This window comes from Urocitellus parryii, assembly GCF_045843805.1.
Source record: "Urocitellus parryii isolate mUroPar1 chromosome 12 unlocalized genomic scaffold, mUroPar1.hap1 SUPER_12_unloc_3, whole genome shotgun sequence".
In the NCBI taxonomy this organism is placed as follows: domain Eukaryota; kingdom Metazoa; phylum Chordata; class Mammalia; order Rodentia; family Sciuridae; genus Urocitellus; species Urocitellus parryii.
Genome location: NW_027551760.1, coordinates 1,014,064 through 1,150,529, shown reverse-complemented (window position 1 = coordinate 1,150,529; position 136,466 = coordinate 1,014,064). Strand labels below are relative to the sequence as shown.

At 52.6% G+C, this 136,466-nt stretch overlaps 4 protein-coding genes and 1 long non-coding RNA gene across 7 annotated transcripts; 1 reads left to right on the top strand and 4 right to left on the bottom strand.

Annotated features, from left to right (window-relative positions):
• Positions 1-43,869: 43,869 nt before the first annotated feature.
• Adra2b (adrenoceptor alpha 2B) lies at positions 43,870-47,388 on the bottom strand. Of its 2 annotated transcripts, none has more exons than XR_003303070.2 (2): positions 44,980-47,388; positions 43,870-44,883 (listed from the first exon to the last, which is right to left on the bottom strand). XR_003303070.2 is itself a non-coding variant. In XM_026414095.2 (2 exons), coding segments are annotated over exons 1-2 (1,347 nt in total). In that variant the 5' UTR covers positions 46,981-47,388; the 3' UTR covers positions 43,870-45,212. The 2 variants fall into 2 exon arrangements, 1 of the variants encoding a protein (XP_026269880.2); XM_026414095.2 differs by having other exon boundaries at positions 43,870-45,213; positions 45,635-47,388.
• Positions 47,389-53,303: 5,915 nt separating this feature from the next.
• Positions 53,304-63,104, bottom strand: Astl (astacin like metalloendopeptidase). Its single transcript, XM_026414096.2, has 9 exons — positions 63,059-63,104; positions 62,325-62,450; positions 60,608-60,669; positions 59,212-59,305; positions 58,714-58,831; positions 57,887-58,068; positions 56,224-56,305; positions 55,982-56,136; positions 53,304-53,716 (listed from the first exon to the last, which is right to left on the bottom strand). Exons 1-9 carry the CDS (start codon positions 63,102-63,104, stop codon positions 53,304-53,306), a joined length of 1,278 nt encoding a protein of 425 aa, XP_026269881.2.
• Positions 63,105-66,336: 3,232 nt separating this feature from the next.
• Positions 66,337-74,639, bottom strand: Dusp2 (dual specificity phosphatase 2). The gene is made up of 4 exons (XM_026414093.2): positions 68,026-74,639; positions 67,814-67,935; positions 67,245-67,464; positions 66,337-67,154 (listed from the first exon to the last, which is right to left on the bottom strand). The coding sequence occupies exons 1-4, from the start codon at positions 68,411-68,413 to the stop codon at positions 66,940-66,942; spliced, it is 945 nt and encodes a 314-aa protein (XP_026269878.1). The 5' UTR covers positions 68,414-74,639; the 3' UTR covers positions 66,337-66,939.
• Positions 74,640-94,969: 20,330 nt separating this feature from the next.
• Stard7 (StAR related lipid transfer domain containing 7) lies at positions 94,970-122,433 on the bottom strand. Its single transcript, XM_026414058.2, has 8 exons — positions 121,843-122,433; positions 108,329-108,537; positions 107,967-108,016; positions 106,660-106,770; positions 106,499-106,581; positions 106,031-106,130; positions 99,282-99,366; positions 94,970-98,054 (listed from the first exon to the last, which is right to left on the bottom strand). Exons 1-8 carry the CDS (start codon positions 122,139-122,141, stop codon positions 97,870-97,872), a joined length of 1,122 nt encoding a protein of 373 aa, XP_026269843.1. The 5' UTR covers positions 122,142-122,433; the 3' UTR covers positions 94,970-97,869.
• An 82-nt stretch (positions 122,434-122,515) lies between these two features.
• On the top strand, positions 122,516-128,515 carry LOC144251273 (uncharacterized). Of its 2 annotated transcripts, none has more exons than XR_013342665.1 (3): positions 122,516-122,605; positions 123,241-123,372; positions 126,195-128,515. It is a non-coding gene; the product is annotated as an uncharacterized LOC144251273 (long non-coding RNA). The 2 variants fall into 2 exon arrangements; XR_013342666.1 differs by lacking the exon at positions 122,516-122,605 and adding an exon at positions 122,684-123,052.
• Positions 128,516-136,466: the final 7,951 nt, after the last annotated feature.

Here is a 136,466-nt window from a genome sequence, read left to right as displayed (position 1 = left end):
GTTTCCTGATCCCATTTGAAGTGCCCCAGAATCACATGTGGCCAGGGGTGAGTGCTGTGCAGGGCACAGGCCTCATAGCTACCTCTGATTGCAAGAGTGGCCACAGATGGCCTCGGCCAGAGCATTTGTGACAGAGACAGTGAAAACCGCCAACCCCTGCTGGTGTGTGCGGATGAGTTCTTTCCTAACCAGTGATCGATGGACCGAAGGCCACTGTGTCTGTACCTCTCAAAGCCCCAAGCTGTGGGCTCCACCATGGGGGGCAAGAGGCACCCAGCCCTGAGGACTGAAGGCCACCAGCCTCGTGGGGAGGGGATACCATGTGGAGTTGAGGGCGGAGGAGTCCCCATGGAGCATGCACAGGCCAAGAAGGGAATTTTAAAAGGTGTTCCTGGAATATTCCTCCTCTAAGGACTCGCTGAGCTCAGAGAGGAGGCCAGTTACAAAGAGAGGGGGCGTGAGAGGGCTTCGTCTTTGGAAAGGGAACAGAAGGCGGTCGGCGGCCCAGGCTTTGGACACAGAGCACAGAAACTCCAGGAGGAATGAGATCAGCTGAAAGAACTGGGTTTGATCTTGCAGGCTGAACAGGAGCAGCAGGGGACAGGCCAGCAGAGGAGTGGAGGACAGAGGCTGCTTCCAGGGCAGTGTCCCTGAGGCCGCGCTTATGGAGGACAGCCAGGCCAGCTCAGGGAACTGGCTGACAGTTCGTGACTCAGTGGTGGGTGAGGGGCAGCCAGGAGAGCAAGCAGAGCAGGGGCTGTGTGTGCTCCCATGTCCCCACCAACAGGTAGAGGGTGGAGATTTAATCCAGCTATGGCATTTGGAGGTGGACCCCTTGGGAGGGAAGATTAAGTGAGGCCACCCGGGTGGGCCCCTGGTCTGGTGGGACTGTAGCTTTATGGGAGGAGAGACCTGAGCTCGACGTGCTGTTTCCCTGTGTGATGTCCTGTGCCACACTGGGACTCTGAAGAATCCCCACCAATGAGAAGACCTTCACCCGAAATGCCACCTTCAGAACCTTCACAGCCTTCAGAACCATAAGTAGGATAAACCTTGATTCTATAAATTACCCAGCCTGTGGTATTCAGTTATAGCAACAGAGAAAAGACTAAGACAGACTGCTATAGAACGGGGTAGGGGAAGTTTGTGCATCACAATATTCTGACCGGGAACCTGGAAGGTTCCAAGGGAGGCCTTCCAGAGCCCAGCAAGACCAGGAGAAACACACAGGCCTGGCCAGGTAAGATGGGGAGCAGCCTCAGCCTCTCCCCCACATGCTGACAAAAGAGCACTGGAAAAGCCAGAGAGAGAAGGAGCTGGACAACCTTCCTGGAAGGGCCAAGTCCAGGCCCCAGCATTCCCCAGGCCTTGCCCCTCCCCTGTAGGCTGAACCCTGAAGCCCTTTGCTCAGCCCTATAAGAGTTCCACCCACTCACAGTGGCCAATTGCAGGTGCCTGGCCTTTGACCTTGGCTCAGGACAACAACATTTCTTTTCTTTGGAGGCACGTGGGCTCCAGAAGCTGAGACTACCTTCAGCCACCTTTCACCATCTTACCTAACCGTATAATAACCATTCAAAAAGGGACCATATTTACCCACTTCACAGGAAGGGATGAGGAAACAGAGGTTCAGGGAGAAGGGCCCTTGTGTAGCAAGACAGGCTGGACGATGCTGCTGTCACAAACAGCTCTGAAATCTCAATGGTTTGTTTCTCCCACCTGGCCCATGTCTTCTGCCCCTGCAATCTGCTAGTACTGGGGCTTCAGGCCAGTTAACCAATCTGGGCCAGTGGTCTTCCAAGATGGCAGATGGCAGCCTGGGATCGCAACTGGAAGTCCCATGAGCCCTACCCAGTTAGGAAGTGGGGGCAAGATTTTAGCTCTGGAGCCTAACATCACAGTTCTTGCTCGGACTTCTGCAGTATACAGCTTCTTCTCCCCAAAACAACTGCAAAAACGCCTTGCAAGCTGCGTGGGTGAGACGCACACCACGGGTGTCAACACCCTGACCCCTGTTACTCCCACCACCTGCCTTCTCCACCCAGGCTCAGGCAAAGAGGGCTCTTCTAAGCAGGGACAGTCAGGTCACATAGCCCCAACCCTTGGCTTGCATGCTGGGTCGCTGCTGAGTCCCATGACCTCCTCCATTGCCCTCAGGTTCGCTCAGGTGCCTCCCACAGAGATTCCTTCTCATTCCAGCGGAGTCTGGATGAATCTGGAGCCGCCTGCAATCCTGGCTGGCAGCTAACGGCCCTGCTAATCTGTTAATTATCTGCTTCTAGCTGAGGAGCCTGTTCACTGAAAATTCAGCCCCTCCTTGAAGGGCTCACCTGCCTCTGGCTGACTCTGGTGGCTCCTGCGTGGTCCCAGCAGGCTCAGGGTCACTGTGGACAGAGGCGTTCAAGGCCACCTCCTGCAGAGCTCACCTCCTGCAGGTGTGAGGATGGGGTATTGCCCCCACCCACAGCTGAGACACCTCTGCCGGCTCTGCTGTGGGAGGCAGGAGCCTTGCCTCAGAAATTATTGGGGAGGTGGCAGCCGCGGGAGGAGGACACAGGGAGCAGATTTCTAAAGGCCTGCTGGGGGGCTGGTCCGAGGCCCGCTGCCTGGAAGTCTAGGAAGGGCCTCCCCGCCAAGGTTCGGCCTCAAGCCCTCGAGGCTCAACCCTCCTGGAGGACTTCCTGAGCGCAGTGTTCTGAGGCTGGAGACACCAGGGCTCCAGGGGACCCCTGCCCTCCGTTGTCCCTCCTCTCCTGGTGTGCTGTCTGGCTGGCCAGGCAGAGATACAGAACGGCAGTGTCAAAAATACTGATGAGTGAACAAAGCAAACTTGAGGAAAACGGTATAACCGTGATCCCATTTTTCTAATAAAACTCATGAGTGGTGTGTGTGTGTGAGTCTGTGTGAGTGTGTGCGCGTGTGCGTGTGCGTAGTGTACATTAGTGTATATGTTGATGGGGATCAATCCAGGGCCTTGAGCCCCCAGCCCACTGTCTTAGTCCGTTTTTGCTGTAACAAAATGTCCTGCAGTGGATAATTTACCAACAACAGAATGTATAGCTCACAGAGCTGGAGGCTGGGAGGTGGGAGAGCTGCTGGTATCTGGTGAGGATTTGCCCCCTGCTCTGTAGCGCCCCCTAGCTGCATCCTCCTGTGGCACAGAGACAAACATGCTCTCTCAGGCTTCTTTTAGGAGGGCACTTAATGCCATCCAAGAGGACAGTGCCCAAAGTTCTCCCCTCTTAACACCACCAGCTAGAGGGTCACAAGGCAGCCCACCCTACAGGAATCCCACCTTGTAAATGAAATGTCCTCAGGAGAGGAGGGGTGGGGTTCTGCTGCTAGCCATGGTTAGCTGGCTGCTTCTCCACGGAGGAAGAAAATCCCAGCAGAGAGCCAGGAGCCAACAGGTTCCGATGAACCCCAGAGTAGTCAAGCCCACCCCTAGGCTTGGAGTCCGGGAAAGCAACCGTCTCCCTAGGCCAACCTGCATGAAAGACACACTTTTTTTTTTTTTTTTTTTTTGGTACCAAGGATTGAACTCAGGGGTGCTTACACTGAGCCACATCCCCAGCCCTTTCTATGTTTTATTTAGAGACAGGGTCTCACTAAGTTGCTAGGGCCTCACTCAATTGCTGAGGTTGGCTTTGATTCTCCTGCCTCAGCCTCCCAAGCCACTGGAAATACAGGTGTGCACCTCCGCATCTGGCTGAAAGAAACACTTTTGAGGGAAAAGCCTGTGTGAGAAAAAGGCGGAAAGTGAGGACTTTGGCCAATTCCACTTGGAAATCCAGAATTCTCTACCCAGAATCCAGAATCTGGAAACTGCAGCTACCATTGGTTTTGGTGGTCCCTCCCTGGCTTGGCCTTCAGGGACATGACCTCCACGCGGTCATTTGGGAGATGTGGACTTTGGGATCCAAAGGCCTGGGTTCAAGACCTGACTGTCACTAACCATGTGGCTCTGTGACCTGGGAAGTCCAGCTGACCCCTCAGAGCTCCGTGCCTCATCTGCAAGCTGGGGTGACTGCAATGACACCTCTGGATTCTCACTAGGACTGGCTGGTGTGGGGAGTGTCACATTCTCTGTACAAGACGATCCCAGCGCTGCTGCAGCCTTGCCAGGACCCTCAGGGTACCCGCCTTGCCCTGCCTGACTCCTGTGCCTGGGAATGAATGGTCCACCCTCTCTCCTGCTCCCCAGACATGCAGCATCACTCTGTCAGCTTTGGAGAACATCCTGGAGATTTTAGACAGAATAATTTCCCTCTTTCTCTTGCACCTGTCTGTCCCAGAAAATTACACAAACCACGGGCTCCCCCCACGTGCACCCAGGCAGCCTGCCCACGCGCACCCACACCTTCTCCCTGCAGCACCCTCACGTGCCCACAGCCAATGTGTCCCGCATCAGCCAGCAAAACAGTAGATGGAGGCATGGGGGGAAGCGGGGCAGCCGACGTCCCCAACCTGAGCGATGCCACCACCAGGCCACGGGCCCCAGCTGAACCCTCTCACTGCGGGGCTCCAGCTGGGGCTAGCTCAGGAGCTGGGCCTGGGTGGTGGGCCACCCTCGGCCGGCCCTGGTGAGGCCTGGACCTAAGTCTCTGCATGAGGTAGCAGGTGGCAGTGACCCTGTGTTCCAGCGGAGGTCTGAGGGTCACGTGCCTGTTGGAGGCAGAAACTAGATGACAACTCCCAGATTCTGTGTTCCTTCTGTTCTGCCTCCTGGACTTCTGGCCACTAGTGACCTAGAAGGCGAGAGAGCCAGGGGACAGAGACAGAGAGCTTCTGCTGCAGAGACCCACCTGGGGACCACAGGCTCCTCCTCCACAGCACCAGTGCCCCTGCTGCCCCTGCCCGTCACTGCTGGCCACTGCTGGGGCAGGACTCAGCCTGCTCCCCTTTCCCAGGACTCAGCCCTCCACAGTACACAACTCCAAGGTGGGCTGCAGCCTTGCAGTGCCCAGAAGATGCAGGCGAACTCTGAGCACTGCAACCCCCAGAGTGTGAATCAATGTCCCAGGATGAGAGGCTTACCTGGGACAGGGGTGCCCTGGCCTCCAGCAAAAGCCAGGCTCATTGGCACACGCCTGTAATTCCAGTGGCCAGGGAGGCTGAGGCAGGAGGATCTCAAGTCCAAAGCCAGCCTCAGCCACTTAGCAAAGCCCTAATCTACTTAGCAAAACCCTGTCTCAAAATAAAATATAAATAGGGTCAGGGGTGTGGCTCCGTGGTTCAGCACTCCTGGGTTCCATTCCTGGTAACAAGAAAGAAAAAAAGAGCCAAGTTCTGCAAGAGGCCCCAAGGGACCCACATGGACTCCTCCTCCCACCACCACATAGGGCTGATGATGGGGACGCAGGGAAATGAGGACTGAGGGGCAGTAGCCGAGGACAGCCAGGGCTCCGACCCGTTGTCTAGGATGACGGACTTTTCGTTCAGCATTTGCTTTCCAGGGCTGCTCCTGGGGGCCCTGGGGTAGGCTGAGATCCGGTGCCCTCCCCCTGAACATACCCCCGACCCACTCACTGGAACCTGCTTCCCTCTCGGAGACGGAGGGGCGGAGGCTCCCCGGGAGCAGGTGGCTGCAGGACCACAGAGCCCTCCTGGAGGAGGCAGGGCCGTGGGAGGGAAGAGGCCTCGTGGTCAGAAGAGCGCGCCAGCCCCTTCTGCATGGTTCCCACAGCGCCCTGGTCCCGGCTCTCCCACTGTCCCCTCCCTTGCGTCTGCCCTGCAGCCCCGCAGGAGCCAGAGAGAGCATTCTAGGCAGCAGGGGGCTGGCCTCAGGCGCCAAAGAGAAGGGACGTCTGTGGGCAGTCACCCAGAGATGGGGCTTGGGGGACCCGGGGCCAGCCTGGGGGCTGAGCTCGTCCTGTCCTGTCCAGGGCCATAAATATGCTGTGCTCTTTGACCCGGTCATCCCACTGTTTGGAATTCCTCCCAGAGACATCATTGCAAAGGGGAAAATAGCTATACGTGCACAGCTGTTTATAGCAGCGTTATTTATAAGAGTAAAAGAGCGGAGCCGGCCAAAGCACTCTGCACGCTGAAGGAAGGAGTGTCGACAGGAAGAATATTTATTATGCAGCCGGGAAAAATGGTCCACTTGGAAGATCCTTTGTACATGGACGTGAAGGCCAGTGAGAACCCCAACCTGAACCTTCTTGCAGGGGCAAGACGACTGGGGGCCCCTCCCGGCCACGCAGCGGCCCCAGTGCTGGAGAAGAGCAGGGTGAAAGGGACCCAGACCTGCCCTTGGGGAGGACAGGAGGGAACATCCCAGAGACCAGCCTCAGGGTAAACCCTGAACAGTCGATAAAACAGCAGGTAAGAACTCCCAGAGGAGGGGACAGGATGACGAGTTTCTGGGCCGCCTCTGTCTCTTACTGCCCATGGGGCTTGGGCTCTGGTCACCGGGAAGAGGCCCAGCAGAGGTCCACAGGCTCCTGGGGCAGGAGTAAGACCCAAGAGTCTGGCCAGAGCTGCTGTAGGGCTTCGAGCCCCCGCCACAGGGGGAGAATCTGTCCGGCTGCCCTCAGGAAGCCCACTACCCAGGGGGCCTACGGGTGAGCTGGGGAGAAGCGGTCACCTGGGGAGTGAGTGGCGGTCTCTGCTAACCTGCGAGGTAGGGGCCGGAGGGTGACTGCTTCTGAGGTCTACCCTGCCCAGCAAGGCCAGATCTGCAGGGAGAGACATCTTACGGCGGGCTGGAGGGAGGAGTTGGAGACAGAGGTGGCAGTGTGACTGCTGGCCTGCATCCTGCCCACTCCATGAGGTCCATAATACAAGAGGCAGCCACTGAAAAGCAGTGCCCTCCCCAGCTTGGTCCTGGTAGGAGGCTCTCTGGAGGCCCATCCATGGTCCCAGAGCCTAGAGGGAGTGTCCTGGGGAGGGGCACACAGAGGGAGCGTCCTGGGGTGGAGGGCACGGAGGCAGAGCACTGCAGGAGGCCCCGTGTGCCAGTCCTGGGGAAGGCCAGTCCTGGGGAAGCCAGGCTCTGGCCAGTGCAGGGAGCAGGGAGGCCGCTCTGCCCCAGGCAGCTAAGAGACTCCCAGCTCCTGGCCGTGGGAGGCACCAGGCAAACACAGGAGCCGGGGAGCTAAACAGCCATTAGCAGCGATGGAGAAGCCGATTATGTGCACGGCTGTCAGAGGCATCTCCCGCCCCCTCGCCCCACAGCTGGGGGAGCCCAGCTCACATGCCTTCCCAGAGTCACTGCCTGCCCAGGGACGCCCCAACCGGGAAAAGAAGCAACAGGCTGGACATCTGGGCTGCTCTGTCCGGCTTTTGCCTTGGGGACCTGGCTCTCCACCTAGGGACAGGGACCTGGAGGCCTGAACCTGGCTCTCCACCTAGGGACAGGGACTGGAGGCCTAGAGGCTAAGCCACTTCTGCACCTGCCCCGCCCCTGAGCTGGGGGTGAAAGTACAACCAGCGTGCAGGGACATTGGAGGGTCCCATGAGACAGTTTGTCTGAAAGCACTTGGCAAGTGATAAGGGAGGACGGGACACTGCAGTGAGGATCCTTCTGTCACAAATCCAGCCCTCGGGGACTTGGCTATCTTTTCCTTCACACAGGGAGGGCAGAGGGGCGGCTCAGGGAGGCTCTGCCACCTGACCCCGCGCACACAGCTGCCCACAGACGTGGTTCCCGCTGCCGGAGCAGGAAGGAAGGTCAGAGGGCCCCAGCTCTGCCATGACGGGGGTCTCCAGGCCCAGGGACAGCACTGCAGACCAGCTCTGCGGCTCTGAGGGATCACGCCCAGGCCGCTGGGGACCTGGTCCTGTCCCCGGCTGGGGCTGCTGCCCAAGCCCCTCCTGCAGGGCAAGTGCCCAGCTCCCTGCAGGCTCCCGCTGGGGACTCGCTGAGGGGACCCAGGGCTGCCACGGGCCACCCAACCTGCCACCCAGTGTGCCAAGCCCTGGCGGAGCAGGGGGGAAACAGCACAGCTCCAGCAGGGGACCTCTTGCCCAAAGTGGGGTGGCATGGCTGCGCCCTGTCCTCTGTGCCCACGGCAACCTGCCCGCCCCTGCAGCCTCCACCCAGCCCTCTTCCCCTGACATCCATCCGTCCATCACCAAGTCTCACCAGCTGCTGCTCCCAGCCCTGCGTGGCCCTGCCAGCCCTGGGGGGGGACCAGCCACAGGGGGCAGGCAGGGCCGCGCTTCCCCCCCCCACCCCACACCCCTCCCGTCCACCCCCCCCACCCACTGGCCCAAGAGAGGCTCTGGAGGCTCCATGGCGTCTGCTCTACCAGCAGAACTGCCGCTGGGCTTGTTCCCCAGGGTCTGGCTGTCACAAAGCTGGGGCCATCTGGCTCTGAATGTCAAGTGAAAGGACAGGTCAAGGCTTCACCTGGAGAAGGGCGCGTCCAGCCCCACGTCTACCACTGTCTCCACCCAGGCCACAGCCCTGGCCAAGCAGAGGCGGAGGCCCAGGTCCAGGGAAGGGGCTTGAACCCGGCCACCTAGTGAGGGAGGGGCAGGGCCAGGCCCCCTGCCTGGGTCTTCTCCCCACTCACTACTGAGAGCCTAGAGGCCAGGGAGGAGCCAGGACTGTCCGGGGCCACACAGGAGCCCTGCCTCAGCAGGGTGTGGAGGTGACAGCGTGAGGAGAAGGCAGGCCAGTGGTCTCCTCGGGAGTCATGGCCCTGGCCACAGGGCAGGACAGACAGACTCTGCCCTTTAATACACCATCTGCGTTGCTCTCCAAACCAGTCACGACCCTAGGCCCTCACAGCAGCCTCCTCCAGCCCTGGGACGTTCCCAGGAGCAAATTCCCACTCCCGCTCCAGCCAGCATGGTCGGGGAACCAGGCCAACCTCAGTTCTGATCTCTGCTCCAGCCAGCTGTGTGACCTTCGGTAAGTCACTTTCCCTCTCTGTGTCAGGCTAGCTCTGGTCTTCAGAGTCACCCGGACTGAAGAAAACGCATGTTCTTGGCACGTCCGTAGCAGTTCTGGGTCGAGGTGTGTGTTTACAAACGCCTGTGGCTCACCCTTTGGGGACATGGCCATGAAGGATGGTGTGTGGCTGGAAGCACCCTGAGGGGTCCCTGGATGGACCATATCACTCTGGACCTCCATCTTCTTCCCTGTGAAGAACCCTCAGAGATCCCGTGGGCGTTGACAGGTCCCATGGGGGTGACATGGTGACGGTGCCTGGCCACATGGCCAAGGACTCCAAAGGGACAGGGCTCAGGGGTTCAGCTCTGCCATGAGCAACAGCTGGACAGGACAGAAGTCCGCTTTCTCCTGGTCTGTCTGCGGGCAGCCGGGGGCACTGGGTGCCCTGACCCAGGAGGGAAGGCCTCTCCGCGGTGGACAGAGCCCCCGCCCTGGGAAAGGGGAGGCTCCGGCAGAAGCCTGGCCTCCCTTCCTGCGGCTCACACTGTCAGCTGTGAGCGGGGCTCTCCGGCCTCAGTGTGCTGTCTGGGAGGTGGGTGTGATGATACGCCCAGTCCAGGAGAAGCCTGGGAGTAGCTGGCATGGCCGTTCCCAGGGACTCTCCTCTCCCCTCCTCCCTGTTGATGCAGGCAACCTTCCATGAGAGAAGGTGCCCGGTGTTGGCTGCTCCAGCCTTTCCACAGCGAAGCCATTCCCCTGGGCTCAATCCTAGACGAGGTAAGCTGGGAGGAAGAGACTTCCAGGGTATGTTGTCCAGTGCTGTGGCAGCCCTCTTGTGACCTAAGGAAGAAATTGTTCTTGATCCTAACGTTAAGCTGCTAAATTAGCCATCCCTGGCAGCCCCCTGGCTCTGCTAATAACAACATAAGACATCATATGCCTTTGCACACTTTGGTGACTTACAGTCAAGCATCCTAACTGACACAAAGGCTCAGCATTAGTGGGTACTCACCTGCCTGGCCAGCCTCATTTCCCACCACTGCCCTGCTGAGGTATCTCTGAGTGATGCTTTGCTTTCCCTTTGTTTGAACTGCTTCCTGCGAGGCCACCTTGGCCTCTTCTAATTGGGTGAACTCCTGTCCTGGGAACAGGAGCCCACAGATCCTCATGGCGCGGCTGTCCTTCACCCAGACACCGGAGAGGATGCCTGAGGTCCCCGGCTGCTGGGGACAGAGCTGGGCTCGGCACCCGGTGGGGAAGCTGGGTGCACTCCAGAGCCTTAGACAGCTGCCCAGATCGACAAGACTGGAGGGAGGCAGGGAGCCGGAGGTGCCGCACAATGCCCAATGCCCAGGAGGTAGCCTAGAGCGGGGAGCTGCAGGATCCCGCCCCCAATCAGGAGGATCACCCCTGCACACGTCCCTCAGCCTGGGGACCTGGGGAGGCGAAGGGGGCGTGCTAGGGAGGGAGGTCTGGCCTCAGCCTGGGCAGAGGCGAGGCCCCTGGCGCTGGGGCTCCAGTTCCCCCAGCTCCTGAGAGCCCCGTGAGAAAGGGGCTTGAGGGCGGGGAGCCTGGGGTGGGGGCGGCACTCTGCCCGTGGGGGGCGGGGGTCAGGGTTGAATAGAGGTGGCTGGGCTCTGGGTGCCCCTGGAGCCCCGCTGTCCTGGCTGCCGGCCTCCCTGGGCCCAGCCCTGCTGGAAGCCAGCAGGAGAGCTCTCTGCAGGACTGCGCCCGCTGCCCACCGGGCTTGCCTTCCCCAGGCCAGCGGAGCCCCAGGCAGGGGGCGGGCAGGCCAGGAGCCACGGCCACAGCTGCAGGCTTGTTTTTTATTTTATTTTATTTTTTTAGTTGTAGTTGGACACCATACCTTTATTTTGTTTATTTTTTAAAGATTTTTTTAATTGCCCAAGAATGTCTCTTTGTTACAAATTAAAAAAAAAAAAAATTCCAGACAATGCTAATGTATCTCTCACCCTCCCCCAAATAAATTTCTCCCCAAAGGTAACTCCTTCAGGTAGTATTTTTTTAGTATTTTTTATTTTTTTAATAAAGATGATACATAACTCTCCAAGTCTCCTACACACACACACACACACACACACACACACACACACACACACACACTCTTAAGCAATATCGAATGTCTAAGATGAAATGTTTTACTTCTCCCAAACCATCGGTGATTTCTTGGCTCTTGCCCTGCATCTTTTGAACTTCCCATTCAGGCGTAGATATGGGCTGTTTCTGGGTCCCAGATGTGTCATCCTGACCCTCGGGGTTCTTAATGACTTCCCCAGCATTGACACCACACCAGCCAGTCCTCCCGAGGGGCCCGTGGTGGGTTCAGTCTCCTCCAAGAGGGCTGATACCTGGGGTTTCTTCTCAGCCAGGGGACAGTGCAGACCCTCAGTCTGGGGTACACTGGGTATCTGCCCACCCCCTCTACCCCGTGTATTCAGCAGGGCTGGGCAGCTCCTGCAGGGACCCTGCCCCAGGCTCCTCCCCAGAACCCCAGAACGGGGGGGTTGGACCCGTCCTTCCGACCTCCCCAGGAATGCATCCTGGTGGCTGACCTGGTGGCTGTCCTGGGGACGTTCCGATCTGCACACCTGCCTTGCACCTTGTCCCATGGCCCTATTCCCTCCCAGTACCCTGAGTCAGTCCCCAGGCAAAGACTCAGCTCCGGGGACCAGACAGGAGAAAGCCTCCAGGTCTCATCCCCCTGTCCTGCTGCTGCTGCTGCTGCTGCTGGTTCAAAAAACAAAATAAATACCAAAATATATATAAAAAAAAAAGATAATAAAAAAAATGATATTTCTAGGATGCGAGTCTCCAAAGAGCAAATAGCAAGAAGCTGCTGGTGGAGCCAAGTTTGGCAGAGGCAGGGGTGGTTTTGTTGCTGGGAGGGGCCTCTAGTTCAAGCTCATTCCCCAGGGACCGGGCTGGAGCTCCCTGGTGGAGCTGCCCAGCATGGAGGCCCTGGGTCCTGAATCCAGCACATAAACACAATTCCCGGAATGCGACCCCATGTGCTTTGCTGGTAATTAAAGTGGCCGTTCATTAGTGTTTCCTCTGCCTGTTTCCCCCGGGAAGCCTAGAGGGTCAACCAGCCAGGAAGCCAGATCCTCCCGGCTCCCGGGGCGATCTGCTGCTCAGATCCTATGGGTCGATGTGGGGACACCAAAGGCATGATCGGATGTGCCCTTCTCTATTGCTCCTTACCCAGGACACACGTAGAAACAGTATCCCACCCAAAACAGAGACGAGAGTCACCCTTGCACCGTGCCCAGTCCTGTCACCAGGTGGTTTCATAAAAGCTGTCAAGGCTCCACACGCAGCTGTAGGCTGAGGAACACCAGGGAGGAACTGTGTCAGAGAATGGGGGACACTGAGTGGTCCCCAAGGAGAGGAAAGAGCATAGGGGTGAGGCCAGGATTCAGGTCTCTGTGTTGGAGTGTGGTCAGGGTCTGTTGTGCAGGTTGGCCACTGCTCTCTTTGCTTCTTGTCTCTGTCCCTCTTCTCCTGCTGCGCCAGTGGGAGGTCAGTCACCCCCTCTGTTAAGCAGAACCGTCACGTGGGGTGGGAGAGGGCAGCTTCCCTAAATGCAGGCCCAGCCTCCTGCAGCCCCTCCACTACACTTCCAGCTCAGCCCCCGTCCCCTCCTGCACATACATCCATCTTCTCTGCACCGCCCCCCCCCCCCCCGAACCCGGGGTGTTCACAACACTCCTGTTCAGTTCGACTCCATACCGGTGGCCAATACCATGTGTGAGAGAGTCCGACAACCCTCCACACTCTTGAGCCTGCGATCCACCGGGAAAGACAATAGCAAAGAAAGAAAGAGGTGTGGGCGCTCAGCTGTCCAGGGCGGCCAGGGCAGCAGGCACCCGGACTTGCACCATCTTCCAGAGAACTGAGGCCCCATGCCTGCCCCTGGCCGAGCTGCCTGCCCAAGGTCCCCGCCGCACCTGAGCCCCTGCTTATTCCCCAGTACCCAGGCTCGCTGCCGTGCTGGGGATCAGGATCTGCCCGCAGCTTCCCCCCAGGTCACCCCCTTCCTGGGCTGCAGGGATGAATGGAACAGACCTGGTCAGGACTAGAGTCCGTCTCCACCCACAGCCCAGGAGAGCACTGTGTCCAGAAGGATCCTGAGGCGTGGGTTTGGATTTAGGGGGGTTCCCCTGGACCACTCATAGGGTCCCATACAGGAGCAAACTGTGGCCCTGAACCTTTGCTGCTGGCCCTGAAGTGGGTCATACAGTGGAAGAAACAAGGGGGGAGGGGAGGAGGAGGAGGGTTGGGGGGGAGGGGAGGAGGAGGAGGGTTGGGGGAGGGGGGGAGGAGGGTTGGGGGAGGGGGGTTATTCTAAGGCTGCCCCTGGGCTCTGGAAGGACAAAGGTGATCTGGACACATGGGGTCAAATGTGGCCAAAGATTGTCCTGACCAGGCCTTGATGGTCCTTTGCTGGCACAAGTGAGCTCTTTGCTTCTGGACGGGACAGCGAACCCAGCATGCAGCTGCAGACCATGAGAGGCCGCTGGGGCCAGGTGGGGCTCTGGAGGCCACAGAGCTCTGCGGTCAGCCTCCCTCCTGGGAAGCCTTTCCCAGGGGGAGCAACACAGCCCAGGGCCAGGAGAGAAGGTGGGTGCCTCCCAGGCGGGCCCTGCACCCCTCCCACCTGCTGGTCCTTTAGGGAGCGGTGTGTCCCCCGTGGCTCTGTGTCCCCCGTGGCTCTGTGTCCCCCGTGGCTCTGTGTCAGTCAGCTTGCTGTCAGAGCCATGTCCTTCCCCCCCAGTGGGCTTTGTTCTATTTAATTTGGAAATAAAACCACTTCCAACCCCCCGAGCTGGAGAGGAGATGGGGGCTTGGGACTCTCACTGGGGATGGCTGGAAAGCCAGGGTGAGGTTCTTCTAGGGCTCTCAGGACCCCAGCCTGCTGTCACTATGTCACTGGGCAACGTCCAGTGCTTCTGCAGAGAGGGGACAGTGCAACAGGTCCACATGGCTGTGGGAAGTGGCCACGGTGCCGCGCTGGGTTCTCCTGCTTCTCCAGGCCCAGGCAACAATCATCACCAACGACTGTGACCTCGGCACCGGGAGCCAGGCACTGCCAGGTGTGGGGTGCCGGGGAGCCCATGGACTGGCCTGTTCTTTCTTTTCCCTTTTTTTTTGTGGAACCCCGTGCTTACAGCATGGTAGGCAAGTGCTAAACACTGACCCATTAATCTTCTTGACAGTGGAAAAGGGAATGCTGAGTGTCTTGCGCAGGATCTCTCAGGTGAAGTCAGAGCATTAACAGTAAGAATAAGAGTCGCCAAGCCGGGCGCGGGTGGTGCCCACCTCTAATCCAGTGACTCGGGAGGCCGAGGCAGGAGGATTCCAAGTTCCAGCCCAGCCTCAGCCACTTAGCAAGGCCCTAAGCAACTCAGCGAGACCCTGTCTCCAAATTAATAAATAAAAATAAAAAGGGCTGGGGATGCGACTCCCTGGTTAAGCACCCCTAGGTTCAATCCCTGGTACCAAAAAAAGAAGACTCCTCATTAGCTGAGCATTTTCTGTGTCTCGGGCTGTGTGTTCTAAACCTTCACCTGCACAAACTCACTTACCTTGCTCGGCAGCTCAAATGCCCAGGTCCCCACCTCCTATGTGACCTGGGATTCCTCTGCCTCTGTAACTTCTCAGCCCTCAAAATAGGCACTAGAAGGTACTAGAAGGATCTAGGTGGAAAGGGCTAGGACACTCAGCCTTGGTCAGATAATGTAGGCAAGAGGAGCCAGTGAGTTAGGGCCACAGCAGGGCCCTCCTTCTCCCCTGGACCCTGCTCCCTCTAGTCTACCACCCGTGGCTCACCGTTGCCTGCCCTGGCCCACAAGTATGTCTCTTCGGCCTGCTGTGCTGAGATCTCACCGTTACAATGGCTTCTGGGTGGTAGATAATAGGCCAACCCTCTTAACCAGGATTTAAGTGAGTATCAGTCCCTCACACCTTAGTATGAATTAGCTCCCTCCGTCGCTTTCCTCAGGGCTAACAAGGCAAGGGCACTGGTGGGATGGGAATTTTTAAGAAAAGAGCAGAGAGTGATAGCTGTGGGATCTTCTAGCTTTGTCCAGGGAGGCAGAGGTCCAAGGCAATTGCCATGGTACGAGAAGGAAGCCTGATATCAAGTCTAGTTTCTGGAGTTCACTTGCTCTGAGCTCCAGGTCCCAACCCTGTGAAATGGCAGCCGAGAACGGGCTGACCCGGGAGTCCCTTCCAGAAGGGTGTTCTGGTTTTCCTCTCCTCGGGAGAGGGGTCCAGGCAGCCGGCGGACAGCCTGCCAGCACCCCAGCCCCAGGCCCAGGATGGGAAGGCCTGGCTTCTGGGCCCCTCCTCTGACCGAGGCTGCAGCAGACATCTGAGTACAAGGCCATCCCCGCCTTGTCCCACCACCTCTTCTCCACCTCTGCCAGGAGGAGGACCCACCTGGCTCCTGGGTGGCCAGTGACAGGCGTGGATCTCTGCTCCATTTGTGAGCCCTGGATCTCCCACAGAGATGGACTGAGTCTCTCTGTCCGTCACCGACAGGCGTAACGTGACAACGTTCAACAAGTCGCACAGGTCTTAGGTACGAGCCTGTGGATTCCTACAGATGTACAAACCCCACACTGTGGTTCGGATATAACTTGGGTGTGTCCCCCAGGACTTCATGTGTTCCAACTTAAACCCCTTTGGGCCGGGGATACAGCTCAGTTGGTAGAGTCTGGCCTCGTGTGCACTGGACAAGGCCTGGGTTCAATCCCCAGCTCCACAGGAAAAACAAAAAAACCTTAAACCCCTGAGGTGAGTCAGACGGCGTACACTTGCCAGGTGTGGAGGCTGCTGAAAGGAGAGTGACCACGGCACTTGGAGTGACCAAGAGATCTTTATTGCAGCCATGTCTGATTAACAGGGAAGGAAGAGAGAGAGAGAGAGAGAGAGAGAGAGAGAGAGAGAGAGAGAGAGAGAGAAAGAAAGAGGAAAGAGAGAGGGAGAGAGCAACAAGAGAGAGAGAAAGTGAGAGAAGAAAGAGAGAGCAAGAGAGAGGGGCCCGGCAGGAGGGAGTTTTTATAGCCCAAATCTACGGGGTCTCTGGGTCTGCAAGCTGCCTTGTTGGTGGACAGTGACTGGATCATACAGTAGTTGCTAAAGATGTCATCTTGTGCCTTCAGGCAGACGGGGCAAGGGCTAGATTTGGGTTTCTGTTACACCAGACTGGTGGGGTCAAGTGTTCAGACTTGAGGCAAACAAGCAATAAGGAACCAAACGGGTGAGGGTGAGGGTGTAGTGTTCAGCCCCACCCTGCAGCTAACATTGGTTTAGCCTGCTCCGCAACTAACACTCCCACCTATGATCCTGGCTGCTTGGGCAGCTGAGGCAGGAGGATCTCAAGGTCCAGGCCAGCCTGGGCAATTTAGCAAGACCCTGTCTCAAAACACAAATTTTAAAAAGAGGCTGGGGATATGAATATACCTCGTATATTCAAGGTCTTGAGTTCAAGTCCCAGTACTGGGGGCCCTGGGGGGGATGAAGTTTCAGAGCAGTGAGTCAAAATAAACCTCTTTTCTTCATAACTCACTCAATCTGCAGCATTGTGTTTTAGCAACAGAAAATGGGTTAATACATCATAATCACCATTCTCATCTAGACGAGGTCTTACACCAGTATATTGTCATATAATTTTATCTCTGCCTTTGTCTAGTACCTCCATGTATTTCTATTATTTATGCCTAAACATTTTTTTAAGTAAAAAATACAGTCTCCTATTTGTTCACATCTTTACAATTTCTGGTCTTCTCTATTCCTTTCAGCACGGTAGAAGATATTGTTGCATTCCATCCTCCTCCTCCACGTGGTCCCAGCTGCACCTGCAGCAGGGAGCTTCCTGTCCCTGGTTGGACATGAGTGAATGGGAGGCGATGTCCCTTGGGTGCCCTGTGACAGGTATGGATGGAATGCCAGACCAGAGTGAACAGGACAAGGCGGGGCTCCAGGTGCTGGCTCAACAGGAGTCCCGTGGGACAGGGCACCTGGAAGGGATGCTATGCTCCCTGTCACCGACACAAGTCCCTCTCAGAATTGCCAACTGGGCTGCTGCAGAACCAGGCTTCTCACAAGCATGTTTTCTGGGAGGGGCCACAAAGCCAGGGCTATTGCTGGTCATTCCTGTGACCTTGTGCAGGGGGCCTCCCTACTGGCAAGGATGCTGGCCTAGGCTGGCCTGTGTCTCTGGGTCCCTCCAAGAAAGGGCTGTGAGTGCTGGCCCTCACCATGAGAAGGCGTCCCAGTGACACCACTGACATCATGTTCCCACCCTGTGCCTGATATCAGTAGGGAGACTGGCAGCTCATTTGCTGCTGATTTGCTTCCCAGAGCTATCAGACCCAACTTGTCACAGTAATAAGCATCTCATGAGGACATCCTTTCCAGTTTGCAAAATCCAAACTGACAGCCTACATCCTGGCCAGGGTGGGGACCAGGCTCAGATGCACACTCTCGCCCCAGGGGGCTACTGGCCTGAGAGAGAGAGACAAAGAGAGAGGGCCCAGGCTGCAGCCCAGACACCTGCCTGTCCCCTGGGACCTCTCTGCTTGCCCAGCTGAGGTCATCAGATCATTGGTTGGAAGCTCTTCCCTTACCTTCCAATCCAGCAGCACTTTACAGTTTACAAATTCCCCACTCCCAGCAGTGTGTCTGAGCTCAGAACTTCTTTAGGGAGGAGGGAAGCAGCCTGCCCAAGGCCACACCACTGGCAAGAGACAGGCAGGGATGGGGACCCACGCTTTGTCTGTTGGAGCCAGTTCTTGGGCTGCCTCGAGTAGACAAGAAGCCTGGCAAGTACACCCACCCTGAGGTCAACACACCCAGTGACTCTGGCAGGCCCTGCACAGTGTCACTTTAATCAGGAGGCAAACAAGACATTCACAATGACCCCTCCCTTCTATCCCTGAAGCCCCTCCTTGCCTCTGCTCAGTCCTCCACGGAGCCTGGTCGTCTATGGGCCTCCAGGAGCCGGGTAGGAGGTGGGGGATGTCAGGCTTGGCACCAGGGCTGGCCAGTCAGAGGCCAGTGACCACAGAGCTGCTCACGTCTGCACATATTTGAGCATCCACATGCTCCTGGGCCAGAGCCCTCTGTCCCTCCACTGGAGGCCTTCTGTGCTCAGCCAGTAGTGACCCAAGAACTCTGGCTGGCCTACCCTTGCACCAGACCTCAGCAGAGAGGCATGCAGAAGCCCATGTCTCCCAAGCCTCCCAGGCCCTGCCCTGCCCCAGGCATGCGCAGGCAGAGGACCCACACACTCCAGACTTGACCTCTTGAGGCTGTTGCCCCGCCTGGGCTCCCTGCCACCCCTGCAGCCTGCAAGGCCTGAGCGCTGGACTCTTCCCTACACCCCTCCTCCGTCCTCTGCATGTGCCTCTGTTGTGGCCCAGTCTCACCTGCAGACCCTGTGATGCCCCATGAAGTTCCCCTGATGGAGGTTGCTAGTAGGAAATACCCAACAGTGGGATCCAGGCACAGGGTTATGCTTACTTAATGTGGCAAGGACTGTCCAGTTGTTCCCAGAGGGAGGGGACAGTCTTTGCTTGGTACTAGTAGCTAAAGAGATTTTTTTTTTTTTTTTGCATCTTTCCACATCTTTAAGAACCCGCGGCTTCCTCTATTCTAACGGGCAGAGGGACTTTAGTCAGTTTGACCCAGAGTGTCTCTTCCTAAATGCACAGAGGGGGCTGTCACCACCCTCCTAGCCAGGAACTGCGGAGTGGGACTGCGTTTGGACATCGGGTTTTTGAAAGAAGCCTGGGTTAAAATGAGGTCATTAGGGGGGCCTCAAACCAACAGGGCTCGGATGCCCATGAGAAGAGATGAGGATGCAGACTCCCAGGGAGACCCAACGCCCAGCCTCAGACTTGCCGCCTCCAGAACCTGGAGAAATAAACGCGAAGCCACCAGCCGGGGAGCTTGGTGAGGGGAGCCCCAGCCAGAGAACAGAGCTACTCACCATATTGACCTGGATGCCGACCAATCGGGAGACAGGGGCGGGGCTCCCCGTGATTATGCCGACCAATCAGAAGAGTGGAGGCCTGGCTCCGGTAAGCTGGTCTCCACCCTCCAGCTGCCCAGCCCAGGAATTCTTCCGACAGGTCCTGGGGCCTCCGTGGCCTCAGGGATGTAGCCATCTGCCACTTTCTAGATGGGTCTCCAGGAACCAGGGCCTGAGGCGAGGTGTAAGGCCTAAACTGTACTTGGGGGCTGCAAGTCGTGAGAGAGAAGGGAAGACGCAGTGTGATGGGAAGGGAGGACAGTCTGTGGGTTACGCTCTGAGGGAAAGCATCACACAGGTGCTCCCCAGGGGTGTGCACTCTGCTGGGGAGAGAGAGAATCCAGGCCCTAACTCTTCCACCCCATCCGATGGGCCACCTGGGGACTCGAGGGCCACTTAGGAAGCTGATGCGTGGCCTCTGGGGTGGTGTCCCAAAGTGTGGAAGGGTGCTGTCTTGGCCTATTTTTCTTTGCTATAACTGAATGCCACAGACTGGCTAATTTATTAGGAAAAGAGGTTCACTTGGTTCATGGTTCTGAAGGCTGAGAAGCTCAAGATCTGGTGGCCACATCTGGTGAGTTCTTCCTGATAGTGGGGCCTCTTTGTAGGCCACAGGGCACCACAAGACAAGATAGACTGGCCAACCAGGTCTCTTCCCTTCTCATAAATGCATCATCCCATTGGGTCAGGGTCCCACCCAGGTGGCCTCATTTAATCTCAATCACCCTCTTACTGTCTCCAGTGCAGACTGAATTCCAACATGAGTTCAGGTGAGGCTACTTAAACTGTAATAGGTGGGATGTTGACCACAGCAGGTGCCCACCCACAGGGGAGAATTTCAGCATGGCCCCGCCCAGATGGCCTATGCACCCTTTAGGTTTCTTCAACAAGTCCCCTGATTGTCCTGGGTTGAACAGCTTGCCCTCACGTCCAGGTCCTCCTGGGACCTCAGAGTGTGGCATTATCTGGCTGAAGACTCTTTGCAGGTAAAATTGGTCAAGTTAAGAAGAGGTGGTACTGGCCAGGTGGGGTGGCCCAGGCCTGTGACCCTAGCAACTCAGGAGGCTGAGGCAGGAGAGTGGCAAGTTGGTATCCCTCAAGGGTGGCTTGTGGCTAGAGGCCAGCTTGCCAGGGTGACGCTATGGGGACTGTGAGCCCTCTGGGAGGTCCTCAGGTCATTGGGGCCACCAGATAGTTCTTGTGCAAGCCCTTGAGTTCTCCCGGGAAGATGTTATAGAAGGAGCAAGCCTGCCAGACACGATGGGGCACACCTGTCACCCCAGCAACTCAGGAGGCTGAGGCAGGAGGATCTTGGATTCAAGGCCAGCCTCAGCAACTTAGCGAGACCTTCAGCAATTTAGCAAGACCCTTCTCAAAACTGAAAGGACTGGGGTTATAGCTCCTTGGTAAAGTGCCCCTGGGTGCCCAAGTACCAAAAATAAATACATAAATAAAAAGGAATAAGCCCTCCCCCACCCATCCTCTTTCTCCCTGCTCCTGGCAGGGGACTGCTTACTCCTCCACATGCTCCTACCATGATGCGCTGCCATCCACCACCCTCCCCAGGGGTTAAACAAGGGCTGCCTGATCTTGGACTTAGAGCTTCCCAAACTGTAGGCTAAATGAAACTTTTCTCTTTATAAAGTTAACTGCTACTGGCATTTTAATATAGTCTCACAAAGCAGATGCACCAGGAATCACTGTCTTAACAGCTTTGGACAGGTCTCTTGCCAGCCTGTTTCCTAATGTTTCCTTTGGGGATCCTCTATTACTAGAAATGCCTACTTTTCACACAGTCATACCATCAATGTTTTGTCCATGATTCGTGCTTTGGGTTCTGGTTAAACATCTTCTGCTTTTGGCATTGGTTTTGGAGATTCTCCCTTTACATTCACGGGCCTGGCCCAAGAGGGGCGCAGTTTTCTTTTTCAAGAGAAGGGTGACTCCCAGGCTGCCCTGAAACTCTCCCCCCAGAGCCAGGTCCCCCCTCGGTGCGGACCTGCAGGATCTCGTCACGGAGCCTCCTGGACAGCCTGTCCTGGTTATGCTGGCCCGGAACCGAGGACCAGCCCCGCACAGCCTGGGTCTCAAAGTGTGTCCTTGGCTGCGCTGCTCCGAAGGGCCCTGGAGTGAGCCCTGAGGGCCAGCAGTGGCAGCAGCCTGGGGACCTCTGCGGTGGCTGTGTCTCCAGAGAGGAGGAGAGGAAGGAGGGAGAAGGAGGGAAGGACAGATCCTGTGGGCTGGGCTGCTGGGGGGGGGCCAAGGGAGAAGCGCTTGGGCAAATTCAGGCTCATTTTTAAGCTACTTACTCTGCGGAGCCTGGAGAGACCTTCCTCAGTACCTCGGATGCCCAGCTGCCTCCAGGGATCCCACGATGCTTTGTGGGAGGAAGGCCCTTGGGGGTCCATGGCGGGCTGTGGTATGGACCAGACACCTGTGCAGGGCCCAAGCTGTGGGGACGAGGGTCCTTGAGCTCCACCCCGGTAGTCCCAGGTCAGCCTCAGGCATCCACCAGCCAAGAGACGCAGGGCTCCTGGCCACTGCATCTAGGTCTGAGGGCCAGAAGGTGCCCCTGACATCCAGGTGACCCTGCCACAGGTGCTGGTGTTGTGGACAGTGTGGCCCAGATGTCACAGTGCCTACAGGGAGCACCAGCCCTCCACCCCTGGCTACCCGTGCCTTTTCTGAGTCTAGCTCTGTTGGGAAATAAGACCAAATCATGTCCCTGAGCAGGCTCCTGTGGTCACCCTCAAGCCATCTGTCCTGAGCCCGCAGGATGCCCCTGGTTCCATCCAGTTGTCCCATCCTGGCCTCTCTCTGTGGACGTTGCTCCGTGTATGTGCGCACGCGTGTGTGCGTTTGTGTGTGTAGGTGTGTGTGTGTGTGTGTGTGTGTGTGCATATGTACATGTGCGTGTGCTTCTTCCCCTCTTGGTGTGTACCTGGACAAGGCCTCAGGTGCTTTCTGGAACCAGGTGGATTCTGATGAATTCCCTGAACCATTCCTGCCATGCGCCTTCCTAGGGCCACCCCCTTTCCACTTGTCTGGATGCAGCTGGGCCTCCCTTGATGACTGGAATGAAGAGCAAGGGAGGATGGACAGACCCTGAGGAGGGCTGGACCAGCCCCCTGCTGGAGCAGGCCCCTCTGGGCATTCCTGAGGAGTGGGCTGGGCCTGCTGCTCCCTGGGGAGCTTGAGCCACCTGTGTTTCTTTGGTTCACTCTGCAAATCCTGAACAAGTCCCAAAGACAGAGCACTGACCAGAGAGGGCCCTGTCTGAAGGAGCGTCCTCCTGGTTGACAGCTTCGCACTGACCAGCCAGAGGAGGGAGAGGGCCTCTGAGATGAGCAAAGCTCCTGGAGGATGAGGGACAGGGAGGGCACTGTGAAGGGCAGGCCTGGGTTTGACTGCGGGAGGTATGGATGGGGAGAGTCGGGGGAGAATGTTCCGGACAGGTCATGGCCTGCAAAGCCCGCATGAGGGAAGCTCACGCACAATTCTAGTTTGAGGCTGTCTGGGTAGGAGAAGCAGAGGGTGGTGCTGAAGCTGAACAGACAGGGGGTCCTCAGAGGGCAGCGTGGGCCCCGATCCAGGCTGGGCCAGCGGACCCTTGCTGCCATGAGGCCACGTTTCTCTGAGGCCATGACCCTCTGGGGTAGAAAGCGCAGGAAGAGGGCTGTTTACAAGCCCCTGAGCTCAGGCGCCTGCAGGAGACTCTCCTAGGAGAGGAGGCTTCCCTGAGGGTATCACTCAGGCCTGACCACACGGGAGGTCAGGATTCAGGGTGTGGAGTACAGCAGGAGCCCAGAAGAGGACTTGATTGGCCAAGGAGAGGGTCAAGTGGACACAAGAGAGCATCCAAGGAGAGACCCCAAACCCATCATTTCAGATGCAGATGGTGGGTGGGAGAGATGGACGTGATCAAGACTCGTCAACAAATGTATGAAAAAATGTTCACCGTCTCTAGCAATTAGAGAAATGCAGATTAAAACTACACTGAGATTCCATCTCACTCCAGTCAGAGTGGCAATTATCAAGAATCCAGGTAACAATAAACTCTGGCAAAGATGTGGGGGAAATTACATTCCTACATGGCTGGTGGGACTGCAAACTGGTGCCACCACTCTGGAAAGCAGTGTGGAGATTCCTCAGAAAACCTGGAATGGAACCACCATTGGACCCAGTTATCCCACTCCTCGGCTTATACCCAAAGGACTTAAAATCAGCACACTACAGTGACGCAGCCACATCCATGTTTACAGCAGCTCAATTCACAATAGTAAAGCTAGGGAATCAATCTAGGAGCCTTCAATAGATGAATGGATAAAGAAAATGTGCTACATATACACAATGGAATACTGCTCAGCCATTAAAAAAAAAACAAAACAATGAAATCATGGCATTTTCTGGTACATGGATGGAACTGGAGACTATTGTACTAAGTCAAATAAGCCAATCTCCCCAAACCAATGACTGAATGTTCTCTCTGATAGGCGGATGCTAACACACAATGTGGGGAGGGATACAAGTTCAGTGGATCAGACAAAGGGGAATGAAGGGAAGGGAGTGGGGTGGGAATAGGAAAGACAGTAGAATGAATCAGACATCACTTTCCTAGTTCGTGTATGCATCCACAACCAGTGTAACTCTACACCAGGTACGATCCCGAGAATGGGAAGTTACACTCCATGTATGGGTCAGGTGTCAAGAGTCACTCCACTGTCATGCATATCTGAAAAGTAGCCAAGAGGCAAGAGAAGGAGGCAGGGTGCCAAGTGGAGGTGGGAGCGGCATCTCCGAGGGGCTGCAGAGATGCCAGGGGCCTCTTTCTGCAGGCCTTCCTCTCCCCGGGTCCTGGTTCACCTCCTCCTCCTCTCACCTTCTCCCTGGGAGACCTTCTCTTCCAAAAGCTTCAAGGAAGTGACAGGACCCTGCCCCTCGTGCCTCCATCTCCCTGAGTGGGGCAGAGGGAACTGGGCAGAAGTGACCCGAGGGAAGGAGCAGGACAGGTCTGGGGCGCAGCGGTAGGCCTAGGTCAGAGCTCCAAGAGCAGATGCCCCCGTCCCCAAGCCCAGGACAGCACTGACCCTTTAGTAAGTCTGTGTACTCATCCGTCACTGGCCGGCTCCCCATCCCATTGAACTTGCCCTGCATACTGGGTGGGGTCTTAGAGCCGCCGTCTGGTGGAGGCACATGCCGCAGTCCAGCTGGGCTGGGCAAGGGGGGGGGGGGGCAAGTGACAAGGAACTTGTGAAGATTGATACAGCGGGAGCCGCTTTATTGTAGGAGAGCAAAGGTATATATACATAACTGAATACACAGCTTGTTTCAATTAACATGGTCCAGATACACCAATCGGTCATCCAGGAATCCTCCTCATCTTAATTACACACAGCTTAACTCAATTAACATTATCTTGACACAGCAGTCAGTCATTAGGGAATCTCTATCATCTTAATGGCTCGCTGGCGTTACTTCTCAAACCACTCCTCTTGGCAACGTGCCAGGCGCCATCTTGATTTGTCTGTGGCTCTCAACAGGCACAGGTCTGCAGAGCGCCTCTGTTTGCGCTGGCAGGTGGGTGCTGCATAAGCTGCAGACCTCCTCTGCAGCTTGGAAGTATTGCAGATCTTAATGGTGGACCGCGCCCTCCCGGGTGGCCGCAGACCCCGGCAGCTCTCCGCCCATCTTTCTTCTGGATTCTTATCTCCTGCATTCGAAAAATGAAATCTACGGAAGAGGATTTATTCGTATGTGAAGAATCCCCACAGGGCGAGAGGGGACCCCACAGGGGTTGCCATCTGAGCATGCTAGTCCAGGGGTTTACAGAGCTCTTGGGTCAAGGCTGTGGTCCAAACTTACGCTAATCAGGGTTGGGAAAGTAGGAATGCTATTGCACCCAGTGTATGCTAATCAGGGTTTGCAAAAACACTAGTTATTGGTCCAAATGTCCACTAACGGGATTTTGGAAAAGTACTAGCTATTGATTAACCCTTGAGCCGAGCTTCCATTCGGGTCTGCCTTATTTCCGAGTTCTCCCAGCCTCCCGGGAGGTGGAGGTCAGTGAGTCTGGCAGGCTCAGGGGTCCAAAGCTTCAGCGCTGCATGGAGCAGGTGTCTGCACCAGGCCTGGATATCACCATGGTATGAGAATCGGATCACAGTAGGTGTTTGTTTTAGGAGACACTTGAAGAGCCACTTGCAGCAATTGCACAAAGCCCAGAGCCCCGTGGCACCGTCTGCCCACAAAGTCACCAACCCTCTGGGCCACTGGAGCCCGTCACCCGCCCCCTCTGACCTCGGTCTCCTTCCCTGACATGTCACGATTCACACATTGAAGCCCTGGGAGCCGAAGGCCCAGGTCCGGAAGTCTGACCGGGAGCTGTCAGCATGGAGGAGAAAGCACTGCTGGGTGCAGTGTTCAGTGTCACGGTGGAAACAGAAGCCACCTGCGTTTTCAACAGCGGCCGGAGGGCCCTGTAAATGACGGGACGCAGCTGTGCTTTCTGAACAGGGTCTGGAATCGCAGACGTCGCAGGATACACGGCTGCTGGGATGTTGGCCGAGGCAGGGCCGGGAAGGGAGCAGGACAGCGGCTATGACCACGACCACATCACCAGCAAGCAAGGGTCAGTGGGACATGGAAGTGGTGAGACTGCCAGGTCTCCCTCTGCCACCCAGAAGCCCGTCAATGTCACCCTAATGGCATAAGGGCCTTCGTGTGCACCTGACTGCAGGTTGGAAATGGTGTGCGTGAGCTGTGGGGACAGGTGACCTGCGGCCCACAGCTGCCTGGGGGCGAGGAAGCCAGGAGCCTTGTGGCGGCTCCCCAAGCTGCACCTGAGGAGAGGTCCCCAGTGGGCAGAGCCCCCCGGGGCAGCTTCCATGGACCCTGGTGAGCTCCCGGAGCGAATCCCGCCCACATACAGGCTATTGACAGGGACCAACGTGGATCAGCCCCCATTCAAGAAACGGGGTCCTTGGAGGTGAATCACTGTCCCACAGATGGGAAAGGGGTCCTCTTCACTCAGGCCAGGCCTCCTCCTCTCCGGCCTTGTCCCTCTGGGGGCAGCTCCCTCAGGTCCCCCACCCCCACCCCACAGTTCTCAGGGACCAAGGAGGGGAAACCCCGGCTCCTGGTCCCTCTGCACCTGGGAGGAAGTGGGGGTGGGGGAAGGGCTGCAGGAGCCCCCAGGTCAGCGTGCACCCGGGCTCTGGTCCCGAGAGCCCCTGCTGTCCCGTGGCCTCCACTTGTCACACCCAGCTGTCCTCAGCTGCGTCTGGCCAGCAGTTGGCAGGGCCCGGAGAGAGGCTGGGAAACAGGACGAGGCCTCACACCAAAGTGAGGGGTGAATCTCGCTCCGGGACCCAGGCTCCATTTGTCCTCTGGTCCAGGTCCCAGGACACACCTGAGTCCCACTCAGTGCCCTGGGCCTCGGCACCTGCTGTCCTTGGCCCTCGGAGGCAGACAGGCCGAAGAACCCGTCCCTGAGGGTCTGTGCCTTTCTCCAAGGCAGGTCCTCGATCTGCCTCACGCCACCAGTCCCCGCATGTGAGACGGACCTCACTGCACAAAGACGTCCTCTGTGGGTCCTGTGGGGTGAGGCTCTGCACCAGCTGCTGGTGGTTCCCAGTGTGGGAGAGACGGACAGACAGACAGAGAGACAGCTGAGAAGGGGCAGGAGGGAGTGTGTCCCCAGGCCCAGGAGTGCAACCCGGGGGCCAGCAAAGGCCTCCCAGAGCGAGGAACCTGGAAGGGCCCAGCAGGGGACCCGCAGGACTGGCTTCAAGTCCCCAGGCTTGTGTGCCCTGGCCCCTGCTTTCCCTCCACTCTGTGAGGTCTGTGTGGTCATCAGTTCATGGATGAGAAGACCGAGTGTCCCCGACAGGCGTCTGTGCCCTGCTGCTGACCTCACTCTTTCCTGTGCACATCACAGACCAGCTGAGTCCAGGGGGTGACTCCGGGACCCAGGCTCCATCTGTCCTCTGGTGCCCCTGTCTTTGCCCTGTGGCCTTCAAGGTGGCTGCAAAAGGGAAACTGAGGGGAGATGACGCCTGGGAGACGTTCTGGGCCGGGTGGCAGTGGGGTGACTCTCTTCCCCCATTTCTACCAGCCGGCTCCTCCCTGGGCCAGGGGGCTGGGAACGGGGTCCAATAGGTGGTCCTGACCGAGACCCGGGGAATATCAGGGGCTGCTGGCTGGCCCATCCCTGGGCCTGTGTCCTCAGTCTGAGGCCACCACCTGCCACACACCAGCTTGGGGACCTGGCAAGGAACGTTGGTGGCATCTGGGCTTTGTCCTGTGGGCAGTCAGGAGCCACTAACCGGCCTTAATCAGGGAAGTGCCTCGGGCTGGTCTGGGCTGCAGAGAGATAAGCTGCCTCCCAGGGCACGGGGCCACTGCGGTGGGGGCAGCCAAGAAAAACAGCCCTGGAGCTGGTCCCTGTGACTCAGAGCTGGGCCCTGGACCCTCCAGGGCTGTCCCCCTCTGTCCCAGCCCATCATGAAAGCTCAGCTACCTGCACTGTCCCTGCAGGGACACTAGGCAGAACACGCCCACCCCACCCCAGGGGACAGCTGAGGAAGGCCACCCCGACTCTGGGTGGCTGTCTGCAGGGCAGACGTGGGGACCCACAACCCCGTTCTGCAGGCACAAGGGCATCGGTCAGGCCCAGCAGGAGCCATTAGCCCAGGTGGGGCAGGCTTCTCAGGGCAGGGCCCTGCCTGGTAGAGCCATCTGGGAGGCCAGGAGGCCCGCGGATTCTGAAAATCTGCCCACGTGCCTGCAGGGCCCAGGCCCCGGAGCCGGGTCCGGACTCTCCACCTCCTCTTTAGGGGCCAGCATGGCAGGTGCCCAGGGGCGGGCCAGGAGCAGGGCGAGGGCAGCTCCTCCCCAGGGGAGAGTGTGGCGGGCAGGTGGGGACGAGGCCCTGGCTGGAGAGGACGGGCGTCCCGAGGCCCATGCGCCCACGTGCCGGGCACCATGCTTCCTGGATGCCTCCTGAGACCCTCCACGCGGCCCAGGGATAACGCTCCCTCTCCGTCCCCTCCAGGCCCTTCCACACTTGGCAAGGGCACCTGGGGGTCCCCCCCACCCTCCTGACCCTGAGAGCTGCTGGCTCTCATCCTTGCTCCCCATCGAGGGTCCCCAGGTAACTCCAGAGACCCCCAGGACAGTGGCCCCCTCCCTGGTGCTGGCTTCGGTGTCAGAGCTCACCTCGCTCCTTCCCCTCATTCTCATGCACCTGTGAGAACTGTGCCCACCCCAACCCCAGAGGACGGACTGCCGCCCAGAGAGGGGAGGGAGCTTGCCTGACGTCACACAGCGACTCCATGTAGGGTCAGACTAGAACGAACTCACGGGTCTGTCAGGCAAGAATTTCTGCCTCTTCCCTCCCCCTTGCTCACCTCCTTTCCACCCCCAGACTCCACTCCCCCTCCTGCAGCTTCCCCCTCCCCCCTTACCTGAGCAGGAGAGCTCAGGCCCAATAAGTTGCTGTAGATATCATGATGGGGCTCCTGGGGGGACACCCGTGTTTGTGGACAGAGCTGCCCCTCTGGCCGTTGTCCAGGGGAAGGAGCCTCGAGTAGCTTCAAGGACACCACACTTCCATCTAGGGGGGCTGCTCCCCTGAACCTGAAGACCTGACCCACCCCCCGACCCCCCCACCCCTGTACACACCCTCCTGGCCCAGGCAGATGTGGCCAGCGACATCAGCAGGGGCTGGTGGCCAGGTGGGCCCTGAGGGAATGGAAGTTGGGCAGGGCTTTGACTAGGAAGGAGGCCGGGCACAGAGGCCAGAGGCGGAGGCCTATAATCTCAGCAGCTCAGGAGGATGGTGAGTTCAAAGCCAGCCTCAGCAATTTAGCAAAGCCCTGAGCAGCTCAGTGAGGCCCTGTCTCTAAATAAAATTCAAAATCGGGCTGGGGATGCGGCTCAGTGGTCCAGTGCCCCTGAGTCCAATCCCTGGTACCAAAAAACAAACAAAAAAAAACCCCAACCAGGAGCAAGAGAGATGGGTGCTGCTGGGAGGCCCGGGAGCCTTAGTGAGACTCTGCTCACGTCGGGCACTGGGTCTGCTGAGGGCACTGCCGCCAGCCTGTGCCTAGGTGAAGATTGCAAGTGTGTTACTCCTTGTTTTGTGTGTGCCGGTGGCGCAGCAGGGGACGGGAGTGACTGAGGATTGAAGTCGGTGCTCCACCCCGGGGCTACATCCCCAGCCCTTCTTATTTTAAGACAGGGCCTCACTAAGTTGCCGAGGCTGGCCTCAAATTTGCGATCCTCCTGCCTCAGGCTCCCAAGCCACTGGGATTCCAGGCAGGCGCCACTGCACCTGGTCATATTTTATCCTTTCACAGACAGCTTCTGTCCCTCTCTCTGGGTGTCATCCTAGGGACAGAGGATCAGGCAGTTCTCTGGCAGAAATAGCCCCCGTCTCACTAGTCCTGCGAGGGACAGTCCAGGGGAGGGGCAGGCAGCCTGTGGAGTCAGGGACCTGGGTGTCCCTGGGCCAGTGTCCCTCCTCTCTCAGCTTCCGTCTGTAAAGGGGTGTCCCGGGCAGCCCTGTGGGCTGGTTGAGGGTCTCACGCTTACAGCACGCGCCTCCCCTGGGCGCCTGGCAACCTGGCACTGCCCTACGCCTGACGGGCATCTCCGCCTTCTACTTGCCATGGCCTCTCGGTGACTTTGGAAAGATGGGACTCATTGTCTTGGTTTCTACAGCGGAGGATCCTCGATTAACCGCCACTTTTTTTTTTTTTTTAATGGTGCTGGGGAATCTTGCACCTGCTGAGCGTGAACCTCACCACCCAGCCCCACCCGGGCCCCAGAGTCCACATTTTTTTTAATACCAACTCTGAGCAAAGAAATAGAATAAACTTCTTGCCTTTATGCCCCCTCAAAAGTAGTTTTCCCATAAGAAAGGGGGAATATATAAAATGTGCAAAGACAATCCAGAATCAGAACAAAATTACAACGCACAAAGGCTCGTTTTCCATGGGCCTGTCAATCACAGAACACTTACACAATTATATAAAAACCAAACCTGCCTACAGTTAGAAATACATCTTACCCTGCCATGGGGCCAAAGCACTTGAAAATGGAGAGAGAAAAAAAATGTTACTAATTGACTTAAGAAAAAAACACACCACCACCTATCAAACCCAGGCGCTGTTGCTAAACGGGTTCAGTCACCGCTCTGCATAACAATGTCTCAGTCAACGATGGCCCCGTACACAATGGTGATCTCATCACATTGTAATGGAGTTAAAAATTCCTGTCACTCATAAACGCCGAACTGAAGAAGAGGCAAGAGAGAAGAAATTGCAGAAGGAAAAGGAGAACGCCCCAAGAAAACTCGGTGAAAGGTTTAGTGGAAATTTTTGCAGACCTCCACAAGCTCCTTTAAAAGTTTGAGGGCTGGGGTTGTGGCTCAGCGGTAGAGTGCTCGCCTAGCACGGGCGAGGCCCTGGGTTCGATCCTCAGCACCACGTAAAAATAAATGAATAAAGATATTGTGTCCAACTAAAAAATAAATATTTTTAAAAAAAGTTTGAAAATAGCACCAGGCTTGGTGGCACACACCTGTAACCCCAGCACCTTCAGAGGCTGAGGCAGGAGGATCGCAAATTGGAGGCCAGCCTCAGCCACTTGATGAGACTCCATCTCAATATTAAAAATAAAGAGGGCTGGGGATGTGGCTCAGTGGTCAAACGCCCTGGGTTCAATCCTTGGTACCTCATAAGATAAAAGCTTGAAAACATGGACCCCAATTCCAAAAGGTTTGCATCAATGGGATTGTTCATGCTGCCTTTTCTGCCTTCAAGCAAATCTATAATGAAAAAAAAAAAAAAAAAAAGAAGCAAACCTCCGTGAAGGTATTTCTAAAAAGACAGCCCCTGGCAGGTCCTTCAGGAGAGTTCTAGAGGACGTGGGTGTCATGGAGACGATACCGTCCCGTGGGGTGCAGGCTGATGTGTGTTCGCATCTTGGTCTTTAGTAAGTGAAAGGAAGAAAGAGCAGAGAAAGAATCTTCACATAGGTGTAAATTTCCAGAATTTCGTGTTTTTATACAGGTGTACAGCATTCAGATTTCTACATTCCTAAACCTGAGACCATCCTCAGATGCTGAGTCTTAACAGCTGTGAAATCATCTTTCTTCTTTGGTCCTGGGGATGGAACCCAGGGACACGTCATCACTGACCCACATCCCAGCCCTCTTTAGTTTTTATTTTGAAACAGGATCTGGCTAAGTTTTGCTTGGGGCCTAAGTTGCTGAGTCTGGCCTTGAATTTGCCATCCTCCTGCCTCAGCCTCCCCAGCCTCAGCGGCTGCAGGCGGGCCACCCGGCCTGGCCTATGAAGTCATCTTTGATGTGGTCTCGTGGCTAAAAGGCTCACCCAGCTCTGGCAAGTCCCTTACCCAGAGGTGCCTTCACCCCATCCTCTCTGTGCTTCGGGTCAGGACCAGAGCCTGCCCATGGCCAGCGTCCACTCTGTGTGAGCCACAGAGCACAGGGTGGGGTTCCTGCCCTCAGAGAGCTTCCCCTCCAACACAAGAGGCTGACTTGGGGGACCCTCACCACGACAGGGGAGAGGACAGCCTCACTGCCACCAAGGAAGCACGGGAGGGGACAGGGAGGAGTGACGCTGGCTGGGGGCCATCGAGTCCGAGTGGAAGTGGAGAAGGCGATGGCCAGCTGGTGTGCCATTCCGCGGCCTCCCAAGTCCCTCCGGCCAGAGCTGGGACACGGTGCCCTCCTGGTCCACAAACTCAAACCTGGTGAGTGATGTGGAGGTGAGGAGCCCAGCCCTGGGGTGGACAGGGGCAGGGAGAAGCCCCCCAGGGGGACGCTTCCAGAAGACCTCAGTGATAAAAGGATCCACATGACGCTGAAGGGACAAGTGTGCAGGCACAGGGAACAGCAGGGGCAGGGAAGGAGGCCAGGCCTCTCCAGGGGAGAAAACGCACTGTCAGCCCAAACCAGGCAGAGTGGACAGACACACGGGCCCAGGAGGGAGTCGGGGGTCCAGAGAGACCCACGTGGGAGTCATCGATTTCCCACTGACCACAGGGGCCCCGGTGACCCAGGCCCAGGGAGGAGGGACGGCGCTGTGACCCGTGGCTGCAGAGCTGGGTGGCAGTGGGTCCCGGGCCTCCCCACCCAGAGCCAGCAGCCTCCTTAGAAGGCGGCCGTGATGGGAGGTGACCGTGTCCTTCCAAAGTCCTAAAAGGACATCCCGCCTGGGGACCCAGGAGGGCAGGAGAGTCCACCTGAGGCCCACGGGGAGGGGGCCAGAGGGGTGGGGAGGACGCAGGCCGCACGCTCGGCTCAGAGGCACCTGAAGCAGCAGGGACCTGATGGGGGACACGCTCTGTCACCGGGATGCGGGGTCCAGTTCAGGCAGAGGAGGGTCTTGGAGAAGGAGCTGCTTCCCTCCGAGGGAGCAGAAAGATCCAGAAGGAGAGGGGTCCAGGGTGGGCAGCCGCACAGAGCAGGTCCTGGCAGCTCTGTGTGGCCACGAGCCCCAATCAGCCCCCAGACCTGCAGCTGCTGGCAGGGGGACAGGGCTCACCTCCCAGACCCCTCCTGGGGGTCTCCGCCTGCCACCAAGCCTGCAGGGCCCTCAGTAACCAGGGCAGGAGGAGGGAGGGCCGGGGAGCGCGGCAGGACCTGGTGCTGTGGTCCCCACCCTCCTTGTCCCCATGGTCCCTTCCCCTGGCCTGAAGAGGCTTCTGTCCATGAGTCTGAGTTGCTAAAAATAACCCGCCTCTTCATCATCCCGACAGCCACGCTTGGGGACAGTGTGTTCCAGGCCGGAGCCCATCTCTGGGGACTGAGCAGTGGGGCCAGAAGGGCTGCAGATGCGCCTGCCCCTGCAGAGCTCCGCGCCACACCTCAGTCCTGCTGCCCCTGAGAGCCTGGGAGCTGAGGCCAGGCACAAGCCATACCGATTCCTGGGGGCCGTGGTGGCCTGGAGACACCTACCATAGGGTCCATGGGCCTCTCCTGGTAGCCTGGCAGTCAAGAGGACACTGTGGCTACCCAGGGCCACAGGGTTTCCTCTTCTGATTCCCAAAATTCTCTCTGGCTGAGACTGCAGGGAGCTTGACAGGAGTCAGGAGAAGGAGGGACTTGGGTACACATGGAGCCTGTGTCCTTGTCCACTGTGGTCCCCTGCACATAGGAGAGAAAGAGGGTAGTGGCCATGCTCAGGGAGGCAGAAAGACCTGGGTTCAAATCCTGGCACAGCCCTACTACAGTGTGACCCTGAGAAAGTTACTTAACCTCTCTGGACCTTCATTCTCTCCTTGATAAAAATAAATAGATGCTCAGGGTCCCAATCTTGTAAGGTCGAGGTGTGGCCTAAATGAATCTAAGATGATCCTCAATGCAGTGTCTGAGGCAGAGTGAGAACTCAGTAAATCGTAGCATCGTTATTGATAGCACCATGGCGGTGAGCCTCGGCTGTGGAGTGGAATTTCGGTTTCCCTGCCTCTCCCGGCCTGGAGCAGCTGCCTGACTTCTGATCCCGGATTTCCTGGACTGGAAAATGGACCGTGGCCACTCACCTCCCGGAGCTGTGGCCAGGCCCCTTGGGTGGGTGCCCGCGGAGGTGCAGGGCCGTGGGAGGGGACGGAGGGCAGGCTGGAAGGGGCAGGGCCGGGGGAGGCCACCCTGGGGGCTGGGGGCTGCAGGAGGCCCTGCGCAGCCCACGGCCCACCAGCAGGGACGGAGGCAGGGCCAGAGAGTGACATGGGGAATCCAGAAAGGGGAGGCTGGGGACCCAGAGAGAAGGAAGAAGGGACAGGGACAGGAGAGAGAGCATCTCTGAGACAGGCAGAGGGTGCAGAGACCTGAGTGGACAGGAGGCAAGAAGGAGGGGCCAGCTGGGGGCCGGGGTCAGGAGCTCCACGGAGCCTGGGAGCTGGAGGCGCCTGTCCCCGCGGCTCACGGGGCTTTTATCTAAGGACATGATCATGTCGTCATGGCAACGAGGGGGCAGGGAAGAGGAGGGAAGAGGCGGGGCCTCGGTGGGGCTGCGCCCGGGGCAGGGGTCTTGGAAGCCTCCCACCCCAGAGCCAGCCTCAGCCTCAGCCTGGCTGGGGCCACAGGGCTGACCTTGGGATCCACAGCCATGTCCCCACGTCTGCCTCCCCTCCCTCTTAACACCCCCAAGGCGCAGGGCTGGCAGCATTCCCAGGCACCACCAAGAGCTCAACGGACCCCTCCCCACGACCCTCAGAGTGAGGTACAGCAGCAGCCTCTTTGGACAGATGGTAATACAAGAGTCAGAGAAGTCAAGTAACTTCTCTGAGGTAACACAGCATATCAGCCAGGATCTTCGCGCTGTCCTCTGCTCGGCACAGGCCCTCCCCAGGTGATTCCCAGGACCAAGAGGCTCTTCTCGAAAACCTCGCCCTCCAGCAGTGGCTGAAAAGGGTCAGAGAACACAACTGTGGAAGAGAGGAAAATGGGAGGCCCGGGCTCTACGGACATCATGGAGGCTCAGTTTCTATTGTAAACTCCCAGTGCCCCTCCCCCCGCATCTTGGGAGTCAGGGTGCTCATCTGCACAGTGGGGGAGCCCACGCTCGGTGGGTCTCCTGAGTCTGAGGAAGTCAGAGGCCGAGGCTCGGATCCTGCCCCTCCACCTGGACACGCCCCAGCCACCAGCCCGGGGCGGTCACAGCTCTCCTCGGTGCCATCGGCCTCAGACCCTCAGAGCCTCTCGGACATCGGCCTCAGGGTGGACAGGCCAAGGAGGCAGGGGGCCCTCCCAGCTCTCGAGAGCACTCAGGCCAGGGAGACGGAGTGCGGGCAGCCGGGAAGTGCCGGGCCTCGGAGGGAGGGGTGCTCCTTAGCGGATCCGGATCCGGGTCTCTGGGAGGACAAGGCTGTGGCCTTTCGCAGGCCGTGGGGCCCTGCCCTGAGCCCAGGGGCCTGGCTGGCCGGCATCAGGCCAAGGGAGCTGGAGAAGGATGGGACCAGACCCCGGGGCCTCCCCGAAATAACCCCAGGACTGCAGAAGCCCGCGGGGTGGCCCTGCCGCAGAGGACAGAACCCAGGGCCGGGGCTTCCGGAGCTGCCAGGAGCAGGGCTGCCCAGGGAGGCCGAGGGAGGAGGCTGAGGGGGAGATTCCTGCAAAATCCACCGCAGCCAGTGGGGCCAGGCGGAGGACTCTGAGCCCTTCAAGAACTCTGAACGAGAGGAGAGTTATGAAACAGGAAGAGGGGCCAGGGGCCCGAGGGCCACGCAGACTGGGCCCCTCAGCCCCGGACCCCCTCAAGGGACCCCCTGGACAAGGCCTCTCCCTGCAACCGTGGTGGTGTGGAGGGGCTGACCCACCTCCAGGGGCTCCCTGCACTCTCCTGCTGCCCAGGCCCAGGGTGATCAGAGGGCACAGGCCCGCAGGGGCAGGCACCCAGAGGAGAGGGCGCCAGTGGACCGTGATGTCCAGGTGGTCAGGGCTCACCTGAGAGAGGCTCTTTGGAGTGAGGATGGGGAGAGAAGGACAAGAGGGAGGGAGGAAAATCAGTCGCTGGTCTTAGGTGCTCCCGAGCTGGGCCCGGGGCCAGGGGTGTGCTCGGGGGAGGCGGAGGCCTAGGCAAGAGAACCTGGCACCTCCTGCGGCCCCCAGGCCAGGCTCAGCCCAGGGGGCCGTCTGCCTCCTCGGTGTGCTCCTCACGGGCCTGTCCCAGGGCCCGGGGCAGCTGCTCAGGCCTTCCAGGTGACCCCTGAGCCATGTCAGGAAGCCTGTGGCAGCCCCTTGGCACCCCACCCCCACCACAGGCCTGTCACCACCGCACACCAGCCCTCCCCACCCTTCCTTCAAGGCCCTGCGGGCTGAGATGCTGCCATGTCTGACGGTCACCAGGGCCCCAGCCATGGGACCCAAGACAAGTCCCTAAACTGCCCAGGGGCCACCTTCTGCATCTGCATGATGATGAGAAGGGCCAGAGGTGACCTTGGACACAGAAGGTTATTCTTATGCTCCGACACCTGGTCCCTTGTGCCTTCACCCACAGAACCCGGGTCTCCCCTGCCACTCTCTCCGAGGGGTCCCCAGGGACTGGGCCCGTAGGGAAGCTCCTGGACACGCGGGGCCGCGGGGCCAGACCCAGGGAGCGGCAGCCCGAGAGATGTCAGCCAAGAGAAGAAAATAAACACACAGGTTTTTTGGACGCCTTCAGCAGTGATTTTGTCCCCTCCCCGACACCTCCTCCCGCCTGTCCTCCTCCCCCGTCCAGGCTGGCTTGGGACACTCAGCCCTCCTCCCCACTTCCTGGAGCAAAGGGACCCTGACATCCCAACTTATTTTTAGTCATCCACCTCTGGAGCTCCCCCGCCCCCTTGGCGGCCTCATTCTACCCTGTCCTCTGTCCCTCGGGGGCAGCCTGGAGCCAGAAGGCCGCTCAGGACCATCTGGTCCCCATATCCCACCCCCCAACCTGGACTGTATGCCCCAGCCCCCACCACGGTGGCCCTGTCCTGCCCGGGACACCTCCAGCCTCTGCAGGGCACCCCCAGCAGCCCCTTCTTCCTGCCTGGCCCAGGCCCACCCTGCTCAGTGCCTGGCGGGCCGCCTCCCCAGGTGCCACCCTCGTGCTCCATAACCTGGGTGCTGCTGGTCTGTCCTCACCGCTGGCCACCTGGCTCCTGCTGGGCCTGTGGAGCCAGCCACCCAGCTCAGCCACTGGAGACCTGGGGCAGGAAGGGACCCAGGGGTCCAGGCAGGTTCAACATGGAGCCCTCCAAACGGCTCCTCCTGGACCTACTGTCCACCTGTATCAGGCCAGAGGAGCCCAGGGGCAGAGGACACCGGCCCCCTCCAGGGGCCCAGCTATGCCCCTCCAGCCCCAAACCTGCACCCCCACTCGGCCACACCAGAGCTGCACTGTCCCCCCCAGGGTGGCTCAGGAAATGTGTGACATCTGTTCTCCCTCACATCGGGACTGGAGCTTCAACAGTCCCCTCCCTGGGGACAGTTGTAGATGTGGCTTTCTGCACCTCGCGACACTTCCTGGGAACATCCTGGCCCCCGCAGAGACAGCGTTGGGGCTGCGCTCACACGTTCACCACCTGCCAGGTGCTGTCAGATGGGGACACACCGACACCTGGACGCCCACTGTGGGGACAAGTTTCACTCCTGGAACCCAGGGAGTGACAAGGTCCACCCTCAGCCTGGGGAGGGAGGCACCAGCCGCAGAGGCTGGTCCACGTGTGGGTCGGGTGACTCTGAACCACCCTTCCCTCCAAGCTGTCCCCACCCTTGCTCCCTAGCTTCCTGCCCATCTCTGGCCGGGGTCAAGGCCTGCCAGCCCGAGGAGCCCCCACCCCTACCTGCCAGGATGCCAGCCTGGGCCTGGCCCAAACCTCTGCTCGCCACCTGTGCCCAGATGCGGGGCTCTCCCCAGACTCCCAACACAGCCGTGCAAGAACCCTGGAGTCAACAGGTGACCCTCTTTACTGCCCACCATGGCTTTGCTCACATCACACGCAATGGACAGCTCTGTCCCCTACCCACCAGACAGGGCTGGGACTCTGCCCAGAACCGAGGGGCAAGGTGGTCTCATCTCAGGCCAGCAGCCATTTACAAAGGCCTGCCTGAGCTGGCTGCAGCCCCCTCTGCTCATGGAAAGCGCTCTGGGATCCATTGTTGATGTCTGTCATGGGCACGGAGATAGGAGGATATGGAGGCATATTCGCCTGAGAACCTTCCTGCCCAGCTGAATAGGGAGAGAACCAGCTGCAGCTCCCCAGAGGCTTCGAGCCCAGAGAAGTATGGAGCACGGGAAGGTGGGTAGAGTAGGCCTAGAACAGAGCCATCTTCCAGGCCATGGAGTCCACTCTCCTCATCTCAGGCCACTGAACAGTGTCAGGGGACATCTAGAACCAGAGACTGAGTCAGCTCACCTTAGAAAGAACCAGAGGTTCCAGTAGTCACAACGGCCTTGCCATGTACAGATGCCAATCTCTCACACTCCTGGGGACATCTAATCCGTCATCGCTACCTCCCAACCCTGTCCAGTCTTAAAGTAACCAATGTTATCCCACTTTAAATGTCAGGAAACGGAGCTTGGAAAGGTTGAGCAGTTGGTGTGAGGCTACGCAGCCAATAAGCAGAGGCTGGGTAGACTGGCCCAACTCCTGAGCCAGGGTTCTTTTCCTGCTACCACCAGCATGACCCCCATTATGCCCTTTCTCTTCCTGTCACCTCTGTCCAGCCCCATCTCTACCTGCACTCTCAGGGCTGGACCCTCCCACCCCTCCAGGTTCTGTGCTTCCCTTGGATCCGTGGGATGGTTCCCCGGTTTCTAACTCAGCCAAGACCAGCAGAATTTCTCTAGGAAACTACAGAGAAAACAAAACAAAACAGAAAATGCAAAACCCCCATCAGAGCATGTCCCCAGAGCCCATGGTCCCCAGCCTTGGGTGACGAATGCCAAGCCGGTCCCCATGTTGCTGGAGAACTCACCGATCCAATATGGCCCCTGGGGCGAGGCTGCCACGTCCCTGCTGGCTTGGGCCACCCTCTCCGGGGAGGCCCCCCGGGCACACGTCACGGCCCTGCCCCACTGTCCCCTCGGTGGCCAAGGCTGGGGTCACACAGGTCGTTCCAAGCCAGGGCGCCAGGGGAGCATGGCTTCCCGGAGCCCACCTCCCCTCCCTGCCCTCCAGGGTCTCACTTCCTCCTCTCTGTCCCCCAGCTTCCCAGACTCGCCCTAGACACAATATCAAACCCAGGAAAGTGGCCTCTCCTTGTCCCTCCAGTTCCCACCGGCCCTGGTGACACCCTCCAGGATCGCCCTTTTGCAGCTCGGCCACCTAGGGACATGTGTGCCCAAGGCAGGACCGGGAGGTGACTGAAGCATGTTCCTGGGGTCTGGAGGCTGAGGAAGCGCAGGGAGGACAGGGGAGGGACCTGGAGGGGAGGCGGCCGGGTGGACAGGGCAGGGGACCTCAGTTACCCCTCCCTCCTCCTGCTCGGTGGCTCCTGGGCCGGCACCCAGGACATTATTTGAAGCCAGTCCCACGGCTTCACCTGACCTTGAAAATGTTGAAGCCCAGAGAGGTGAAGGGATGCGCCCCGGGTTACCCAGAAATTTGGTGGCCCCGCTGGGACGGCCACCAGAGCTTGTGATACAGCTCAGGGATCCTTCGCAGGCTGCTAGCTGGGTGCCCACGCTGATGCCAGCTACCAGGCCAGCAGAGGAAAGGGGGCCACAGCCTGGACCTGCAGCTGGAGCCGACTCTGTGGTCACCCTGGGAGGGAACCCTGGGCTTCACCCTTGCCGCCCCTCCCCGCCAGCGTCCAGGGACTCCAGGCCCCGGCCCAGCAGCCTCTCACGCTCCCTCCCGCACAGCTGCAGCTGGGTCCGGTGGGAAAGGGACACCTGGGTCCCTGCAGGCCACAGCCCAGCCCTCTCCCCTCTTGACATGGCCCTGGGGAGTGGAGGGGTGGGCGGGGTGGGGGAGCTCCTGCCATCGCAGAATGGAAGCTCTGAGTTCGGAGGGACCCAGCCTTCAGCCCCAAAAGGGGCCTGTCCCCTCCCTGGGGAAGTCCAGGTCAGGACCCTCACACCGGGCCTGGCCCGGCACCGCCCCACCTGCCCTGCCCAGAGTGCCCCCCCCAGGGCTGCACAAGGACAGAAATAGCCCGACTTTCCGGGAGGAAGGCTCTTTTTCCATCTCCAGCCGGTTCCGGTCCCTCACGGCCACCACTAGGCCCCGAGCCTCTGGGCCTGTGAAGATCCAAGCTCTGGGTGGGACAGAAGGCCAGAGGGGCCACAGGAGGCAGTGGGGGACTCAGCGGAGGGGGAGCAGTCACCCAGGACGGAAGTGGGAAGGGCAGGAGGAGGGAAGAGGGGGAGCCCCCGAGGAGCTGGAGCCCAGGGTGCAGAGCTGCCGCAGGGGCCTCGGTGGAAGTCACCGCTCATCGATGGAGGGCTCCAAGGCCCAGCCAAGGGAGGAGCCCCGGCCAGGGCCAGGCCAGGGTCTGAAGCTATCGGAGCCCACAGGGAGGGAGCTGGGACTCCAGGCTCCCTCCGGCAGCAGCCTCCCCAGGCCGGATGGAAGGCCCCGCGGTGGTGGAGCACCCAAGAATCCCGTGGTCTAATTTTAGCCAGGCAGCACCCCCACCCCCGCCTCCCCTGCTGGCCTCCCCAGCCTGGGCATCAGCCCCCAGGGAGCTCTCCCAGGACCACACGGGGCCTCCACAGGAAAGACCCGGCAGCACCCACAGAGGCAGAGGGGCGTCTGAGCCCCCAGCTGGGAGGAGGTCGGGCTGGGTGCACGGCTGGATTCAATGACCTCGGCTTGTTTCCTGGCCCCAAACGGGAATGACAGTCACACCACTAGGCCCTAAGACCCCAGCGCTGACCTTCTTCTCTCCCCACTGCACGTCTCAGAAGGCCCCAGAGAGACCGGTCACTCCAGACGTGGTGCCCAATTCTGCACCGAGGCACAGCTCTGTCCTACCCAAGAACCTGACTCTGAGGACAGCTGGGGAGCTCCAGGAACCTCCATGTCTGTAGGGACTCCATAGGGACGGGGACAGTGGGAAGAGGAAAGAGGGGGTCCATGCTGGGGGTCCCCAGGGGACCCCAGGACCATCCTCCATGGGTAGGCAAGGACACTGAGGCCAGGGAGGACCAAGCCCTGACCAGGGCCAGCCCAACAGACGTGGCAGAGGAGGACCTGAACCCTGGGGTCCCCACCTACTGTGATTCCTAGGGGCAGAGCAGTCCCGGCCAGCTCTGCCACCTACAGCCACCAGGCCCCAAGAGCAGAATGGCCGGCCAGCGGGGAGGCCAGAAACCAGAGGTGGCTGGGCCAAGTGCAGCTGGGCAGACGCCTCTTCCCCAGCCCGAGGAGCCCTGTTCACGGGTGGAGCTGGGTAGGCAGGGTCCCAATCCAGGTCCAGCACCTGCAATGCATGCAGGTACGGACACGCACACGCACACTGTATATATATATATGTACACACGCGCACGCGCACACACACGAGATCATGCCGAGGAACAGGAGCGCGCAGGAGCTTGGCTGCCCAGCTGTCCCTCCACGTCGGGTCTCTGGAGCAGGCTGTGTCCAGTACCTTCTGAGTGGACAATCAAGAGCTTCTCATACCAAATGCTCCAAAGAGAAATTCTCAGAGGTCCCCAATTTCTCAGTAGCTGTCTTGAAGCAGGGACTGAAGTGTATCCCTGGTGAACTGTGATTCTCCCAGAGCAGGGGTGGCTGGAGGGTCTCTACTCCCTCCCTCTTTTTTTTTTCAATGTGTGTGTGTGTGTGTGTGTGTGTGTGTGTACGTGCGCACATGCACGCGCATGCTAGGGCTGCCCTTTTATCAGGGATGTTTTTTTTTTCCTGATCCCAGGAATTGAATATAGGGACACCTTGCATTGAAATACATCACCAGCCCCTTTAAAAAAAAAAATGAGACCTTGTCTTACTAAGTTGCTTAGGGTATCGCTAAGTTGCTGAGGCTGGCCCTGAACATGTGATCCTCCTGCCTCAGCCTCCCGATTCACTGAGATTATAGGCATGCTCCTCCACATCCCTCAGGGACAGCTTATTAAGAAAGGGATCTACAGAAGGTCAATGTGCCAACCAAGGCATCTCACTGCCATCTGGTGAACTACCAAGGCTCCCTGCTCTCATCTCTTCAGTGTTTGGCAGGATTGGTCCCTAGGAAGAAAGGGCTGTCCCCACCCCACTTCCCTATCTCTGTCACTCTGGGCCCACTTCATCAATCCAGTCACCTTCAGATGGGCTGAGGGTGGAATCAAGAGCAGGTCTTACTAACAGAGAATTGCAGGAATGCGGCATGAGAGGAGGGAAAGCCACACTGGGAACCCAGGTTCCTTGATCCAGCTTTACCTGCAACCGTTATTAGCTGTGTAACTCTGGACAAGTCTCTGGGATTCTGCCCCCGACCTTCCTCATTTGAGAACTGAATAAAGCAGCAAAATGAGAATAAGACTAGACCAGGACCTGACATAAGCAGGCTGCCAGCAGAAGTTTCCTGAATGCAGGAATGTTATTGCTTGAGTCTGGGTGCAATTCATTTCCTTCAGTAAGAAGGTGCAGTATGCTGGGCCACCAGGATTCTAGATCCAGTCCTGCCACCATGTGCCTGTGTGAGGCCACCTGAGGCACATCCTTTGTCTCTGGGATCCATCTCTTCTTCAATGAAATCCATGGATTGCGCTTAGCTTTCAGAAATGGAAAACCTGAGACACACATACCATAGCTTACACCGTCTGTGGCCAGCACAGACGTGAGCAATCGATCACAGCACTGCTGCCTACTGACCCCAGCCTAAGAGAGTCTCAGGACCTCCAGACAGAAGATATCACTGAACGAGAGCTACTCACGAGATGGAACCACAATTTTTCTGGACCTGAACTTTACAGTTTTATGGTTCCATGGCCCATCTGGGTGACCTTGAACCTCAGCTTCTTCTTTTGTAAAAATGACCACTCCAGCAAGGTTTTGAGGATTCAGTGAGACAGTGTATTCAGAATGGGCTTCACACAGTCCTGTTCCAGCAAGGCTGACCTGCTGCTCCTGTCCAGAGTGGGGACAGGGAGCCTACTCCCAAGCCCCAGGACCTACCCCTTCAGCCAAGGCACAGCAGAGGAGCCTGGGCCGACCTAAGACAGACTGAGACGTTCTGCTGTATGTGGCCTCAGGCCTCGGCACAGGGTGCCCTGGCCACTGGAAGGAGCTGGGAGCAGGGCAGGGCAGGTCTTTATTGTTAGACCTCAGCAGAGCCCATATCCACCCAGGGTGGTGGGCACATTGGGGTCCCCGCTGGTCATTCCTAGCAGAGGCGTGGCCCCTACACCTCAGACGCTGGCCTCACAGCCCACCCCCTGGTCTCTCTCCCCAGGGTCTGCCACGGGTGTCCCCCTGCCCATGGTGTCTTTGTAGCAGCTTGCCGTCACCTCCCCTGCTCATGGAGCCAGACCAGTCCGGTCCGGGCCCTGAGGCTGCCCTCCCTGAGGCCTAAGGACTGACTCTCACTCCCGCTCACAGGACAGCATGAGGACCTCCTATGTCCGTCAGGGAATGACCTCAGCAGGCCTTCCAGCTCCGAGGGTGGGGCTGAGTCTTAGCAGGGGACAGCGGAAGGGAAGCAGCTCCATCCCCCGCTCCTACCCCTTGCTGCAGAGAGCGGCTTAATGCCATTCTGCAAAAAAGGGCCTTCCTGGCCAGGCGCCGGGGCACACGCCTGTCCTCCCAGCGGCTCTGGAGGCTGAGGCAGGAGGATTGTGAGTTCAAAGCCAGCCTCAGCAACTTAGCGAGGCCCTGAGTAACTCAGCAAGACCCTGTCTCTATAAAGGGCTGGGGAGGGGCTGGGGCTGGGGCTCCGTGGTAGAGCACCTGCCCAGCATGTGTGAGGCACTGGGTTCTGTCCTCAGCACTGCACATAAATACATTTTAAAAAGGTCCATCAACAACTGAAAAAAAAAAAAGGCTGTGTAAGTGTCCTGGGGTTCAGCCCCGGGGGGGGGGGGGGAGTGGATGGCCTTCTCTCTCCCTCCCTCTGTTCCTCCTACCCATGTGTGGCGGACTCTGACCAGCTTGGGGCTGTCCCTCCCACCCTGCCACTCATCTAGCCAACCCCACACTTCCTACCTGGCCTCTCGGTGGACTCCTGCTCCTCTCCCAGGACCCAACCCAAAGGCCCCTCTTCCAGGGAGCCTCCTTCCTCTCCCTTCCAGGCAGCCACAGTCACCCCATTGCTGGGGACGATGAGGAAGGCTGTGACAGGCAGGTGTTGGGGGGCGGGCGGGGGAGGAGAGCACGGTGGCCCTGGAAGAGAGCCCCAGCTCCTTGGGCCAACACCCGGAGTGTGACGTCCCTGGGACAATGATGACACTGCTGGCTTATTACAAAATATCCTTTATTGATAAAATAGCTCCGACTTTTTAAAAATGCCTGCATGTCACAAGAGGGCCACAGGCCACATGACCAGGGGTCCCATGCAGCACACAAAAGATGGGCAGCAGATGGTCACGTGTCAATCCCTCCCCTGGGCCCAGCCCACCAGCCACACCCCAAGCCCATGTCCTGGCCTCCCAAAGACCAAGCTCAGATCATTTTGGTCCCCGCCATTCTCCCCCGAAAACCTCTGCGGCACCTTCCGGATCTGGCAGGTTCGTCAGAGTGCCAACAACCTGTGCCACTCAGCCCACCCCAACCCCCACGCTGGCAGGCCACACGCCAAGCAGCCCTTGGGGAAGACGGGGCACTGGGCTTTAGAGACTGTTCTGGGCACCGGGATCTCGGGTGGAGGAGAGGACCAAGAGGGACAGGCCCTCAGCCCAGGGCAGCGTGGCTGCCCGGTTCTCCATCAATAAGGCATGGGGTGCGTTACGCGCCACAGGAACCCAGCTGGAGGTCAGAAACCTGTCCACCTACGCACGGCAGCTTGGGGCTCCCCCAGCGGTCCTCAGGGCCTCGCTGCCTGCTCCGGCCTCTGCACCACTGGGGGCTCTGCCTTCCTCCCTGGGCTCTCAGCTCAGACTGCTTCCATGGTGCGGGTATTTTTAGCCATCTTTGGGGGGAAATCTGCCTGTTTGATGACAAAAGACTTATTCCCTCCTGGGGTGGGAGCCAAGCCATGCAAATCCTTTTGGTGTTGCAGGTGACACATGAAGAAGCTGTCACCGGCATAATAACTCAAACCTTTGTGGGCCCAAGAACATGTTCTCAAAGAAATCCTGTGACTTCAGATAGCAGTACTGTGAGCTGCTCTCTGCTTCCAGTTTGGGGTAGGAATTCACACACCCCAGGGACAGAACAAAAGTCTACAGGAACTAGGGTGGCGGTAAGCACAGAGGAAAGGGGCTTTTACATCACCGGATAATCACATTTGACGGTTCTCTAGCATGTCCCCCGCGGAGCACAGAGCTTTCTGCAAAGCCTTTCATCTCCGGCAGCAAGTGGGCGTCGAGTTATTGTCACCCTGCGTTTTGCAGGGGTGAGTGCCAGTGATCGGGGATCCCCCATGAGGCAGAGGCCCGGCCTCCAAACCTCCCCACAGAGGCATCCACGTGCCTACCTGCCTCCCAAAGGAGGGTCGGGTGGGGAAGCCAATGCACGGGCCTGGCCTTTAAAGGAGCCACAGATCCAAAAGCAGAGGCAAGGGGGAGAGATGGGCCCAGAGAATGGCATCCCATAACCCCATCCCAGCACCAGGGAGGACCATGGTGCCCATGTGGGTGAACAGACTTCACTTCTTCATCAGCCTCAGCATCAGGCCCTCCTGGGGGAAGTGGAAGGTGGACTTCCTGCTCTTTGGAGGGATCAGGGGGTGCGAAAGAAACAAAAACACCCAAGTGAATGACCTGCCAAGGCACCCAGGGTCCTCAGCAAAGGGAAGCCCATCCATCAGCCCGCAGGGGCCTGGCACAGAGGTGCTCTACTCTGACCTGGTCTCTGCCACATTCAGGAAGGTCCGGGCTTCACCCTGTGCCTGTGCCCGGGCAGGGGATGGAGAAGAGGTCCCCCCAGCAAAGCCAGCCAGGGGGTGCCTCAGATGGACCCTCTCAACCGCACCTCTGCCCCTCCCCCTCCCCTCCAAGGGGACTCCTAGGATGCAACCTGTAGGAACTGCGCAGGGACCAGAGGGCCCCAGGGAGACAGCCACATAAAGGAGGGCAAAAGACAGGGTGGCGCTGGCACCCACCCCACACGGGCAGTGGCAGGCAGCTCACCAGGCCGTCTGGGTCCACTGGCGGCAAAGGATCCTTCGGAAGGCACGACGAAAGTCCTGGTTGAAGATGGTGTAGATGACAGGGTTCAGGGAGCTGTTACAGTAGCCAATCCAGAAGAAGAACTGGAAGAGGCCGTGGGGCACCTTGCAGTGCTGTGGGCAGATGGCACCCAGGCTGTAGCTGAAGAAGAAGGGGAACCAGCAGAGCACGAAGACCCCGATGACCACGGCCAGCACAAACGTGAACCGCTTCTCCCGGGTCAGCTGCGCCCGCCGACGCCACCACTGCCCACCCACAGCACCCGCACCCCTGCCCAGGAGCACCTGTCCACGTAGGGTGGCCAGCACCCGGGAACCCTGTGGCTTCTGCAAGGGGGGACTGCAAACGGAGGCAGAAGATGCTGGCACTGACTGAGGGTCACACTCTTCCTCCTCTTCAGCGTCCTCCTCTGGAGATGCCCCACAAAGGTCCCTCTTCTGGCTCTGGTCTGCCTTGGGGAGGGCAGTCCAGCTGGGGGGCAAGGCCCTGCTCCCAGGCTCTTCAGGGGCCTCTCCTTCCTCTTTCTCCCCAGTGGGCTTGGGGTGTCCATTGGCCTCTCCAGTAGAAGACAGAGGAGAGGCCAGGGTTGGCACCTTGGCCGAGGCTGAAGTGCCCCCAGGGACAGGACCAGACGGCTTCGCCTCACCAGGGCCTGGCCCGCCTTTGGCCCCCGGCCCTCTGCGGTGGCTGCGTTTGGCAATCAGGTAGATGCGTAGGTAGACAAGGATCATGATGAGGCAGGGCGCAAAGAAAGAGCCGATGCTGGAGGCTAAGATGTACCAGGCCTCTTGGTTGAGCTTGCACTGGGGGCGCCCGTGGGGCTGGGGGCCCTGGTCGCCCTTGTAGATGAGGGGCGGCAGCGAGATGACGGCTGCGATGAGCCACACGGTAAGGATAATGCACTTGATGCGGCGCGGTGTGCGCTTCGAGTTGTACTCCAGCGCGCGGCTCACCGCCCAGTAGCGGTCCAGGCTGATGGCGCACAGGTGCACGATGGACGAGGTACAGAAGAGCACGTCGAGCGCCAGGTACACCTCGCACCATGTGCGCCGAAAGTACCAGTAGCCCAGCAGCTCGTTGGCCAGCGAGAAAGGGATGATGAGCGTGGCCACGAGGATGTCAGCAGCAGCCAGGGACACCAAGAACAGGTTTTGCGGTGCGCGCAGCGAGCGGCTGGTCAACACGGCCAGGATGACCAGCGCGTTGCCGAAAATGGTGAAGAGGATGAGGAAGGTGATGGCTGCCGCGATGGCAGCTGTAGCCTGCACCGAGTAGGGCTCCTGGTGGTCCATGGTGGGGCCGGACATGGCCAGTGGCACCGCTGCTCTCCAGGCGGACGCACGGCGGGAGAGAGCACCACCCCGGCTCGGTTAGGCGAAGGGATGGTTGCCCCGGCGACGCTGAAGGCGCTGGAGCCCCATGGCCCGGACGAACGGTGCCTAGGAGGTCCGGGGACACCCGGGGCCAGCCACCGCCCTCCTACATCCTCTTCCACCAGCGCCCAGCGTCCCTGCCGTCTGCCCCAGAGAAGTTTTCCAAGTTGTCCCCCGTCCCGCCCGAGACTGCAGGAAAGTAGCGCTGTCGCACCGCAGGGTGGCCGGATGCACTGCTGGGCGCGGAGCCTGGAAGACCCGACTGGGTGTGCTCGGCGGTCCTGGGAGGAGGCGAAGAGCGAGGAGCTCGCTCCGCTGCCGGCTCTCGCCCGGAGCCGCGCCTGCAGGCACCCGCCGCGGCAGGGGAGTGGGGAGGAGGGCGGGAGCCGCGGGAGCCGCGGGAGGAGGAGGAGACTGGAGGCGGGAGCGGGAGGAGGGGCGGGGGCGGGCGGGCGGGCGGAGGGGGGTGGGTGGAAGATGCGCTTTGCAGGGGGCGGACGGGTCCTGCGCTGCCTCCCCGCACCCTGGCCTCCGCCTGGCGCCCCGACCCCTTTTCCTCTCGGCCGCCACGCGGAGGGAGGTCAGAGGGGCCCAGCGTCTGGGACCTTCGGGACTCTGGGAAGGATGAGTGCCGAAGAGGAAGGGCCGGTACCTGCGGGGACCCAGGAGGCCGAGCTGCTCGTCAGCGGGCACTGGGAAGGAGACTGCGAGGCTGGGACCCGCGCAGCCAGATCAAGGGCGGAGGGTGCGAGCTGGTCTCCCCTCCTGTCGCCCAATAAGCCCAAAGGAGAGCGTGGGGGAGTGTTGGGGCGCTGGAGCATAACTAACCACACCCGAGCCATGAGGCAACCCAGCGGAGAGGGGGTGGGAGCGGGGAGACTGTCCCGAATCCCTCGCTCCACCCTGACTGGACTCCAGGGACCTGCAGAGTCCGAGGCGAGCGTCTCCGGGTTGCGAGCGCCCCCTGCTGCCGCCCGCGTGCTGGGACAGTCCGCGCTCCTGGAGGCCTGAAAAGGCCCAGCCCAAGTGGGAAGCGGCTGTTCCAGCCTGGGGTTTACGATTTCAGTTTTCCTGTTGCTGTTTCACTTTGCTCCATTGCGGGCAAAGGTGGTAAGAAGGAAACTGGCGTGGACTCGAAGCAGCAGCTGAGACAGGCTAAGGTTTGCAAGGGGACATGGCGATCGCCAACATTTTGACCAATGGGAAGAGGGGGTAGCTGCCCTGGTGCACATCGGGGAGATCCAGTGCCCATGAGGGATGGGGTCTTTTCCTGGCAGTTCAGAAAAAGCTGGTCTCAGGGACAACGGTGAAGGGAGGAGCTTCCCTGCTCCCCCATCCTGCACCCTTGGGGTGGCCGAGGACAGAGGAGTGGGTAAGAAGAAATTGCACACTAAGCCCCCACCCCACGCCCGTCCTTAAAGAGCTGTTGAGCTACTATCTGGCTCTGGTACCCTCCTCCCCAGGCACTCTCCCTGCAGCACCAGCACCAGCCTGGGCAGCTCGGAGCGCTTGTTTTTTGTAGCCCCGGAAGCCATAAACCCGGGCTGGACATAGTGATGTGCAGCTCATGGCCCTGCAGAGCACCGTCTGTGTGGGTAGGCATCAATCCATCTCTGAAAGTGGGGTCTCCCCCAAGCCCCCAACATGAGCCAGCCTACCCACCAGAGCTCCACCCCCGCCTTGCCCACTTCCATGGGAACAAGATGTGTGGCCTCTGGGTGCCCACACAGTCTTGTCCCTACCCAGGCTCAGACAGGGAGCAGCCCAGACCAGTCACCTGGCCACATGCTGCCAGGAGGTTTCTCCTTTATCTCCCGCTGACCCACCCTCCTGCCCTGCTACCCTGCTGACTGCGCTGCTGCCTTGCCCCTGCCCACTCCAGGTCTCACCAGAGAGGTTTCAGGGGTGACTCACCTGTCACCACCCTCCCAGGCAGAGGAAGGGCCCCTTGTCTCCAGGTTTCTTGATGCCATCACACAACACCGCTTTCACATGAGCACATCGTATCTAGACTGGGTGCCACGGGGTCACTGCCTCTGCCCCCTCCATTAGAGCAAACGTCACTTCCCTGTCCTCACATCTGGCCCAAGGTTGTTGGGTGGTGCGGGACGGTGGCAGCAGGTATGATATACATGGGCACTGACAGGTCGTGCCCAAGGGATGGTGCCCAAGGGATGTCCTTGGAGAGAGGAGCCCCAGGGAAAAGGTGACCTAGCACATAAGCAATTGCACTTTTTCAAAGGATAAGACAGTTGTCCCTGCACTGGCTGGCACAGCCTACAGGGACGCGGGGCATCTTAGGTGAAAGCCCTTCTCCAGGCCTGAGGGGCGAGGTGGTGGCCCAGATCTCCCCGGGAGCCCCAGCGGCTCCCAGGACTGACCCCCGTGGGGCTGCACACCCTACTTCCCCAGAGGGCCCAGCCTCTCCAGTCCCTGGGACCCCCTTCCCAGAACGCCCTGCGTGACCTTCCCCTTCCCAGCCCCTAGAGTCATCCTCTCCCTGTCATTAGTCACCTGGCGAAACCCCAGCCCCCTCCCTCCGACCTCAGTCATCCTCCCGCATCCTGCTGTTGACCAGCATCTGCTTTTTCCGGAGTGAAACACACGGCATCGACCGGCTTGGCTTGGAATCCACCACCAGCGTCTCCGGATTCCCCCAGGACGCTGCCCGCCCCCTCTGACCTCCCAGCCTCTCCCCACCCCCAAGGCATGCACAACCACCCCCTGCACCCACCTGCCCTGAGCTCAGACTCTTGCCTCTGTTAGAGGGGCAGGTCCTTTGGGGCCTCAGTCGCCCCCTCTCCTCTGTCACTGCCTCCCGTTCACAGGCCGGTCCTCCCGCCCCTGTGCCTCCAGGCTCGGTCCCTGATCCTCCTGCTCTCTCCAGAGCCCCCAGAGAGAAGCCCCTGCAGCTGGCCCTCCACATCCACTCCCGCTGGGTCACCACAGGCCAGGCCTGTTTCTGGCTTCTCTTGGTTTCTCAGCAGGACGGGATGCAGGGGACCACTCCCTTTTCTTGGAACACTCAGGGTTTTTTGTTGTTCTTTCTAGATATACATGACAGAGTGTTTTGACATATGGAGTATAACTTATCCTAATTAGGATCCCATTCCTGTGGTTGTGCATGATGTGCAGTTACACTGGTCACGTATTCACAGATGCACATGGCATAGTGTGTCCAGTTCATTCTACTGTCTTTCCTAGTCCTGTTCCCCTCCCTTCCCTTCATTCCCCTTAGTCTAATCAACTGAACTTCTATTTTTACCTCCCAACTCCCTGACTGTGAGTTAGATCCACCTATCAGAGAGAACATTCAGCTTTTTTTTTTTTTTGGGGGGGGGAGACTGGCTTATTTCACTTAGCGTGATATTCTCCAGATCCATCCATTTACCTGCAAAAATCAGAAAGATCTTCTTTATGGCCAATATTCCATTGTGTATATGTACCACATTTTCTTTTTCCATCTGTTGAAGGGCATCTTGGTTGGTTCTATAGTTTTGCCACTGTGAATTGTGCTGCTATACACACAGATGTGCCTGCATCACTATAGTATGATGATTTTAAGTCCCTGGTGTATGTGCTGAGGAGTGGGACCCTGGGTCAAATGGTGGCTCCATTTCCAGTTTTCTGGGAATTCTCATGGTTCTACGTCTTCCTCAGAGCCCACTGCTTCTCAGCTCCCTCTCAGTGGTTCTGGGAATGACATTCCCGTCTCCCCACAAGGGACATTTGGCAACGCCTGGAGATGCCTTTGACTGTCCCAACTCCCTGGCGCAGGGAGGTGACCACTGGCTTCCAGCCAGTAGAAGCCAAAGACATAGCTAAGCATCCCAGGGTGTAGTGGACAGCCCCATGACAGGACTCTCGGGTGGTTTGTCCAGCCCCACGACTCCGTGACTCCCATTTGCTGGAGGCTGACCACACTGCAGCCTGCTCTCCTGCCTGGCCTCCAGCCCAGCCTGCCCGCTGGGCCCACCTGCTCCCCACCCATCGAGGTCTTGCAGCCGACTCAGACCTAAGCACATCCGCTTCCCCATCCCTGCCCTCCCTATGGCTCACAGGGCTGTGGCACTGCTGTCCCCACAGGCTCGCGCCCTCACCCACTGCACACAGCTGCAAGTGCTTCTGCCTCCATCCCCAAACCCACCACTGCTCATGGCTTCTGTCCATCTCTGCAGCCCACGTCACTTATTTGCATGACTGCAGTGGCCAACTGCTCTGCTGCCCAACTGGTTTCCAAGGAGCATCTGGAAGGACTTTGAAACCTCCTGCAGCGCCCCCTGCTGCTCTTGGAATAAAACCCTCCCCAGCTCCACCTGACCTGTCCTGTTCGCTCTCCGCCCCTTTCCGAGGCCCAGCACACTTGCATCTTCCTGCCCCAGGGCCTTTGTACCCGCAGCTCTTTCCTGAACCTTCACAAGTAGCCTCTTCCTGTCCTTCAGGTAATGGCTGAAATGTCACATCCTCAGAGGGCCCTTCCTGACCAACAACCTAAAGGAGGGCTCCTCCGCTGTCACTTGTCAATGGCAGATGCCTTACTTGCCAGGTGATTCCCCCAGCCCTCTCTCCACCCCTGATGAGCTTCCTGAGAATATTAACACTTCAGAGCCTGCCTGGCCCCTAGCACTCAGTGTTTGCTGAATGAGTGAATGGACTGAAGAGTCCACTAGCTCCATGGCTGGGGACAGTGGGAGGGGAAGCTAGCTCCTGGCTCGGTTAACCCCCGGGGCCTCTCCTCACCCAGGCTGGGCCCAGAGCTGGCCGGGGCTCTGCAGTGGCAGGTGGCTTCCTGGAGGAGGGCATAATGGCAGCTTTTCCATGACGACCTCCGAAGAGGGAGGCCCCCAGCCTCCCCAGCGCCATCTTGTGGAGAATCCAGATGGAGACCAGGAGCCCCTTCCTACCGGGTCTCCCACCAGGCAGCCCGAGAGCTAGAGGAGGGGCGGGAGGGCAGGGCCTGGTACAGAGCACACCAGCTCCTCTGAGCCAGCGGCTCCCAGAGAGTCCAGCCCCGTCTAGGGGCCTAGCGGCCACTCAGAGGCCCATCAGCATGGCCCTATGGCCCCCGGTACAGCCTCAGCACTGACCACTCCAGGAGTCTGGCCACATCCAAGTTCTCCCCGGAACTGGAGGCCAGGCCTCATCCTCCAGATGCTTCCTCTGTGCGCCTCCCTGAGCAGGTCCACAGCCTTCGGAAGGTTCTTTCCTCTGGAAAGTGGGTCGACCCCACTCCGGTCCCTCCCAGGGCAGCCAGGTTAGGGTTGACGGTTCCCACACACGTGGGGTGATCAGCACAGCATGGCTTATGCAGCAAGCACCCCACTTTATTTCTGTTTTCCCCCCCCCAAATAGCTGAGGCTCCCACCATCACTGGCTCCTGCTCCCCTCCCACCCCTACATGGACTTCTTTGACCCGACAGGCTCCAGAATGGCGCCCCTGGGGACTCCTGGCCCAGACTCACCCACTGGCACACAGACCTCCCAGGGAAGGCCCGGAGCTGGGGGAGGAGAGGGAAGCATGGCTGGAGGTCAGCAGCCCATGGCCACCAGGGCCTCCTCTGGCCGAGCCCGTGAAGGGCGAGGCTCCCTGGAAACTGTGACCTGGGTGATAAGCATCCAGTCCCCTCGGGTCTGGGCTCTAGCTGGGGTTCCCACTGTGTGGCCCTGGTGGGGCCTCACCTCTTCCTGGTCTTCCCACAGGTGGTGCCCCAAGGCCACTGTCCTCCTGCCCTGCTGGGGAGAGAACTGGGCTCTCAGAGCTTCCTGGAGAGCAGAGCTGGAGACCAGGGCTACATCCTCAGCCTCTGGACATCAGGGACAGGAGGCTGTTCCAGGGGCGGAGCCAGAGAACTCCCCACTGAGGCCTGACCAAGGCAGAAGGAGGGCAGCACCATCTGTCCATGGCGGGGGCCTCGGCTACAGGAGGCTCCCAGGGGCCTTCAGGGCTGGAACTTCCTCACCCCTCAGGATCCTGGCCCTGGAGAATGTCACCTCCCATTCTCTGCATCCTCCAGGACTGAGCAAAAGTCAAGCAGAGCTAGGCCTGCCTTCCCCTATGACAGAACCTGAGGGTCACTCTGTCCCTAGGCCCTTGGGGAACACAATGGAGAGAGGACAGAGGGAGTAGCCTGGCCTCAGAGAGAGTGGCCAGGTGGGGGGATAAAAGACAGGGATGCTGCCCAGAGGGACAGAGGGTTGGTGAATTCGTTCTTCCAGGCAGAACCTGTGCTCCCCATTTGGGGACAGAGGCCACCAGCTCAATCTCTGGACATTCCTCTGAAGGGACTTCTGGGGACATAGTCCCCTGGCAGAGCTGGGCTCCCCAGAGCAGACGCTGGCTGGTCTCTGGCCTCTGGGAGTGGGTGTATGGTGGCCTCTGGGGCCAGCCAGGGCTGCTCTAGAGCAATGCCAGGCGCTCCTGCTGCGGGGCCTGGGGAAGCAGCCAGGGTCTGGGGGGGTCTCGCCAAGGCCTCCACATGGAGCTGCCTCCAGGCAGGGAGCTGCCCACTGTGTGGGCTCTCCACAGACCCGGCAGCTACACGCTGTCCTCCAGGCCTCAGGCCGTGGGTATCAGGGCTCCTGGGTCCCGCCAACAGTGCCTCCAGAAGCCTTTGCAGGTGTGGCCTGGAGTCGGGGGTGGGACTCTGACCATCGCTGTCCTCCTGGAACCCTGCAGAGGAGGGACAGGAGGTCAGGCCCCAGAATCAGAGCGAGAAAGTAGATGTTCAGCTGCAAAGAGCCAGAGTTGGCTCCAGCATGCTCCAGGGTGCCCAGGCCAGCTCACAGCTGGGCGATGACCAGCCAGTCCTGCTGAGCCGCTGCCCGATACCCTCAAGACCCACACTTCTGCAGTCCCAGGGACCAGGACAACAGAGCCACCCCTCCCTCCCCACACGGTCCCTGAAATCGCCACCAGGAGACCCCATTGTTCAGATCCACGACCTCCCCCTGGTGCCCCAGGCCACCCTGACCATGAGCCCACCTGACTTATCAGCAGAGCCCTCGCCTTCCAGGCCCTTCCTCGGGCTGCTCTGTGTATGACCACCCCTGACCTCTTCCACCTGAAGGTGCCTCTAGAGCCATTACTGTAGCCATGGCCAAGCCCCAGGAGGACACCAGGAGGACATGGCTGAGTGCCCTCAGGTCTGGTCTGCACCAGGAGAGGGTCAGGTCCTCCTTGCTGCCCCGTCCAGACAAGACCAGCTCCAGCCACTTGCTTCTGTTGGAGCTCTTCCCCACTCTAGGCCCTAGTGATTTGGCCTGTTCCTAGGCTTCTCTCCACCCTGGCCCTCCTGCCCACACAAAGGCTCCCAGTCAGCCCACCCTGCCGTCCGTCCTTCAGCCACGGCCAATCCACACACACCAGCCACTCCTCCCACCCAGTCCTATTGTCCTCACAGCCCACACTGTCCCTCTGGACCTGGCCCAGCATCCGAATCCACTACCACCTCCTAGGCCCCCACTCCACTTCCATTTACATGGAAGTCTTGTACATGATGAAATTTGTACATGATACGAGTTAGGAATTGATTTCTTTAGGTAGAAACCTAGCTGTCCCAGAACCATCTAATGACCAATATGTTATTTCCCTTGTGATCATCAATGTCCCTTATGGAGGTCATTTCTGACCTTTCCATTCTGTTCCCTGGGCAATTGTCTATCCTTGATCTCCATTTAAAGATACTTTATATGCTACATATTTTATAACACATTTGGAAGCATATATGTTTAAACATTTTGTATACTTTATATAGATACTTCATAAACTATGACAACATGTGTTAAGGCAAATTCCTCTGCTTATTTTTCTTCAGGACTGTCTTGGCTATTATTGGCCTTTCATATTTCTATATAAATTTTAGAATCACCCTGTCAATATCATCAAAATTGTTGGAATTTTGAATGGGAATTTATTGAATCTATAGAGCTACTTGAAGAGATGTGAATTTTTGAAAGTTTCTTGGGCTGGGGATGTAGCTCAGTACTAGAGTTCTTTCTTGGCATGTGAAAGCCCTGGGTTCAATTCCCAGGAACACCAAAAAAAAATAGTTTGCTTATCAATAACATACTTACCTAAATTTGGGGGATTTTGTTTGTTTTGGTACTGGGGACTAAACCCAGGGGTACTGTACCACTGAGCTACATTCCCAGCCTTTTTTATCTTGAGATAGAAGGTCCTAAGCAATTTAGCAAGACCCTAAGCTGCTGAGGTTGACCTCAAACTTGCAACCTTCCCAACTCAGTCTCCCAGTTGCTGGGATTACAAGTGTGCACCATCAAACCAGTTTATGTATTTAAGTATTTTTAAAATAAGTGTTTTCCTCCATTAGAAGTTTTATATAGCTTGTGTCACTTTTATTCCTCAGGGCCTTGTTTTAATTAGTAGTATCAATGCTATCTTTCTCAAAAGTTATATTTTCTGAGGGTAAATAGAAGTATAATTGATTCTGATGTAATGATTACATTTACCTTTTAAATTACCATAGTCACCAATGTAGATTTTTCTGTTTTTAATATAATTAGTATTAGTGACAATTTTTATTTCCCTTATAGTCCTCAAAATTCTTTTTCTTGCCATATTGCAATGGCTAAGACCACTATTCTCTCTATATATTGTCCCACTAGATGGGACAATAGTGGGAAATTTTGTCTTGGTCCTAGTTTAATGTTTTAACATTAAAGATGATTTTGCTCTAGGTTTTTGGTAGACTGCATTAAGTAGAACGTTTCTTCTATTTCCAGTTGCTAAAAGGTTTTAATCACAAGTGAGTGTTAACTTTTCCAAATACTTTCCCTACCTAAATCAATTGTGATAGTCCCCTTGTCACCTCATCTTCTCCCGTCTGCAACCTCATCTTCTACCACTTTACCCTCCCTGACCCGACTTTAGGACCAGCGCCTTCTCCAGCCCAAGTCACCCTCCCGTGTCACTCACCTCTCCCTTGGGACTCGGGGACACTTGGGCTGCAGTCATAGAGCCTGCGGACTCGTGTGATATCTGAGGCACTGAGGTTCCATCGCTGGCCAATGTGGACACTGGGGGCCCAGAGTGGTGTGATGGTAGGCTGCCCACGCCGGCTGAAGGCCAGCCTGGAACCCAGGGGTGGGGCAAAGCCGAGTCACACTAGGGCTGGGAGGACAGGGCAGGGGAAGGAGGTTCAGAAGAGGGATGCTCACCTCCCGTAGTGCAGCACCGACGAGTAGTCATAGGGCGCCAGCATGTTGCTGCTCCGAGATTTGATGAAGTTGATTTCAAAGCCTTATTTAAAAAAAAAAAAAAATGCAATCTGGAGATGTATAAAAAGAACCGGCGGCAGGCACTGACAACCCACTTAGCTGTGGTTTCAGACCTTCAGCTTAAGTGTGTAATTTCCTGCACTGGTTCTGGCCTTCTGTACCCCTTCCTGCTCACCCCCAGCCCTGGGAGGGATCTAAACCCATACCAGGTGATGCAGAAGCAAGGGACACATGGCTGGCCAGGGACATCCACCTACCAGTTCTCCCTACCTCTCCTTCTTCTCAAAGTCACCTTGTATGGGCCGAATCTTTGCAGACCCCCAGCTTCTATGAAGTCACATGCTGATGAGTGTCCTGGATGCCTTGCTCCATCTACTCCTTGACCCAGCTAAAAGTCTGCTGTCCCACCCAGGTGTGGCCATGAAGCCCCATCCCAGCAGCAGCTCCACCTTGACCTCCGCCTCAGGTCACACACCCCTCACACCTGCTGGGCAAGTGTTCTACCGCTGAGCTACGCCCAGCCCCTCTCTATTTTTATGAATATGTTCACATACATCTACACATTTTCCCCAAGGTCGCTTGAGCCACAAACCTTTTAAAGGTTTCTATAATTTCGTTTTTGAGAATCCCTGCAGTTTAACTCCAGAGCCAAAAGGAAGACATTAAATGAAAAACAACAACAACAAACCTAAGTGGGAGATGTTTCTGACTTTGATCTGCTATTGGTTTCTATTTTATGGTCATGACCGGAACCTGGTCTTAACAGCCTTTTCAAACGCGGTGTTTCTCAGGGCAAAGGTTCACGAGTATTCCAGGAGCGAGTGAAAGATGTGGTCTCAGATTGCTGGGTACAGAGTCATCTGTCACTGCCACCCCCCTACAGTGTCTCTCAATCCTGGCCCCTTGGTAAGGTGTTACCCATGTGCTCCTGTCTTGGACCTCAGGTACCTTCCCTGAGCCAATGCCACAGCCCCAGGGGAGCTCCCACTTCCGTCAGAGCCCTCTGCCTTCAGGAACCCCCCCCCCACTCCTCCTGTAACCCCTTGGTACCCTTCTCATATCAGTCAGTTGTCCTTCATCCTACCTCTAGAATCAGGCCACCAAGCCACAAGAGCAGGGATCCCCCATCCCTGGAACCAGATGCCCAGCACGCAGCAGCTGCTCATGGGCAGAGCTGGGGCCCACTCCGACACCCGCCTCCTCAGTCCCCTGGGCTCCTGATGCACATCCCTGTCAACGTCCACCTGCAGTGCTGCCCTGGGCCCCCTCGGCTGGCACATGCACCCTGCCATCTCCCAGCTCCTCTCTTGCTCAATTCACCCAGATGCCATGCTCTGACGGTGATTGACTGATGGTACCAGTGAGGAGATGAAGAGGATGGTGACACTCCTGCTCAGGCATGATTAGGGGGCAGGCGAAGGCTCAGAGCCCAAGGCAAAGGCAGCTGGACTACTCCTCAGGTATTAGAAGCAGGAAACCCAGAGGGTCAGGTAGGTGGTGGGGAGGACGGACAACCTCCCCCACGGGAGGTGGACAATGCCCTGGCCAGAGCTGCTGCCCTCCTCCCCCGGCACCCCATACCTCCAGGCCCAGCCTGCCTTACCTGGCAGGATCTCGTTCCAGTTGACGCGGATGTAGTTATCCCGGTCGGCCCGCGAGTGCTCATGCCAGAAGCCCAGCACATGCATGAGCTCATGCAGGACGATCCCCCGGCCTCTCCGGAGACAGGCGGGCGCCAGGGACACCACCTGCATTCCTCCGCTGCGCCCCACACCCGAGAAGCACCTGCAAGACCAGAGAGACGGCTGCTGGGGCAGCCCCGACAGGGCCAGGGCAGGCCAGGCCCTCCCTCACACCCAGGCCCAGGACAGATGAGCAGATGGCCCTCTTCCTGGACCAGCCCCAGGTTTGCTGTCCTACTCCAGGTCCCTCGACTGCCTAGCCTTCTGTGACATGGACACAATGAAGTCTCCTTAGCAGCCCAGGTGCCAGTAAGAGATGGGCACTGATGTCATTATGGAGAACACAGGCTGCACCCAGAGCCAGTGGACCCAAGTCCAAAGCTTCCACATGCACCAAGGTGAGCTAGGATGCAGGGTACCCTACCACCCCCATCTCAGAGGCTCGGAAGATAGGGGACTCGGTCCACCTGGAGGCCCACAGCACCTGTACGCCGAGAAAGGACCCAAGACCTGCCCAGACTCACACCAGAGCCTCCGGCAGATGCGGGCTCTGCAGACGAGGGCCCAGCACCCACCGGATCGCCAGCTTCAGTCCTGTGGGCCCAGAACCCCTGGGGCAAACCCCTGGGGTGCACAGGGGGAATCTGAGCCCAGGAAAAGGAGCCTGGAAACAGGCCATCAACCCCACCCAGGTCCTACTGTGCTGGCCACAAAAGAAAGCTGAGAGTCGCAACCCCAGAGCACTCACCCCGACATGGGGATGATGGAGATGAAGTCTCTCTGGCCCTGGTAGGTGACAAACCTGATGCAGGTGACGCGTTCGAACTCCTCCAGCGCCTCCAGGATGACCTGGCGGCTGGGCTCATCTGGGGGAGACACGGCCTGGCTGAACCCCAGCCGAGGTCCAGAGCCCTCCAGCCCTGTGACGTCCACATGGGGCTGGGAGTGGTGCTTCCGGCTCACTCCCCCCAAGCTGTCAGACAGCAGCAGCGTCAGGGAAGAAGGCGGAGCTCCAGACAGACCCTAGCTGTGTGACCATGTGGCCCGTGAGGACCAGACAGTCCCCTGTGGACCCTCTCCATCTCTCCTGGCTCAGGAGACCCTGGGAACAAAAGGACCCTCAGAGGGCCCTTTGGGGAGGAGAGAGGATGTGGCCACCCAAGGAAACGGGGGGAAGCCCAGACAGGAGCCCAGCGCACGAGGAAGGGGCTGGGCCAGCAAGGGGCACTGCACCCCACCTACTCACCATACTTGCTGGAGAGCAGGAAGGGGACCTCCACGGCACCGCTGGCACTCTTGGGCCACTTGTTGCTGGTCACTGACAATAGTCGAAAGGGACTCTGAGGAGAGAGGACATCTCAGAGATGTCTAGGAACACAGGCCACCCAAGTTTTGTGCCCCAAGGGTACCTGACCCCCAGCCACCAGAACCCTAAAGATGTGACAGGTGGGTCATGGTGTGTGGAGAGAGAGGCCATGGGAAGAGGGACAGAAGCACAGGAAGTGAACGGGCCAGCCATGTGGATTTTTTTTTTAAGGGATTGAACCTGGGGCGCTTTACCACTGAGCCGCACACCCAGTCCTTTTTATTTTTTTGAGACGGGGTCTTGCTAAGTTGCTGAGACTGGCCTTGAACTTGCCATCCTCCTGCCTCAGCCTCCCTAGCTGCTGAGATGACAGGTGCCACCACCACACCTGGCACTAGCCATGTGAATTGTCATGCTCAACACCCAACCCTCAGTCTAGGATGTCACAGAACTTGTAACTCATTCTATTAAGTGGATAAAAAGAAGATGGGTGTCCGAGGGTGGCCAGGCGTCCCAGGGCTGTGAGCTCCAGCCAGCAGCCCCACCCTAGCACCCCAGCAGAGCACTCCGCCCTCAGAGCAGCCCTGACTGGGGAAAGCGGAGGGGGACAGGGACATTCAGGGTAATGCTCAGGCAAAACCCTGGCCCTTGCCATTCCCTCGTTTTCCCACCAACCAGAACTCTTGCAAGGGTAGGCTCCACCGCTCCCAGCAGTCCTGCCCCAAAGGCCAAAGAAGGCTGCTTGATTTTGCTCGGGGTAGAGTGGGGTCACATGACCAGCTCCCTGCCTCTGGGCTTCACGTAGCCGTGCTGGCCTCTGGCTCTCCAGGGCAGGTACCAGGTGGGCTTGCTTCCCACCCCACACCGCCCCACTCAGGAGCCTCCTGCTGAGTGGCTGAGAATACAGTGTCGCCCTCCTGAACACTGTCCCCTCTCCCCCAGCAGGCCAGCCCAGTTCCCACCAGCCCCTTCCCTTCTCACTTGGCCCCTCATCCTGGCTGCCCCTCACCCGGGTCACCGTGGCCACCCAGCTCCCCCCACCCCAGTCTCTCAGCCTGTGCCCCCCCATCTCCTCCAGTGCTTCTCCTCCAGTGCTGGCAGGGTACTGAGCAGGGCCCGAGGGCTCCAACCTCCTCCAGGAAGCCCTCTTGGGCTGAGGCTAGTGCCACTGCAGCTGTCACCTCCCTCAGTTCAGGCTTCTTGTTCCCAATAGAACAGTCACCCTGACCTTGGCCAAAAGAGGTGTCTATCCAAGTATGAGAAACAAGGATGTCAAGCCCCCTGGACACCTTCAGGGTGGGCACCCAGGGTGCTGTCCTCCCATGGTCACACTCACCGGCCGGATGATGTCCCCCTCCACCAGGAAGCTGCTGTCTGGGGTCTCCTCCGGGATGAGCCCTGGGAGGAAGGGAGAGAAGGATGTGCCTTGGCCCAGGCGGCTGGGGACAGGCTCTGGCCAGACCTCCTTCAGCTTTGGAGCCAGAGTATCTCCAAGTGCCGAGACTGTGTGACCTCAGATGGTCACTCGGCCCCTGTGAGGCTCAGTCTCCGGTCACATGTGTTGCCTCTTAGCCCGAGGCGTCCATCCCCTGCCCAAACACCACCCATAGCTCCCACAGCCCTTGGGGTCCAGACCCAACGCCAGGTCCTTTGCCGTTGAGAGGCGGCCTCCCGCTGTCCCCCCTCCCCCACCCCTGCCCAAGTCCCTCTCCCGAGGACCTGCTCCTCGTCTCCTGCTCACCTGATTTTCCTCCCGACCTCTACCCACCTGTCACACCCAGGCCCCCAGGTGACAGGAGAGGGAAATCCCATTCACACCACCAAGGAGTGGGGACAAGCGCCAGCTCCCGTGCGCCCCTCCCCACAGTGGCTGTCTGTGTTCCTCCTCTTTCTGGAAGCCATGGTGGCTTCTGCAAGTGACCTAAGGAGGGAGCCATCTCCAGGGGACCACGAGGGAAGCAGGAAAGGGCTGAGAAGAACACAGGTGGCTGGTCCCCTGGCAGCGCTGGGCCACAGACAGCACCCCGGCCTTGTCCCAAGGCGGCTCCCTTTGGCCAACGTTATGCTCAGGAAACAGGGACAGCTGGGCGGCTCTGGTGGCCATCACTCACAGGTGCTGTCCGTGAGGGGCACTGGCCAGGGCGTGGGCAGCCATTAGCCAGGTGGCAGGTTCTCAGCTGTAGGTGCCACCAGCTCAGGAGAGTTCTCTCCACGGCCTCTGATAGTCAACGCCAAGAAAGACGCTTGGCGATGGTACCTCCAGACCACCCATGACGACGGAGCAGGAGAAGGTGCCAGGGCTCCTAGTTGGCTCCAAGATGGCGCCCACAGCCATCAGACTCCCACCCACCCCAGGGCCAGGTCACTTGTGCCTCCCCAATGCTTCAGCCCCCGACAGCTGTGACATGGGAACTCCCGTCTTTTGTACCAGTTTTGTCCCAGGCGGCCTGTGTGCACTCAGTTTCAGCAGAGATCTCCAAATGGGGGGGTCCTGAGTCTCGGTACCCCTAGCCTGGTGACGCCTGCAGCCTGTCCCTCACAGGGTGCTTGAGGCATTTTCCAACATGTGCTGATGATAAAGCTTAGCGCCCAGGTCAGAGAGCCCGGTGACCTTTACTTCCCTCAGGCCAATTTTTAAAAAGGCCTGTGGTGTTTACAACCCATGGGAAAAGACAGAGGAAAAGTCCAGGTAGGAATTTGCCTTGAGCCAGGGGCAGTGGCACCTGCCTGTCATCCCAGCAGTTCAGGAGGCTGAGGCAGGAGGATCTCAAATTCAAAGTCAGCCTCAGCAATTTAGCAAGGCCTGAAGCAATTCAGTGAGACCCTGTCTCTAAATAAATTAAAAAGGGCTGGGGATGTGGCTCGGTGGTTGGGTACCCCTGGGTTCATTCCTTAGTACCAAAAAAGTGCTAGAACCTCTACCTACTTAGAGCCCACTCAGCCAGATTCTGCCCCTCGGCTCTTTCTGCAGATCCCAGTGTTTGGATCCAGGTGTTTTTACATCACATGAACCATGTCATGCCCCTCCAGGCCAGAGAGGACAGTGTCCTTACCTTGGTTAATCGCAGGGATGTCCTTGTCCCAGGACACCTGGGTCTCTTCAGAGGTGAGGCCTTCTGGGACCCCAGTGTCACAAGCTCCTGGACATCTGGAGGCTAAGGATGCTCCAAGGATCCAACCTGGTCCAGACAGAGGGATGCAGCTACTTAGCTTCCCAGAGTGCCCCAGGAGTGAGGCAGAAGGGGTGACATGGGGTGACGATGGGATGCCAAACTGTAAGACCCAGCCCTTCATGAAGGATAGACCCCCTTGCAGGAGTATCACCTGGCCTCCCCACTTGGCCCCAGTGGTGACAAGGCCTAGCCAACTGCAAGGAGGGAGGTCCCTTCCAGGACCAACACTTGGCTTAAAAATGCATGAGCTGCTAGGAGTGGGGCGGAACCGGGGCTCAGCTGCTAAGGACAGCGGCAGGGGCAGGGCTGGTCAGACCTGCTCTTCAGCTCCTTTTGTCAGCCCAGGCTTTTGGAAAATGGGCTCAGCATGGATGATTCTGTCCAGGCTAGAGTGGGGACCCCTACCCCCAAATAAGTGGGTCTGTCTGCTGCCAGGTAGGGCCTCTGCTCCCAAGGCCTTCAGGAGGTCCCCACCACAGCCCCCAGGGCTGACTTCCAGGAACACCCTGAAAGGTGCCATGAAGCTCAGTTAGGATCTCTGCAGCCGCCCTGACCAGCCTTCCCATGGAGCCCTACAGGCTGGGCCCATCAGGAGGGGCAGGCAGCCAGCTTACCTGGCAAGGCCAGCAGAGCCAGCCCCCAAAGCCAGAGGCCTGCCATGCACCTGGTGGTGGGTTCCTGCAGCCCCCACAAGCACACAGACTAACCCTTGTGGGATGAAACAGCCTGCTGGCGGGTCTTGGCCCACCGCCCCCATTAAATAGCTTTTCCAGCTCCCACCTGCAGCCCCTCCTCCATCTAGGGCCCCGCCTAGGCACCTCCAGCTGCAGCCCCTCCAACTACAGCCACCTTCACCTGTGGCCCTCCCCATAGCTTCCCCTGCAGCCCCTCCCACTCCTACCCGTGGCCCCCACGACCAGCCCAGGCCTGAGCCTCTGGACCCTGGCCCAACCCCTGATGGCTGAAGGGGATGAAGAGGCCTGGACATAGACTTGGTGGACTTGGGAGATCCTCTGCCGCCAGCAGAGGGCAGAGAGATGCTGTGGGAAGGAGCTCCCTCGGGCACAGTGGAGGATCAGTGCTGGAAGGTCCTCCTCCTGCAGCTCCTGGGCCCCTTTCCTGTCCCACCCTGGGCTCAGACATGGAAAAGCCACCTGAGTCCCCAAGGTACCCCAGTGTATCTGTGGATGGAGGGAAAGGCCTCAGAGGCTTTATAAGTTGTTGTTTTTTTTTAATCATGAATGTAGAAAAGTGCACCATTCTAAGTGCGGGCGCTATGGATCAGCTCACCTCAAACACCACGTCACCAGCACCCAGAGAAGCCTGCAGGCGGGAGGAAGGAAACTTCTAGGTACTCAGACCCTCATGTGGACCCACAGCAGCCCCGCACAACCAGCCAGTGTGGCTATGTCACAGATTCAGAAAGTTCCTTACCTATCTTCCTCCTCTTCATCACTAGCCAGGTCACCCAGGGACCCCATCTGGATTGAAATCCTGCAACAAGTCAGCCCTGGTCAGGAACTGGTGGCACTCAGAACCACACTGATGCCCAATGAAGGAGGTGACAGGCCTGAGGACCCTGGCTGGTCCACTCGGGCTTCTCACATTCCCATTCTACCTGGAGTCCAGCGATTCTCAAGACAGAATGGGGATCCCAAGGAAGAGGAGAGAAGGCGCCGCCCTGCTGCCCAGCAGGGAGCTGACAGGTGCCCACGCTGGGGATGGGGATGCTGACCGGTTTGTTGTGATCATCATTCACACCGAATCCATGTGGCAAAGCCCCGTGTTGTACACCTATAACAAATGTTGTCAATTCCACCTCAATACTATTGGGGGAAAATAACATTAAAAAAATGCATGGAGCTGACCGCTTCACCAGAGTGCTCAGGAAACGAAAAGAAGATTCACCCTGTTCGGGCAGAGAAACAGACTCTTGTAAGACATGCAGCTCACCTGCAGGACATTCTGACAAATGAACTAAGCCAGTCACAACAAAACTGCAAGATCCACTTATTGATGGACCTAGAGTTGTCAAATCCATAGGCAGAAGTTGAAGAGGGGCCACCTGGGGCTGGGGTTGGGGACTTAGTGTGCAATCTGCAGATTTTCCATTTTGCAAGATGGGAAGTTCTAGAAGGCTGCACATGACACTGTCTGCACCCAACAACTACTCAACTCTTAAAAGGGTAATAATCAGTGGGATGACATGGACATCATTACCCTAAATACATGTATGAAAATATGAGTGGTGTAACTCTACTTTGTGTTCAATCGGAGACATGAAAAATTGTGTAATATGAATTGAATTGCATTCTGCTGTCACATATTGCTAATTAGAATAAATAAAATATGGGGCTGGGGATGTGGCTCAAGCGGTAGTGCGCTCGCCTGGCATGCGTGCGGCCCGGGTTCGATCCTCAGCACCACATACCAACAAAGATGTTGTGTCTGCCATAAACTAAAAAATAAATATTAAAAATTCTCTCTCTCTCCCTCTCTCTCTCTCTCTCACTCTCTCTTTAAAAAAAAAAGAATAAATAAAATAAAGGTTAAAAATGGTAATAATGGTACACTGTTGTTTTTATCACCACTATTAAAAATAAGCCAGGTGCTGTGGCACTCACCTGTAATTTCAGCATCTCAGGAGGCTGAGGAAAGAGGATCGCAAGTTCAAAGCCAGCCTCAGCAACTTAACGAGGCCCTAAACAACTCAACAAGACCCCGTGTCTAGGGGGCTGGGGATGTGGCTCAAGCGGTAGCGCGCTCGCCTGGCATGCGTGCGGCCCGGGTTCGATCCTCAGCACCACATACCAACAAAGATGTTGTGTCCGCCGAGAACTAAAAAATAAATAAATAAATATTAAAAACTCTCTCTCTCTCTCTCCTCTCTTAAAAAAAAAAAAAAAAAAAAAAAAAAAAAAAAAAAAAAAAAAAAAACCCGTGTCTAAATAAAAAACCAAAAAGGGCTGGGGATGTGGCTCAGTGGTTAAGTAGCCCTGAATTCAGCACAAAAAAAAATAAATAAATAAGAATAAAAAACTGGGTCACGGGGCTGGGGATGTGGCTCAAGCGGTAGCGCGCTCGCCTGGCATGCGTGCGGCCCGGGTTCGATCCTCAGCACCACGTACAAACAAAGATGTTGTGTCTGCCAAGAACTAAAAAATAAATATTAAAATTCTCTCTCTCTCTCTCTCTCTCTCCCACTCTCTCACTCTTTCTTAAAAAAAAAAAAAAAAAACTGGGTCCCTAACTATTGAACACAATGCCCCCCTCAAAAAAACCAGGCACTCAGAATGATGGAAGACAGTTTTGGGGGGAAGGGGCAGAGAGGTTGAGTGAGTCCTGGAGGACAAAATGGAGTGGGCTGGGTGGCACTTTGAGAGGCTTGAAGTGTCATGGTGAGGCTCCCGCATGGCCACCCCCTTGGGCTCAGCACTTCGGCTCCCTGGCAGATCACAGCACCGGCTCCAGCCTCAGCACGTACCCCTCTGCTTCTGGCTTGGGATGGTTCCCTGTTCCAGGTGTCCACAGACGCTATGTCCTGTGCTGGGCACTCACCTGATGTTCAGTGAGGACACGCTAGTGGGGTGGGTAGGAAAGCTACTGATCCCTAGTGATATGTCCCCTCATCACACACCGGACCACATCTCTTCTGGGGACAAGGAATGGCTCTGAAACAGGAGTTCCTATGAACCCCGGCCCGGGTGAGGCCTGGGGGCACAACCCAGCCTGGACAAGCCCAGGTGAGACCTGGGCCTGGCCAGGGCGGGGGGTGCGATGAGAGTTGAGAGACTGCTGCTTCCTTCCAAGCCTTCCCCAAGAATGAACTTGAGACCAGACACTCGGGAGTTGTTTTTTTTTTTTTAACAAAACAATATTTTATTGACACATCCACAATGTTCTGTATAAATATAAAGTGCTAAGTTTCCAACCCCCGCCCACAGGGCTGGGAGGAAGTGGGGGAGGGAGCCTTAAATGTCAGTTGAACACAAATAATTTTCCAGCACCAACATGGGCGGGCAAGAAACGCTCACGTATGCGTAAGCAAGAGGTCACAGGTCCGGAACACGACACACGCCTCACTTTCCAAGTTCCTAGCTCCCCCAGGAGCTTGGCTCGGGCTCCAGGACCCAGAGTGGACACCCCTAGACAGGGCTCCCTGTTGTCACAGCTTGTTCCTTAGGGCTCTCGGGCTGCCAAGGGTTTCAACATGGTGAAGGGACCAGAGAGTCCATGAATGTAGAGTCCAGTCATTTCTACCACAGGAGTGGAGGGGAGAGCAGATGTGCCTCTGCTCTGTCCCCTCCTAAGGGCCAGCCCTTGAACTCCCAGCAGAAGAGCACCAGGTGGGAAGGCCAGTCCCCCAGGGGGTGCAACAGGCCTCCAAAGACGAGGGGGATGCTCTAGGCCATCGGGAACCCACCTGTCCCCACTCGGCTCCTCCTAGAAATTGTGAGGGCCAACGTGGTAGGGAGGCAGGCAGAGGGTCCCTGCCTCAGTGACACAGCACCTGAGTCTCAAATTGCAGCAACTGCCCCATGAAACTGAAGTTGGGGGAGATGACTCCGCGGCGTTGCTTAACAAAGTCGAAGGCCTCATCCAGCCGCACTCGGCGGCTCTGTATCAGGTACGCCAGGCAGATGGTGGCAGAGCGGGAAATGCCTGCCTGGCAGTGGACCAGCACCCGGCCTCCGCTGTTCTTCACCAGGTCTGCAAAGGAGATGGGGACGGGAGTCAGCTCAGAAGATGCCCAGGCGAGAAGGCGGCGCCCTCAATCTCCTCCCCTGAGGTTCCTCTTACCGATGAAGCCTATGGCCTCCTGGAACCAGGCACTGATGTCCACCATCTGGTTGTCCTCCACCGGGATGCTCTTGTAGAGGAAAAGGCCCTCAAAGTGGTTGGGGCAGCTAGCAGAGACGTTGAGGACGGCTGTGATGCCACAGGCCTGCAGCCCTTGTAGGTCAGAGGAGTGGCTGCAGCTGCCCAGGTACAGGTAGGGCAAGATCTCCACCGGTCCACCCTGGAGGAGAGAGGGGGTGGTGAGACCTCCTCGGCCTTAGGGGACAGTGTGAGCCCGACAGGGCAGACACGGACTAGCCCCAGACAAGAGGAGCCCTTGGCCAGACACTGACCAGAGACACATGTCAGGAATGTGAGAAGGACACAAGGGGACACCATACAGATACACACTCACAAATTCGCCCACCCACCTCATTCCCCAAAGCACCCGTGAAAACATAACCCTTGCCCTTTGCATGCGGCCACACACACACACACACACACACACACACACAAGCAGACTCCTCGCTCTACCCAGAGGCTAGCCAGGGGAGGGAGGACAGTGACAAGAAGCCCTGATCTCAGCTCACCTGGTCATAGATGGGAACCCTGAGGTCGGAGCTACTGGTCTCGGTGGCTGTGGGGGCCAGCGCCGGGGCAGGGGATTCAGAGCACAGATCGGGACAGCAGGACTGGAAGCTGTCGAAGCCTCCTGCAGGAAGAGCGCGGGCAGGTTAGCCAGGAGGGCCGGGCAGGGCTGGCCAGGGCCGGGCGCGGGCAGGCGGGCAGGCTCGGGTCTCACCTCGCAGGAAGCAGACGGCGGTGGCCCCGGCGCGGGTCTCGTGTAGCAGCGCCGAGAGCAGCAGGTGCGCGGGGCCATCGGGCCGGAGTTCTGCCACCGAGGCGCTGCCTTCGTCCAGCACCACCGCGCGCGCCAGTTCCCCGCGGGCCAGGCGCGCCAGCAGCGCACGATCCGGCAGCAGGCAGGCGAGGGCGGCAGCGGGCGGGCCGCGCGCGCGTCGCCGCAGCAGCGCGTTCCAGGGCACAGGCCGCGCGGCGCGCACGTGTCGCCGGCAGAAAGCTAGGAAGGGGCGGCAGTCGAGCAGCAGTGTGCGCTCGGCCTCCCGCGGCTCCCGCAGCAGCGCCCCCAGCGCCGCGCACTCCAGCTCCCGCGCCGCCTCCAGCCCCATGCCGAGCCGCTGCCCTTTGCCTCTGCCTCTCTCGCCTCTCGCTCGTCTTCCGGGCTCCGCGGCGCTCGCTCAGCCCGATCTATCGCCTCTGGGCACTGGCTGCCGCGCCCGGGCTTAAGTACTGGGGGGCCGGGCTCCCGGGTCACCAAACAAGGGCAGAGCAGGAAGGCGCCGGCGCCGCCCCCGCGGCCTCACGTGGGGCGCAGGCCGGGCGGCCTGGCTTCCCCGGCGCGGGCTGGGGAGGGGAGCCCCAGGGGAGGAAACCGGGGCCAGTTCCTAAGGCGGGGGTGTTCGCCGGAGTCTTGGGGTCCGAACGCGCCCCTCCCGGATCTTTGCACCCCAGCTCGGAAGATTGCTCCCGCCCTTTGACCGGCTTTAAGCCTTTCAGCCCTTGGGAACTCAGTTTCTCAGATGATGCCCTTCTGGCCTTTGGGGTTCCTTGGTCCCTGATGCCCTTCTGGCCATTGGGGTCCCTGGTCCCTGCTTCCTCTGCCTTTTCCTTTTCTCGGGGTTTTCCTCCTAGGAGTTTGTTAGAACAAAAATCTGCCGCAGATGATCCTACAAGGGAGAATGGGGCGCCCCTACTGGGAGACCTTAGGCAGGAGGGTCTTTCTCTCCCCTGCCCCTCTTACCCCCCACCCCAATTGCTTAGATGAGACCAATCTGCTTCCTGAGGCAGGTTGGTGGCCAGGCTAGCCAGAACATAGTCTCTTGACTGCAAACCCCTGGACTTTGGCATAGTGGGGGTGAGCTTGCTTTCAGAGGGGAAGCAGGGGCCACTGGTGAGTTTCCAGTTATGAGTGAGGCAGAGCTTCTTCCCCTGGGGCCCAGGGGAACCCCCAGGGGCCCAGAGAGAAGCATTTCCCCATGTCACAGGCTGGCTCTGAAGGGGAACTCTGCTGACGCTGCTGGGCTCTCCCTGGGCCTTGCCTGGCGGGAATTTCAAGGGGAAGAAGGAGAACCACTGACAGAGCCTGCCTCCTCCACAGCCCCCAGCCCATCAGCATGACACCCTCTCCCCAGACGGCAGGGGCCTGGGACCTTTGGCAGGAACACTCCAGCAATCAGAATGCAGAACCCGGTGATCGCACCCCTTCTGCCCTCCCCCACCCCAACGTCAGCGGATGTGGTGAGGCCAGGTGTGAAGGAGGATCTGAGCCCTGGGCTGGGGGCAAGAAATGCTGGTGGGTGGCTGAACTCCTAGGCAGAGGAGTTCAGGTAGGTGGGGACAGTGTGGAGCTGGAGCTGATCCAACCAGCCACCAGCTGCGTGGGATTTTAGAGCCCAATCCCCAGGTGCCTTTTATAAGACCCTTGCAGTTCCCCTGCAGGCCCCCACCTCCCCATTTTTCTTGGAGGGCTACATCTAGGACCTGTGCGGGCCCCCAGTCCCCTACGGGATTCCTCACCATGGTGTGTTGATGTGTCCCTGTGTCGGAGCATAATTTATGTGCAGTTCCTATGTGTTTGAGATGGAGCTTGAAACGTGTATGTGCTGGGGGGCACCAGGCATGCGGGGGAGAGAAGCCGGGAGTCGCCAAGGATTCCTGGGCTACCCGCCCTCTCGCGCACAGCAAACCAGCCCTTCTCCCACAGGAGCTCCGAGGCTGTGGGCGATGCAGCCGAGGCCCCTGGCCTCCCGGCTGGGCCAATCTGGAGGCTGATGCAGCAGGGCCCACAGCAGAGCCAGGGAGTCTGGGCCACAGATGCCAGTGGCTGATAGGGGCACTTATCCTTGCCATCGGCCAGCCAAATGACTTAATGCCCGCTTCCAGGGCAAATTACAGAGCGTGCAGGGGGAGCGTCAGGTCCAGTCTTGCTGACCTATGGGGCCCGCGTCACCTGCCCTGCTGGAAGCCTCAGCCTTCCAGCTCTGTGGCAGGGAGCGGGGGCCGGGCAGCTGGGATCCCTGACACAGGAGTGAAATCCGCTCAGCCTGCTGGAGGCTCCAGAGCCAACTCCCACGCGGGCTGCGCCTCTTACCCCCTGGGGCCTGGCGTGTCCCTTGCAGAGTGGGAGGGCATTGAAGAAGGCCATCTGCACCAATGGCACAGTCCCTGGGAGCCTGCCCAGGGCTGCGTCTGTGAACTCTCTTTGTGGGACGCAGGCTCAGGAGGCCTGATTAGCCATAGAGGAGGGGCTCCCCTTGGCCCTCTTCGCCTGTTCGCGAAGGGGAACCGCCCACCCCAACACCTGGGTGAAAGCCCAGGGCTGGGGTGGAAGAGCCCAGGTCCCTTCCCATTTCTCTAAAGATCCCCTGACCCTTGGGCAGGAGGTCCGCTCCCCGCCTCCAGGACCCCTGTCACTTGGAGTTGACCCTTGGGAGCCCAGCAGAGGAGAGGCAGGGTCTGGGCACATGGTGGACAGCGGGAGGGGTTAGACTGGGAGCCCCACAGGCTGCTGTTCTAGAGGGAGGACCCCACTCCTCATCCCCAGACGGTGAGGGGACCACCGCATGAGGTGGGGTGCCACACTCAATTTCTTCTGGTTTTGTTGGGTTTTTCCCAGCCTGAGTGTCACAGAGCCTCTCTACCAAGTAAGTTTGAGGCGCCACTTTTTTTTTTTCTTTTAAATTAAAAACCTGTGAGACACAGCTGGTCACTATGGTGGACGCCTGTAATCCCAGACTCGGGAGGCTGAGGCAGGAGGATTGCAAGTTTGAGACCAGCCTCAGCAACTTAGCAAGACCCTGTCTCAACCTAAAAATTCAAAAAAGCTAATAAGTAAATAAAATTTAGATTCCCCTGAAAAAGAAAGAAAGAAAGAAAAGAAACCTGTGAGAGTCCACTGGACCGTGTGACGACGCTTTGTGATATCCTTCTGGTGACTGTCTGTTGAGAGTGCTTCATCGTCGCCCACCTCCTGCCTTTTGGATTCCCGGTATGTCCACCCAGCCCCACGCAAAGAGGGTTTCCCTTCCACAGTGGTGACGCTGCAAGTTCCCTGCTGATGTGGCCCAGAGGTTTCCTTCCTGCTCCTTCCTAACGCACCCCAGGCAGAGGCCAGGATGTGCGTGGCTTGGCCGAGGTGCCCGGGCAGAGCCGCCAAGGGTGAGAGGCAGGCGCCAGCCCCTCCTGAGGAGGGGTCAGGCCTCAGACGAGGATGCCAGCTCGGTGGCCACCCCCACAGGCTCCTGCCAGGCAGGGGCCCAGAGTCCCTGTGCCCTGCTCCAGTGATGGCCTAGCCCAGCACATGAGGGGGACACAGAGGGTCACCAGCCTCCTCCTGGGGAAGGTGTAGAGGAAGCCTCCAAGGCTGGCTCAGAAGTGGCCCTGCAGTGGCTGAGGCTGCTGTCACATGTGGCAGCCCTGCTGGGGACGAGCCCTGCACCTCCCCACCCACCATGCAGCTGTCGGGAGAGGACCTCAGCACTTCCTATCCTGGCACAGCCACATCACTCATGCCCATCTGCATTTATTCATTGACTTGGGCCTTCTTTCCAAACCTGGCACAGTGGTGCACACCTGTCATCCCAGCAGCTCGGGGAGGCTGAGGCAGGAGGATCGCAAGTTCAAGGCCAGCCTCAGCAACTTTGTGGAGCCCTGTCTCAAAAAGGTATGGGGATGTGGCTCAGGAAGAGTGCCCCTGGGTTCAGACCCCAGACAGGAAAAAAAAAAATTGTATTCCAAGTCCCTTACGCCCTGGGGTCTGTTCCGAATGCTGGAGATGCAGGAGTAAGTCCCAAACCACCGCCTCTGGGGAGCTGAGCTCATCGTTTCCATCATATTTACTTTTGTGATTATGTTGGGTCCTGGCGAGTGATAGTAGTCATCCACTGAGAGTAATGATACCTTTTCCTTTTAAAATAAATTTAGGTTTGTAAAAACTGAGTTGACTTCAGGAAGACCATTAGGGAATGATAACACAGAAGGTTCTGGAACACCTGGACGGGCTCAGATGCCGGCAGGAGACACCAAGTCGGAGCACCCTGCCCAGGACGGGCCCTGCTGCTCCTCCCGCCCTGGCATGGAGCAGCTCTGCGGTTGGGCAGGGTCTGCTGCTCCCTCCCACATTGGTCTCCTCTAAAGACAGGAACATGAGGCACCCAACGAGGAGGAAGCCGTGGCCGGGAAGGGACCCTAGAGGACAATCCCATTGGCAGGTGGCAAAGGGTCTTTAAGGTGCAAAGGAGCCAGAGATTGCTCCCTTCCACCTTAGGTAGCCACTGACCCATGCTGGGCCCTCTGACACTCCACTGAAGACCTGCGACAGCTACAGTGACAGTCACGGTGGCATGAAGAGGACAGCCAAGGCTCCTGCCCTCTGGGATGACCTTGCAATGGGAGCAGAGACCAGACAAAAAATAAATAAATGAGATCATGCCAGAGAGCGGCATCCCAGGGAGAAGAGCCATGGCTGGAGAGGGGACATGGGACACCCTCGCCTTCTGCTGTAACTTGCAGGGTGGCGAAGGGCCAGCCCGGGAGGAGGCAGGCAGAAGAGGGCCCTGTGGTGGAACACAGGACACAGCCCGGGTGGCTGGGTGAGAGTGAGCCTGCTGCAGGAACCCTCGGGTGCTGCTGCGTGGTTCAGGGACAGGGGACAGTGGCTTGGGCCAGAGGGCAAAAGAAAATGGAGGCGGGATCCAGGATCAGCAGGATTGTGGACAGCTTGGAGGGAGTCACGGTGAGAGAGGAGAGGGGAGGGGTGCGGTTCCCATGAAGGATGGGGCCTGACCCTCCAGCCCCACCTCCTGGCCGGGCCTTGTGGCTCTGCTGTGCTCCCCCAGCCCCCACTGGGACTTGCAGGATCTGGAAGGGGCTCCCTCAGCACGGAGCAGAGGGCCAAGGCCAAGGTGACTCCCAGCTCCAGCCTGAGAAGGCTCCAGGCAGAGGCTTGGGATTAGAAGCACAGATGGCCGGGGGTGGACGCTGAGGAGAGGATCAGGGTGGATTATGGTCCAAACCGGATTAGGCTTCCTTGAAGATGACAGCTCCCAAAAAAGCCACCGCAGCTCCCAGAGTTGTCCCTGGACACCCAGAGAGAGTCACACGGGCACACGCACACCTAGGGGCGTGCACAGAGGCCCTCTGGCTCAGTGATCTCATCCTGGGCCCCATGGTACCACTCCAGACCCAAGCCCATCTCCATCACCCATTGGAACCTGTTCACTGTGACGTGGCCTCCCAAGCGCCAGCCGAGTCCACAAAAGCCCTCCACGAGTGGTCCTGCCATGACCCAAGCGCCCAGGAGCCAGTCCCCAGGTCCTCCGGCCCAACCCTCCCCACACACACCCTTCGTCCCCTCTGCAGCCCACCGACCTTCACACCTGACCACTGGCCCCACAATGCCCATCTACGGCCTGTCCACCTTAACCTGGAACAGGGCCCTGCCCAGGCACCTGCCTGCATGTCAGGCCCTGCATCTGTTTCTCAGCTCAGGGTGACAGTCCCTTCTCTCCTCAGTGCCGCCCCATCTGTGCTCCAGGGAGGAGCAGGCTCTCTGTCTACAGGGCGTGTCCGGCAGGGCCATTCCCAAGGGCCTGGTCTCTGCCCTCTCCTCACACCCATACTGACACACGTACCAGACACACACACACCAGGCCACACCCACCACACGTGTTCACACCCACCAGGCAACGGGCGGGCCTCCAACATCTGGGTCCCTCTATGGAGGGACTGTTACCCTGGGAGAGCTCACAGCCACACACAACCGCCCACCTCAGTCTTTGATTTGGCAAATACAGTGGTGAGCCCCCAGCCCAGTGCTGGCCCTGTCCCCTGCTCCAGGAACGGGTCACCATGAGCTGGCTTTGTCACCATGAGCATGGACGTACCCTGCTGCCCTTACTGGCTCTGGAAGACAGCCCTGCCCAAGGACACTGCCAGGAACACCAGGGGTGGCTGTGCCTACTGCCCCCCACTCCTTGCTGACTAGAGGGGCATCAGACCCTATTTCCAGCCTGACTGGTCCACAGAGGGGCCTAAACAAGGGGTCTCTGCCTCAGTTTCCCCATGGGTTAGTCTGAAACAGAGAGGTCCCTGGAGAGGAGGCACCCAGTGCCCAGCAAGGGCCTCCCGGGTTAGGAGTGGGCTCAGTGGGAGCCGCAGGGTCAGCCCATGACAACAGCCACAGCCAAAGCCTCAGCCATCATGAGGCTCCTCCTGGCCTGGGTGCTGAGGCGAGGGAGGGACACAGGACATGGGGGGCTGGGCGCAGTGCCACCCCTATCCAGGCCCCACAGGGGACCCCAGGGAAGGGGAGGTGGTGCCCCGGGCAGCCTTCTGGGCTCCAACTGGGAAGGCCTATGGCTGGGGCCACCCAGGCCTCCTCCCCTCATCTGCCCACTCTTCTCCTCCCCACCGCCTCTCCCCTCCTCCTGGCCCCTCTCCCTCATGAAGCCCCCAGTCACCACGCACCCCAACTTAGGCTCCTTGGCTCTTGCACTCCCCACACCATTGGTGGCCTCTGCTGTGGAACTTCCCGGGTGCCCTGGTCCAGTCCTGCTGCCTTCCCCGCCCACCGGCAGTCCTCCAGGGGCCTGCAGAGGAGCCCTGCACTGCTCCCTGACACTAGGTCTGCAGAGGGGCCTGCTTTCCCCGGGCAGGCCCTCCCTCAGCAGAGGCGCCTGTCCATCGGGGACAGGGCTGAGAGCAAGCTGCCCAAGGAGGGGCCAAGGTCAAAATGCAGAGGAGCTTCCAGCCCTCCCTAGGGAAGGTGCCCAGAACTGGAGGAGTCTTCCCCCTCTGGGGAAGAAGCCCCTCCCTGAGGCAGAGGGATGGCCAACATGACCTCAACAGTCCCTTCCAGCAGGGGGTGCTTACCAGGGAGCACAGGAGTCGGAGAAACTTCTCCAGGCAGCTCCCTGAACCCTTCTTCCCCCACCAGGCCTCCATGCCCAGGCCTCAGGCCCAACCTAGAATGTCCAGGTGCTAGTGGGTCCACCTGGGGGACTGCCCCTGTCCCGCATTCCCCGGGCCCTAGAGGCCAGGCCAACCCTCACAAGAAGCCCCACGCCTGGCTGCAGCAGCCCACGCACGGCCCCCGGTGTCCCTCGCTCCGTTCCGGCAGCACCAGCGTGTGGAGGTCGGCTTGCTCTTGCCAAAATGAGAACCACCTGTCCCTGTCCCTGTCCCTAAAGCTCTCACAGCTGAGCACCTGCCAGGAGCCGGCGTACTCAGCCCCTCCCCAGGTCCTCCTCGCTCTGAGAGAGGAGCTACCCATCCCATTCGCAGATGAGGAAACAGACTCAGAGACTGGCCCCAAGGTGGGCGGCGCAGAGCCCACCCTTCCTGGCGAGGTCCCTGTCCTCTTGGCAGGGAAGTCCTTTCTCTGGCAGCCATAGCTCCTTCAAGGTGAGAGGGGCCAGACACCCTGGCCCTGCATCCAGCACCTACAGGGGCATGGTCAACATGACCCCATGGGTCATGGCAGGCAGCAGCCCCACTGGGCACCTGGCAGCCCCCGACGTTGGCTGGCATTCAGACCCCACCCCACCCAACAGTGGCAGAGCAGAGGTGTGTGTCATTCCGGACCCCAGGTGACTAGAAATTAGGTGACGCAGACCCCACCTTCCAGAAGCCAAGCCAGACTCGGTCCTTCCCCCGCCCCCACAGCAGCCCCGTCTGTCCAATCTGCCCATCAGGCTGCCCCTCTCAAGGCTCAGACACCTTGCAGTCCCCTCCCCTCACACTCCCCTCCCCTCGCTGTCCCCTCCCCTCTCTGTCCCCTCCCGGGGCCCAGGCCAGGTCAGCTTTCCTAGGAAACCTCCCCCCCCCCATGGCCCTGGGGGAGCCAGCTCCTTAGGGACCCCGCCTTCCTTCCACGGGGCCAGTGTGCTCAGGGCTGCCTCTGCCGGCCTCGGCCCTCTCTGGTGACCCCCTGTCTTTGCCCAGGGGCTGCCATCAGGCCTCCTTTACAGATGAGGGATCTGCAGCCCAGAGAGGGGAAGTGAGTCACGGCACAGGGCTGGCAGGGCAGAAGACGCGTCCTGTGGGGGCTGCCCACAGCAGCTGTCCCTCCCCCCGCGCCATTGCCATCACAGCCACCCAGGAGGGCCTGCGCTGGCCCAGGGGAGGCTCCTGCCAGAGCCACACCAGCAGTGGTGCAAGGGACAGGCCAGAAGAGCCACCAGGCCTGCCTCGGGGGCCTGAGGCCAGTGGCACCAGAGGGAGGGGGCTGACTGTCATCGGGGCCACTGTAGGAATGGGACCAGGGGACAAGGCCGGGTCCAGGAGCCTGGAGGCCCTGCCCTGCAGGGATCAGAACAGCTGCCCTGGCAGGTGCTACCGCCGCCAGCGGAGGGAAGTAGAAACTCCTCCACAGCAAGAGCAGGACAGCGGAGCGCCTCCTCTTCCCGCCAGGAGGCCCTCTGTGCGGGTGGCAGGCAGGCATGAGTCATGTCACCCAGCCCGGGCCACCAGCGCTCTGGGGAAGGGGCCGGAGCAGCCTCGCCTGTGGGAATCGAGTGAGCCACCATCCGGGAAGGCATCTTGGAAAATGTGAGGGGCCATCGTGGGCAAATCTTTTAAATAACTAAGAAAGCACAGACACACGAGGGCAAGACAGTGGGCTGCCTCCGGGGCCTGGGCAGCCCCCACCTGGACAGAGACCCGGGAAGGGGCCTGTCTTTCAGGCCACCCCAGGCGCAGGCTGCCTCCTGTCCGTTGTGAGCTCCGGTCCCAGCCGAGGACAAACCTCTCCCTCAGGGCCCTCCCCTCAGAACCCCAGTCTCCCAGCCCCTGAACCCCCTCTTTTGGAGGCTCCAGGGTAAGATGCATCAGGGAGAAGCCCCCCATGGTCCACCTCAAGGCCACGGTCAGCAGAGGCTTGTTTTCCACAAAGACCAAAGGCTCCCTCCGTGGGCTCAGGCCCTGAAGGGGCCGGGACCAGGGAGAAATTGGGACTAGTCCATCCCCGTCACCTGTGGAGAGAGAAGGCTCTCACGGCCCCCACACAGCACATGACCGCCACAGGCTTGCTGGGCAGATCAGGGACCAGGCTGGCAAGACCCAGGGAGGAGCACAGGGAGGAGCACAGGGCGGAGGGGTCACGGGGGAAGTGGCCCCACCCGCCTCTGGCACCTCCCATGCACTTCTCTCTCATCCACCCTGAAGTGGTCCCAAGAGGAGCAGCGGACACCCAGGGCCCAGGCCCACGAGGTCCTTCTCCCAGGGGTACGTCTGGGGCAGCTCTTCAGTGCAGTGGCCTGTGGCTACCTGCCATCTGTCCCTCTCTCTTCCCAGACCATCTTCCTCCGCACCGGAATCCCGCTCAAGGCTGACCTGAGTGGACACGTCGTCCACACTGCCGTGCCCTCTGCTTCCTGAGGGCTTGGCCAGGAGGCCCCTCAGGGCAGAGGGCAGGGATGTCTGGGTACTTCTGGCTCTGCCCTGTCCAGGTTTGGGCATGGGATGGGTTTCTCTTGGTCTCTGGCTCCCACAGGGGAGCCACTCTGCACGTCCACAGATGTCACAGGGCTCTGATGACACTCTTCCCTCTCTTTATTCCTCTAGACCCCAAAGTAAGAATGCCTGGTGGTTCAGTGCAAAACCAGCCTGATATTTTGCTATTTCCCACCTGACGTGGAGTCCGATCCTCCACACCCTGTCAGATGAGCTGCAAGGACAGCCCCAATCCTGCGGCAGGTTCTTTCTCACACCCTCATACTCTCGGTATCCTGTGCTGTGTGTTCTCTCCCACTGCAAAGAAGCCCGACTTGCTCGGCTGCAGGTGTGTTCCCGGTGGTCTTTTGCTGGAAGGCCAGTGGCACCAGAGGGAGGGGGCTGACAGACCAGACTTCACCTTGGTTTTCTGCCTCATCCACTCTTGTGCTAATTTATGTACCACATCATCCCCCTGCTTGAAACCTGCATTAGTCCATTTTCTTGTTGCTATAAGAGAATACCTGAGACAGGATAATTTATAAAGAATAAAGGTTTATTTTGTCTCATGGTTCTGGAAGTCCAAGAGCTTGGCACCTGTGCTGCTGCACACTGTGCTGCTTCAACTGATGGTGGAAAGCAGAAAAGCAAGCAGGTGTGTTCAAGGTGTGTTCAAGCAGGTGTGTGTTTGGGGACTCAACTCTTACACAAGAGCAAATCCACTACTCCACACCCACTTCCCCAGGCCCCGCCTCCCAACATTGCTGCACTGAGGAATTAAGTTTTCACACATGAACTTTTGGGTGACATGCAAATCATAGCGAAACCCTTCGATGGCACCCAGGTGTAAAGGGAGAGGATTGATTTGGTGGACAGAACAGTTGTTCCAGTTTAAATAAGGATGGAGGGACTCAGGGCTTTTTCCCTGGATGGGGAGCAAGACAAGGGAGTTCACCAGAATGGCTGCTGGGTCATGTTCTGGGTGTGCTGGCTTTTCATGGGGCAAGAAAGAGATGTAGGGGGAAAGTATAAACCCTCATAGTTTGGAGGAAATATAAGGGAAATCTAAGAAAGCCATCTGACAAATATCAGAACTAAAAAGAATTTGGCAAGATAACCAGGTACGAGATCATACAAAAAATCATTGCTTTTCTACACGCCAGGAAAAAAAAGAGAGAGAGAGAAATTGTAATAGAAAAAATTCCATGCTTGTAATCCCAGCAGCTCAGGAGGCTGAGGCAGGAGGTTTGCAAGTTTGAGGCCAGTCTCTGCCAATTAGCAAGGTCCTAAGCAACTTAACAAGATCCTGTCTCAAAATAAGACATTAAAAAGGGCTGGGGATGTGGCTCCGTGGTTAAGTGCCCCTGGTTTCAATCCCTGGTACAAAAATAAATAAATAAATAAAGACCCAAACTAGAGCAGGCCTGACAAGCTGGTTCTGGTACTCGTCTGAAAGAGAAAACGCACAGAAATAGCAGAGAAATTTTTGGAAGTTAAGAACAAAGAGCAGGGAACATGTCCCACTTCATGCAAAAATAAATGATAAACGTCGAGTGATTTTAAGAGGGTGGGGGCTGGGGACGTGGCTCAAGTGGTAGCGTGCTCGCCTAGCATGCGTGAGGCAGTGGGTTCAATTCTCAGCACCACATAAAAATAAAAGATTTTAAGAGGGTGGTCCTGGAGTGGGAACAGACAAACGGACCCATGGAACCAATTAGAAAGTCCGCCACCACTTTCATTTCTTTTCTCTTTGGTGCTGAGGATCAAACCCAAGGCCTTGCATGTGCTAGGCGAGTGCTTCATCTGAGCTACACCCCAGCTGGGCTTCATCACTGTGAAACAATGTGATCTACATCTCATCTCATTTATAAAAATAGATTCTGTGGGCTGGGGTTGTGGCTCAGAGGAGGAGCGCTCGCCTAGCACGCATGAGGCGCTGGATTCAATCCTCAGCACCACATAAAAATAAAGGTATTGTGACCACCTATAACTAAAAAAAAAAAATGTTTAAAAAATAGATTCTGTGTGGATTAAATCACTTGAAATAATAACAAAATATACAAATATTAGGAAAATAGAATACATAATTTTGGGGTAGAGAAAGAAGGTCTTTGGCATAATGCAAGAACAGATAGATTTAATTTCACATAAATTAAAAGCTTCCATGCTGGGTGTGGTGGTGCACGCCTGTAATCCCAGCGGCTCAGGAGGCTGAGGCAGTTGGATCATGAGTTCGAGGGCAGCCTCAGCGACTTAGGCCCCAAGCAACTCAGTGAGACCCTGTCTCTTAATGAAATACAAAAAGGGCTGGGGATGTGGCTCAGTGGTTAGGTGCCCCTGGGTTCAATTCCTAGTATCAAAAAAAAAGAGGTTTCTGTCTGATCCCCTGCATTACAACCAAAGATAAAAGACAATTGATGGGCATGGAGGAAATATTTGAAAAACGAAAGGCAGATGAAAGGTTATAATTCACTCATCCGTCTGTTCATTCATTCAACAATCAACTGGGAGGTGCCCAGGACATGCCAGCCACCGCCTCCCAGGTGCTGGAAACCTGAGCATGAGCAGATGTCAAAACTGCTGTCCTGCTGTTTCTCACAGTCTATCGAGGCAGGGAGGGACAGAAGTGAACACATGGTACGTCAGATGGAGGTCAGGGGAAAAATCCAAAAGCAGGGACAGATGTGACGTCCTCCAGGAGTGAGTGAGAAAGGGCCAGGTGCCGTAGAAAAGGAGGCACTGAAGGCCACAGAGAATTCACAGGACAAGGAATGCAAGTGTCCAGTACGTGGCCGGTAACTCAGTCTACCCACTAGGACAACGTGACACAGTGACGCCCCACCAGGCTGGCATGTTTGGGCACGGGCAGGGGCAGGCAAATGACAAGTGTGAGCCTCTTGGTGCGAGTGTACGTGGGGATCTGGGGATCACAATTCCCCAGAGGACAATTTGGCAGGACTGTTCCACGTTGGAAGCACATGCCCTTTGACCCTGCGACCCCTTTTTTTCCTGGGCATCAACGCTGGAAAGACAGAAATTGGTACAAACCTTTCCAAAGCAGTATTGGGAGCGGGGGACAAAGTGAAATAAGCCATCTTTACAGTTTTACCAAGTCTCTGCTAAAAATGAAAAGGAGGTCAGTCCAGGCGTGTTGCTCTAAAAGGAGCTCCAGGCAAAGTGAGGAAGAGCCGCACACTAACACCCTCCCCCGACGCCCTTCAGGAAAAGCCAAACACGGAGGCTCTGTCGATGAGGTGGCCACACGCAGGCACGATGTGCGCAGGAGGAATGACTCCGATGACAAGCCAAAGAAAAAGCACAGAACCCCTGATGTTGGCGGGGACTCCATCAGCCTCCTGGGGTCCCTGGTTCCTTGGTGGAGGCTGGCACAACCCTCAGCTGAGCGGGATGGGAATGGGCCACTTGCCCTGTCCCTCCTCCACGTTCGGGTCAGCCCTGGAGCAGGAGGCCTCTCTCTGGAAGGCCACATCCTGACTTTCCTTCACCCCCCACCCCGCCCAGGACTCAGACTGTGCCCTGGTGGCAGCCAGGCGGCCGGGGAGGCCTGCAGCCGGATGTGAGGACTCCCACGCAGCCCGGTTCTTTTCCGTGGCTCAGAAGGCGCTGTACCAGGTGGCCGCCCGCCTCTGCTGGGAGACACCTTGCTTCTCACGGCCCCCTCTGTGCTCACATCCTGTTTCCACCCCTCTGACACCGCGGGGCCCCAGCCCGAGCCCCCACCCACCTCCTGAGTTTCCACAGAGCCTGTCCTGGGGTACGCCAGGGCAGGTCCAGCCTTCAGGACTTTAGGTTTCTTGGAGTCTGCCTTTCTGAGTGTTGAATTGGGGAGTCAAAACTGTTTTGTATGAGGTCAAATTAGAACAACAGAATAAACAGAAAAACCTATGTCGAAAGCTCTCCCAATAGTCCTAATTTTAAAATTTGAAAATACCATGACTAATAGGAAGTTTTCTTCAAGTTCTGTTGAGAGAGTCTCAAGTGTGTCTCCTCCTAGGCCAGGGCTGGGTGGGTGGTGGCTGGTCCTGCCCTGCCACCTGCCAGGCACAGAGGCCCTCCTGAACAGGGGCAGAGCCATGCATGAGGACCTCCACCAGTGAGGCACCACTTCCCAGCTAAGGCCATCGGAACCCTGTGGGGTCTTCAGCTTGCTTTTAGGTCTACTGAATGTATTGAGTCGTGGCGACCAGCCATCACCATGCAGGCCTGACCTGCCCATCAATTATGGCAACTGTCACCCGAGCCCTGTGGACACAGCATTGCGAGGGCTCTCACCATCTGACTCAGGAACAACATCTCTGGGACAACCCAGCCTTTGCCCTGTGGAGAGGTGGATGTCGCCGGGCCTGACTCTGAGAGCCCCTGCCACTGTCATTCCAGCCAGAAGGGCAAGCTGTGCAGCGCCACAGCCGCACAGACTCCTGCTCCTGCCTCAACTCATCATAGTGTGAGCATGCCCCCATATTTCAAGCTGCTACTTTTTGATCTGGGATCCCAAGACCCTTGCTTTATGGCAGGGGGACCTAAGGATTGAACCCAGGGCACTTAACCACAGAGCCACATCCCCAGCCCTTTTTATATTTTATTTAAAGACAGGGTCTCGCTAAATTGCTAGGGCCTCGCTCTGTTGCTGAGGCTGGTTTGAACCCGCCATCCTCCTGCCTCAGCCTTGTGAGCCACTGGGACTACAGGTGTGTACCACTGCGCCTGGTCTGAGATCCTTGCTCTTTTTTTGTGTGTGTGGTGCTGGGGATTGGACCCAGGGCCTAGTACATGCGAGGCCAGCACCCTACCAACTGAGCTGTATCCCCAGCCCGCGATCCTTGCTCTTGACCACAGCACGCCCATGGTCCATGTCACCTGATCCCCTGCCAAATCCAGACCTTCCTTCCTTCCCTCCTTGCCCTTCTAACCACATACTGGAACAACCCGAATACTGGCTCAACCCAGCTTTGTGCCAAGAAAGTTAAATGCTGCTGGAGAAAAGCACCCAACAGCTCAGTCCCCACCTCACCCTGGGGTCCTTGGGCCCCTCTCCTGCTCCTTGGCCGACAGGCCACTGTGTGAGCTATGAGTAGTGGACAAAGCTGGCAAATCAGAATGGAAAAATCGCGTGGGACCCCACCTCACCACTCTTCCCTCGGGGAGTAAGAGCCAACTATAAAAAACAAAACAGAACCAGCAAGTCAGAGCCGAACACCGGAGGATGCCCTTTTTTTTACCTTGAGGGAGCGAAGATTTTAAAGGCACAAATTATAGCTGAGAAAAATGATGATTGTGACCTCATAAAAATAAAAGATCTTTGTTCAATAAACACCAAAGTTAACAGGTAGGCAATGGATTGGGGAAAAAATGCTTGTAATGGCCAAAACTGGCAATGGTTATTGTATGTATATCAAATTTTATAAATAACAAACTATTATGGAATTCTGTTCTAGAACATACAAGGAATTTTATAAATCAAGAAAAAAAACTAGAGGAATTATTAAAAAATAACAGTATAAAAATAGACATAGCCAGGCAAGTGCTCTGCCCCTGAACCATACCTCAGCCCTCACTGTGGTTTTGATTTTGATTTTCCTAATGACTAATGCTGTTGATCACACAGTGGCACACACCTGTAACCCCAGCAGCTTGGGAGGCTGAGACAGGAAGATCAAAAGTTCAAAGCCAGCCTCAGCAATAGTGAGGCACTAAGCAATTCAGTGAGACACTGTCTCTAAATAAAATACAAAATAGGGCTAGGGATGTGGCTCAGTCGTCAAGTCTCCTGAGTTCAACCCTGGTACCCAAAAAAAGAAAAAAAAATGGACACAGCTATAACAGGTAATTCATATGACATGAGAAGTCCAAAGGGTCAATGAGTATGTGGAAAAACAAACTGTCTAATGATTAGAAAAAGCAAAATTAAAACTACGAGATATAGGGCTGGGTTGTGGCTCAGTGGTAGAACACTTGCCTAGCATGTGTAAGGTTCAAGTCTCAGCACCACATATAAATAATGAATAAAATAAAGGTTCTTTTCTTTTGCTTAAAAAAAAAAAAAAACTATGAGATACAGCCGGCACAGTAATGCACGCCTGTAATCCCAGAGGCTTAGGAGGCTGAGGCAGGAGGATTCCTAGTTCAAAGTCAGCCTCAGCAACAGCAAGGCACTAAGCTACTCAGTGAGACCCTGTCTCTAAATAAAATACAAAAAGGGGCTGAGAATATTGCTCAGTGGTCGAGTGCCCCTGAGTTCAATCCCTAGAACTAAAAAAAAAGAAAAAAAAATTATGAGATATCTCTGGGCTCTCTGGGCTTGATGGCACACTCCTGCAATCCCAGAGACTTGGGAGGCTGAGGCAGGAGGATCAGATTCAAAGCCAGCCTCGGCAATTTAGCAAGGCCCTAAGCAATTTAGTAAAACTCTGTCTCAAAATAAACTATAAAAAGGGATGGGGATGTGGCTCAGTGTTGGAGCGCCCCAGGTTCAATCCCCAGGACCAAGAAGAAAAAAGAAGCAAAGATTTGAACAGACAGTCCCTCAAAGAAGATTTTTTTAAAAGATCAATAAACACATAAGAAGATGATCAACAGCATTAGTCATTAGGAAAATCAAAATCAAAACCACAATGAGGGCTGAGGTATGGTTCAGGGGCAGAGCACTTGCCTACGGAGCTCAAGGCCCAGGGTTCAGTCCCCAGCACCCCCACAACGTGATCCCACAATCACAACAAAAACACAGGCAGTGTGAGGAGGTGGAGAAATTGGGACCCTCGGCCAGTTGCTGCTGTGAATGCAAGATGGTAGAAGGGGCTTTGGAAATACTCTGTTGCTTCCTCAAAAAGTAAACACAGAATCACCAACCATGTGACTCAGCAATTCCCCTCTGGTTAGAGCCAAGAGAATCAGAAACAAGTGTCCACCAAAAAACCTGTGCCTGAGGGTCCATAATGGGATCACCCACGCCAACCTAAAGTGGAAGCAATCCCAGCAACTAATGAAGGGATAAATGAAGGGTGGCCCATCCACAGAGCAGGAGAGGGGCCATTAGACAGTAGTGAGTATTGACACGCGTGACGACACAGACAGCCCTTGAGAACATGACTTCAAGTCAAAGAAGGCACAAATCCCACGGCAATGGCCACTCACAGGACGTGACCAGGAGAGGCAGGGCTCCATCTAGACCTAGCATGGGCTAGCCAGGCACGGCGCACAGGAAAGGCACTAGCAGGCCCAGGGGGAGGGGAGGTAATAACATGTCTTGGAATTAGATAGTGGTGATGGCTGTACAACTTTCTGAATATGCTTCAAAAGACTGGATTTTATGGTATGTGAATTATATCACTTTTTTTTTCCTTTTTTTTTTTTTTTTGGTACTGAGGATTAGACTCAGGGGTGCTTAACCGCTGAGCACATCCTCAGCCCTTTTTATTTTGAAACAGGGTCTCACTAAGTTGCATGGGACTCACTAAGTTGCTGAGCTTTGAACATGAGATCCTCCTGCCTCAGCTTCCTGAGTCTCTGGGATTACAGGCGTGTGCCACCGTGCCCAGCTCTGAGCAAGAGATTTCAAATGGCACTTCACAGAAGATTTATGAATGCTTATTAGGACATAAAAAAGATGCTAAACATCATTAGTCATTAGGTAGGTGCACACTACAGCCATGATGAGAAGACTGAGCTTAGTAAGTCTGGGCAGGAAGATGGAGTAACTGTACTCTCACACACTGCCAGTGGGCACATAAAATGGCACAACAGGGCTGGGGATGTGGCTCAGCGGTAGCGCGCTCGCCTGGCATGCGTGCGGCCCGGGTTCGATCCCCAGCACCACATACCAACAAAGATGTTGTGTCCGCCGAGAACTAAAAAATAAATATTAAAAATTCTCTCTCTCTCTCTCTTCTCTCACTCTCTCTTTAAAAAAAAATAAATAAATAAAATAAAATGGCACAACACTTTGGAAATCAGTTTGGCAGTTCCTTAAAAATGCCTACACCATCAGGTGTGGTAATCCCAGCCACTTGGGAGGCTGAGGCAGGAGGATCACAAGTTCAAGACCAGCCTCAGCAACTCAGAGAGGCCCTGCCTCAAAATAAAAAGGGCTTGAGGCTGGGGATATAGCTCATAAGTAGAGTGCTTGCCTCTCATGCACAAGGCCCTGGGTCAGATCCCCAACACCACACCCACACACAAAGGGTTGGGGAAGTGGTTCAGTGGTTAAGCGTCTCTAGGTTCAATCCCTGATACAAAAAAAAAAAAAAAAAAAATTAAACATACTCCTGCCATATGATCCAACCATTCAATTCCTAACTACTTACCTTTTCAAAAGAAACCCCAAATATATATTTACACAAAGTCTTGTCCATGAATGTTTATAGCAGCTCTCCTTGTAATAGCCCCAACTGGTAAATGCCCAAATGCCCTTTACCAGGCACGAGTGGACTGCATCACATCCACTCAAGGGAATGATACTCAGCAATAAAGAGGAATGAGCCACTGAGAAATGCAAGGTGGGTGAATCACAAAATCAGGATGCTGAATGAAAGAAGCCATTAAAAAAAAAAAAACAGAGCTGGGCACAGTGGCACACACCTGTAGCCCCAGCAGTTCCAGGGGCAGAGGCAGGAGGATCTCGAGTTCAAAGCCAGCGTCAGCAAAAGTGAGATCCTAAACAACTCAGTGAGACCCTGTCTCTAAATAAAAAGTAAAAGGGCTGGGGTGTGGCTCAGTGACTAAGTGCCTGAGTTCAATCCCTGGGAATGGAAAAAGAAAAAAAAAAGGTATTTAAATTGTGCGTCTCGTGGTACTTTGATGACACCTCAGTTAAGTAGGGGGAATCAACTGCTTAAACAGAAAAGTGAGGCTGTAAGAGAGGACAGAATGAAAGCTGTTTGTGTTTGCTTTCTGTTTCCTGTGGTTTCGCGTGCTGGAATCACAGCAGGCCAGCGCTCTGCCCCCGGCCACACCCCAGCCCCTCACACCTTTAATTTTCTCCCTCCAGAAACTCCACTTAACAGCACAATCATGGAGAAGGGACAACATCAGGGACAGTTTGGGAAATCAGAAGGCAGGAGGGCATAATGGCAGAGGGCTCAGATGTCTAGCCAGCCGTGGGGACGTCGGGAGCAATCCAGTGGCCGGCAGAGTGCCCGAAAGGCTCATTGGTGGGTGAAGGGCAGGGTCAGAATCAGAACCCCTGGGGCTGTGTGCAGCACTGGCCAGCCAGCCCGGGGTGCTCGAAGCCAGTCATTGTCACTGACACTCCCAGTCTGGGTTTCTTAATAGGAACCAACAACCAGTGGCCTTCAGCCAGCAAGCAGGTGGGGCTGACGGGAAAGCAACCTGGAGGAGGCTCCCGCAGCCAGAGGACACTAGCGAACATTACTAGCACCTTAGAGAGGAGGCGCTGCACCCAGAGCCAAAGAGATCAAAGGGGAAACGGTCAGACAGCAGATCTGTGGGTATCAAAACAGCCAAGCCCAAATCAAAACCTCAATATCGCCAGGTGTGGTGGCGCACACCTGTAATCCCAGCAGCTTGGGAGGCTGAGGGAAGAGGATCACGAGTTCAAAGCCAGCCTCAGCAACTTAGTGAGGATCTAAGCAACTCAGTGGGACCCTGTCTCAAAGAAAAAGTAAAAAGGGCTGGGATGTGGCTCAGTGGTTAAGCACCTCTGGGTTCAATCCCCAGTACAAAAAAAAAAAAAAAAAAAAAAACCCACACCTCAAACCAAGTTTAAAGATAGAGCTGAAGAATCTTCCAGAGAGGAGAACAAGTTAACAAAGGTTGAAAAAAAAAAAAGGTAAAAAAATGAGAGGACACTTCAGGTGATTGAACCTGGTAATTCAAAAGCCAAAGAGAGAAGAGGGAAGGTGAAATACTTGAAGAAAATTCTTCAGGACCCAGAGATGGGAATTACAAATGAGAGCCCAGTGACAGAGCCAGCAAGGAAAAGCCGCTCAGGGAAAACCAGAAATGATCTCGAGCCTTGGGGCTGCAGTGGGGCGGCTACTGATGATGACTGGCCGCAGTCTTGCTGTGCTGCCCAGGCTGGCCTCCAACTTCTGGGCTCAAGCGGTCCTCCTTCCTGGGCCTCCCGGGGGGCTGGGACCATAGCTGCTGCTGCGCCTGGTCTGAAGGAGGAGTGTTTCCACCTGGTATTTCTGTGCTTGGATCCAACATTTGAGGAGCTCAAAACTGTCCCTTCCAGTGGAGAGTTCTCCTTAGGCCACCAATGAGGAAATACACCAAAAAAAGAGGAAGATGGGGCCCAGAGAGCACAGGAGACAGGGGAAGGAGTGGGGGGAGGGCGATCTCGGGCTGCCAGTGGCCCAGACCTGCTCCTCCAGGGGACGATACACCCACCACCTCTGTACAGTGAGGATCCCAACCGGCAGCAGGGCGGGGTTGAACTAGTGACAAGCACACAACTAAACACACCAGAAGCCAAGTCTCGCTCTAGGAAGACAGGTTGCTCAGGAAGTGGTCACGGCCTGTCTTGTCTGTAGCATTCCCACTCCACGGTGACAACTAGGCTGGATCTCGGCGAGGCCAATGAGCCGTGACCAATGCCTCCTAACAACTCCAGTCTCCAGAAGGAAGGGGAGAAGGTGGGGCGGGGGAAAGGGAAACCTATCAAGCCAACAGAACAGCAGATGGTTTAGAGACCTGGAGGTGGTCACCTGAGGGTCCACCAGGAGAGATGGAACCAGCTGGGAGGGGACAGAATGGGGTGGAGGGTTCATGGCCAACGCTGTAAGAACCATTCAAGTTTTTAAGCTACGTGCACAGGTAAGCTCAAGGGAAAAAAAATAGGTTATGTATAGATTTAAGTATGGAAAAAGAGACTATTTTTCCCTTTTTTTTTTTTTTTGATACCAGGCATTGAACCCAGGGGCACTTAACCATGGAGCCACATCCCCAGCCCTTTTTATTTTGAGACAAGGTCTCACTGAGTTGCTGAAGCTGGCCTTGACTTGAGATCCTCCTGCCTCAGCCTCCCGAGCCACTAAGATTATAGGCATGAGCCATAATGCCAGTTTTTTCTTATATTTTTACGTCTAAATGCATTGCCTTTGTAATTGCTTAATTATTGCTGTGGGAAACAAAGGCTAAGAAGGTAAAATCCAAAGGATTAAGAATGCGCTCCGGGAAGGGCTGGGGATGTGGCTCTGTGGTAGAGTGCTTGTCTAATCTGCATGCAACCTGGGTTTGATCCCCTGCACCACCCAAAATAAAATAAATTTTTAAAAAATTGCTGGGTGGTGCACACACATCTGCATACCCACCTACTTGGGAGGCTGAGGCAGGAGGATCACAACTTCAAGGCCAGTCTCATTGACCTAGTTAGACCTTGTCTCAAAATAAAAAATAAAAAGGACCAGGGGATGTACCTCAATGATAGAGCGTTCCTGGTTTCAACCCCTAGTACCCGCCCCCCTCCCATAAAAAACGTTCTTGGGATGAACTAGCAGGTGGCTGGTTTAAAGGTGCTGCTTCAAGCTTCCTTTGAAAGTCACCGGCCCTCAATGGCCGTGACTCAATGGCCCTCAGCAGACCCTTGTAGATCCTTTCAGGGCACCGAACACAGCTGACAGGCGTGCACTAACAGCAGGCTGCAAACAGCTGGGGAACAGCTGGCCCTCCCTCTAGGGTCCTGGCTCCTTCTGGGAGAGCCCACCCACACTCCTAGCTGGAAACCCACCAGACACCAGGAACAAAGAGGTGGTGACGAGGAGGCGGGTCCAAGCGGCTGTCTAGTTATCTCTGACAGTCTGTCTGTCTCTCTCCCACCGTGAATAAACCCCTAGTCACCTGGCTGGAGCCTGTGAATCTCCCAGTTGCCCAAAGGGACAACCCCTCTTCAAACTACTTGACACACCCACGCACCCCTTAGTCGTCTGGCCCACTTCCTCTCATTTATTCAGAGGGCTTGATGCAAATTAAGGTGTTGAGGGGACGGTGGTGCCCAAAGAGACCCACAGTGACATTTCGGCTCTTAGAAGTTATCACATCCTTCCAGCAGCCGCAGGGCTGCCCAAGGAGGTGAGGTTCCCAGCAAGTGGCTCGGCCCTGCCCCCTGCTGTTCTGAACTGAAGCTGCAAGCCAGGTGGCCAGGCCAGGATGCCAGAGTAACACCAGCTATTTATTTTGAAAGGGTTTTGTTGTTGTTTGGTGGTACTGGGGGATTGAACCCGGGGTCTCGTGGATGACAAGCACTGAGCTACATCCCCAGCTCTTTTTGAGACGGGATTTCACTAAATGACCCAGGATGGCCTCAAACCTGTTATCTTCCTGCCGGTCTCCTGAGTCACTGGGAGTACGGGTCTATGCCTCCTCCGGCTGGAAAGTTTTTTCTTAAATTAGGTTCTCTGCAGATCTCTCCATGTTACGGGCTGGGTGGTGTGTCCCCAAAATTTGTATGTTCAAGGCCTAATCCCCAGGATCTCAGATTGGGTCTCACTGAGTTGCTTAGGGCCTCACTAAGTTGCTGAGGCTGGCTTTGAACTTGAGATCCTCTTGTCTCAGCCTCCAGAGCTGATGGGATTACAGGTGTGTGCTTCATGCGTGGCCTAGCCCATACTTCTTTTTTTTTTTTTTAATATTTTGTTTTAGTAGAAGTTGGACACCTTTATTTTATTTGTACATGGTGCTGAGGACCGAACCCAGCGCCCTGCGTGTGCTAGGTAAGCACTCTGCCCTGAGTCCCAGCCCCCGCCCCAGCCCACACTTCTTGATCATGAATGTCTTTCTCTTGGAGTCTGCTTGGCCCCCTGGGTTCAGACAACTCTGACACGATGGAGTTTCTGAACCCACAAATAGGTCAGCTCCCAGAACACAGCAGCACCCAAGCCAGCCACTTGGAGCCACCTGAGAACAGCCACCTTGCCCCCAAATGCTACAGCCTGCCACTTCACTGTCTTCTGAGGGAAAGGGAAGACTGTGATATTTGAAAAGAGGAAATTAAGCCAGGTACAGTGAAGTACACATATGATCCCAAAGGCTCCGGAGGCTGAGGCAAGAGGATTACGAGTTTTTCAAGCCTCAGCAATTTAGTGAGGCCCTAAGCAACTTAATAAGAGCCTGTCTCAAATAAAAAGGTAAAAGGGCTGGGGATATGGCTGAGTGGTTAGCACACTTGGGTTCAGTGCCTGGGGCATTCGACCAAAAGAAGAGGAAGTTGCAAAGCAGCACTTCTTCCTCTCCTGTCACCCACATTTTTCAAGTGAGTCCTGACCTCCAGATGTGGAGCCACCATGACCATAATCACTTGCACGTGGAACTGGAGATGCCTGAAGGACCTCGCGCTACAGAGAGCACTCAAAGCCCAGCCCTGCAGGACGTGGAGCTGGAGGATGGAAAAAGAAAGAGAAGCACAATGAACAAGAGCAGGGACAGAAACTGGAGCCAGGAAAGAGGGGAAGTGACAGCCCGCCCCACTGAGAGTCCTGTTCTGGACACCAAGACCAAAAAGGGACTTCTTCAGAGTCCTGGGTCAGCTGGAGGGGTCCTGAGGGCGGGGGAGACTGCAGATGGCCCAAGGTTCTGAGGGCCCCAGAATCCAGGCCAGCTGGCTCCATGTGGTTGCCACATAAAATTCTAGACTGGTGAGCTCTAGGGTCATCGACTGAAACCTGAACTCTGTAATAGCTACTGAAAGCTCTAGAATGTCTACTGGCCATTTTTGCCCTTCTCAAAGAACCACTGAGTCCTTTGAAACGATGATTTTGAAATTCTATCTGTACCTTGGCAAAGCCTGCCAGTTGACCCCATTTCCATCCACTCCTTCTTCCTCTGCAAAATCACATTTGAATTTTAGTGGTACATATCTTGTTCAAAATACAGAATATTTTCTAGTGGCTGGGTGGTATGTTGACTCAATTCTGGCCATTAGACAGTGTGCAGAAATGGTGCGCATTCTGGGAAGTGTCCCTCAGAGGAGGGGACTTCTACTCTCCCTTTGTTCACCTCCACATGGAATACAGGCCTAATGGCTAGTAGTGAAGCAGCCCCTCCCTAGGGCTGAGCCACAACCCCAGCCCTATTTTGTATTTTTTTATTTAGAGACAGGTCTTAACTGAATTGCTTAGCACCTCGCCATTGCTGAGGCTGGATCTGAACTAGAGATCCTCCTGTCTCAGCCTCCCGAGCTTCTGGGAGTACAGCCACTGCGCCTGGCTGGAGCAGCCCCACTGAGGCACTGAGAACACAGAGATCAGTGAGAGCCCAGCCCCCTCAGGTGCCCACCTTCCAGGAACAAAGAGGTTCACATTTTACGAAAGGCATCGACAAACTACAGTGGGTCCAGAAATACAATCAAGAGAAAGTAAAAAAATTAAAATTTATAAAAAATTACCTCAAAACTGACAGACCATAAATGGCAGTAGACAGAAATGTAAGTGAGGGTAAAGATGCAGTATTAAATCACAACCTCATAGAATTAGCTGTGGTGCATGCTGTCTGCTGTGGTGACTCCATAGCCACCTTCTGTCGTGCCAGGGCGGGCTCTGTGCTGCATCTGCCTCACACACCCTTACACCATGAGCACTGTTTCTCTCCAGGAAACTGCCTAACAAAGTTAAAAAAAAAAAAAAAAAGTGATCTTTTGCAGCTTGTGGTCACGTTTCACCATAGATACCACATATAACCTATGAACTGCATTACCTGTGTTACCAGGCTTCCAGGCAACAGCAGGCTACTTACTAGTCAAGTTTTGGGGGAGGCCCATGGATCTCCCATGTCAGCCACAGACTGGCTGCATTCAGAGGAGGCAACCAACAGTGGGCTTGTCCAAGCCATGTTCAGTTTCTATCCTTGAGGCTGAACATAATCCTCATGCACAGCTAAGGGGAAAAAATGCACTGTGAAAACACCCAATATTTCTATCACGCGTTTGCCCTGCCTCTTTAGCTGGGGTTATGCTTTTTAAAAGTAGATAATCAAGGGCTGGGGATATAGCTCAGTTGGTAGAGTGCTTGCCTCGCAATCCCCAGCACCACAAAAACAAAAAAGTAAAGATGAACCACAATGGAGCACACCTGTAATTCCACTGGCTTTGGAGGCTGAGGCAGAAGGATCACAAGTTCAAAGCCAGCCTCAGCAACTTAGCAAAGCCCTAAGTAACTGAGTGAGACCCTGTCTCTAAAAATAAAAAGGATGTGGCTCAGTGGTTAAGCACCCCTAGGTTCAATATCCAATACCAAAAAAAAAAAAAAAAAGTACACAATCAACATGTTGCTGAAAGGTTGGTCCTTGTCCCCGATGTCAATCCAATAACTAGGGCACAGTTTTGAGAAAAAGGAAGTTTATTGCTTTGCTACCAAAGGAGAAACGCTCCCAGAGGCTCTGATTCTGCCCAGCAAGGGGAACAGGGAGGGGGTCTCAAAGACCACCTTCCACATGTTGCATTAAAACTCTGTTGCAGTGGTAATTCACTTGTTAGTTTGAGAGACAGTCATTTCTGAGACCTTCTGGTGCCATCCCCGAAGTCTGGATGACTTTGTTCTTATGGTGGGTATGTGCTCAGGGACAGATAGCTCTGCCCAGAATGGAGAGAGAAGAAAGGGAGTAGATGAGAGCATTCAGCAGTGTCTGGTGTCTGGCACTCCAAGTGCTCAGAAATGACAGCCATTAGTGGCTGAGTCTGAGCTCCCTGAGTCAATAATGGAAGCCTGTCCCCTGAGACTGGTGAGGTTAGGGAGGAGCAGGGAGAGAGGAAGAGAAAGATACAGGTCAGACGCAGTGGCAGGGCCGCAAGGGCTCTATTCAAAGAAGGTGGACCCCTGCCACAAAGAAAAGACATTTATGATGTCTGAAAAAATTCCTTAGTGCCTGTGTGGGTGACAGTGCACAGCCCAAAACCTATCTGAGTGATGCTCCATCAAGCTCTCATGGAGGTTTGTGGAAAAGTTTCGCATCAGGTCACTTTCATCCACACACTACTGTTTGATTTTTAAGAGACTTTTAAGTGGTATTTACTAGAAATAGACCTCAGATTTTATGAAGAGCATTTTTAGACTTCTACCCTACCGTACTGGGTATGGAGACTGATCAAATACATCCTGAAGTTGAGTACTTTTAGAAAATTTAATTTCACGATGTCCCCAAAAGACTCCCCAGATAACTTTATGTTAAGCTGTTACTGGGAATGGTGTACATCCTGAGTTTTCAGGAGGAAAATGGCACTGATGATTCAGGTACTCACGGGAACAGCATAGGTGAAACAGAGCTGAGCCCTGAGGGGGCGTGGCATGAGCCACATAGAACCTGACACTGAAGGGTGGGCCTCTGAGCCAGGCTCCAAACCAAGTCAGCGCCTAGGGCAGGGGCCTAGCACTGTGTTTGTGAGACATGAGCCCGTTTAAGCCTTACTAACTGGACTCTGCCGTCAAAGCTGGGTCGGCATCCTGGCTCTGACATCACACCCTGTGTGACCTTGAGCAACAAAATTGCTTAAGCCTCTGATGTCATTTCCTCTTCCACACAACAGAGCTGGCCACGTGCTCACAGCTTGTGGGAGTAGATGAGAGCATGCAGCAGTGTCTGGTATCTGGCACACCAAGTGCTCAGAAATGACAGCCATTAGTGGCTGAGTCTGAGCTCCCTGAATCAATAATGGAAGCCTGCAGGCTGCAGCCTGCTTGTCTATGGTTACTTCAACATGCAACACTTCCACGTCAGGTGCAGACACCTGCGGTGTGGCCCAGGCTTTGGGGTTTGCAATCAAGTTTGAGAACTGCTCCATGCACTGTTTTGTATAAAGCACAGGGACAGTGACATTACAAAGGACAGGCAACTAGATGGCAAGGGACAAATGCAATCAGAAACTGTACTGCAGTGAGGATTGAGGGGACTGCAAAAGTCATTTGGGAAGCAACTGGGTAAATTTTAATTCAAATTGCATTATTAAATATTATAACACTGTCATTTATCTCATATGCTAATGGGACTGTTAACATCCTTATAAAAAGCATGCTCAAGGGGCTGGATATAGCTCAGTGGTAGAGCACTTGCCTAGCATGTGGGAGGCACTGGGTTAGATTCTCAGCACATTAATAAATAAAATAAAGGTCTATGGACAACTAAAAAAAATTTTTAAAAAGCATGTTCAAGTGTTACAGAGTGGAATATATTTTGTTTGCAAGTTATTTTCAAATGATTGTGAAAAAAGGAGGCGCACACATCACGACCTGAACCAGTAAAGGTACAGATAAAGGTACAGGTGGTACAGGTAGTTTTGAAAACTGTCAACCTTTAATATATGAAACTTTTCTAAGTAGAAACTTCATGTTAATGCTCCATTCACAGATGCTCAATGAAGCACATGCTGGGTACAGCCACACTAGCTAGGAAAGCCTCACCAGATTCCTGTCAGGCACAAGCAGCAAGGTTATAATACATGTCCCCAAGTCCCTGCACTATGCAAGACCACATAAAAAGCCTATAGGAGCCAGGAGGGTTGGCGGATGCATGTGATCCCAGTGGCTCAGAAGACTGAGGCCAGAGGATCCCAAGTTCAAAGCCAACCCCAGCAAAGTGAGGCCCCAGCAACTCAGCCAGACCCTGTCTCTACATAAAATATAAAAAAGGGCTGGGGGTTTGTCTCAGTGGTTAATAAGCACCCCTGGACTTAATCCCGGTACCAAAAAAAAAAAAAAAGAAGAAAAAGAAACCTCTAGGGCTTATAATAAATAAAATATACAAATAAAGCATTCGCCTTAAAAGGAACTTGCAGGTTGCTTGCAGAAGGTCTCAGCCTGCCACCCGGCTCCCACCTGCCACTGTGCAAGAAAACAGAAGAGGAGGGATAAAGGGAAAGAAAGGAAAAATGCAAAGGTGCCTCAAAGCAGTGAGGACAAGAAGTTGTGAGGGCCAGGGCCAGGTGACCATGGGAGGACTTCAGCTTGCAATTGTGAGATGAGGCCACAGGGTTCTCTGTGCAACCCCAGGGGGGTGAGACGTGGGTGGAGCATGTGCCTCATTTGTGCCTGCGAAGCCGCAGCTCTAGCCAGACAGGTGGGATGCTTATGCCTATCCTCCTGGATTTTCCCACGGGAGAAACACACATAAACCCCAAATTCATGCTGTGCTCAAAGCTTTCAAAAACATATTGATCCTCCTGGAACAAAGCTGGGTTCTGGCAGAACCAGCTGCCTACATGCCAACCCACTTTCCAGCAGGCCTCCACCAAAGTTCCTGGACTGTCCTCAACTCAGCCTCGCACTTAAGACCATCCCAAGTTCCACCCTCTGCAAAGCCCCAACACACGACATGGCAGAGGAGGTTGCGCTCAACTGCTAGGCTGATCACCTACAAAGGGCAGGTGTAGCCAGCCACAACCGGACAGTTAAGACTAAGCCCTGCTGCTTCCCAGGTCAGCTCCTGGGGTTGGTTCACAGCTCTGTGATGTGGAAAGAAGGACAAGCCCAACATGCAGGCTTTCCTGCCACAGTCCATTCAGAGACAAACATTCCTTTGTACCAATCTTTACGTATTTATTCACACATTTGATAAAAATGTCACAGTTAGGAGTGAATTCATTACAATGACATAAGTAACTCTACAGAGTCAAACTGCTGTTAAATCAGAATATGGGGCAACCACAGCTGCTTAGCACCTGTGCACACGCACGCAGGTACGCTCTCTCACACACACCCACTCACACTGGCAGGCACTAAGTTCGGACGTTAATAACCCAGGGACTCTTCCCTGGCTCCTCTGGGGAAGGAAAGAAATCCTCAATGCAAAGTTGCTGGGATCACCCAGGACCTCTCTGCTCTGCCAGTGACTCAGGAGACATGAACGGGAACAGTTACTTCCTTGGCACAAAACTGGACAGGCAACAAGAAGGTCAAGAGGGGTTTAGGTTAGTTCCAGGTTTAGAAACCCTTTCCAACACAACAGGGTAGCAAGCAGGAAAAAAGGTAAAAATTTAGCCATTTGAACTCCAGAAAAGAAAGGAGGGAGGAGGATTTTAAAAATTTGATCCCTATTCTCCCAACACACTGTGACAGAACCATTGGCAAAACCGAGACCAAGCAGATACCATGTGGCTGTGACCTTATTAAATGGTACGGTTTGCCTTCATTTCAGCTCTCGAGAGAGGAGGAAAAACTTTTTAGAGGAACAGAGGATCACATACACCACATCCCTATCATATTAGTATCTGGGACAAGATTACATCTGCTTGTCTAGACAGCAGCTGGTCTAAGTGCTGAGCACTCCAAGGGGGCAGCCCAGCCCCCCTCCTCTGCCTTCTGAGGAGGACAAGTCAAACCTCAGGTGAGGAAAATAATGCCTGAACCAAAGAACTGTTTTCTATACTGTGTTACTATGGAGAAAACACCCCCAACTCCTTTTTGACATAAAGTTAAAAAAAAAATAAAATAAAATAAATTTAAATGTGATGTTTGAGCCTTTCTACTGACCCTGTCAAAACACTGATGATACAGAAACTCATCTCCAGTGCTCCCAGCGAAGGCTGGGAAGAGGAAAGGATTCGGTGACTATAGCGCACGAGCATGGAGCTGGCCAGTTCCCATGAAAATGTCTGGGGTCAGGTGAGTGAGCCAAGGGAAGTATTTTGCAGGGAGAGAATTTCTTGGTACAAACTTCATGCCCCTAAAGATAAAAGCAAGGTGAGGACAAGGCACTTAACACGGCCAAGAGCTGTTTACACCCATTCACACCAAGACTGTTACCAAGAGCACTCCCAGTGACCCTCCTGAAGAAATAACTGGCCACCCAAACTTCCCAGGTGACCTTCAGAACTGGAGGAAATTCCAGCACTGCAAAACCCATGGTGGGATCTGGAATGTCAGCAAGGAACCATTCAGGGGAAGCCAACAGAGTCGTCCACTTCCAACCTGAGGTGAGAGGCTTGTTCCAGATCAGCTCAGTCAAATACTGAATTTCAAACTGGTCAGCCTGAGAACACGGCAGCGCCTCCATGGATCCCGCTTCCTCTCTGATCAAGAGCAGCACAGGGCTTGGAAGGAAATCAGACACTAGTCCTTGAATGATCTTGCACTGATGGTTACGCACATGCCTCCATGGCTTTTCCCCATTCTGTGGCAGAGGGAGGGACCAAGACAGGGCTGGAAGGACCTGTCCCATCTTCTCCCAATGCCCTTTAGGCATACTCGATCCTAGCAGGGCTACAACTGCCCTCATTCTTCCGCTCCGATGACTGGGCGGTGGCCTTGGCCTCGCTGCTCATCTCCAGAGGCTTTGCCGGGATATAGTCCTTCACTTTGATTTCCATGTTCTTGGCTTTCAGAGTGGCTGTGTGCAGCTTCTCCAGGAAATCCGGCATGCCTGAGGAAGACGGGGGTCTAGTTAAGACGACCAGAAACCAACAGAAGACCCAAAGCTGCACGGCCCCCTCTTTGGTGGTGGGGAGCTGCTCTTCCTCATACCAAGGCAGCCTGAGTGGCAAACTACAAGTGACAGCTGCCACCAGAAGGTGTTCCCTCTGCATGGACTGCAAAAACACTCACAACCTACGATCCTTGCAGAAGGGGCAGTGATCAGGCCACTGAAATCCCAAAAGGCTCTTTGAGGTGATTAAAATACACATCAGTGGCATGTCAAAATAACTGCCAATTTAACTTAGATAAATGTCAAACAGAAACAATCTTCTCTCCATTTCCCCCAAGGAATAAGCAAATGCCTATAGAAAACAATCACGAGGATGCTTTCTGAGACACGACGTTAGAAGGGGAAGGTGAAATTACAGCTGTGATGTGCAGCCTCTCTTACACGGGTGGTGGCCCTTTCCCTAGGTGACTGCCCAAAATCATATTTTCTAGGCCAGAATCTTAAGAGTTTTCAACACTACTAAAGAAAAAATTTAAGCCTGGTGTGGTGGTGTATGCCTATAATCCCAGCGGCTCAGGAGGCTGAGGCAGGAGGATCAGGAATTCAAAGCCATTCAGCAAAAAGCAAGGCACTAAGCAACTGAGTGAGACCATCTCTAAATAAAATACAAAAAAAAAGGAGGGTAGGGATGTGGCTCAGTGGCTGAGTGCCCCTAAGTACAATCCCCAGCTGCAAAAAAAAAAAAAAAAAAAAAAAAAAAAATTAAATACATTAAAGTACACAGTCTATATTTAAGACATTGAAGCATATGTTTTAGAAACTCTCCTCTGGCCAGGTGCAGTGGCACATGCCTTCAATCCTAGCAACTCCGGAAGCTGAGGCAGGAGAATTCCAAGTTCAAAGCTAGTCTCAGCAAATTAGTGAAACCCTGTCTCATTAAAAAAAAAAAAAAAAGGTTGTGATTGTGGCTCACTGATTAAGTGCCCCTGGGTTCAATCCCCAGTACTAAAAAAAATTAAAATAAAAAGTCTCCTCTGAGTACAAGTTCCTTTCTGGGACCCTATAATTCTCATTCTTACAATCCCACCTGGAGACCAGAATGAACTGGGAAGGGCACTGAATTTCTGTAGCAGGGATTACAGAGATTCAGTGCTGCCATTAAGAAGACAGAGAAAAACAAAATGTTCGCCCCAGTTCCCAGCCCTGACACACATCTCCACTCACCGCTGGAAACCATCCAGCTAACACAGTAGCGAGGAAACACAGTCTGGGGATTGTCACTGTATGTCAGCAAGTAGTCAAAGCCATTCTGGAAAAGAAACAGGGCAAAGATGAGGGCACCTGAGCACACACCACAGCCTCCACACCCAGCATCACCGACAGCCATGCCCATTCTGGAATAAGGAGTGCCACCATTTTAACCTGTGAAGAACAGAGCTCACCTGATGCCTGAGACCAACTGTTCACAGCAAGGCCTGCCTACAGGGTGACCTCTAGCAAGCATGGCTCCTAGGGTGTCCTAGTCCCATTGGTAAGGGGGCTCCCTGTGCCCAGACAATGTAAACCATTGTGACTTATGCCAAGCAGGTTTTCTTCCTGGGGGTATTCACTAAGTAGAAGGTGCCATGAGACCAGGTCCCAATAAAACCTGTGGATGCTGAGCTCCGCAGGGCCTTCCCACACAGAAGCAAGGCGCACACACTCCTGCACTCCCTGCTGGAGAAGGAGGCCTTGGAGTCCACAGACCATTCTTGTCTCTGTTATCACCGCCTGTGCAGACTTATTACATCATTGTCATAAAATCAGCTGAGAAAACAATTAAATGCTGAGTCCTATGAGTTCTTCAAATATAGGGCTATGTTTCAGCTTCAAGACCTTCATCTTCACCTGCACCTCCTACTGGTAATAATAGCAAACAACTATGCAATAACTTACTGTGGGCCAGGAACTGCTGCAATTTCTCTCAACAATCCTACATTGTAGGTTCAACTATCCCCCATTTTACATGAGGAAATCAAGCAAAAAAAGCTTAAAGTAATGTTGCCCAACGTCACCCTCCTGCTCAGTGAGAAAACTGAGAATTCGGACCACTGAAATCACACACCCACTGTTTCTCTGGCTCAGCCTTCACACTAATACAGCAAAGGACGTGCAATTATTAAGAAAATCTGAAGTGCCTGACCCTGAGAAGCCTAGACTGATTATATTCCACCTGAAGGAGTAAAAGAGAGCACTTTTCCATCTGTACTTTGTCTGCTATATGTCTGGCCGTGTGCGAGGTGCTGCAGAGGAAGCGATCTGCTCCAGTCTCTGACTCACAGAGAGAAAGGTGCTGAAAAGACACTGCGGTGCAGAGGGAAGGGAGGCAAAGGCTGTAAACAGGAACAGCCACAGAAGCCCCCACAAGGGCTGGCGAGGGGACAGCATGAATCAGCACAAGCATAAGACTTCAAATTATTCCACCCACAAAACACTTGGATGGGGACGTCAAGAGACCTGGACTTTCTTCCACTGCTGCTGACATTATCAAAATGAAGCCAAAAATGCCATGGTTACTGTGGGGAAGGAAGAACGGGGGGGGGGGGATCTAAATCACTTTGCTTATTATTTATAGATCTGACTTTGAACACAAATATTTCTCATTTATTAAAACTAAAATTTTCAGAGCAATACTAAAAATCCAAAGTAAATAAAGAACCTGTGGGGGAGTCTCTGGGGGCTGTGATGCAAGCTTGTGATCCCAGCTACTCAGAAGGTTGAGGCAGGAAGATCCCAAGTTCAAGGTAAGCCTAGGCAACTCAACAAGACCCTGTCTTAAAATAAAATAAAAAGAGCTGGGGAGGCAGGCACTGTGGTGCATGTCTATAATCCCAGCAGCTCCAGAGGAAGAGGCCCAAGGATCACAAGTTCAAAGCCAGCCTCAGCAAAAGCAAGGCACTAAGCAACTCAGTGAGACCCTGTCTCTAAATAAAATACAAACAAATAAAATGGCCTAAAACCAATAAATGACCCTGCAGCTGTGAGCCAAGCTGTGGTATTAAAAGGCCATTTTCCACTAAAGGAACCAGAACTCTAATTTCTAGGTTTAGAGCTAAAAATATAAACATGATCCTGGAACATATTTTAATACTAGAAAGCTCCTAAGGTCCTAAAGCCAACAAGAAGCCCCCATTACCCAAAACCAGGATTAATAAGATCATTAATATGATCATCAGTAAGAATAACTGTAATGTATAGAAACTAACCTAGTACATTTAAATTTATGTTTCAAAAATGACACCTCCTTAAGGAACAGAGAGCTGGGATTGTGGCTCTGAGGTAGAGTTCTCGCCTAGCATGCTTGAGGCACTAGGTTAGATCCACATAAATACAAAATAAAGATATTGGGTCTACTTAAAACTAAATAATAAGGGCTGGGGATGTGGCTCAAGTGGTAGCGCGCTCGCCTGGTATGCGTGCGACCCAGGTTCGATCCTCAGCACCACATACCAACAAAGATGTTGTGTCCGCCGAGAACTGAAAAATAAATATTAAAAATTCTCTCTCTCTCTCTCTCTCCTCTCTCACTTTTTAAAAAAAAAAAACTAAATAATAAAATAAAAATTAAATTAAAAAAAAGAAACAGAACCTTGTCTTTGAGGATGTCTAATTGACAGAACAAACTTGTTTTATTTTGAAAACTAATAAATAAAGAAAACAAGTCAAGCATTTCTCCTACCTCCCTTTCCTATGTGAACTATAGGAAACCAAGCAATTGATGAGGAACTGTGCCTATGAAGTATCCACCCAATAAAGAAAGGAAGTAGGAAAGAACTACAATATCAGTATTCAGTAACCTCTAATGACACAATGGATAATCATTAACAACTTACAGGTTCACAAAGAAATTGCAAAGCAGACATTATCTGCCTCCCAATTAAAATGATCCTGCCCAAAATAACCTACCAACCTGAATCTGCTCAAGCCTCCAGACCTAACTACCAGTATCCAGGAAAGATGATCTAACTGATATAAAGAGACACAAAAGGCAGTAGGGACAAATGTCAACACCTGATCTTATTCAAATTCTGATTCCAATAGCAAAATAGTTCACAATCAGGAAAATTTAAACACTGATTTAGACTTAAAATGGTTTGGTATTAGGGATTTCTGTCAACTGTTTTATGCATGATTATAACACAAGTTATGTTTTCAAAAATCCCTTTTTGAAATTTAAAAAAATGGAAAAAAAAAAATCCCTTTTGAAACTACCAAAATATCTACACAAGAATTAGGCTCAGGTTGGGGATATAGCTGAGTTGGTAGAGTGCTTGCCTTGCATGCATGAGACCCTGGGTTCACTCCCCAGCACCACACACACACACACACACACACACACAAAAAGAATTAGGCTCTTCTAATAATAAATTTAGAATATGCTTCAAAATAACTAACGGAGTGTGGAAAAGGACATAGGAAGGTTACAGTCTGGGAGTGGGGTGGAGCTCAGTGGTACAGCACTTCAACAGCAGTCAATCCCCACAGTGAAGGGAAAAAACAAACCAACAAGCCTGGCTATGAGCTGGTAACTGTCGAAGTTGGGGGCAGGTACATAGGATGTGTGTTACACACTTCCGATTTTCCATTACAAAAAGTAAGACAAGCGGCTGGGTTGTGGCTCAGTGAAAGAGCACTTGCCTGACACATGTAAGGCACTGGGTTCGATCCTCTGCACCACATAAAAACAAATAAATAAGGCCTGTGTCCATCTACAACTAAAAAAATATTTTAAAAAATTTAAAATATAAGACAAACAAAATGTCCAACCTTGGCCAAAGGACCTACTTTCTATGTGCAAAGCCACTTCAGCTGCCTGGTTTCCAAATGCCCTCTGACTTACCGATACCTGTGATCAACCTGTGCTCCCTGGCCTCTGAGCACACAAGGGCTCATTTCTATCACTGTCTTTGCTCGAATCATGTCTCTGTCTCCAGTGCCTCTCCTAGACTCCTCTACTATCATCTGCCATTTTTACAAAGATCAACTCAAGCCAGGTGCAGTGGTACACGCCTGTAATCCAGCGGCTTGGGAGGCTGAGGCAGGAGGATCATGAGTTCAAAGCCAGCCTCAGCAAAAAAAAAAAAAAAAAAAAGTGAGGCACTAAGCAATCCAGTGAAGCTCTATCTCTAAACAAAACACAAAACTACAAATTAGGGTTGGGGATGTGGCTCAGTGGTCAAGTGCCCCCGAGTTCAATTCCCGGTACCCCTCCCCCCATCCAAAATTGACTCAAGCCAGGTACAGCAGCACCTGCCTGTAATCCCAGCTACTAGGAAGGCAGAGGCAGGAGAATTCAAATTCCAGGCCAGCCTCAAGAACTCAGTAAGACTTGTTTCAAAATTAAAAATTAAAAACTACACTAAGAAAAGTGCTGGGAATGTAACTAAGTAGTACAGGGGCCCTGGGTTCAACCTTCAGCACTATGCACACATACACGATAATTCGCACTATTCTCCCAATACAGCTAGAATATTTACTGGGTGCCTACTGGAGGCCACACTGTGCCACATGCCAACTCTGCCTCAGCTATTTTGCAGCCATCATTTCTAAAGGCAGCAATGCTGGAACTCAAGCCTTTCCCCCCCACCCCCACAGATAGCACAAAGTCATGATTCAAATTTCAAAAGCAATTTAAAAGGAATAAAGCAAGGTGCAGATCTCCTCCCCACGTGGTTCCCAGCTGAGCCAGTCTCCCTGTCCTGGGGTAACTAGCCATCAACAGTAGCCTCACTGCTTTTCTGTCTTCTAAAGAAAGTGACTTTCAAATATTTTTAACTACAACTCGTTCTGTGTCTCACGCACACACTCATACATACTTGGGTAACTAGACAAGTTCCATGAAATATGCTGACACTCATTTTCTACTTTTTCTTTTTTAAAAACTGATCATAATCCCCTAAATTAATTATGTCTCCCACTAATGGGTGGTGATCTGTGGGAGAATACCACTCTATAAATAGTATAGAGGTAAACACACAGATCCCCCAGGAAAAAACAAACATATTGACTGAGGTCAGCCACCATCTGTCATAGCCAAAGGCCTACTGCAGGTGGTATAAATAGAACAACTTGGTAAATATACACACAATGGAATATTACTTGGCATTAAAAGAGAATAAAATCATGGCATTTCCAGGTAAATGGATGGAGTTGGAGAATATAATGCTAAGTGAAGTCAAGCAATCCCCAAAACCAAATGCTGATGTTTTCTCTGATATAAGGATGCTGGTTTGTAACAGGGATTGGGAGGGGGACATGGGAAGATTAGACAAATTCTAGATAGGGCAAAGGGGAGAGAGGGCAAGGGAGGGGGCATGGGGGTAGGAAAAGCAGTGGAATGAGACGGACATTATTACTCTTAAGTACATGTATAAAGACATGAATGGTGTGACTCTACATTGTGTACAACCACAGACATGAAAAATTGTGCTATATATGTGTATAATATGAATTGAAATGCATTCTGCTATCATATATAACAAATTTGAATAATTTTTTAAAATAAAAATAATAAACAACTTGATGAATAGTCCATGCCCTCTAAACCACACAAAGCAACAGGGAGACACAAAGCCATTATGAAGTAAAACAGAACTAAAAACAGAACCACTGTCACTAATAGGTACACTCAACAGATTAAGCTTTTTTTGTGTGTGTGGGAGGGGAGCTCACTAAGCTAAAGAAAACATTCTTTCCCGATAAAAGTTACAGAATTGTGAAGAGAGACAGTGAGCAATAGTCTAAATCTCTGTTTTACAGATAAGAAAGGAGAAATCCAGAAGGGCGTGTGTGTTTTGCCCACAGTGTCAAATGCTTTCAGAAGACTCGCTCTTGGCCCTGACAAAAGCTGCCAGGAGCCACGTCATCACTACTCTGTCTTTACGGATTTTCCAGGTATACTGCCCTATAGCAAGGGGTCCCAAAATACGGTCCCCAGACAAACAGCCTGAGACTCACCTAAGAACTTCTCAAAAATGTAAATTACCATGGGCTCCCACCAGACACTGGATCTGTTGGTGCCTTGATCTTGGATTTCCCAGGCTCTAGAACTATGAGAAATGAATCTCTTGTTTATAAAGCCAAATTAAAAAAAAAAAAAAAAGTGAACTTTCAAGCCACACCTCGGACCTGCTGAATCAGGTCTGAGGCTAGGGCCCAGCAACGTTTTTTTGTTTTTTGTTTTTTGTTTTTTTTTTGTGGTGCTTGGAATTGAACCTAGGGCCTTGCCTGGCAAGCGCTCTACCACTGAGCCACATCCCCAGCCCCCAGCAATGTATTTTAAAAGCTCCAGCTGGTCCAGGCATGGTGGCACAGCCTGGAATCCCAGTGGCTGGGGAGGCTGAGGCAGGAGGATCACGAGTTCAAAGCCAGCCTCAGTAACTTAGTGAGCAACTCAGTGAAACTCTGTCTCTACATGAAATACAGAAATATAGGGGGCTGGGGTTGTGGCTCAGTGGTAGAGCACTTGCCTAGCATGTATGAGACCCTGGGTTTGATTCTTAGCACTGCATATAAATAAAATTTAAAGGGGGCGGGGGCTGGGGATGTGACTCAGTGGTTAAGCATCCCCACCCCTGGGTTCAATCCACAGTACCAAAAGAAAAAAATGTTTCCAGCTGGCCTGTAATCCCAGCCACTCAGGAGGCTGAGACAGAAAACCACAAATTCAAAGGCAGTCTCTGCAACTCACAAAACCCTGTCTCAAAATAAAAAATAAAAAGACCTGGGGATGTGGCTCAGTGATTAAGGGCCCCTGAATTCAATCCCTGGGAGAAAACAAACAGGAAGCCTCCAGCCAATGTGACAGATGCCAGGTCTGAGAACCACTGCCCCCAACAACTCACTCAGCCTCTACCCCCAGTGCAGACTCTAGGCACTCCTCGAGAACATCCCAAAGCCATGACGCAGGGTCTCTTGGTCAAAGTGAAACTCACCTCATCAAATGACTTGTGGGGGCGGATGACCATCTGGGATTCATAGGATCTGACCCTGACGAACTCTGGAGACTCCGGCACGCTGGGGTGCTGCACAGCACTGGAGGGGGAGCGAGGGAAAACAGGTCAGTGACGCCTATCCACAGACCCCAGGGAGCGCAGCCAAGGGCAGGCCCTGAGGAACCTGAAATAAACAGCATGCAGCTCACCAGGCCTTGTCAAATCAACTCTCTTCCCCTTTAATTACCAACAGTAAGGAACTGAAGAAATGTTTAATTAACAGCTTGCATCCCTTCAATCTTCCTAGCTAGTCACAGCCCCTCCTCTTTCAGCTGGGAGGGCAGGACACTGGCTGTCCCTGGTAAGCCTGCAGGAGACTCGCCAGGGCACTAAGGGCAGGCTTACAGGTCTATACAAGCAACACTCGTGGCTGAAGAACTCGCCAAGGGCCACAGCAGCCATACATACCGTGACACCAACACCATGACATTGTTCTCCTGATCCACACTGTATCGCCGAACATACACGTAATCCCGAGAGTACATTGGGTACTAAAGAAGGGAGGGGCAGGATTAGCACTTGGTACCCCGCAGATTTAACAGAAGTAAAACCAGAAGGAAAATACTCACAGGAAAATGGGTTACCCAGTGGAGAACCTCAGAACCACTGACCACGTCCCTCTCGATCACCTCCAGCTTGATCACTAGGGCATCCCACTTCTTCCTGTACTCTGTGTCCAGCTGTGAAAGACAAGACCATGAAGACCCAAGACAATCCAAAGCAAAAATGCAGACGGCCTCTCCAGATGCCTGGACTGGACCTCTGACCCAAGGGCCCTATTATAAAACACAGACCTAACTGATGGGGCCTAAGCGTGGGAGGCACGGCTCTGGTTACTACATAGTCTTCCAAAGTCCTTTCACGTGTATGAAAGGGAATCTTAAAAGGCAAGCCCCAGAAAAATATAAGGAAAAAAAATATTGTAACAGACATGTCTGGGAAAATATAGTATATGCGATGACAGAAACATGAATTCTAAACAGGTTTAAACAGACAAAAACTCTCAATATGAGTAGACACCTCACACAAAGAAAACCAAAGTAGCATATTTTTTTTTTTTAAATTTCTGGCATCACTAGTAACTAAGAAATTTCAAAGACAGATATCCAAACTAACAAAAATGCAATACAAACTGACAAAATTCAGTGCTTAGGAGAAAATGCACTTGCATATGAACAGGGGGTATTATAATCAACAAACTAGCAACTGGTCTGGCAAAACAAGTAAAAATACCTATGTAGAACTCTTCTGTTTGAACACTCAAGGATAAAAGCAGTCCTTGAACATATTCTTTATTTTTATTAAGTAAATATATTCACGAAACTATTTCAGATTAAAGGAAGTTAAAGACACCTAACAACTAAATGGAATCCTAACTGGATCTATACTGAATAGACATGATTGGGTCAACTGATAAAACCAAAATACAAACACAGATTACATTGAAGTGTGCTGCACCAATGCTGAATTTACTGACATGGTTAGTTAGAAGAATATGTCTAGTTTCAGGAAATACTCACTAAAGAATTTAGGGACAGAGGACCATGATATGTTTAATTTGCCCTCAAAATGTTTAGGAAAAAAACAATAAAGGCTTGTGAAATATTAGAGTATCTTCATCAACCCTTCTATTTGATCTTCTCAAACAGTCTGAGGGTGGGTGGGCTTTAGGCAAAAATCAGTCCCACCCTCACAGGACAGATAGAGAAATTACAAGTCAAATGTTCCCCCAGATGCTATATGCTAAGGAATAAGAAGCACAGACACAGATGGATACTCCAAATCCAACATCATCAAATCAAAGAAATCATTCACGGGGACAGTAGTAAATGGCTTGTTAGGAAGCTCTGAAATCCACAGCAAAAAATTAACTCACCTGAACATTGAAGAACTGCCGGGGTGTCACATCTGTGTAGGTTCCAAAAACTAGGATGACAAGAAAAAATAAAGGATGCTTGCTGAGCTCCTGGCCCCATTCCTATCACTACCGGCATTTCAATTCTAGAGTACTGAGAGCTCCTGAAGGCAGCTTCAGAAAGTAGAAGCAAGGCGGGGGCAGCAAAGCCAAAGATGCCATGTGTCAAGGAAGACACCGGGAGAGGAAAACCACCAACAGAAAGCCATGGTAAATTTCCTGAGAAACCACCAGAACAGAATAGTTTAGAAAAACATGAGGCCCCAAGTCCCAAGCACCTGGGCACTCAGGCACACACTTCAAAGGCAGCACGCCCAGCTCACCTCGGTACTGGTAAAGATGGCTGCCTTCAATTGGGCGCCGCCACAGTTTGAAGTGCTTCTTATCCATCACCATCTCCCATGGCTGTTCCTTGTCCTTCAACTCTTCATTCCCTTCTGTTTGGGATTTTGATTCTGGAGGGTGGCGCTCGACTCCTGAGCCCTGAAATATATTTGAGACTTCCTCCAACCGTTTCATCTCATTAATGGATCTGCAAAAAACAAAAACAGATCCGGTGCAGGTGGTCAGTCAGCCCTGTGAAATGAAATGTCCACAAAGAGACCTGCAAAGGAATGGTGTGGGTTTAATACAGTACAGTGTGGTGAATAAAAAAATCAGTTCCTGTGCTGGATGCCACTCATTAACCCAAATAACATAGTATTTAATCAGTACCCACTTCTACTTATATAAAATGGCAAGAATAGTACCTACCTCAAGATTGGGAATAAAGATTATCAACAAATTTATATATGAAGTGCTTAAGACCTAGTACATTATTAACCTTCAACATCCGCTATTAAAGTCTTTGACTACAGCTGGGAGTGGTGGTACTCACTGTAATCCCAGTGACTTGGGAGGCTGAGGCAGGAGGATTGTAAATTCAAGGCCAGCCCCAGAAACTTCACAAGATTCTCAGCAACTGAGAGCGAGCTTGTCCCCCCCCCCAAAAAAAAATGTGATGTGGCTCAGTGGTTAAGTGCCCACAGGCTCAATCCCCAGTACAAACTAAATAAATAAATAAAGTCCATGATTGTGAAATGTCATTTGGGACCTTTACAAAAGGCATCACCACTATCTAAGTGCAGAACATTTCCATCAGCCAAAAGAAACTGTACCATCACCAGTCCCTTCCCATTCCTGCCTCCCTTCACTTTCTGTACAGATTTGCTTATTCTGGGCATTTCAAATAAATGAGGTCACATAATAATGGGTTTTTGTATCTGGCTTCTTTCTCTTGGCATATTTTCAAGTTTCATCCATGAAAGTGTACTTTATTCCTTTTATGATTAAATAATGTTCCATCATAGGAATATATCACCTTTTGTTTATCAGGTAATAGAAACTTGGTTTCTACCTTCTGGCTATTACAAATAATGCTGCTAAGAACATTTATATCTAAGTTTTTGTATAAACATGTTTTTAATTCTCTTGGGAAGATTCCTAGGAGTGAATGTGCTAAGTCATGGTAACTCAATGCTTCACTTTTTGAGGAGCTGCCAAACTATTTCCACAGCAGCTGCACCACTTTATATTCCTAGCACTATTGTATGAAGATCCCAACTGCTCCACACCCTTGCCAACATTTATTATCATCCTTTTTTTTTTTTTATTCCAGCCATACTAGTGGGCATGAAGTGATATCTCAGTGTGGTTTGAACTGATACAATTGCTAATGACTAATGATGTTGGTTACCTTTTCATAAGCTCACTGGCCACTTGTGCATTCCATGGAGAAATACCTCTATTGAAATTCTCTGTTTTATCAGATTGTCTTTTTTTTTTTTTTTGGTACCTTTTTATTTTTTGAGACAGGGCCTCAGTAGGTTGCTGAGGCTGACGAACTTGCAAACTTCCTGCCTCAGACTCTCAAACCACTCGGCTTACAGGTGGACAATAATACCTTATCAGAATAAATATAAATATTTTCTTTCTTCCTGTGGATCATAACTTTCTTGTATCTTTTGATGATAAAGGTTTTTAATTTTTATGAAGTCTAACTTGTTTTTTCTTTGATTACTAATGTTTTGGTATTACATCTAAGAAATCACTGCCTACTCCAACATCACAAAGACTGATGCCTAAATTTTCATCTAAGAGTTTTAAAATTTTAGCTTACATTATGGTATTCGACCCATTTGAGTTAATTTTTGTGTACGGCATAAGGCAGGGGTCTAAATTCATTTTCTTGCATATGCCTCTTCAGTTAGCCCAGCCCTACTTCTTTCCCCATTGACCTGTCTTGATACCCTTGTTGAACCAACTGACCAAAAATATAAAGGTTCATTTCTGAACTTTCAATTTTATTCCAACACTCTACATGTCTATCCTAATACCAGTACCACAGTGTCTTCATTGTGGTAGCTCTGAAGTTTTGAAGTAAGGAGAGTGAGTCCCCCAAATTTTGCTCTTCTCCTTCAAAAGTGTTTAAGTTATTCTGAGTCCCTTTCATTTCCATGAGTATAACTGGCATGCCAATTTCTATAAAATATCCAACTACGATTTTGATAAGAACTATACTGAACATGTAGACTGATTTGGGATAGTAATTCCATCTTAATAATATCCATGAATACAGGCTGTCTTTCCACTTATTCATGTTTTTTCTTTTTCTTTTTGAGAAGGTTCTTGCTATATTGCCCACACGGGCCTTGAACTCCTGGGCTCAACCAATCCTTCTGTCCCAGCCTCTAGAGCAAATGGTTGGTTTATAGGTGTACACCACTGTGACCAATCTATTTTATGTCTTTATAAAATTTCTTCCAAGGATGTTTTATAATTTTCATTGTAAAAGCCTTATGTTTCTTTTGTTAAATTTATTCCTAAATATTTTCTTTTTGAAACTGTTGTAAATGGAATTTTCTTACTTTCATTTTCAGATTGCTCCTCTGAACAATGTATAAAAATGTGATTTGGGGGAGCTAGAGTTGTGGCTTGGCGGTATAGAGATCACCTAGCACATGTGAGGTGATGGGCGCGATTCTCAGCACCACATAAAAATGGATAAATAAAATAAAGGTATGTATCCAACTACAACTAAAAAATATATTTTTTAAATGTGATTTTTGTATACAGATCTTATATCCTGCAAACTTATTAGCTGTCATAGTTTATTAGCTTTAACAGTTTTTTGTGGATTCTTTAATATTTTGTACACATAAAATCACATAAGAAAAAAAAGTAAAAACATTTTTTAAAATATAATATAAGCTGCAAATAGTTTTAGTGCTTCCTTTCCAGTCGGGATGCCTGCTTTCTCCTTCTCTTGCCTAATTCCCATGGATGGCTACAGCCTGTAACACTCTCCTGTAGCACCCTGTTGAAAACAAGGGCTAGCACAGGTCTTGTTCCCCACCTTCTCACCATCAACTTGCTGCTGGCTAGTTTTTACTGATGCCCTTTATCAGTTTGAGGATACTCCCTTCTATTCCCAGGCTGAAAGGGGATTCTGTTTTTTTAAATCCTGAAGTGAGGTTGGATTTGTCAAATGCTTTTGCTACATTTATTCAGATGACCATGTGGCTTTTGTCCTTTCTTCTTTGCTTGGATAAATCCCACTTGTTCATGAATACAATCCTTTTTATGTTACGAGGCTTGGTTTGTCAGTATTTTGTTCAGGACTGCTTACATTTCTAAAATATACGCAACAGTACCAGATATCATGCTATGAATCACTGTATTTCCCTAGAGGCATATACACATGTACAATATATACACATAAGGACAAAGACGGGGATGACACACAGCAAACTAAGAGACAATGGTTTCATCTAGCGGAAAAAGGAGAGTATGTTAGAAAAAAATACAGAAGAAAATTTGTGGTATCTATGATATTTTGTTTCTTAAATGTAACATTTGTTTTATTTTTTAACACTTTTTATGTATCTGAGCCACTTTATAATAATAATTTTTTTAAGAGAGAATTTTTTAATATTTATTTTTTAGTTTTCGGCAGACACAACATCTTTGTTTGTATGTGGTGCTGAGGATCGAACCTGGGCTGCACGCGCTACCGCTTGAGCCACATCCCCAGCCCTATAATAATAATTTTTTTTTTAAAAGTTTGGCTACTATTTTAAGCAAATCACAGACAGGAAAGAAAAATTGGTGTGATTCAGACTGAGGAAGACCTCAAACACTGATACACTGAAATGACTTTTCATTCCTCTCCCAAGTATCAAATGAAACAAGGCTGAAGGGTAATTTTAAGGCAGAATTAACCATATAAATTTACTTTTGTTTTTAATGCCTTCATTTTATTTATTTATTTTTATAAAGCGCTGAGGGTCCAACCCAGTGCCTCAAAAGTGCCAGGCAAGCGCTCTACCACTGAGTCATAACCCCAGCCCCATATAGTTTACTTTTTATTCCCCTATAGAGACAATATCACATTGCACTATAGTTAATCTATCTTTATATCACCTTGTTGATAAAACTATGAATTTCCTAAGGGTAAGGAATCTTTTTCCTAACTGTAGTTCCAGCTCCTAGCATCTGTTTTGTAAATAATAAACACTCAACAAATGCTTACTGAATAAATTAAGTAAATGAAGAAAAGACAGAAGTAGATCTCACTAATAAAAATTACATTAATATAGTTTTGGGGGGGATTTTGAAGCGGGATCTCACTATGTTGCCCACAGTGGCCTCAAACTCACAATCCTCTTGCCTCAGCCTCCCAAGCAGCTGGGATTACAAGCAAGCACACCATGTCTGTAATAAATTGCTTTAAAAGCCAAAAATTACTGACAATCCAAGATTAAAACTTAGAGCAATCCAAAGTAATGCTGAGTCCATTTCTTTTCTTCTTTCTTTCTTTCCTTTTGGTACTGGAAATTGAACACAGGGGTGCATTACCACTGAGCTATAACTCTGTTGTTGTTGTTTTTTTTTCGTTGTTGTTGTTTTTGTTTTTGTTTTATGGGAGAGAGAGTATCACTAAGTAGCTGAGGGTCTCATAAAATGCTGAGATTGGCCTTGAACTTGTGATTGTCCTGCCTCCAGCTCCCAAGTCCTAGGATTACAGGCATGGACCACCACACCCAGTAGGACATTATTTCTTAAAATTCCAATTCACTTAATTTTAAACTTTTGACTTAGCTATTATGTTTTTTTGGGGGGGAGGGAGGTGGGGCCAGTGGGCAGGATACCAAGGATTGAACCCAGGGACAGAACCCAGGAACACTTAACCACTGAGCCACATCTCCAGTCCCTTTTTTTTATTTTGAGACAGGGTCTTGTTTAGGGCCTTGTTAATTTACCGAGACTAACTTTGAACTTGTGATCCCCCTGTCTCAGTGGCCAAGCAGCTGCGATGACAGGGGATTACGGTATGTGCCACCACGTTCAGCAGTATTTGTCATTTCTGACTGTCTGAAATCCCTCCATTTCTAGCCCCTAGCAGTTTAAGGGCAGCTCCTAATTTAAGTGAGGTTAATTAAAGACTTCTAGGGCTTTGGATCTTGAGGAAATAACCCAAAGGCACAAGATCTTTTGGAGATTATTCTTAGTAATCTTGAAGAGATCCGGCAGTGCAACCAATCTAGGGGGAAATCACCAGCAACACCAACATCTAAGGAGATGATTCCTGGAGCAAGCCTTGGTTGTTCTCCTGATCAACTTGTACTTTCTGGCCTTCTTGTCACTGTTCTGAACAACCTGACAAGGAATCGACTAATGAATTCCTTTTGGTTTAAGTTAAACAAGATCAGTTTGTTTATTTACAATGAAGAATCCATGACATAAATTGAACCCAGTACAATTTATACTGATGTTCTGAAGAAAATTATTTTACCATTTGAAAAAACTTTTCAAGCTGCAAGGCTTGATGGTGCACGCCTATAATCCCAGCAACTCAGGAGGCTGAGGAGGAGGATCAGAAGTTCAAAGCCAGACTAGGCAATTTAGTGAGGCCCTAAGCAACTTAGTAAAACCATGTCTCTAAATTTAAAAAATAAAATAAAATGGGCTAGAGATGTGGCTCAGTGGTTAAGCAACCCTGGGTTCAATCCCCAGTACCAAAAAAAAAAAAAAAGAAAAAACCCTCAATTTAAATTAAAAGTTGAGCTGCGCGTAGTGGCACACACTTATAATCTCAATGGCAGAGGCAGGAGGATTGCAAGTTTGAGGCCATTCTCGGCAACTTAGTGAAACCCAAAGCAACTGAGAGAGATCCTATCTCAAAATAAAAAATAAGGGCTGGGATTGTGGCTCAGTGGAACAGAGCTTGCCTGACATGTGTGAGGCACTGGGTTCGATTCTCAACACCACATATAAATAAATAAATAAATAAAGTGAAGGTATATCAACAACTTAAAAATATTTTAGAAATAAATAAATAATAAAAAGGACTGGGGATGTGGCTCAGTGGTTAAGTACCCAGTGTCCAATCCCTGGTATGTATGTATAAATAAAAAGTTGAAATCTTGAGGCAAGTTTGAGGCCAGCCTGGGCAACTTAACAAGACACTGTCTCAAAAAATAAAAACAGCTGGCGATGCAGCTCAGTGGTAGAGTGCTCCTGGGTTCCATCCCCTGTACCAGGGGAGGAAAAATGCAAAATAAGATTAAAGACTGGCATTGCAAATGTCCAAGTACAGAAATAGGAAAGAAACCTTCTGGTAGATATTGCAGAAGAGAAAGCAGAAGCAAGGCAAAACCACAAGCCTGATTTGCTCAGAGAACAATTTAGACATCACATGGCACCAGTTAAAAACATTTTTCAATAATAATTAAGCACCACTCCTAAATGTCATTCTTATCACTTAATAAAGAAGACAAGAATCTGCCTCCATTGGTGGAATATTTTATCAAAACATCAGGGGCTCAGGCTGGGCTTATGGCTCAGTGATAGAGCACTTGCCTAGCATGTGTAAGGCACTAGGTTCAATCCTCAGCACCACATAAAAATAAGTAAATAAAACAAAGATATTGTGTCCATCTACAACTAAAAAAAAAATTAAAACAACAATCTCAGGGGCTCATAAAAGAATTATGTACCTAGAAAGGTTTTAAGAAAATTAATGACTATAGGCAATATCTGTGTATATACACATAGATATGTGTGTATGTATATACACATACATATATTTATACATACTTGGGGGAGCACTACTAGGATTGAACTCAGGGGTACTTTATCACTGAGTGGCATCCCAAGCCCCCTTTTTTCGTAGACAGGGTCTCACTAAATTGCCTAAGCTGATCTCTAATTTGCCATCCTCCTGGCTCGCCTCCCCATTTGCTGGGATTATAGGTATGAGCCACTAAGCCCAGCTTTCCCCCACCCCTTTAGATAGCATCTCACTATGTTCCTAACTTCTAGGTTCAAGAAATCCTGTTGCCTCAGCCTCTCCAGTAACTGGGACTACAGACCTGTGCCACCATGCCCAGAAGTAAGCAATGGCCTTTTAAGATGCAAGGTGGTATAGAGCTTCTAATCTCCACTACTTAATCAGGTTCTCCTATATAATTAAAATTCCATGTAAATTGATTAAATTTGAGACTAAGTCCATCTGAAGAGGGATGAAAATGTCTTATGAAAACAAGACATTCCTCCGCCCACCCACCCCAGGTACTGGAAATTGAATCCAGAGGCCTGAACTACATTCCCGGTCCTTTTTTAAATTTTGAAACAGGGTTCTGCAAAACTGCCCAGGCTAACCTTGAACTTGATCTTCCTGCCACTGTGCCCAGCTGATGTTCTTTTTTATTTACTTTATTGTCATTTTTTAAAATGAGGTCTCACTCAGTTATCCAAGCTGGCCCCAAACTCCTGTGCTCAAGCAATCCTCCGACCTCAGCCCTCTGAGTAGCTGGGACTGCGGGAGATGTACAAGTGTGCCCAGTGCACCCAGCTGACATTCATTCTTTGAACAGCATAATACAAATGCTGGAGAAAGACTGCTGTGATGGAAATGTACATGACCATACAACCTTCTGTAGCCAGGTGTAAAAGTTCTTGAAGGGTCCCACCTTCTAAATTGGACAGACATAATTAACAGAGGAGCACAAACACTGTTATATGCACTAAGTGGAAAATGATAAACCCTCTCACCAGGCATCTCTTTAGCCTGCTGTGCCGAATCCTGTTTGGGTAAGATAGGCTTCTAAACCTTCCTATCTAAGAGACTTAAATTAATAAGGACAGAAAAGGACAAAAGAGATTATTCCCCAAATAGTTACAAAACCAGCAGATTAGTCAAAGGATCAAGAAAAGATGGTCTATGCTTCCCTTTCTCCAAAGGAAAATCACCTGAATATTTGAGGAAGGCTGGAATGAAAGCAGTGGCAACTAAAGACTTTCAATGAAAACTAAGTAAGTATACACATGCTTGACTCAGGGTCCTGTCCTCTGCATGAGGCAAGATAGTCTCTAAAATGATTCAAATGTAGCCATCAGACAATTAGGAATTTCAACAAGACAACCTTCACCTCACATCATCTCTTCCTTCACATTACAAACTTACTATTAAAGGGAGGGATTTTCAACTGATTTGGGACACATCTTGAAATAAAGGACATAAACTAGTTAATGCTAAAAGAATGAAAACTATATATATATATGTGTGTGTGTATGTTCCTGTAAGCCAGAAAGTTCACACTGATCATTCATCCAGTTAATAACATACAGAAAACGTGAATGTATTCCGTTTTAGGGCTAAAACACAGAATTGGGAAAATGGCCAATTTCCCTTTGAAACTTTACTGGCAATTATTTTATTTTACTCAAGTTTATAGAACAATGAAGTGTAACAAAAAAAAAAAAAGATGAGGTCAATGGAAAATTTTCCCCTAATTTTCATATTTCTTAATATCCTTCCTCTTTTTGTTCCTGTAATTTTTTTTAACTGTTTCAAAGCCATAAAAAAATTACTACTGGGGGCTGGAGGTGTGGCTCAAGCGGTAGCGCGCTCGCCTGGCGTGCGTGCGGCCCGGGTTCGATCCTCAGCACCACATACAAAGGAAGATGTTGTGTCCGCCGAGAACTAAGAAAAAATAAATAAATGTTAAAATTCTCTCTCTCTCTCTGTCCCCCCCTCTCTCTCACTCTCTCTTTAAAAAAAAAAAAAAAAATTACTACTGTATTCTTCCAGAAAATTTGCCCTGGGTTCACAGAATGCCAGCTAACACCAAGAATAGTGAGCAAAATTATTTTGTTTGTTTAATTGAAACTAATTAGATAAGAACACTAGAGCAAGGATTAAAAAGATCTGATTTCTACATGAGGCCCCAGAAGCAAGTCAAAATCACTTTGTACAGGTTACTTCTTTGCTAAATAAGTTCAATTTCTTACTTAGTAAAATGTTCTCATACACAAAAGAATAGAAAGCAAAATTATTTTTATTTGGGAAAGAAACACGTAAGAAAAACATGCCAATCTAAAGCTCGGGTTCTAAAAGATATATTTTGCACACTTCCCTGTGTAACCAAGATGGAAGGGTCAGAATTAGTTTACTTCAAGACAAGTGGGTACAGAAACAACACAGGTGAGACAAAGGCTGTAATTTAGGGGTTACTGGACAATCATTCTCTTCTTCCATTAACAATGAAAGAATTGTACCTGACCTGAGACAACTGTGTTCCATTCTGGAAACTACCCAATCTCTCAACCACCTCACTAAAACAAATAAAATCCAAATGTTCTAAGCTAGGTGAAACAACCTCAGCAGTACTTATTCTAAAGCAAATACAATACTTAAACATCAAGCAAAAAAGTTAGACTGTATCCACATTTTATTCAATAAAAATGTAAACATTATAAGCTATTAGAACTGAGACAGAAGGAACCATTCTACAATCAATAATATATAATCTGTCTCCCTATCAAGGTAACAAACCTTGATCAAGATTAACAACTTGATCAAATTTTAATGATAAGAAAAGCAAAATCCAGGCCAGGGTTGTGGCTCAGTGGTAGAGTGCTTGCCTAGCATGCGTGAGGCAGTGGATTCAATCCTTAGCACCACATAAAAACAAATAAAATAAAGGTATTGTGTCCATCTACAACTGAAAAGAAAAGCAAAATCCAAGCATGAACTAGACAATGAAGTATTAAGCCAGGCTGGTGGTATACACCTATAATCCCCCAACTCAGGAGGTTGAGGCTGCAGGATCACAAATCCAAGGCCAGCTCAGCAATTTAGTAAGACTCTAAGCAACTTAACAAGATCCTATCTCAGAATTTAAAAAATTTTTTTTAAATGTAAAGGGCATGGCGTGAGGAGATGTACCTCAGTGGTAAAGAAACCTCCCTGGATTCTATTCCCAATAACCCCACAACAAAAACAAAGGCAATGAAGTGTTAAATATGTTACTGTAGTAACTGGAGGAAGACCAAAACAAAAGGCAGCTCCCAAGTGCTCTGTAGACTGGGGTACCACCCAGTGGAGAGTGATGATTCAATTCCCAGCACCCAAACAAACAAAAAAGAAGTGGTCTGACTGGACTTCACCTAAACTCCTGAACTGCAAAGCAGACTAACCCTAAGCAATCCCTCTTTGGGAGCTGGATTAGAACCAAGAGTGTTTCAACAGATCCCGGTTTCAGAGACTGACTAAAGAGCAGGAAACAGGATGAACACCTGGGTCAGCAACTGGCCCAATCTCATGGTCAGAGTGGGACTGACTTATTACCTGAATGTTCAATACATCCATTTCTTAAATTGTTTTCCGTTCCAGTTCCCCTAAATGGGAGAACTGCCATCCAGAGCTCCAGGATGTATCACCCATAAAAGTACATTAAGTAATCCAAACAATGTCATCTACCACTAAACCCCAATACTGTTCAACTCCCAGTGCCCCAAATTCCTTCCCTCTCTTTTGTACCAACTAACCCTTTCTCCTCCTTCCTGAACAGATCCACCTGAGGATTATCTTTTCAAGGGTCACCAGTATGGAACATAGGAAATTCATCAAAAATAGAATGAAGGGCTGGAGTTGTGGCTCAGTAGCAGAACGCCTGCCTGGAATGTGTGATGCCCTGGGTTCAATCCTCAGCACTGCGTATAAATAAATTAATTAAATAAAAGATCAGTTGACAACTAAAATAACAGTAATAAAAAAAAAAAATAGAATGAGGGCCACTGGGCAAGGTGGCGCATATCTGTAATCCCAGGGGCTCAGGAGGCTAAGGCAGAAGGATTGAAAATTCAAAGCCAGCCCCAGCAACTTAGCGAGGCACTTAACTCAGTGAGAACCTGTCTCTAAATAAAATATAAAAAGAGCTGGGGATGGGCTGGGGTTGTGGTTCAATGGTAGAGCTCTGGCTAAGCATATGCAAGGCCCTGAGTTCGATCCTCAGCACCACATAAAAATAAATTAATTAATTAAAGGTATTGTGTCCAATTACAACTGAAAAATTTTTAATATGTTTTAGTTGTTGATAGACCTTTAGTTAATTATTTATTTAGTTCTATGTGGTGCTGAGAATCAAACCCTGTGCCTCACACATGCTAGGCAAGTGTTTGCCACTGAGCTACAACCCCAGCACAACTGAAAATTGATATTAAAAGGAGGGGGCTGGGGATATAGCTCAGTTGGTACAGTGCTTGGCTTGCATGCACAAGGCCCTGGATTTGATCCAGTACCAAAAAAAAAAAAAGGGCTGGGGGGAAGTGGCAAGTGGCTTAGTAGTTGAGCACCCTTGGGTTCAATCCGCCTCCCTCCAAAAAAAAAAAAAAAAAAAATAGAATTAGGGCCTGGCAAGATAGCACACACCTGTAATTTCAGGAGGCTGAGACAAGAGGATTGTGAGTACAAAGTCAGCCTCAGCAAGGGCAAGGCACTAAGCAACTCAGTGAGACCCTGTCTCTAAATAAAATACAAAATACGGCTGGGATGTGGCTCAGTGCCCCTGAGTTCAATCCCCAGTACCCAAAAAAAAAAAAAAAAAAGGAAGAAAGAAAATTAAACAGTTAATTGGCAATTTTCTTAAAATTTTCTTCTCATTTTTTTTATTTCTTGCAAGATTAGCACAAATATCCAAATAGCAAAAGAATGCTAACAGGAACTAGGCAAAATTGCTATCATGCTTTGATTCTTTAATTTTTTTTGAACGAGGCTATGTGCAGTTATGATTTTAGTGTTTTTTTTTTTGTTGTTGTTGTTGTTATTGTTTGTTTTGGAGGAGGGTTGTTTAACGGCTCTGGGGATGGAATCCAGGGCCCTGTACATGCTAGGCAAGGGCTCTACCACTGAGCTACACCCTCAGCCCTGTGGTTCTGATTTTAAATTGCATTATAAAAGTCATCCTTCCTGCTAGGAAAAGCGTTCGCAGTTCTTAAGATAGACTTGCATTTACCCACAATTCATAGTGTTGCACAAATAGCTGCCTGGCATCTGGGTATTACACTTCCCACACAGGCCATGGTACAAACTTTAACTGCTGTATTTCCATTTTCAATCTAACCAAAAATGTGGAATAACAGGTGGTCTCCCTGTTCAAGAAATATCTAGAATAAAGATACTCTGTGGGATCTATGAGGAGGAGGGAACTGTCCCTGGTTCCTGAAATCACAGTTTTAGAATTTAAAAGAGTGCTTTTGTAGAGGACACAGTCTAAAAATATCTGTCAAAAAATGAAAATCCAAGCCAGACTTGGTGGCACATGCCTTAATCCCAGCTCCTGACAAGGCTGAAGCAGGAGGATCACAAGTTCAGGGCCAGTCTTAGCAACTTAGTGAGACCCTATCTCAAAACAAAAACCACCACCAACAACAAAAAAGAGTAGCTGGGGATGTAGTTCAGTGGTAGAGTGATTGTCTAGCATGCATGAGGCCCTGGGTTTAAACTCCAGTAACAGTGGGGAAAAAATAAATAAAGTAAATATAAAGAGGCACTATAATTCAAGCGCTAAAACAAACCTTTTTAAAAAAATGTTTTTAGTTATACATGAACACAGTATCTTTATTTTATTTATTTTTATGTGGTGCTAAGGATCGAACCCAGTGCCCCACATGTATGAGGCAAGTGCTCTGCCACTGAGCCATAACCCCAGCCCTAAAACAAATCTTTAGATTACATAAAATCTGAGATTTAGAACTACAGAGTAACAAATACAATCAAGGGTACTGGATTTTCACCCAGAAGTTTTAATGACAGCATGACTTTTGACCTTAATGATACCCAAAGTTCTAAAGTAGCAAAAATCTCACTTAATTCTTATAGGATAAAACGTCTGGGTTATTGGTTTGTGCAAGCAGGGCAAAATCCCTCCCAGCCTCTAAATTCCTTTCAGACGGGAGTCACAATGACAGAGCTCTCTGGAGGCACTTCTCCCAAGGCTTGAGTCCCATTTGGATGGCAGTCATTTTGTAAATGCAGAAATACAGCCTCAGGTCGAGTTTAAAGTCGTTTTGAATTTGCATTTTTTTTTTCTGGGAACGTTAAGATTTCGTGAAGAAGGGCCTGCACGCCTTCTGTATTCACTTTTACAATGTGGTTTTGCTTTTCTTTATCTCTAGGGCTGGGAATCCAGCGCAGACCACGCGCTTGCCAAGCAGGTGCTCCAGCACTGAGCTACCCCTGTACTCCTAAGGTTGTCTTCAGGGTCATACTACCCATCCAAAGTCCCCCTCCTAGAATAACACACACTTCCAGCTCTTGCTTCTAACGCAACAAACCGCAGAAACACACGGGCAGCAAGGGGAATTGCTAAAACTGCTCCAGTCTGCTACACCGCCACTCACAGGAGCACCAGGTAAACAGGGGACACGGGGCAGGCCCCGAGGGTCGCACGTCCCCACCTCCCGCCCGGGCCACCCCACCCCAAGCACAGGGGCGACTGGCTGCAAGGCCCACCTCTGCAGCTCCTCCTCCTGGATCCTCTCCTCGTCCCACACGAAGACGCCGGCGAGCGCCGCCATCAAAGCAGAGGCATGGCCCGGGCGGCCGCGCAGCCGGCGCCAGAGGCGTCCGAGCAGGACGCAGCGCGAGCTCTCGGAGTAGAGGCGGCCGTAGAGCTGCGCGATCTGCTGCGTGCGCCGCACACGCAGGCCCGTCACGAAGCGGCACTGATTGGCCAGCAAGCCCAGCAGGCCCCCGCCCCGCGCCCCCGCTAGCCAGGCGGCCAGGCCGGCCGGCGGCCTCCGCGGGAACATGCCGCCACCGCAGGCAGAGCAGCGGGCCCGGGAGGGCGCGGGCGGCCGTCAGCTAAGTCCCCTAACTGGCCGGCCCGGAGTCCGTCTCTCGTGGCCCTGGCCAGGCGCCGCCTCTCATGTCTCTGCAGCAGCCGCTGAGAAGAGCCCCCTCGGGGGAGAGCGCCGCTGCAGGAGACGCGCGGGCTCGGCCCCCTCGCTCCCCCGAGTGTCCAGCCGGCGGCGGAATCGCGGTGCGGGGAGCGCGGGAACTAGCGAGGCGGGCGACCCCGGCTCCGCAGGAAGAAAGGTCCCGGGAGCTCCGAATCCACCACACGCGCCGCCTGCCCGCAACCTACCCGCGCCTCCGCCTCTCGGGCTCTGATTGGCTACGATCCCGACGGTCTGGCGCTCTTTGGCGGCGCCAAATGCCCGTCACCGCTGTCTCCGCCCCTACGCGCCGCACGCCGCGGCCGCCTGTTAGCAAGGTAGGTGGCACCGCGGCGTGAACCAGTCAAGGGCGCCTTGGAGAATGACCCTGGGACCCCGTAGCCGCCGCCATTGCTGGCCACCGCGCCCCCGCCCCGCAGTGGGGCGCGGCCAGGGGCCGTGGAAGGCCTGCTCCGTGGGCAGATCCTCGAAGAGGCGAGGAACCGTTGCTCAGTTCCCTAGAGTCCGGGATGGGAGCGTCCCAGGCTGAGGGGCGTGGGGAGGGGCGGCCCAGGAGCACCTGGCGAGGATCCTGCTCAGGCCTGGCGGCGCCTGCCCACCGAACCTTCCTCGGCCTCCCCGCTCGTTCTCCCGGATCCCTCCTGAACGTTCGCGGCGCGGAGGCGGTCCCCGAGGGTCGGGGTTCTGAGTGGGCATGAGACCGCGGGACTCAGTACAGAGTGAGCCACGTGGGCCGTGTCCTATCGCAGTCTGACAACGCTTGGGTAAGCAGCCACTTTTCCTGAAACCTGTGCATCACCCGTGGGCAACCTGGCTAAATGGCTTCCAAGGGCATTAAATTATTATTCTGTGTCCCAGTTTCATTAAAACGAAACCGCTGGATGTCTGGTAGGAAACCCTTACTCTAAATTGCTTATTTTCTCTCTCTCTCTCTCTCTTTTTTTTTTTAAAGCTTGTAATTAAGGATCCTACTGACAAAAAGGATTGTAAGCGAACACAGTGGGTCCGTTCGCCCCTTGGTGATCGAGGAGCCAGTGAGCACCATCAGAAAAGATCAGAATGAAGAATGGTTTACTTATTATGAGTAAGTAAAGGAAAAACGAGAGGCAGAGGATGTCTTCCCAAAGTCGTGTCTCTCCGAACAAAGGTAGCAGGGACGCTTACTGAGGATCCTTGTCACCCACAGAGGCACATTCCCGCACCAGGGTGGTAGAAGGCATGCTTCTTAAAGCACATTTTTAAAAATGGTGGACAGTACCGCCTGGGGGTTTTGACATTATAAAGAGCAGAGTTCATTCTAGATCATCTAGAAGAGGTGCTGGGCAACTTTGGTTAAATAAATTCTTGTGTTCTTTTTGGAGGGCTGGATATGAAACAAAAAAAATTTTTTTTGAATATGTTAGCGATGCTGAGAGGTAGAATGCCATCACCACACCCCCAAAAGCACTGATGCTTAATGCTGAAAGTTGGTCTCATGGGCTGTCTTGGTGTGAAAGGGGCTCTGCTTCTTCCAAGGCAGTTAGGAATTTTACTGTAGCTAAATGTATGCAGTTTTAGGTAGTCTTAACAAAAGTAGACATTTCTCCAAAGAAAGAAAAAAAAATTGCCTTGCCAGAATGTAAAATGTAGGTCTCTCCTTACCTGTCCAGCCTGTCTGATCTTAATTTGGAGATTGGTATTTCCCTTTCAGAGTAGGTAAGGAGAAATGTGTAGGTAACAAAATAATATTTGACACTTAATTGAGCCAGGTGTTTTTCAACGATTGTAGGATGACCCCAGGGTGGGGAAGGGGGAGTTGAACTTTACTGCTGTCCACTTACTTTAATTGAAAGGAAGCCATTGAGGCCAGCGCAGACCCCAACCCATTCATGGTTCGGGGTTGCTATCTGCCTCATAGAGCAATATGGAGGATTTATCCTCTGGGAAGACAAGAGTTGTCTTCTCCTCTAAAAAAGCCTCCTACATAGTTGGCTTTGGCGTTTGCCAGGAATGTTGAGGTTATATGATCCTGGGTTTTCCATTGAGATCAAGAGAGAAAACAGGGCTGGGGATGTGGCTCAAGCGGTAGCACGCTCGCGTGCCATGCGTGAAGCCCGAGTTCGATCCTCGGCACCACATGCAAACAAAGATGTTGTGTCCACCGAAAACTAAAAAATAAATATTAAAAAAAAAAAAAGAGAGAGAGAGAAAAAACAGTGATTGTAACTAGGAAATCCAGAGACAGGATAGTTATCTCCAAACTTATTCCTGCTAACTAACCCAGGGCTTCATGACAGTCATGGAAATGGATTCCTTAATTTTAGAGAAAAAAAAAATTTGTTGTTGTGTTGTTTGTTTTTATCAAAATAATTCCTCAGGCCGGCCTGGTAGTACATACCTGTAATCCCAGCAGTGGCTTGGGAGGCTGAGACAGGAGAATGGCGAGTTCAAAGCCAGCACCAGCTATGGTGAGGCACTAAGCAACTCAGTGAGACCCTGTCTCTAAACAAAATAGGGCTGGGATGTGGCTCAGTGATGGAGTGCTCCTGAATTTAATCCTCGGTACCATAATAATTATTATTATTATTATTCCTCAGGGTGGCACACACCTGTAATCCCAGCCACTCGGGAGCCTGAGGCAGGAGGATCACAGGCTCAAGGCCAGCCTGCACAATTTAGTGAGCCTGTGTCTCAAAATAAAATAAAAAAGACTAGAGAAGTAGCTCAGTGATTCAATTCCCAGTACTTTTTGGGGTGGGGAGGGTACCGAGGATTGAACTCAGGGGTACTCGACCACTGAGCCACATCCCCAGCCCTATTTTGTATTTCATTTAGAGACAGGGTCTCACTGAGTTTGCTTAGGACATTTCCCTTGCTGAGGCTGGCTTTCAACTTGCAATCCTCCTGTCTCAGCCTTCCGAGTCGCTGGGATTACAGAGGTGCACCACCTGGCCTGGCTCCCAGTACTTTTTTTTTTCAGAAGCAGTGGGGCTTGAACCCAAGGCTTTGCACATGCTAAGCACATTAAACCACTGCCACTGAGCTGGGTCCCCATCCCCTAGCAAAAGTTCTGGGTTGTTTTTTTTTTTTTTTTTAATAACTTTATTTATTTTGTGGTGCTGAGGATTGAACCCAGTTATTCACACATGCTAAGCAAATGCTGTACCACTGAGCCACAATCCCTGTTCCCTAGCATAAATTCCTTATTAGTCATATGCCTTTGTCAACAAAATGGAAATTAAAATTTTAAAAAATTTCTTATGGGGGCTGGGGATGTGGCTCAAGCGGTAGCGCGCTCGCCTGGCATGCGTGCGGCCCGGGTTCGATCCTCAGCACCACATACCAACAAAGATGTTGTGTCCGCTGAGAACTAAAAAATAAATATTAAAAAAAAAAAAATTTCTTATGATCATAAGTCTCTTAAGTTCGTTATTTTTCTGGTCTGAGTTTTTAGTTCCATTATTATTAGTAAACAGCATTAGAAAACATACAGGAAATGTCAAATAATTATAAATAAAATTTGTTGGATAGTTTTCACAATGAGATAGGACTGATAATTCTTTTCAATTAATATGATTGGTTATATAGCTAAACTAAAAAAATAGAGTGTTAATCATCAAATCTATTATTTTTCATTTTTATTGAGGTAGCATTCACATACATAATGTGATGAGAGAGTCTTTAAATTGTGTGTGTGCGTGTTGTATTGTATTATTGTCACCTTGGTCAAGCTGGGTATTACCCAAAATTTCCTTTCATATATTATAAGTCTAGTTAGAGTTGGACAAGAAGAAACTTGTAGGCATTTTGGGAGGTAGAATTGAAGCAGGGCTATTACTTTCTGAAACTCTGCAGTCAGATGAGGTGATGGGCAGAAGTAACTGGTAGGTTCCAGCTTGCACTCACTCTCCTTTGCTCTACTTCCAGGGCTGCTTCCTGTTTTTGACCCTAATGACCATCAAGGATCCCAGAGCCACCGCCAAGCCGCAGGGGTAGCAGCTTCTCAATCCTCTCTGACTTTATAACTCCATGTCTTCAACTCAGGGAGTCTGTGGGGATCCACTTGGATTCCTCCTTCCTGTGCTGCACAACGGAACCTTTTTCTGGGCAGTAAACTAGGACAAGTGCTGGGTTTGCAACCACAGTCATGCCATAAAACACTTCCACCACATCACCATCATTCTGAAAAACTCTGGGCTCCTTGCAGCCAATCCTGATCTTTGGCACACATTGATCTGCTTTCTATCATTGGAGGTTTGTCTTTTCTGGAATTTCATATGAATGAAAAAATTGACAGATATTTTCTTATGTTGTGTCTGGCTTCTGTCCTTTCCCATAAGGCTTTTCTGTGTCAGTACTTTGTTTCTTTTTGTTGCATAGTGTTCCATTGTATGGATACACTGAAATTTGTTTATCCATTTGATGGACATGTGGGTTGTTTCCATTTTGGGCCGCTCTGGATATTGGCATGCAAATCTTTGGGGTAAACACTTAGAAAAAGAATTGCTAGGTTGCACAGTATTGTTGAACCTTTTAAGAAACTGCTAAAATTGCTAAACTGTTTTCCAAAGCAGTTAAGGTGTTTGTGTTCCCACTCGAAGTGTAGAAGGTTCTGACATTCCACATTCTTACCAGTGCACACATACCTTGTATCACTCTTTATTGTATTTCATTGGTGTTGTGTTATGTACAAATATGTATTGTATAGTATTAACTTTCTTGTGCACTGAAAAACAAAAAAAAATTCATGTGAGTCACTTTGTTGCCATATTTCTTTTATTCCGATGATCTGAAACCAAACCACAGTATCTCCAAGGTACACCTGTACTTGGTATTGACAATCTTTTAAATTTAGCTATTCTAATTTGCAGTATTGGGGATTGAATCCAGAGGCGCTCTACCGCTGAGCTTCATCCCCGCCCTTTTAAAATTCTTTTAACTTTGAGACAGGGTCTCCCGTGAAGTTGCCCAGGCTGGCCTGGGACTTGCATTCCTGCCTCAGCCTCCAGTCACTGTATTACGGCACATGCCTCTGTGCCCAGTTAGTGTTTGGTTTTGATAAGTCCAGTATATCGATTTTTCTTCTTTGTGTTCTTCATGTCCTAAGAAATCTTTGCTCACCTAAATGTCACAAAGGTCATCTATGTTTTCCTCTAAAAATGTTATGGTTTTTATTTTTATACTTATGTTAATGGTTTTTTTGGTTTTTTTTTTTTTTGGTTTGTTTTTAGCTTTTGATGAACCTTTATTTTATTTATTTATATGCAGTGCTGAGATTCAAACCCAGTGCCTCACACATGCTAGGCAAGCACTCTGCCACTGAGCCACAACCCCAGCCCTAATGGTACATTTGGAGTTTATTTTTGTGTATAGTGTCAGGTAGATTGGGATTCTTCCTCTCTATCCATATAGATACTAAGTTATTCTAGCACCATTTGTTGAAAGACTATTTTTTCCCTGTTAAATGCCTTGGCATCTTTGTTGAATCTCAGCTGTCCGTATGTATGTGACCCTATTTCTAGCCTCTGGATTCTGTTTCATAGGTTGTTACACTAATACCACACTGTCTTGATTAGTGTAGCTACAGAGTAAGTACAGAAATCAGTGTCAGTCCTCCAAATTTAGTTCTTATCTTACAGAATTATTTTGGCTACTTTCAGTACTCTGCTTTCTTATATAAATTGTCTTCAGTTTCTACAAAAAAAAAGATTTGATGGAATTTTTCTTGGGACTTGGGATTGCATTGAATCTTTAGATTAATTTGGGAAGAATTAATATCTTAACATGGAGTCTTCCCAACCCACAAATATGTTATATATGTCCGTTCATTTATTTATTTATTTATGTCTCATTTAATTTCTCCTTGCAATTTTTTAAGCTTTTGGTATACAGATTATACAAATGTTTTGTTAAATTTATTCCTAAGGGGGCTGCGGATGTGGCTCAAGCTATAGCGCGCTCGCCTGGCATGCGTGCGGCCCGGGTTCGATCCTCAGCACCACATACCAACAAAGATGTTGTGTCCGCCGAAAAAACTAAAAAAATAAATATTAAAATTCTCTCCCTCTCTCTCTTAAAGAAAAATATTTATAAAAAAAAATTTATTCCTAAATAAATTTTTAGGAAAACAGGAAGTTTTAGTGCTATTGAAAATACTTTTAAATTTCAATTTTAATTCTTCATTTCTAGTATATAAATGCAATTGTTTTTATATTGACTTTGTATTCTGCAATCTTGCTGAACTAGTTTATTAGTTCTAATAGCTTATTTTTCTAGATTTTTAAGAATTTTTTACTTAATCATGTTTTCTGCAAGTAAAGACAGTTTTATTTCTCTTTCCAATCTGTGCTTGTTTCTTCCTTGCCTTATTGCACTGAGTAAAAACTCCAACACAATGTTGGGTGGAGGTGGTGAGAGCAAGCACCCTTATCGTGTTCCCAGATTTAAAGGGGAAACTTTCAGTCTTTTATCCATTTCCAGTCATGCTCCTTCTCTGTTTTGTTTTGTTTTGTTCTTTTCTTTTTGGGGGAGTGGTGTTGGTGGAGGTACCAGGGATTGAACTGAGGGGCACTCGATCACTGAGCCACATCCCAGACCTATTTTGTATTTTATTTACAGACAGGGTCTCACTGAGTTGCTTAGCCCCTTGCTTTTGCTGAGGCTGGCTTTGAACTTGTGATTTTCCTGCCTCAGCCTTCTGAGCCACTGGGATTATAGACATGTGCTACTGTACCCATCTCACATTCCTTTAGTGTATAGATCTATAGCTCTGGCCAGCTCTCGTCCACAGCAAAATGAACAACCGGATGGACAGTTCAAAGTTCAACCCACAAGAAGGGAGGATTTCCTTTGAACACTGTCCTCAGGACCTCTTCACGTAATTTTTTTTTGTACCAGGGATTGAACCCAGAGGGCACTCCCACTAAGCCACATCCTCATCTGTTTATTTTTTTTATTTTGAGACAGAGTCCAGCACAGTTGTTCAGGGCTCACTGAGTCACTGAGGCTGGCTTTGAACTAGAGATCCTCTTGCCTCAGCATGCTGAGCTGCTGGAATTACTGGTTTGTGCCACCTCACCCAGCTCTCAGGACCACTTTCCCATTGGTGATACCAATATAACACTGAAACATCTGTAAGCAGGAACCTGACTTGAATTTTTCCTTAGATGATGAGCTGGTCATAGGGTACTCCCTAGGAGATTGTTGAGGCAGCAGAAGCCAATGCTCTTGGAACTTCCTGTTTTCTGCAGTTCAATGCCTGTGTCTGGCCCGTGACCAGGTGTCTCTCCTACTGAAAACTTGTTTATGCCAGCAGATGCCCTTGTGACCAGTGTCCAGTTATTTCCACCAAAATTGCCCCTCTAGGGGTGGCCTGACTGGGAGGAGAGGTTTGGATGTATTGGTCAAGTGAGACACAGAGGAGGCAACCACAAGGCACATGGAATGACAGAAGAGTATGTTACTGTGGAAACCAGGGGCAAGAGAGCAGCATGCTTCAAAGGGCCAGCAGGGAGGGGACACTCTCCAGGTCATCTCTGTTTAGCCAGGCAGTTCAGAGCAAGAGACCAAGGTCCTGCATCCTCAGGCCTCTCTTATGGTTCATGGTTTTGCCAGGGTGGTTCTAATTGGTGGACTCAGGGCAAGCAGATAACAAATTCCATGGAGTCACACTGTGACGAACACATGGTCACTGCAGCAGACCTGGACAGTCTATGCAGAGTAAAGGTCAGCAGGCCAGTCGAGCAGGTTGCATCCAACTGTCCCATCAGGAGGTGGTTGCATAAGGCAGATATCTACTTCTGGTACGAGAGAATCTAATATAATCAAAATGGATCTACGGTGACCACATATAAGAATTCACTGCAGGTGACATAACTCTGCTTCAAAGTGCTAAGTGTCTGCACAGTGATGCCCTCAGCATCATATCTAAGCTGATATTTCCAGCACCACCACTTCCACTGGCTCTTGGCCCAAGGGGCAGAGAAGATTGGTCAGCAGGCAGAACCGGTGACAGTGCCTTCTTTAGTTCTGGGCCCTGCTCAAAACTGACAGCCTTTTCTTCAGAGAAGAATTCTACAGAGAAAAATCTAGTGAGTGTTCATTACCTCCAAAATCCAAACCCACTGGACATTGTGAAGTGCGTGCGTGTTGCTGGAAATTGAACCTGGGGCCTCACATGCCAGGCAAGTGCTCCACCACCAAGCTGTATCCTGAGCTCCTCCCTGCACACTACCTATTTCATAGTGTACCTATTTCTAAGCACTGCCAGATGCAGCACCTTGAAAAAATAGCTCAACATGCCCCAGACCATTAGACCCCTAGAAATCTTAACTTAATTTTTGTGTGATCTCTTTCCCACCCTTTGGAACACATTTGTTTTCTCAAGGTGGCTAGAGTAATTACTACTTACCATCAGCAAGCTGCTGTGATCATCTGCATTGTGTGGAGCAGAGAACAAGTTCTCTGAAGACTAGATTATGACAGATAACTGAGGAGTTGATAGGTGAATGAGTATTGCTCGCTCTGCCAGCTCAAAACAGCAAATTGCTTTTGATAATCTTTAATAGAAGTTATTGAGGACAAAAGCCCTCATCAGATCAATACCTATATGCTTCATTCCAGGGAATGCATTGATTTGCTCTGGCAATGAAACCTCATCTGGAACAGCTGCTGCAATTAGAGTCACAATTTAATTAAGCTTATGATAACCCACTTCATTGTCTGAGATCCGTCTTGGGTCAGCACCAGCCAGACAGGCCAATTGAATGGGAATGCGGTAGGAGTCATCGGCTCTGCATTTCTCAGATTTTATTTGCGTAGTGGAGACATTAATCTCTGTGATCTCTCTAGGAATGCAGTTACCTTTGGGTTATGTTTTGGTAGTTAAAGGGTAATGTTTATATGGTTGGTCTTCTTCCATCATTTATTTTAAATTTTTCTTTTCCAATTGAGTGCAATTTATATGTTCTTTGAAACTTTACTTCCTTATCTGTAAAATTCAGATGGTGATGCCAGCTGTACCTGTGATCGTGGGTCATTTAAAGCTCAAATGAGATTATGTAAGTTACAGTTCGCTGGAAACTGTAGAACCCTCTACAGGCTATAAGGAATAATGACTAACTGTCATTAACTCCTCTCCTCCCCACCTACATAGAAAAATTGAGATTATAGTCTTCATGTTAGTATTTCAATCAAGGTTCTTTGTTTGCTTGTTTTGTTTTTGGTTGTTGTTTTTGCAAATATTTGGAATGCACTCAAAGTGATTTATGCATAGATAGGAAACAGATTTGAAAGATACAACAGTATTTCAAAGAACTCCAAATTTATGGACCATAAATATACTTCATGAGGTACTGGAACAAGGAATTGGAAAGGCACTGGGAACTGTAATGACCATGAGAAAACACTTCTCAGATCTCTTAAGAAGAGACCAGACATGGTGGTGCACACAAGCAATCCCAGCAACTCGGGAGGCTGAGACAGGAGGATCACAAGTTCAAAGTCAGCCTCAGGAACTCGGTGAGGCCCTAAGCAACTCAGCAAGACCCTGATTCTAATAAAACATAAAAAAGGGCTGGGGATGTGGCTCAGTGGTTAAGCACCCCTGGATTCAATCCTCAGTACGAAAGACAGAGAGAGAGAGAGAGAGATAGGGAGGGACAGAAAGATGCTCCCAGAACTTACACAAAGGAGTGGGTCAGGGTAACCTGGGGTGGTAGGAGTGTTGCTGCTGGGAGTATTGCAGACAACAGTTTTCAGCTCTCTTCAGTAGCCCCCAAGGGAAGAGCACACCCTTGCCCAAGGTTGCACCCCCCTCCCTGGGAACAGTATCCACATCTCATGCCTGGCTGAACCTGGGGTATTAGGACAACTCTGAAGTCCCTCCCAGTTCCAGAACTCTGCAGAGTCAGCTAAGGTCTTTGTCCAGACTATGCAATCCGACCCCCACACACCAAGCTCCTCTTCTCCTCCCTCCTAGGTGTTGCCTGGAGTGCATACCGAGTACCCTTCCTAGGTGCTGGTCTCCAGCTCCGCCCGCTGCCCAGGGAGATGACCCACCACACACTTCCAGCAGCCAGCAGCACAACCCGCCCTGTACACTGTTCTCTGGATGTCCCTCAGCATATGCCCTACCTGCCCTGGGCCCTTCCTCATAGCCTGCAGGTTCCAGATCCCAGACTAAAGACCATGGTTCCCACTTTGAGGCCATGGCAGACAGTTAGGAGTAGCACCTGTTCTTGTCTTAGCAGCATCATGTGTAGAGATCATCCCCCAGGACAAGCTGGAGGGCCCTGAGCAGCCGGTGGCTGTCAGCTTCCAGGTCTGTGTTCTGATCTCTTTCTCCCAAGTACTTTTTTTTTTTTTTCTCCCAAGTCTGATGCAATCCCTGGGCTCCAGTTACCAGCCAATGCACAGCAGTAAGTGCTTTTCTTTCCTTCAGAGTGTGCATTAGATCCAGGCATCTGTTATTCAGAATGGAAAGCGCTTCCAGTCTTCATCAAGCCCCTTGGTTTGGGAAGCCTCTTTCCTCGTGGCAGGCAGGGTCAGGGTCATCATGTTCCACTTTATGTTTTGATACAGCCCTTGCTGATCTGCCACTGCAACTTTTTTTTTTTTTTTTTTTTTGGTACGGGGTCTGAACGCAGGCACTGAACCATTGAATCACATCCCCAGCCCTATTTTGTATTTTATTTAGAGACAGAGTCTCACTGAGTTGCTTCGTGCCTTTCTTTTGTTGAGGCTGGCTTGAACTTGCAATCCTCCTGCCTCAGCCTCCTGAGCTGCTGGGATGATAGGCATGTGCCATGGTGCCTGGCTGCAACTTACTTTTAAATGGTCATGCTTCTGTGGATCAAGGACCTAGGAATTAAACGAGACCTTGCACCTAATGGAAGAAAAAGTAGGTCCAAATCTCCATCATGTCAGATTAGGCCCCAACTTTCTTAATAAGACTCTTATAGTGCAAGAATTAAACCACGAATCATTAAATGGGATGGATTTAAACTAAAAAGCTTCTTCTCAGCAAAAGAAACACTCAGTGAGGTGAATAGAGAGCCTACAGAATGGGAGCAAATCTTTACCACAAGCACATCAGATAGAACACTAATCTCTGGGATATATATAAAGCATTCAAAAACCGTAACACCAATAAAACAAATAACCCAGTCAATAAATGGGCCAAGGAACTAAACAGACACTTCTCAGAAGAGGGTATACAATCAATCAACAAACATATGAAAAAAAAATGTTCAACATCTCTAGAAATTAGAGAATTGCAAATCAAAACTAAGATTTCATCTCACTCCAGTCAGAATGGCAGCTATCAAGAATACAAACAACATGGGCTGGAGATGTGGCTCAAGCGGTAGCGCGCTCGCCTGGCATGCGTGCAGCCCGGGTTCGATCATCAGCACCACATACCAACAAAGATGTTGTGTCCGCCAAGAACTAAAAAATAAATATTAAAAATTCTCTCTCTCTCTCTCTCTCTCTCTCTCTCTCTCTCTCTCTCTGTCTCTCCTCTCTCACTCTCTCTTAAAAAAAAAAAAAAAAGAATACAAACAACAATAAATGTTGGTGAGGATGTGGGGGAAAAGGCACATTCATACATTATACATTGCCAGTAGAACTGCAAAATGGTGCAGCCAATCTGGAAAGCAGTATGTAGATTCCTTGGAAAACTGGGAACAGAACCACCGTTTGACTCAGCTATCCCACTCCTCGGTTTATACCCAAAGGACTTAAAAACAGCATATTACAGGGACACAGCCACATCAATGTTTATAGCAGCACAATCTACAATATCTAAATCATAGAACCAGGGCTGGGGATGTGGCTCAATCGGTAGTGCGCTCACCTGGCATGCGTGCGGCCCGGGTTCGATCCTCAGCACCACATACCAACAAAGATGTTGTGTCTGTTGAAAACTAAAATAAATAAATAAATATTTTTTTAAAAAAGTTCTCTCTCTCTCTCTCTCTCTCTCTCTCTCTCTCTCTCTCGCTCTCTCTCACCTCTAAAATAAATAAATAAATAAATAAATAAATAAATAATAGAACCAACCTAGATGCCCTCCAGTAGATGAATGGATAGGGAAACATTGGCATATAGATACAATGGAACATTACTCAGCATTAAAAGAGAATAAAATCATGGCATTTGCAGGTAAATGGATAAAGTTGGAGAATATAATGCTAAGTGAAGCAAGCCAATCCCAAAAAACCAAAGGCTGAATGTTTTCTTTGATAAGAGAATGCTGATCCATAATGGGGATGTGGGGTGGAGGAACTTTAGGGCTAAGGGGAGGGAGGGAAAGGAGGGGAAAGCGGGTAGGAATGATGGTGCAATGAGTTAGACATCATTACCCTAAGTACATGTTTGAAGACATGAATGGTGTGAAAATACTTTGTGTACAATCAGTGACTTGAAAAAATGTGCTCTGTGTGTATAATATGAAATGAATTGCATTCTGCCATCATGTATAACAAATTGGAATAAATAAATAATTTAATTTTTAAAAATAGACATGTTCTTTGTCTTCCTCTCTCCTACTTCCTTCTTAATCTCTCCCCTTTCCTAATCTCTGGGGAAACAGGATTGCCTTTTTTCCTCATCCTAGGCAGATTTATCTGTCCGTGAGTGCACATCCATCACAGGAACAAAGTAATCCAGACTTTGGGAATGGAACCAGATGATCTCAGAAATGACTCTCAAATTAACAAGTGAATCAAACTCCAACACAGAACAGTGGAATGTAGCCCTTGAGTCACCTCTTTAAAAGCCCCGTTTTCCTGCTGATGGGCAGAATCACAGCCTTAAGGACACAAGTCCCCTGTGTTTCTCCTTTGCTAGCAAAGCAATAAACCTTCTTTTTCCTTTTTCTCAAAATTGGACTTTTGGCAACACTTCCAGATAGCAGCTCAAAACAGTTCATGAGAACACCTGTCATTGTCATCAAGACCAGGCTGTATGTGAAGCCACAAGGCCAATGACATCCCGGGTCAACTTTTCCAGTCCTCAATCCTGCCAGCCATCAGACTAGAACGTCCCACTGCGGGCCTGCTCCTCTCACTTCCTGATCCTGCAGATCTGGGAGCTTGTCAACCTCCACCATTGTGTGAGCCCATTTCTTAGAATAAGTCTCTTTCTGAATGTATTCACATCTTATTGGTTCTGTTTCTCTGGAGAAACCCAAGTAAAACAGCAACATCCCAAGATCAGCAGAAATTTCAGGAGTCCTGAGGAATTAATGCAAAAATGTACCCTAATGGAGGCACTCGATACCAACCCCGCCGCCCGGAGTCTACTCCTGCCTTTTCCCTCCCTGTCCCCTCAGGTTGACTTCAGGATGGAGATATGGAGTGGGGCTGGTGTTAGGTGGGTGGTTACCCCCAAAAGCCAGGATGTGTGCCAAGTTATGTCTTCAGGAATACCAAGCACTACTCCAACAAAGCACTGAGCTTAGAGAGAACAAGTCAGGAGAGTCAGAGCAGGAAGCAGGGGCTAGGGGAGGAGAAAAGCAAAAGAAACAGTTTCTGAGACAGGATTGGTGCAAGCAAGGCTCGGCTTGCCCACTGAGGGGTAGGCCTGACTTTAAGGTCCATTTCTATTCAAGGATAGGTCTTACAGGCAGTCGTCTCCATTTCAAAGGCTCCTGCCAGCCAGGATTTCTGCTTCCTTGAGGCCTGGCCCTTGGGCTCACACATCCCAACCACAAACAGTGGTATTGAATCCAAGATCCCACAGGCAACCATCAACCAGGACACAGGATGATAGTCCAAGTCCTCAATCAGGGAAAGTTGGGCAGAGATCAGTCATTCCAGTACCTTAAATTAAGAGGTCAGTGTGAGCCTAGGGCCTCTGTCGGCCATGTTTGGGGAATTGGCTTAAGCAGAAAAATGGAGCAAAAGCATGTGAGAAGTCATGTCTCCTGTCATTGCTTGAGTCCCTGGACCCAGCCAAACCTCCTGAACTATGCTGAGCTTTGCAGTTATAGGAACCAATAAATCCCATTTACATGAAGGCCCATTTGAGTTCTGTGTCTTGCAGCTGTTAGTACCTGGCAGTAACTCTGCAGTTCCCAGCCCTCTGGGTCCTTCCACCTAATGACCTGTTCCACCTCTCCAGTGGATGTCACTGCTGCTGAAGGGCAGCAGCTCAGTACTCCCCAAAGCCACACCCTTCCCTCTTCTACTTCCC

Coding starts and splice junctions, on each gene's coding strand:
- Adra2b (XM_026414095.2), bottom strand. CDS start 46,980: ATGTCCGGCCCCACCATGGACCACCAGGAGCCCTACTCGGTGCAGGCT.
- Astl (XM_026414096.2), bottom strand. CDS start 63,104: ATGGCAGGCCTCTGGCTTTGGGGGCTGGCTCTGCTGGCCTTGCCAG. Junction 62,451..63,058: donor GGCTCTGCTGGCCTTGCCAG/GTAAGCTGGCTG, acceptor TGTCTGGACCAG/GTTGGATCCTTGGAGCATCC. Junction 58,069..58,713: donor TCCATCATCCCCATGTCGGG/GTGAGTGCTCTG, acceptor CTGGTCTTGCAG/GTGCTTCTCGGGTGTGGGGC.
- Dusp2 (XM_026414093.2), bottom strand. CDS start 68,413: ATGGGGCTGGAGGCGGCGCGGGAGCTGGAGTGCGCGGCGCTGGGGGCG. Junction 67,936..68,025: donor CGCCGTCTGCTTCCTGCGAG/GTGAGACCCGAG, acceptor CTCTTCCTGCAG/GAGGCTTCGACAGCTTCCAG. Junction 67,155..67,244: donor GGAGGCCATAGGCTTCATCG/GTAAGAGGAACC, acceptor TCTCCTTTGCAG/ACCTGGTGAAGAACAGCGGA.
- Stard7 (XM_026414058.2), bottom strand. CDS start 122,141: ATGTTCCCGCGGAGGCCGCCGGCCGGCCTGGCCGCCTGGCTAGCGGGG. Junction 106,771..107,966: donor GGCAGTTCTTCAATGTTCAG/GTGAGTTAATTT, acceptor TGTCTTTCACAG/CTGGACACAGAGTACAGGAA. Junction 99,367..106,030: donor CCCACAAGTCATTTGATGAG/GTGAGTTTCACT, acceptor TTTCTTTTCCAG/AATGGCTTTGACTACTTGCT.